Below are 119,003 nucleotides of genomic sequence, written 5' to 3' on the forward strand. Positions count from 1 at the left end.
GCATTAAGAATCAGTCGTCGAAAACAAACTGAATGGTTTCACACTAGTCATTTTGGGGCCCTTTATAGCTTGCTGTACGGTGTGAGCCAAGGCTTCGTGTTGAAGACCGTACTTTGACCTATAATGGTTTACTTTTACATAGTTGTGACTTGGATGGTGAGTTGTCTCATTGGTACTCATACCACATCTTCTTCTATCTATTAACAATGCAATGGCAAAATAAAAAACAGAAAACGACCAAACGATAAACCGCTGTATACAAAACACATTTTACAAACCAAAGTCGGCAGAGACAACTCTCCTGAAAATGACAATCACTCTTTTTCTTTTAATACAGTCGCACATTTAGTTTTCTATCTTTGATATACTCGTTATTCAAACCAAGTATGGCGTAAATGCAAAAAAATCCATTTGCCACAAAATAAAGAAATAAGATTACAAATCAATGTCTTGATATGAATTGTTTTAATTTTACAGGTCACTTTCAGTTTAAAAGCACTGATTTCATTTTTTTCCAAGGATATCATTATACAACAGAAGAAAATTGGTACTACAACAATGGATCGATTATTAATTATTTCAATTGGCATCCTTTACAGCCCAACAATGAAACCTCCTTTCCCATTGAAGTCGTCGCCATGAGAAAAATTGATAATTGTGCATGGAATGATCTATGGGATCACAACTATGGTGAATTCTTATGCGAAAGACACATTTTAGAGTTTTGATAAAACCATGCATATTGATATATTTAAGCAATCAATTGTATTTAAAAATAAAAAGATATAATGTAACCAATACTGTAAAATTACACAGACATGAAAACAATATTATGTGACAAATCTGACCCTTTCCTTTTTAAATTGTTTTGATGGTATTTTGAGCTGCCTATGATTTTTCATTGTCTTGCGTTTGATAATTAAATAAGATATACAAATATTCTTCTAGTGTTGTAATTGCGACCGTATTTTAGGGTTAATGTTCCATTGTAGTCCGTTTTTCGGTTTGAGGCAATTGGATTCCATTACAAAAGATATATATCAACCCTGAACGACATTACTCTCATCAAACATTTTAAAACTGGTATAACTCGGATTTGTTTTCTCTCAATCAATTGATGACTTTTGAACACGGATATACTACTGTTCCCTTTATTTATTTCATGATTACCGGTTGTAAGAATTTTTGATAATTATTCTGTTTCAACTTCACAAATAATACATGATGATCTTGAAATATCTATTCTAGTTATTGACGTGGTTTATCATCTTAAATACGTGTTATAATGTTCTTTTATTTGTCTTTGTTAATTATTAACCTTTACTCTTTAGTCCATTTGTGGTAACATCCTTTAAACGTGGCGTGACACGGTACTTATACATCCCATCATTGTGTTATTGTGCTGTGCCATTTCTGTATTCTTGTCTTTCATTTTTGCTTATGTGCTTTGTCTATAAGCTACTTTGTTTCTCTTTGTTGACATATTTGTTTATATTTATAGTGATTAAGAATATAACACAATGTTTGATACGACTGTCATACAAGTGGGAGGTGAAGCGCTATAAAACCAGATTCAATCCACCATTTTCTACATTTGAAAATACCTGTACCAAGTCAGGAATATGACAGTTGCTGTCCATTCGTTTGATGTGTTTTATCATTTGATTTTGTCATTTGTTAAGGGACTTTCCGTTTTCAATTTTCCTCGGAGTTAAGTATTTTTGTGATTTTACTTTTTTTTGTTGACCTGCAGCTGTGTACCCTTATTTTTGACATTATTACCTATTATGTCTGTTTGTTTTGTTCACACATTGTTGTCAATATAATGAAATTTTATGCGACTGTCATACAAGTGAGAGCTTTAGCTAGCTATAAAACCCGGTTTAATCCACCATTTTCTTCATAAGGAAATGCCTGTACCAAGTCAGGAATATGGCAGCTGTTTTCCATTCGTTTGACGTGTTTGAGCTTTTGATTTTGCCATTTGATAAAGGACTTTCCATTAGGAATTTTACTTGGAGGTCGGTATTTTTGTTATTTTACTATTTTTACAAGGTACATGGACAAACAGATACATGTAGACAGTATCTAGTTCAATTCCAAGTTTGATTTTGAATTTCCTTAGGTCACCTTGAATTGTGTCAGTAATGGGAAATAAGGCTCATTGTGTGATTTACATTCATTTATAAAGGAGAATTGTTACATATCTGTAGAACCATTAAAATCATGAGAGTCATATTAAATTGATCATTATCATTAAATTTTGGGGGTCAGATTTTTTCAAAATAAAAGAAATTGTGTTCATTTGATTGTATACTAAGATTTAGGCATATATAAAAAAAGGTATATAAAATAACATTTGTAAAATATGTCTGCCATTGTATATACATGTATATGCAAATGGCAGGATCATGACTATTTTTTCGAAAATTATTATATGTAATTTTCATTCAAACCTGCATCAATTGTCATAGCCTGGAATGCTTCATCTAGTAAAGACTTCCTTTAAGAAGCCACTGCTTGTTTCTCTATTATATCTCCAACTTCATTTTCTCAGGTTTTTAGCGACTTGTGATGAGGACAATGACTATTCATCACAGCTAGCAAACTATTTAACCAGGTTTCACCTATGCCTGAATGAATCATACCTGATAATATATATATATAAAAAAAACAGACAAAAAAATTAAATGGACAATAAGTTTAAAACACTAGAAAAATTATTTAAAATAGTATACATAGGTTTTCAGTGCAAAACATGTTCTCTAGGTTGGAAGATGAAAGGCAAACAAACTTTTTTTTGTCTCCCGTGACAAGGCAAACAACATTATAAGTGCTTTCACGTGTACAATTTTCGGCAAACTTTGTCCAGATGTATATGAGAGATTTTTATGGGCAATACCTAAGTTCAATTTCAAAGTTAGATTCATCAGTCAATTTTTAATAAAATAAAATTCCAGCTTTTGCGAACAACTTTTTTGTTAGGGTCTTATCATGAAATCATTATGGTTTTCATTGAGTGATGAAACATGACCAGCAAACAATATAGATATAAAGTTCTTTGATGGGTTCTGTAATGAAAAACATGAGAATCCCAATTGTGGTAAAATTTCAGTCTGTAAGCACAGATTTTTTGTTTTAACATACATGTATGCACTTTTATTGACAGTATTACATGTTAAATATTTTATACAAATGTGAAAAGTTATTGAAAAAAATATCATTTGTATATTTCTTTATTTTCCAATAAAACAGGGCTAATAAAACATGGGATATAAAAAATGTCATGTTATGATCTTTATATCTTTGCTTCAAAGAGAAAAGGATAGAATGGCATGCTTTTGTATTACTAATTATTACACTACTGGCTGCTGATTTGGGATCTGGTTGGCTAGTTAGTCTTTCAAATCAGGAGGATTTTTCATGATGACAATTAAGATTGACAATATGCTTAAAGATACTCATTATCACAAAAAATCACAATTTTACTTGCATACATCATATAGCATTGGGAAATTTAATCAAAAACATTAATCTACTCTTTCAATTTTAATCGTCAGAACTTTAGAATAAAAATTAAATATTTATAATATTCAAATATCAGCCCACTAGGTCAATCTTGGAAATTAAGTATTATGTGCACTTTTAATGTTTTATTACATACATGTATTTATAAATTTATAAATGTATAAATACCCTTCCACATCAAGTCTGTGTTTTTGTTACTTGTTTTTCTGCTCTGTATCAATCTGAATCAGATGATTTAAGCCCTTTTCAACTGATTTTTATAGTTTGTATATATGTTGTGCTGTTACACCACTGTCCCAGGTTGGGGCGGGTAGGGCACGTGCAAACATATTAACACCGCCACGTTCTGTATGTGCTTGTCCCAAGTCAGGCGCATGTAATTCAGTGTTTGTAGTTTATTGATGTAAATCATATTTGCTTTTTCATTCATTGTTTTGCACTAAAAATTGCCATAAGTTTTCTTGTTTGAACTGTTTTGCATTTGTCATTTCGGGGCCTTTTACGGCTGACTATGTGGTATGGGTTTTGCTCATGGTTGAAGGCTTAAGTTGACCTAAAGTCGTTAACTTCTATGTAATTTGGTCTCTGGTGAAAGGATGTCTTATTGTCAATCATACCACATCTCCTTATTTTAAATGTTACAATTCATTATATTGACTAAACTAACATGTTAAACCCCGTCACATTCTGTATATAAGTGGTTGTCCCAAGTCAGGAGCCTGTTATTCAGTGGTTGTCGTTTGTTTATGTATTACATATTGTTTTTTCGTTCATTTTTTGTACATAAATTAGGCCGTTAGTTTTCTCGTTTGAATTGTTTTACATTAACATACAGTTGTTTTCCATTCGTTTGATGTGATTGAGCTTTTGATTTTGCCATTTGATAAAGGACTTTCCATTAGGAATTTTACTTGGAGATCGGTATTTTTGTTATTTTACTTTTTTTACAAGGTACATGGACAAACAGATACATGTAGACAGTATCTAGTTCAATTCAAAGTTTGATTTTGAATTTCCTTAGGTCACCTTGAATTGTGTCAGTAATGGGAAATAAGGCTCATTGTGTGATTTACATTCATTTATAAAGGAGAATTGTTACATATCTGTAGAACCATTAAAATCATGAGAGTCATATTAAATTGATCATTATCATTAAATTTTGGGGGTCAGATTTTTTCAAAATAAAAGAAATTGTGTTCATTTGATTGTATACTAAGATTTAGGCATATATAAAAAAAGGTATATAAAATAACATTTGTAAAATATGTCTGCCATTGTATATACATGTATATGCAAATGGCAGGATCATGACTATTTTTTCGAAAATTATTATATGTAATTTTCATTCAAACCTGCATCATTTGTCATAGCCTGGAATGCTTCATCTAGTAACGACTTCCTTTCTGAAGCCACTGCTTGTCTCTCTATTATGTCTCCAACTTCATTTTCTCAGGTTTTGAGCGACTTGGGATGAGGACAATGAATATTCATCACAGCTAGCAAACTATTTAACCAGGTTTCACCTATGCCTGAATGAATCATACCTGATAATATAAATATATAAAAAAAAACAGACAAAAAAATTAAATGGACAATAAGTTTAAAACACTAGAAAAATTATTTAAAATAGTATACATAGGTTTTCAGTGCAAAACATGTTCTCTAGGTTGGAAGATGAAAGGCAAACAAACTTTTTTTTGTCTCCCGTGACAAGGCAAACAACATTATAAGTGCTTTCACGTGTACAATTTTCGGCAAACTTTGTCCAGATGTATATGAGAGATTTTTATGGGCAATACCTAAGTTCAATTTCAAAGTTAGATTCATCAGTCAATATTTAATATAATAAAATTTCAGCTTTTGCGAACAACTTTTTTGTTAGGGTCTTATCATGAAATCATTATGGTTTTCATTGAGTGATGAAACATGACCAGCAAACAATATAGATATAAAGTTCTTTGATGGGTTCTGTAATCAAAAACATGAGAATCCTAACTGTGGTAAAATTTCAGTCTGTAAGCACAGATTTTTTGTTTTAACATACATGTATGCACTTTTATTGACAGTATTACATGTTAAATATTTTATACAAATGTGAAAAGTTATTGAAAAAAATATCATTTGCATATTTCTTTATTTTCCAATAAAACAGGGCTAATAAAACATGGGATATAAAAAATGTCATGTTATGATCTTTATATCTTTGCTTCAAAGAGAAAAGGATAGAATGGCATGCTTTTGTATTACTAATTATAACACTACTGGCTGCTGATTTGGGATCTGGTTGGCTAGTTAGTCTTTCAAATCAGGAGGATTTTTCATGATGACAATTAAGATTGACAATATGCTTAAAGATACTCATTATCACAAAAAATCACAATTTTACTTGCATACATCATATAGCATTGGGAAATTTAATCAAAAACATTAATCTACTCTTTCAATTTTAATCGTCAGAACTTTAGAATTAAAAATTAAATATTTATAATATTTAGATATCAGCCCACTAGGTCAATCTTGGAAATTAAGTATTATGTGCAGTTTTAATGTTTTATTACATACATGTATTTATAAATTTATAAATGTATAAATACCCTGCCACATCAAGTCTGTGTTTTTGTTACTTGTTTTTCTGCTCTGTATCAATCTGAATCAGATGATTTAAGCCCTTTTCAACTGATTTTTATAGTTTGTATATATGTTGTGCTGTTACATCACTGTCCCAGGTTGGGGCGGGTAGGGCACGTGCAAACATATTAACACCGCCACATTCTGTATGTGCTTGTCCCAAGTCAGGCGCATGTAATTCAGTGTTTGTAGTTTAATGATGTAAATCATATTTGCTTTTTCATTCATTGTTTTGCACTGAAAATTGCCATAAGTTTTCTTGTTTGAACTGTTTTGCATTTGTCATTTCGGGGCCTTTTACGGCTGACTATGTGGTATGGGTTTTGCTCATGGTTGAAGGCTTAAGTTGACCTAAAGTCGTTAACTTCTTTGTAATTTGGTCTCTGGTGGAAGGATGTCTTATTGTCAATCATACCACATCGCCTTATTCTAAATGTAGTACAATTCATTATATTGACTAAACTAACATGTTTAACCCCGTCACATTCTGTATGTATGTGCCTGTCCCAAGTCAGAAGCCTGTTATTCAGTGGTTGTCGTTTGTTTATGTATTACATATTTTGTTTTCGTTTATTTTTGGTACATAAATTAGGCCGTTAGTTTTCTCGTTTGAACTGTTTTACATTGTCATTTCCGGGCCTTTTATAGCTGACTACGCGGTATTGGCTTTGCTCATTGTTGAAGGCCGTATGGTGACCTTTAGTTGTTAATTTTTGTGTCATTTTGGTCTCTTGTGGACAGTTGTCTCATTGGCAATCATACCACATCTTCTTTTTTTTTTTATATATATCATAATCCTAATTGAAAGAACATTTGTTTACCTACAGCTAATTTTGTATTGACATCTAAAGTACCAACTCCTTTTCTACTACTAATTGCATGATGTGTTTTCCCCTAATCTAATACGGGCAATATCTCCACATTCTGTGCATTGAATATACAAAATACCAGCATCATCATATGGTTTAACTCCCAAAGAATTGTGTAATTTGTAAAGGGACTTGATATTTGGGACATTGTTTCAATTGCTGAACAATAAAGTATAGTTCGACAACATATCTACAGTGGTTTAAGGGAGGTAAATCAGTAGGAAGTAAGTCAATGTCAACATTTAAATTACATTCATCATCAACTTCATGAACTTGTATATCAGGTACAGACTTAAAAGCAACATTACAAAAATCAGATGTTTAAATGGTTTTCAGTTGGGCATATGAGTGGTCAGGTTCAAATTTTTGACAATGGACTGAGTCAAATGATGGTATTTCTGGGTGGTCTGATAGAAATCCACTCCTGTAAAAACTAACCCTTGGTTTTTCTCTAAATATCTTTTTTGGAAAATTTTCCTTGTTTGTTTCTTTGAGAAATTGTTCAGCAGACTATACAATAATTTTACGATTGTCGTGATTTATAAAACTCTTCATCGTTCATGGATTTGCATTATTTCCTGGACTAATTCTGAACGGACGTTTTAGATATTTACCACTATATCTCTCTTTGTGGGTAGGTCTACGTGTTGAAAGTTCGAAAGACAGCTTAAATAAAGGCAACAGTAGTATACCGCTGTTCAAACTCACAAATCCATGGACAAAAAACAAAATCGGGGTAACAAACTAAAACTGAGGGAAACGCATAAATATAAGAGGAGAACAATGACACAACACTACAATGTAACACACACAGAAACAGACCAAGCATCAGACAAAATCCCACGAGAATAAACATACCGAAATGAATACCGATTATAATAACTATTGATATTCATTCTTGTATAAATATAAAAGCTGGTTACTTGTCAAAATATTGAAAGCAAGTTTCTTCCGAGATTCCAAAATGGCTAATCTCTATGTCAACAAACCGTAAAAGGGTGGCGGCTTATTAGTTTTAAATACCGTCCTTTTTCCATTTTCATGAAAAACTAAATCGAGAAAGCAAGAATTTAGAACAATACTGTTGATTCTAACCCGGTAAAATGCTTGCAATGTAAACGTGATTGCAAGACTAGGGCAGTACAGTGTATAAATGGTCACTGAGTACATTACCCTTGCAAAATATTATCGCTCACAGAAATTCAAAACCTTCCCAATATTGACTTTAGTTTTAAAATAGGTAGCAAGAAATCCATGGCTGTATTGGATGCTATCACGACCGCAGAAGTTTTATTGAGAGAGGAGTCGAAAGACCATGGAAAATGTCTGGTATGCAATGAAGAAATGACTGATGACAAACAAGCTGGTTCAACATGAAACCTTATTTCTCATAACACGTGCTTCAACGTTACTTCTGAACAATGTTACAGCTGCCATGTAAAAGAAGAACAACGAACTCTTATTGAGAATCAAACATCAATAAAAAAAATAAAAGAAAGATTGACGAAGTTATTTAATACCAAGCGGATATAATGCATGTTAGACAACAACAAATATGACAAACGAAACCAACTCCTGCATTGACCTGCATCAGACTATACAAACAGCAAGTGACCTAGTGAACAATACAGCACCAAAAGTCATCTCAGAGAAAGAAAGTACATATGTCTACAACACCAACGTTAACAGGCAAACAAGAACAACAGAGTAAGCAAAAAGAACTAAAGCAACAAGAACTAAAACTGAAAAAACGAGAGAAACAACTGCGTTTAACAGAAGCTGTGGTGAATGATCAATCTAAAGAAAAAATAACTGGACTCTTCGACATGCTATATAGACTTGAAGCCAGGAATAAGGAACTTGAAAAAACAGTCAAGTCCCAAGATCATAAGATTAACAATGAAAAAAATTCAATGAATAGAAACACGGAAACACAAGAGAGTAGTAAGCCAGCTTCAAATTCAACAAGAAACAACATTGATAATTTAGTCAATGCTATTAAGGAAAAAGTTTCAGGCTATATCTTAAGAAAGTTAGACAGAGAAATAGAACATCTAGTCAGACTTGAAGAAAATGCAAACAATACTCCTGCTGAAACATACCAATTAAATATTATGACTATCTTCCTCTACTCCAAATCATAGTCAGCATGATGTATATTACAGTAATAAGCAGCAGAGTTACTGTACTGTTTTGGTAAAGTGCCGAATTTACCATTTCGTCCTTTTTTTGTCATTTCACTCCACCGTCTCATCTATCCCTCGATATTTGTCAAAACTGAAACACGTTGTTCTTTCTATTTAGAGTTTTATCCACCACTAGAGTAAGTTTACCTTTTATATTTGTGCTCATTTTTTATATCGTTGTGCATATTGTTGAATTATACATTTTATGCAACTTCATATTTGATTATTGGTGTTCATTTACACACGACATGAAAAAATGTTGCCGCTGTGAATTTACACTACTGTTTGTATTTTTTATGTATGCATTTGCCCCTTAAATTCCATTCATTATTTGTCAATCCCACATATTATGATTTATTTTTGTTTTTTATTGATGTAGACAAGGGTCACACTCGAATTTTCTAGAAATACAGTACCGCACAGTTTTAACGTGTGTAACATTTTTTATCGTGCACGGTATAAAAAGTACAGTCAATAACGTATGCAACCTGTCATTTTTATTGCATATATAGATACTTGCGTGTAACCTTTTTCTGATATATAGATGTTGTTTTTCGAAGTGTAGTGTACAAGAGTTACTTGTATTGAACTATATAATCATTTTCTTTGTGAATATACTACTTTTGACATTTATTGTATAAGTGTTGACTTAATAGTATGCTTATGATTGTTATTTTGTACTTTCAGTTTTTCACCCTCTCCGGGGGTCTGTATACCAATAAACAGTTGATCTCTCAACGACTTATCAGTACAATGAAAAATCTAGATTAAAGAGATGAACCCAAGATAGATTCAACATGTCACAGTCAGAATCCGTTTCTGAAAGAGAGCTAAGATCTTCAAGAACACTAACATCAGATGGAGATCACCTTTTCCAACAGTCTAATGAAAGACATCAATATATTATTAGAACTATAAAACGAGATATAGACGCTATTATACTAGATGTAGAAGATAATCCAGTGGTTGACCTCTCCACAGCGTCAACATACAGAGGTGAACTTTTGAAGTTGTCAGACAAGTATGAGAAAGAAGCTAACAGATATTTTGATTTCTTAAATTAATATAGGACAAGAGAAATTGAAAGTGAGCATGCATCATTTAAAGTGTCATTTTATGCTTTAAAGGCTAAGATATCAGTTGTCAAACAACATCTAAGCGAATTGCTGCCTAGGAGATCAATAGAAGAATGTGAACGAACTCATAAAAGTCGTAACACCCAACATAGTTCCCGTCATACTGGGCCAACAAGACACTCGTCACAAAGTGCTCAATCAGAGATTCTTAAACAAACAGTGAAACTTGAAACTGCAAAGACACGACTTAAATATGCCAAAGAGGAGGCAGAGTTATTGCAACGTGAAGCTACAGTCAAAGCAGAGAAAAACTTCCTCGCTATGAAGCGAGACGTTGACGACGCTGAGTCGGGATTACAAGCTTTTAAGAAGGCATTGGATTTCGATCTTAAAGACTATGGTGAAAGTTACGAACCACCAAGGATCGCTAATCCAGTAGTTCAACATGCCAATGAAGACAGAATGTCTGAAAGAAAGTACCGTAGTGCAAACGTACCATATACACGTAACATTACAGAACAACGTACAGCAGAATTTGTGAAGCAACAGCGCTCACATCATTCCTTACATTTGAGCAAACACGACTTTAAAGCGAACAATGTAAACATTCCTATTCATTATTTAGGGCCATTAAATCCTACAGCACAATCTTTTGTTCCAACCCAGAGAAATGAAGCACAAGAATTGGCCAAGTTTATGGTGAGGAAAGACTTAATCACATCTAGACTCATATCATTTGATGACCAGCCGTCACATTACTCATCTTGGAAAATTAATTTTCAACACATAATGACTGAGTTAGATACAAACCCATTGGAACAGTTGGACCTTCTTACAAAGTGTTTGGGACCAAACTCAAAACAGCATGTTCAGAATATAAGATGTGCTAATGCTCATAATCCGGCTATTGCAGTGTGTCGTATATGGGAACGCTTAGATGCTAGATTTGGTAGTCCAGAGATGATCGAATCCTCACTTCACTCACGTATAGTTAACTTTCCAAAACTTTCAAACGATAACCGAAAGGAACTTTATGACTTAGCAGACTTAGCTGCAGAGATATATTCTATTCGTAAGATGAAAAGTTTTCAACTATATTTGCTTACTTCGATTCCTCCCTTGGTGTAAATCGTTTTGTAAACAGACTACCTTACAACATTCAAGAAAAGTGGACTACTACCGTCAATGGTTATAAGTCAAATAACAACGGAGCATATCCGCCATTCTCCTTCTTTGTGCCATTCCTGCAAAACATTGCTAAAGTGCTTAAAAACCCTGGATTCATTTATGACAATCAAGACACAAAACCAACCACATCAAAGCAAACCAAATTTCAAAGTCACAAGCAAGTGTCAAGCATCAAAACTGACATTGGTAACAATGACTACAGGCCACCGTTTCAGAAGTCGAATGAGGACTTATGTCCACTTCACGTAACTAACCATACACTCAACACGTGCCGTGGTTTTCGATGTAAACCATTATCAGAGAGACTTGGTTTAGTTAAGCAGAAAGGTTTGTGTTTCAAGTGTTGCGGACCTAAGAGACATTTCCGTGACAAATGTAAAGAGGATGTCAAATGTAGCGTGTGTGGTTCTTGTGACCATCCTTCAGCCTTACACGTAGACGTTGAAAATGAACCCCAGCAAAAGCACGATGAGGAGAGTTCAAATAAATAGATTATAGTCCGACCGATTGGTGCAGATATAGAGCAGAATTGCTCACTTGATGAGGAAAGCATAAAACTTTGCATAGTAGTTCTTGTTTATATACCCTTTCATTTCAGCTATGGACCCACACTGAAAAATCCAATATGGCTGCCATTTTTAAGATGGCGGAAAAACGGTATAATTATCAAGATTTTCCTAAAGGTATTCTATATAATTTCGGAAATTAAAGTAATGGTTCTTTAAAAACGGACTTCATGTTCTTGAATTTGTTATCAATTGATTTTGAAATATAAAAAAAAAGAAATTTGGTTATTTCTATAACACATACATGTGCAAACATGGATGCATATACAAAAACAAATAGTGAAATTCAAAATGTTAATCAATATGTTACATGTTATTATAATTATTCTTTAAGCGCTTTCACTTTTAATGGTTGGGAAAAAAAGGGTTGAAACGAGTCGATTGAACGTTAATATAGGTCGGTTAAATGTGGTGGAATAGCAGGTAACTCATCTGAACTTTGAGGCATTGCCGAGGGCACCTTGTCTCGTGTCTCTTCAATACCACGTCTTACGTCACTTATCACGTTTTCCTCTGCCGTACCCACTACATAGTCAAATTATTCTATGTAATCAATAAGTGTACCTTTCTTCAGGCGGATTAGACGATTGCCATCATTTAAAATGGTTCATGGACAACTATTTCCTTTTCCAACTACGTGCAAAACCAATTCGCAACTGTTCAGCGAGCATGGTCCTAAAATACACTCCTGGTAACAGTCATTTTTGATATGGCGGAACTTTGATGGTTGGTTTTATGCAAACTTGCTGAGTTGAAATTTCGTTTCCACTATTAACAAATGCCGCTTTTATCACTTTATTGTTGATGATAATTGCGGGAGTACTCAGGTTTATCACTGCTCTCAGTGTGTCCAAAATATCTATCCTAAGTATAACATCGTCTGTTAATGGCTCTTTGCACACATTCCATAGTATGATTCTATTAATGTCAAGAGTCGTTCTTTATAATCTTACCAGTAACAAGCTATTAACTCAAACCCTGTAGCGTTACGTTCTCCAAATCTCCATTTTTCTGAAGGAATTAATTTCTCATTTTTCTTATGTTATCATTGCAGCAGTGTCCACAATTATGCTCACATTCTGGTCATGTATAGTACCTGGTACTGCTAAGCTCTTTCAAATCGTTCGTCTGATGACAATATCGGACGAGGTCGTGGGCCTCTGTTCGATTTTGTGATGAGGTGATGTTTCATGGCCAATAGAATTGTACCTTGGCCCACTGGCCCGACCCTTTGCTGCTTAAAGACTCCATTGTTGGGGTTGCACTTTAATTTGCCCCGTATCCTGGTGAAGGTGACCGTTGTCTGAAATAACCGGGATTGTTGGAGTTTGTCTGTGGAGATGATAACCATTGTCTTTATATGATCTCTAGCTTAGTGGGGGTGTTGCTGATCAATAGGCATCAAGCTTGGGTATATTTCTATCTGGCGATCTACTCCGATTGTATTGCTCATGAGATCTGCCACGTGTATATTGATCAGACGATCTTCCATTGAACTGGTGATCTTCCATGATTATTTGATCAGAAAAACCAAGATTATATTGATCGGCCAATTTACGGTTATGCTGATTAGTTGAAAGCATAACATCAGCTAGTTTTGTGACAATTTGTGTGAGGTTATGCACCTCATTATCCAAAGGACTGCTCATCTTTCCTTTATCGGTCGATGATACTGCGTCATCAGCAAAGTAGACTTGTCGATAGTCATAATTGGCAGTTTTTTATCCATATATCACCATCTGGTTTGCTATTGAGGTTTTTAATTGTTTCAACTCCTTGTTAAATGTTTCTGGGTTCCACTCTATAACATGCCTTGAAGAATCTTTGCATCCTCGGAGGAATGCTTACATTCCTATCTGGTTTGGTCGTCTTTTTTGCTGAAGCGGTGCTCAAAAAAAATGCCTGTGAATCATCATCTGTGTTTACCTTGCGAGCCTTCGCAAAGCGAACATCGGCCTAGCAATCTTGGGCCTACACACATTTTTCCTGTTATCTCATTGTCATCTACCGGCAGTTCGTTCAAATTGGTAAATGAACTCCTCCCAATTCAGGGTTCCCCTTCAATTGAGTTTTTTGAATTTTTGGGAGCTGTGGGATTCAGCTCATGTCCCTTGCATCAAGATTTTCTAGCCATCGGGTATATTCTCTCTCCAATGAGGAATCTGAAGAGCTGTTGCCACACTCGTTTTGTTTCCTCTGCCCTTTCCTGGATCGTTCAGTGGAGTCAGCTTTCGAATGATAAATGTGGGATTTGCCATTGACTCGACGGGGATGAAACCGTAAGTAGGCACTGCATTCAGCATTGGAGAAATTTGATAGAATCCACTTGCAGCCAATTGTTTCTGAAATGGTGTGCTGCTCTGAGCCAAATATTATTGACTCATAGCAGATGTGGGTTTCTCCATATCCCCAAGTGAGTACGTTTCTACCATATCAATATTTTTGTCCTTGTTGTCATCAATTTCTGCCATTTCACTGATATGTGTTTAAATGATTCTCAATTCACAGTATAATATCTCAAATTGCAAAATATTGTGACCTAAGATAAGATAGGCACTGAATAATATCTTAAGGCAGATAAATCCCAAATCACAGCTTTTATGTGTGACCCAAGACAACAAAGAGTGCAGCTTTTAATGAAAACTACTACTACAGTTTTTTTATGAAAGCTACTACTTTGTGTATAAAATGACAAGCAAGGCAAAATCAAAAAGGACAGAACTGAGACATATACTAAATGACGCTATACATCAATAAAATGTTTATATTCAAGTCAATTCTCAATAATGAATATTTGCCATTTTGAAAATAGCCGCCATTTTGTATTTCAAAGATAGATCAAAACAAAATCTTGCTAAGTACACTAAGTCATTCAAATATGTTGATTTTTGTGCTTCCAGCATCAAATCCACTGTGGTTTGTGTAATACTGGAAAAGATTTTAGAACGTACGGCAGCCATCTTGAAATAAGCCGCCATATTGAATTTTGAGGGTGGGTCCATAGCTAATATTGCTCAGTACACAAAAATATACCATCATGCAAAATTTGGTGCTTTCCTAATTATTTGAGCATTTTTTTCACCGATCGGCTGGACTGTTAGCAGCACATGCACTTAAATATGTGACTCGATAAACAATACTAATAAATCTTGCTCCACGATAGTACTTGCCAAAGTATATCATTCTGATAGACCAGAACATTTCAAAACTGTTTACTGCGTGATAGACGACCAAAGTAACAGAACTTTAGCTACTTCAGACTTCTTCAATTTCTTCAGAGAAAATGGCAAAGAAATCGAATACGCATTTGCTTCTTGTGCAGGGAGGTTCGTCAGAAGTGGAAGAAGGGCTTTCGGATACGTACTAGAGTCACTGGACGAGTCATCCTGTCTGAATGTACCTGAAAAAATCGAATGTAGCGACATTCCTAACAATCGTGAGGAGATACCCTCACCTGTTATAGCTTCTAGTTATCCTCACATGAAGGACAAAGCGAGTTGTATTCCTGACATTGACAATCAGTCTGAGATCCAGATGTTAATAGGCCGTGACCTAATTAGAGCACACCATGTTATTGAACACCGTGTAGGAGTCAACGATGTACTGTATGCACAATTTTTACCCTTAGGATGGGTTATTGTGGGGAATGTATGCCTTGGAAGATTCAGGAACAACAACTTGTCAATGTGAACAAAACCGTAATTGTCGGCAATGTACAGTCTACTTATTGTTTCCGTGTGATAGTGAGACACCCGTTGGATTAGACCCAACTTTCGAGAAGTTCATACCAGACAAAACTTTTTTAAAGAACGGTAGGCAAATATCAAACCATAGAACAAAATCATTTGATATGAACTTCATGAACTTAGGTTGCAACTCTGAAAAGCCCACTCATGTGGTAGATACAGTCGCTTCAAACTGCAGATCAGTGCTCGAAGCATTTCAATCAGATGACCTTGTCACAAATCTCAAGGACCTCGACATTGTATTGGCAGATCTCTTGTTACAGATGAGCTTAGGTCTCTCCTTGGACACAGAACTGGACGAGTTCACCTTAAGAGTGTCTTCTGACTACAAGCCATTTACACGCCAGGGATTTCTGTCAACAGTCAACAGTTTGTATGACCAAATTAGCTTAGCAACACCCGTGATTATCAAGGACAAGTTATTCATAAGTTCAACCTTAAGGCTTTTATCTACTTGTGATTGGAATAATCCATTCCCAGAATCACTAAATCAAACATAGGAATCAATTTTACCTTCATTGAGCCAACATGCACATTTGCCTACACAGAAGAAGTACATTGGACCTTCATGTGTAAACAGTGTTAAACAAGAGGACTACACATTCTTAGATGCTTCAAAAGATGCAATCACAGATACATACTTTATTCTGTATAGTGCAAGTACCGTTAACATAAACTTTCACTTGGGGACCGGTCAAAATTTGTTGTCACATAGGACCGGTGCAAAAAATAAAAACATTTAATAAAAGTTACAACCCTATGGCTTTCTGACTGAAAAAAAAATGATGTCCTATGCCAACTTAGTAATAAAAAAGTTCGTGTCCTATCCTACTTTTCCAATGTATTGTAAATAATAGTATACTTAATATAGGCATTTAACATATGTTGTCTTTATAATATGATCAAAAGCAACAGTTTCATGTTTTATTTTGTTGATTCACATACAATTACAGGCATGGCATTATCATAAATTATACTATGAATATAGCATTGAAAAAAACAAAGACATTGCATAATGCAATCAAACCACAAATAGGTGTTTGTTAAACTGAAAAATTAATGAAGCTGCATGTATCTTATATAGAATTTCATCAATACCTTTATATATTAATTATAAAAACAAGCTCCAGGAGAAACATGAAAATCAATAGCATTTGGTTTAACTCTATATATATATTTTAACCTGAAGACCCATAGGTTGCCTTGGAATGTGTTTTTTTTATAAGGAATGGTAATAATTGCTTTAACATTTTCCCATTTACAGAAAATGTACCTGATGTAAACCCCGAATGATTTTTGCTACTTTGTTGGTTGATGTTATGTACATGATGTACATGATGTATGTTTGTTGCACTTCACCATATAAGTTAAAATTAATTTTACAGCAAAACAACAAAAAACTAAATGACATGGGATTCAGTAAGCTTGATATATATCTAAGATAGCTGCATAGTTTGATGAAAATCCAAGTTGAATTTAAAAAGTTATAAAAATAATTAAAGTGTACTATCTCTATTTTGTTCGATCTGCAAATTCTAGCTTTTTTTTACCAAGATTACTTTAATTCTTAAATTTTACAGCAATACAACAAAAAACTAAATGAAATGGGATTCAGTAAGCTTAATATATATCTAAGATAGCTGCATAGTTTGATGAAAATCCAAGTTGATTTGAAAAAGTTAGTAAAAAATTAAAGTGTACTATCTCTATTTTAAATTTTACAGCAATACAACAAAAAACTAAATGAAATGGGATTCAGTAAGCTTAATATATATCTAAGATAGCTGCATAGTTTGATGAAAATCCAAGTTGATTTGAAAAAGTTATAAAAAAAATTAAAGTGTACTATCTCTATTTTGTCTGAATTGCAAATCCTAGCTTTTTTTTTACCAAGATTACTTTAATTCTTAAATTTTACAGCAATACAACAAAAAACTAAATGAAATGGGATTCAGTAAGCTTGATATACATCTAAGATAGCTGCATAGTTTGATGAAAATCCAAGTTGATTTGAAAAAGTTATAAAAAAAATTAAAGATGCCTATCTGAATTTTTATATAATAATTTTTATTTTTACACATTGTATATTATACTTATTATTTCAAGTTTTGTTATAAATGTTAATAAAAATTATTTCAAAGTAATCGTTTGAAAAAAAACTTGTGTCCTATGGATATTATCTGTGAAAAAAGTGATGTCCCAACAAAAGCTATTCCGGAAAAAAGTATAGATGTCCTACTGCACTTTGCACCGGTCCTATGTGTAGATAAATTTTGACCGGTCCCTTAAAACCGATTACTTATACCATTTCGATGCTTGAAGCTGAGTGACTATGATAGTGACATTGTGTTCAATCAACCACATTTGATACATAAACAATTATTATAACATTGTTAAGGACACACATGTTAATTTTTCATATGACATCCTATAATTTTTGAAAACCTAATGATTTCATAAGAAATCAGAGGAGAAGTATACTGTTTTGGTAAAGTGCCGAATTGACCATGTCGTCCTTTTGTTTGTCATTTCACTCCCCAGTCTCATCTATCCCTCGATATTTGTCAAAACTGAAACACGTTGTTTTTTTCTATTTGAAGTTTTATCCACCACTTGAGTAAGTTTATCTTTTATATTTGTGCTCATTTTTTATATCGATGTGCATATTGTTGAATTATACATTTTATGCAACTTCATATTTGATTATTGGTGTTAATTTACGCACGAGATAAAAAAAAATATTGCCGCTGTGAATTTACACTACTGTTTGTATTTTTATGTATGCATTTGCCCCTTAAATTCCATTCATTATTTGTCAATCCCACATATAAGGATTTATTTTTGTGTTTTATTGATGTAGACAAGAGTCACGCTGCAATTTTCTAGAAATACAGTACGGCACAGTTTTAACGTGTGTAATTTTGTTTTATCGTGCACGGTATGAAAAGTACAGTCAATGACATATGCAACCTGTCATTTTTATTGCATATATAGATACTTGCGTGTAACCTTTTTCTTTGTGAATGTACTACTTTTGACATTTATTGTATAAGTGTTGACTTAATAGTATGCTTATGATTGTTAATTTGTACTTTCAGTTTTTCACCATCTCTGGGGATCTGTATACCAATAAACAGCTGATCTCTCAACGACTTATCAGTACAGTTACCATTACCCCTACTATCAACATGATAACTGGTCGTACTACCATCACTACTATTCAGATTATAAGAATATCAAAAATAAAGTAATAATAGCAACCTCATAACAGTACAATTAGAACAGGAAACAGAAAATATCGATAGAGGAAGATATCAGTCACACCAATAGAACAAAAGATTTAATGGGCACAAACTCAAAACAACTAAGATCTCGCCACATGATCATAACATGATCGTTCATAAACTACACAGTACAAGCATGGCTTTACAGGATTGAACAAGAGTAGCACTCCACTTGTCGAAGGCTCGGGGGGGGGGGGGGCACTTGCTATATAATTAGTGGTAGGGATGAGCCGCTGGAATAGGTCACTTTTTCATGCTCTATGATATATGAAAAGGGTGAGAAATTCAGATTAAATATATCAATAGGTATATATTATCACTTGCTTGATTATATCATAAGTATCTGAAACTAATCAGATGTCCGTATTTATTCTTGATGCGACTAAACCACAGTCGTAAATGCATCAGTTATTTGTCAAACCAATTAAACTCTGTTTATTCTGATGTGGTATTCCCACTGATGCCAGTGATAGATGCAATAAATCCAACTATTTTGACATTTGCACCAAATTAACATTCAAGGGTTTGTATACATAAAACATGATAACAATTATTTAAAGAAATTCCATTGTGACAGCGTCCTTTAAGAAGGAACGGCAATGAAACTTTTTATCAGTTTTTAATTAATATTTAAACATGTTAAAATCAGTGAAGGTGTTACACTCTGGGGTGATATTACATTTATCTGACCATAGATGTAATACCATCTATGATCTGACAAAACGTCTTTTATATGTATTGTACTCGAGGTCGAAGGTCAACCTACTTATTACAGATATCAAAGGAAAAAAAATCAGGAAACAAAATTGGATATTTTTTATACTAAAAAAAAAAAAGAACTAAACATTTAAATACTTGTGGACTTTTATCTGATGATGTAAATAAAGTTGCAGATATCTGTTTGCTACAGGAAACATGGCTATTTAGTTGTCAAATAAATATGTGAAATGAATTAAATCAAGGTTATAATGGAACGGGTAAAGCCGTTGACTCGAAAGATCCAATTCCACCAACACATACGCCAAGAGGCCATTATGGTGTCGCAATCATATAGGAAAAAGCAACTCGATAGCTACGTCACATAACTTCCAGATGGGTACTAACGTATACAATGCACTGAATTCAGGAGAGCAGAACCATTTCTCATTATATCCGTATATTGCCTTATAAGGGTTCAACATACAGTATAGAAGAATTTCAGGAGTGTATATATCTACTACACGAAAAATACTTAAAACTTAAAGATACAACATACTGCTTGGGGGAGATCTAAATGAAAATGCAAACCAATTTTTTTCTAACAGCAAAAGATCAAAGAATCTTCAGGAATTTATGAAAGAACATAAACTCGTAACTAAAGACCTAGGTCTGACCTTTATTCATCCAAATAGGTGTGACTCAACTTTCATTGACTTCTTCTTATATAGCGAAAATGCCAGCAGGAGTATTGTTAAGATCATCAAGCTTGAAAATATACCTGGAAACATTTCAGACCACTACCTCATCGTAGCAAGGATTAAATATAACTACTTTATGCAAAACAAACCTAACAAATGTATGATTCCTACTTCAAGAATCAACTTGGACAAAGTAGATACTGAGCACGAATAAGGAAGAAGAGGCCAAGGCTACAAGAAATGACACAAGACATTTGTAAAGCCTTAACTGACAAGAAAATTGCATACCATGAATGGAAACAGAACAGAAAAAAGTAACAGCATGTAATTTAGAAAAGAGTGCCGGAAAACACTAGCAAATCAACAGTTAGAAATGAAAAATGAACTGATCAATGCCAAAAGTAACAACTCAAATTAATTCTTGAAACTTATCCGACGTCAAAGTGGAAGTTTTGGTATGCATATTGATGAGCTAAATGTAAATGGACAAAAACATAACTCAGAAGGGGGGGTTCTTGGATGGCTTTAGAGAGCATTTTGCTGAACAAAGTGATAAAAGTCAATTCGACCAAGCATATATTGAACAGGTAGACAAAGAATATGCTGAAATTATAGATAAATGCAAACATGATTGTAAAGAAGCAAGATGTCAAGGTTGCCATCAAAAGCCTTAATCGAAACAAATTCGCAGATACCTATGGAGTCACATCTAACAAAAATTCACGGTGGTGAAATACTTGCCTAATATATACACATTCTACTCAATAGCTCCTTTGAAATCTGCTTTATACCTGATATTATCAAATTTGGAACATTAACACCAGTCTTCAAAAATAAAGGTAATAACGATGACGAAAAAGAATTATAGAGGCATCACAATAATTTCAACTCTGTAAAAAATCATAGAAACAGAACTTAAATTTCGCATAAATCCAGAAATCAGCTGTCTTCAAAATCTACTCCAGCGAGGCTTTACTAGGAATGGATTTCCTTAATATTGCTCATTAATTATGGAGGAATTGCTACAAGAAAACAAGATCTAAAAGGGAAACAATATTTGTCATACTGGACACGAAATCTGCCTTTGATGTAGTAAACATTCAAGCCTTATACGTAAATTATTTCACATGGGAGTCACACCGCAAGAAATACTAATGGTTGATGGTATATATAAAAATCCAAGAATGTGTCAAATGGAACGGTGAACAATCTGACGCATTCAATATTAAACAAGGTGTCCGATAAGGCGGTACACTTAGCGTCGACCTTTACAAAGTTCATGTAAATGATCTTCTTAACGAAATATGTAACACTTGTTTTGGAGGACATATTGGAACAATCAACAGTAGTGCGCCTACTTGTGCTGATGATCTAACCATAACCAGTAAATCGCAGTTAGAAGCACAAAAATTAGTCCACAGAGCAAACGACTACATCAAAATAGAGTCATATATATTACAATCTACTAAAAGCGTTGTACTGCCTATTTAAACCAACAGCAACACCCATAACGATGTTACACTACTTATGGATGGAAGGAATATGCTTACTACCACACATATAGGGATTGACAGATTAGCATGTGACACACAACTAAAAACAGCAGAGGACAATATTAAGAAAGCAAGAAGAGCTTTGTATAGCTTAATTGCAAGAGGCTTGCATGGGGAAAATGGACTAGACCCATCTACATCTATATCCACCTTTTGAACCTATGTTTTGCCCATCCTATTATATGGACTGGATGTAATAATGACCAATAGCAAATCATTGAAAATACTACAGTCTTTCTACAAGAAAATGATTAAAGAAATCTTATCTTTACCAATTTCAACTGCTGACCCAGCTTTATACATATTATCTGGATTACTACCCATAAATGCTGAAATCGATGTAAAAGTTATGACATTACTTGTAAATATTTGATGTGCTGATAAAGCAACCTTTGAATGGAAAATAGTCAACTGTCAATTAAAAATTAAATCAAAAATCAATTAACCGATTGTGTGGATTTTTTTGGATACTGTAACAACTAAAGCAACATGGAAGAAAAGTATGGTCAATAAAATAAAGACATACCGGCACTGAAAAATCATGGACCAGAAAGGGCAATTCACTAGTCTACAATATTTATCTCCAATATGCAGACTTAATTATTGTCATCCGTTAATCTTTATAACCACTTCTGACACTAAAATTGTACAAAAATTACCCATCGAGTGAAAATTGCTAAAGGAGGATATATTCTACAATCTAAAAGAGCTAAATACGACTCAAATGTAGTGGATCTAGCATGTCAACTATGTCAAAAAGAAGATGAAACATTATCTCATTTCCTGCTCACATGCGATACATAAGAAGCTGTTTAAAAGAATAATGTTAACATCTGGTAAAAACTTGACTTCTCTCAAAGTCACAAGGTCAATAACATTGGAGTGCTAAGACTGATTTGTGATCCTTATAACTACTGCATAAACAACAATTATCAAATATTTGATAATATATTCAAAATTCTAGAACCGCAATGCAGGAAAATGATCCACTTACTTCATACAATACGGTATAGACTACTTGGTTATGATAGTAAACAACCGAAAAAGAGCAGAAAAGTTTAAGGTTAATATTTAAGTGTATGTAAGTGACTCAGCATAAGACAGTCCAAATTATCAATACTTTTGTAAATAATTTTAGATTGTAAATGAACATGTTGCGTATGTTATATACTGACAGTTTATGTATGCTATATTATGGTGGATTGAACTTTTAATTGTGTGATAATAATTTATGTTCGTGGTTGTGATGGATATCACTCCAGCTATATAAGGAGGTGTGTCTTGACTGGCAGAATTTATTAAACAGATTACAGATTACAGAATGGCTAGTGTAACTTTATTATTTTTAATCGAGAAGAAAGTATCTATTTTGCGACGTCAGACCGATAATAGTTATCAAAGGTACCAAATTATAGTTTTGTACGCCAGACGCGCGTTTCGTCTACATAAGACTTATCAGTGACGCTCATATCAAAATATTTATAAAGCCAAACAAGTACAAAGTTGAAGAGCATTGAGGATCCAAAATTCCAAAAAGTGGTGCCAAATACGGCTAAGGTAATCTATGCCTGGGATAAGAAAATCCTTAGTTTTTCGAAAAACTCAAAGTTTTGTAACAGGAAATTTATTAAAATGACCACATTATTGATATCCATGTCGACACCGAAGTGTTGGCTAATGGGCTAGTGATACTAAATAATTCTCTTTAATATACGGAATCAATCCGTTATCTAATTCTGTTGACAAAATTACCATTACAAACTTTATTGTAAGCAACGTTATTTAGTATTTAAAGAAAGGTTAATTATTATTTGGGAACTATTTGATATGCCAACAAGAGCATTTATTGAACTGCGATAAGATTTTCGAATTACTCATTCGTATTACTGTTTCATTTCATATTTTGACTTTACCTATTCGTTTATTTTTCTTGGATTGGACTGCGGACTTGGATGTGAATGAACTGTGGTCCAATTCACTAACTAAACCCATTATATCATATTTTGGTAACAAATCATCCTACCTGTTACAATTGTTTTATCTTGTCGTATAATAACAGCTGACTACAGAAACAAAAGCTAGTTTCTCCAGCATCTACATTCCCACAGACGGAATCCCACTCAAAACCGTTATCAAATTGTTTCTTCATATGAGAATTAAAGGGGCTAAACAAATAAAATCTACTTATATGAAACTGAAATAAAAAAGCAAAATCAAAAGCCAATTGAAAAAGTTCTAGAAAACATATCCGGGACGTCATGTAAAAGAAAACCAATATCAATATCGTATAGTTAGCTCCAAATTTAGGTTACGCAAAAGTTAAACAATATTTTAATATACAAGGTTAGTAGGAAATTTATAAAAATGACCACATTCTTGATATTCATGTCAACACCGAAATGTTGACTACTGGGCTAGTGATACCCTCGGGGACGAAACGTCCACCAGCAGTGGCATCGACCCAGTGGTGTAAATAGTTATCAAAGGTACCAGATTATAGTTTTGTACGCCAGACGCGCGTTTCGTCTACATAAGACTCATCAGTGACGCTCATATCAAAATATTTATAAAGCCAAACAAGTACAAAGTTGAAGAGCATTGAGGATCCAAAATTCCAAAAAGTGGTGCCAAATACGGCTAAGGTAATCTATGCCTGGGATAAGAAAATCCTTAGTTTTTCGAAAAACTCAAAGTTTTGTAACAGGAAATTTATTAAAATGACCACATTATTGATATCCATGTCGACACCGAAGTGTTGGCTAATGGGCTAGTGATACTAAATAATTCTCTTTAATATACGGAATCAATCCGTTATCTAATTCTGTTGACAAAATTACCATTACAAACTTTATTGTAAGCAACGTTATTTAGTATTTAAAGAAAGGTTAATTATTATTTGGGAACTATTTGATATGCCAACAAGAGCATTTATTGAACTGCGATAAGATTTTCGAATTACTGATTCGTATTACTGTTTCATTTCATATTTTGACTCAACATACGAAAAGAATTAAGACTTTACCTATTCGTTTATTTTTCTTGGATTGGACTGCGGACTTGGATGTGAATGAACTGTGGTCCAATTCACTAACTAAACCCATTATATCATATTTTGGTAACAAATCATCCTACCTGTTACAATTGTTTTATCTTGTCGTTTAATAACAGCCGACTATAGAAACAAAAGCTAGTTTCTCCAGCATCTACATTCCTACAGACGGAATCCCACTCAAAACCGTTATCAAATTGTTTCTTCATATGAGAATTAAAGGGGCTAAACAAATAAAATCTACTTATATGAAACTGAAATAAAAAAGCAAAATCAAAAGCCAATTGAAAAAGTTCTAGAAAACATATCCGGGACGTCATGTAAAAGAAAACCAATATCAACATCGTATAGTTAGCTCCAAATTTAGGTTACGCAAAAGTTAAACAATATTTTAATATACAAGGTTAGTAGGAAATTTATAAAAATGACCACATTCTTGATATTCATGTCAACACCGAAATGTTGACTACTGGGCTAGTGATACCCTCGGGGACGAAACGTCCACCAGCAGTGGCATCGACCCAGTGGTGTAAATAGTTATCAAAGGTACCAGATTATAGTTTTGTACGCCAGACGCGCGTTTCTTCTACATAAGACTCATCAGTGACGCTCATATCAAAATATTTATAAAGCCAAACAAGTACAAAGTTGAAGAGCATTGAGGATCCAAAATTCCAAAAAAGTGGTGCCAAATACGGCTACGGTAATCTATGCCTGGGATAAGAAAATCCTTAGTTTTTCGTAAAATTCAAAGTTTTGTAAACAGGAAATTTATAAAAATGAACACATTCTTGATATTCATGTCAACACCGAAATGTTGACTACTGGGCTGGTGATACCCTCGGGGACGAAACGTATAAAAATGACCACATTCTATTTTTTTCTTTAAACCACAAAGAAACATCGCAGAGCCCATATGGATAAATCCATGTATCAAGCACTACAAATGGCCAAAAATCTGAAAAGATCAATTTATGTCTCAATTTAAATGAACAATTATTCGACATTCTCGAAAAGTATGACTTATGTCCTAATTTTTCTTGACAATTTATGTTAAATTTGTATGAAATTTACTCGACAAATTCTCGACATTCTGAATATGGTCTTAAAATTTCTTGACAAATTTTAGACATTTGATTACTGTCTTGAAATTTCTCGACAGGTTCTCGACATTCTTTTTTTTTTCTCTCAGTATGGCTTGACATATTTTGAGAATTTTGAATTGTGTCTTAAATGTGTGACAATTCTGAGTTTTACAAATCATGACCAATATACATGACATATCTTTATCTTTATTTCTCTTTATAGAATATGTTATTTCAAGTTACACTTATTACAACAAAGACATAAGTTGGGCATGTAAATATTTTTATAATAAAAAATTTGGGTATGTAAATATTTGTATAAATACAAATATTGGTATGAAATTTAAAATATTAACAAATACAAATGTGAGTATGTTGATATAAACCAACTTAAATGTGGGTTTGTACACAGTTACAAATGTTAATTGCTCAATGATTAAAACCAATCATACTGCAGACATATTTCATTTTTCATGTATAATATTCAATGTTAATATGGTAAACAATTATTGTACCAAAATGTGGATTTTTATAAATAGAAATGTATAATTGTATCCAAATTCTTCTATAAGTTTAGTTTAGCGATTATAGAAATGAGTACAAAACAGCAAATAAAAAGTGTTTAAACTGTCAGGAATGTGTCTATACACAATTCAGGCGAATTCATACTGTTAAGATAGTGTCAAGACATCTTTAAGACCGTCAAGAATGTGTCGAGATATGTTCAGACAGCTTTAAGACTGTCAAGATTGTGTCAAGACATATTCAGACATTATTAAGAATGTCAAGACTGATCGAGACAAATTTAAGACGGGCAAGAATTGTCGAGACTAATCAAGACACTTATCAGATGATAAAGAAAGTGTAGAGAAATTTAGAGCTTGTTAATACTATCAAGACATATGTCAAGAAAAATCAAGAGTTTTATAAGACAAATGCAGACTTTTTGACTTGTATAGTGGATCGAATTAACTGAAGGTAGATAAACTTTGATTGTCGCTGTACTTCTTTAATTTTCTTATATACATATTAAGCATCCTGAAATTATATTTTAGATCAAGTATCTTAGTACGACAGTTGGAGATCATCTGAAGCTCAATGCATGAAGTAATGTGGGAACAATTGATAATATCAGGGTCAGATATGCATTTGAAGACGAGATGTATTCCCTTAATTAATTCTGAAAAATGAACGACTAAGTAAATGACGTTATAATCTCCCTTCATGATATATTGGAATCGATTTTCACCGTTCACAGTTAATATGATTTCAATATAATAATACTATAATAATACAAAATTGAATTTGTATTTCTTTTTTTAATGATTACTTTTACTTTATACTATATGGGTTGAATATATTCCCAAGGGGCGTAACAAGTCTTTATTTTTTTTAACTTTCTAACAGGGAGCAGTGAATCCAAAACCTTAGCAAATACATGATACATATAAAAGGTTTAGTATCGACAGAAAAAGTGAGAGGAAACAAAAAGGAACAAAATTGATACTGCTCGTTAATAGATGATAAATGCATATAGTTGTGTGCATGATTGAACAATGTTGTCAGGCATGGACAAATACAATACAATGGAAACTTAAATGTTTTTCTTTTCATGCAGTAGTGAATAAATTGATCATCATGTACTGAATCATGACATTTTAATTCTTAATCTGAAGAATTATACAAACATATTATTACAATAAAATGGTAAAACTTTCCGAATTTGTTTTAGATTTTGCTTGTTGTAATGACGAATAATGAATTATATATATTGATATTTCTAATGGTCTTTCATTGGAGGTACATGTATTACATGGCAATACAATGTCGAAAAAATTCATGACAATTTATCAAACAAACCAAAAAACGTATACAAAACTAGTCATTTCCCTGAGCAAGAAGTAAGTATAACAAAGGCAATTTGACCAAACATGGTATATATAGACCATAAATGATGTCAGTTGTTGCTTGGTAGGGTTTTAAATCTTGTTCCTAATAAAAAAAAAACACCCTTAATATGAATCGAACAATTCATTCGTTGAACTAAAGTAGTGATTAATGTTAAAGTTTAATAGTACTACGTTGACCAAACATTTATCCAGACTTGGCTGTGTTATCCCAAAACTGAGCCAACATTTGATCCATGTGCTGCAGACAACAATAAAAAGTTGGTTCAACTTTGAGCCATACTGGTGTGTCAACCTTGGCCCACTTTGCACTTATACATTTAGCAAACGTTTACAACAAAACAATGTATAGTGTTATTAACTGTTTTTTTTTCTGTATTAGCCCTGTTATTGATTCGAGATTAGCTGTATTAGACCCGAGACTCGAAGAGTCGAGGCCCAATTCAGTTGATCGAGAATCTGTAACAGGGCCTATACAGAAACAGCCAGTTCATCTACTTTTATCAAATGATTTGAAAATTTTAAATCAGAAAAAAATATATAAGAAACTTACCGTGAAGAAAATATAGAAATTCATTTTCGCATTTGCGTCCATGGTTTTTTCAGATGTTATTTCTGAAGTCAAGTACTAAATATTATGCTTTTACAATTAATTTTATCTAGCAAATATAAAGTAGCTTGGAAGAATAAATCAGACTTAATCAGGATAAAATATGCATGCTCTAGACGTTACCGCTAGAATACCGTCTGCGTTTTGATGAACGGAAATGAAACAGTAAAAACAATCGGAAGTCGTTCTGGAAAAGGCTGAGAAATATTTCCGTTTCTAGGCGTTACAAAACTCTAAACATCATTTAAACTGTTTTTATAATATTAAGTTAAAATATATGAATAGAAATGTATTTTATGCATAACGATACGTCCAAAGTCAACTGTTAAGTCAATTAAGGCGTATTGGCCCCTGTATATACCCTGTATGAAAAGCAATATTAACTCATGATTTATATCGACAGGACAACGTCACTGGTATTGCACATGCTGATTTATCCGTATTAGGGCTCATTTGCTCATATTATTTAATAATATGTTGAATACATCTTGGTAAGATTCCTTAATTTAGCTTATTGTAACGCTTGCTTATCCAATTTAACTACAAGTAATATTTGACAACTTCGGAAAAGCATTGTCTAATGAAATCTTAGTAAACCGTATTTAGACAGAAAAATCAGACTTTAACAAACCGTTTTTACATGTTAACTGCAATAATAGTGCATCAGTACATTTTGAGGCGACTTCGTATTAATGAAATATTTTATGAATGCAACATCTTTTTTATTAAAAACGTATGATAACAATACCAATCTATAAGGCAAAGTCCATAAAATAAACCAAATCAAACGTTCAACTTTATCGATCAACAGAACGAATGGAGAACAACTAGCATTTTCCTTGGTACATTCAATTTTCATTTTACTTCATATTTTCACCCCACAAAAAATTCGAGTTATGACAAATTGCCGATCAACAGAATAATGGCATTTCGTTGTTTGTTACTAATTTGATACGGGTTCGATTGATATTATTGCTGATTAAATCAGTGTAAAAAAAACAGTAATTATTCTATATATTTGTTGTTCTACGTTTTTGACATACTATAGTGTACCGTTATTTTATAGTTATAAGTAAGGTCGTTGTCTCATTGATATACCCTATATCTACTATAAATACATATTTGTCAAAAATCATGTTCATTATCGAATCATTCTCTTTTGCAAATGTTTCAATATTTTGGCTTATATGATACATTAAAAACTAAAAACCAAAAACATGGTCATCCTATAAAAATAGGTAGTTCCCCATTTCCATTCTCAATTTTAAAGTACTGTTTTGCCTTATTTTGGTTTTTCAAGTTGCACAAATATCTTTGAGGTAATAAAATCAAAAATGATTCTTCAATATCTTTTTGTAAACATGAATTCGACTCATTAAAGATTGATGAAGGTCACAAAAATGAAGTAAACATACTTTTCGGTTGCAATGAACCCTTGCATATTCGGGTTTCCACCACGCTGTCTTTTTGTTAAAATATTAAGGTTTGGTAGCTTGTCATAAATTAAAAAAACGAACGAAAAAGCAGAAAACCAATATATGTTATGTTTTGCTTATCTTTGAAAAATCAGAATCAGAGCAAGATAAACTTGAAATGATTAAGACAACATCTGGAGCAAATAAACGGGCATCCTTTAACAAACCAAAATAGCGGTTAACAAAAAGATATTAAAGTATATGACAAAATTATACAATTTAAATAAACGTATGAACTGCCACAAGTTAACCAGTATCACAATACTATTTTATTTAGTCTGATAATTTATTATAGCGATTCTTACATAATGCCTTTTTATAGATAAGGAGGAGTATTTCAATCCCGATTTTAAAAGATCAATATATCCAATCAGAGAACGTCTAACGAGGAAGCAAAGTATACTTTTTTTGCAAAACTTGATATAAAAGAAAGACGTATATGCACTCTGAAACCTTTATCTGTCAGCGTTTACTGAAAAGTTTTCTAAACAACATAATTTTTACGTTTGAGATAACTTCTTTTTAGATATTCTCAGTGGTATATAACTCTTTTTGACTCGAGCCGTAGAAATAAAATGTAATTCAATTAATTTGTCTACCAGAAGAAAACAGAAATAATGATAATAAGCACAGTTTTTTTATCGTCATTATTGATATCATTTTGCTCTTCGTGGTTGACTGGCATGGTCGTCAAAAAAGCAGAAAAACAACATTTTTTAGAAGACTTGTTCATTTATCAAACCATTCCGTTGTTAGCTCATGGAAACCTCGTTGAATGCACATTTCGTTGCGCTATTGAAACTGAATGTATGTCGATATTTCATAACGAGGCTTCTGCAGAATGTAGAGGCACATACACTGGTTACGATAAGGGACATTCGTTATTAGGGTATAGCGTTACTGGATGGAATTATTATCTAATTTATGACGGTAAGATTAAAATTTACAAATTACAAATTAAGACTTTACAGATGTAAGTTTCTTAAAAACAAATCAGCAAATACCTTTTTTATAATTATCAAATAAAAACGGTTTTAACCGTATTAAAAGTTCGCTTACGAGTTCATGACTGAAAGATTGGTGTTTAACGCCATTTTCAGAACTTACTATTTGATTTTTGTGACGGTCAGTTTTTATTGATGGAGGAAACCTGAATGCCCAGCAAGAAACACAGACCTTTTGCCGGAAAACTGGCAATCCTATTCAATAAAGATTGTTAAATCAACAAAACGTTGGCAAGCTAGTTTCGGCAACATGATCTATCGAAATTCAAATCAGGGGAAACATTCGAATGGACCAATCCTATTTTAAGTATTTGTAGAAAGTAAATATTTTACACGACCACGATGCAACACAGTAACGTTTTCCCAACTTTACCATGGTAAATCCCATAGATGCATCATAAAGACATTCTAAGACTTCATTTCGAAATTCTTCTCTAAAGTAAAAGAACTGCGAAAAACAAATTTTCTTCAAAGTAGTTACGATCAAGACTTTGACACAGCGAAAGATGCCAAGTATTTATTTTTCCCGCAGAAACATACATTTGTAAGATTTATTTACAAATGAACCGTCTTCTTTCTTAAAATACATTTTTTTCTTATAATTGCTTGCGAGTTCAATTGTTAAATTAGAATATTATCTGATGTCATTGCTTGTTAGCAATAATATTTAGGATTCGCATACCCGTCTTGTTTGTAATTTATGTTACACCTGTGTAACTATCATGTATTGTTGTTCTGTAAGTCTTATAAAGAGCATAAGGAGACATATTGTCGCTGGGCTTTAAAAATGTCGTATATGACTTTTTTGGCTAAAAATACTTTTTGACACCAATGGTCTGGGCGGGGGGAAATCTTTGGTATTACAAAATAGAATACAGTTAGACCAATCAAAATGTGTGAAATAAGACATATTACAAAATTGCCAATGTCAGTTGTTTGAAAAGTTTGCTTCCAAAATGTTGTATGAAAACTTGAAAATCGTTGTAGAATGGCTTTGGGAAAAAAATAATTGTACATTTATTTATTTCTGTGAAAACAGTTTAAGTTCTTGGATAATCCAGAAAAGTCAAAGTTTTTATTTCACTGCTATTTACAAAAATGTTTAAGGTCACATACGACATTTTGGAAGCATGCATTTTGCCAGAATTTTCAAAGCCTGTTTGTGAGATATTTTTTTATTGAAAAATTTATAATTTACAACATTTTAGAAGCCCAGCGACGTAATATGTATAACCAATTAAACGTTTTAATAGAAAATATGTTTCCCTTATTAGAACGCTGTCCACGAGTTACTGGTTATGTGTATATCGGACAACTTGACAGCTGCTTTAAACTCCACCTGCCAAATAGTAGTTTAAGGTACCCAGATTATGACCGTATATGTACAGATGAAGGAGGTGAACTGATGAAAATTGATTCCGATGAAAAACAACAGTTTGCGGCTAAATTTCTTGGTTTGTATTAAATATCTTTCATTTATGCCCCCCCCCCCCCCCCCCCCCCATTTATACTTTTGGTAAAATAACGTTCTTTCTTTGTATCACAATAAAAATATAAGTCAAAAGTAAATATCACATAAGACCAATACAAGGATGATTTTGTTTTACAGCAGACAGATAGACACAATACATTTTATCCCTTAGCATAAAATTTAAGTGATATTCCGGAGGTAATCAGCATATAATTTTATGCAACATACTGAAAGGTCAATAAGTATTTATTGTGTTAGGTTTTGAACAAACAGCAACATCAAAAATAATAATTTCAGTAGGTATTTACGACTGTTTGATACAGCTAGTTTGTGAAAGTTAAAGGGATATATGTGATGACTATATTCAACGCATCTATCCCACTGAATCTGAAATACCTGAAAAAGCAGATACAGTTATTTCCACCTCATATCTTGACTTACATCTTGAAATTGACAATAAGGATCGGTTACGAACACAACATTCCGTTTCCACGTAGCAACACTCTAGTAGCGCCTGAATATGGAGTATACAATGTATGTCTCCCAATTGATATAATACTAGTATTTCAGAGCTTGTATTTCCTATCATGATTTCCTGGATAAAGGGTTTCTGCACACGAGTAGAAGGGGCCTCGGTGTGGCCATGGTGGTCTAAGTAGATACTACTGTAATCACTATCAAGTCAACACTGGGCTTGTGAGTTCGAACCCCTCTCATGCGAGTGCACTTGATTCCAATCTTAATTGACTAGGGTAGTTGGTTTTTCTATCGAAGGTCCGTGGTTTTTTCCGGGCACTCCGGCTTCCTCCACCAATAAATAGCCTAAATGCGGTGCTTAAAAGTGGTTTTAAAACAAAACAAAAAATCAAATCACACAAGGAAGCTATTAACCCAACTAGCCCAAGTGGTAAAGTTGATTTATCATACGTCAAAAGTTGCACGGACGCCATTACAGACTGGTTGGCCGTTTCAAATATCTGTTTAACCGATGACGACAGATATGTTCCAATTATCGTTACTATAATATCTGATTTCTTCCTCGAGTATGACCTACCGAATTAGACTTTTCACCGATTTTGACACGAGCAAAACTTGACGAAGGATGAGACATGTAGATCAGAATCTGACTACCCTTCCGACACACTGTAGATCACCCTTGTTTTTTCTGGAGTTCGTGTTGCTGAGTGTAAATTTTATTTATTGTGTTTTATTTACTGTTTTGTTGGTTTTTTATCGTTTTTATTTTTTTTCTGCCATTGTCAGTTTGTGTTCGACTTATAAGTTTGGATATACCTATGGCATTTTTCGCCTTTATCTTTGCCTTAATTCAGTACCACATTAATTTCAATTTAGAAGCTGGTTTTGGTAAATGGTTTATTCTTTATGGTACCAAAAAACGGACGTGTTGTATATTTGTTTCCAGAACAGTCAATATCTATAAATAGAATACTGTCTATAGTAAATGTTAGAAATGATACTAATTTAAATAAACAATAATTATTGTGCGAATCGTCTGGCATAATATCTGTCACAGTCTTAAGCTAATGTCTTTCTACTCAAATTAATCCAAACATCTTTTTTTCATATATTTTAGCTTCTAGTTTTCTTTTTGATAAACTTCAAACTACAAGAACATGACACTTTAAAAGCCATCATTAAAAAGATATGAGTTTGACTGTTTATCGGTTGCCAGAGGTAACACTTTTCGTTATGACAAAAATACTCTTGCAAATTTGTATGGCATAATCAGCAAAGATTCCAAGTTTATGATTTGATACGCCAGACCCGGGTTTAGTATAATTATGTGTCGCTCGAATCAAATACATTAGAATTCAAAATAAACAAATATTTAAGTTTTGCCAAATTTGCCTTAGGCTATTATGACCGGGTTGAGAAATTGTTGATGATTCGTAAATGCATGCGTCAAATTTTCAATAGTTTAAGGGGCATAATTCTTAAATCGTATGTCAAGTATTTTTTCTGCAAATTTGAAATATAAAGACCCAGAAGCGATATATTTTGTTCTCACCCCTATCAAAAATATTTGGTATTCCTAACAGTCGTGAATGATGGACATAGGTTATTAAGAAACAAATCATTCTGAATTCTTCAAGTATTCCCTTATTCCTATGCATATTTATTATAATGATTTGGCCTTTTATGTATGGTTCTTTTCTTATCTACTAAACGATTAGTATAAATCACAACCGAAATCAATGACAGACGAACATATATATATACAAAACTTAATGAATTATTGAAATCAAAAGTTTGTGTTATATCGCAAAGGTTTTGCGTTATAACGCAAAGGTTTGCGTTATATCGCAACTGTTTGCGTTATAACGCAAAGGTTTGCTTTAGTTCGTAAATGTTTGCGTTTATAACGCAAACATAAGAAGAAATATTAATATTAAAAGTTGTGTGGCTCTAATACGCTTCATAATAGATAAATAATTCCGTACATAATAGATGTATGAATTATATATTCTTTGTTCCAATATTAAATGTTGTGAGATAAAAATTCTTGATTGTGTATCAAAAGCACCACTTAACCATGTAAACTGACATGTGTGTTGATTAAAAACCTCAACAAGTGGCGTAAATGTGTGACATTTGCAACCACTTTATTTGAAGTAGTAGCGAGAGTACCTTTGCTTACATGTAAATAATAGATATTCATGTACCAATAAAAAATAAAATCAGAAGAACTTTGCTAAATTTCCGTAAAATTTCAGATAATTTCTGCATTCAAAAATAGACGAAGACAAACTTGAAAGTAATATGTTGACCCACCTTTGTGAAAAAGACAAAATCATATAATGCATGTTGAATCCAGGCCTATATTATCTGAAGCTGCAGAAAATGTAATTGATTGCAAAATGCTCTTCATATGTTGAAGTGTAACAGGGTGAACATTGCAAATCAACGACCCTAAAACAATTGAAACTGTTAATTACTACGTACGTAACCTTGACTTACTTGTTATTTTTGATCTCACCCGGAAACCTGAGGTGTGTACTTTTCGCTCCATACGACAACACTTCTAACATTGCGCAGTCGCCGATGCCAATTCCCTAACTATATAGCTTGGAAAGAATTAGCTTTCTTTTCGGGAGGTGTTACGTTTTCGTAGGAATTAACAAAGGACATTAAGCGCAATACACGAAGTGTACAGAAATTATCATCTGCTTACCTCTTCAGTATAACTACTGATAGTAACATCTCCCGAACCACAAAAAAAAAAAAAAACAGAAACCTAGGTGAAATATAAAAAAAAACAATGCCGGAATTGAAAAGTCTCCTGCTCATAATCATGATGATAGTACTGTTTTTTTTCAAAAAATGCAGTTGCTTACTTAGATGTCTATCGTAGATACTCTCATTATTTAAATCTAATAGAGAGCGCTCAGCCGTGGTGTAGTGGTTAGTGCATCGGTCTACTAACACAAAGGTTCCTGGTTCGATTCCCGTTCTGAGATGAAAATTTCAGGAACTGAATTTTCGGCTCTCCCTTGACACCATTTGCGAGTATGGTCTGGAGGAAACGATGATAGTCCGTCGGAAGAGGACGATAAATGGCTGACCCGTGTTAAGAGAGAGCCATATCTCTTGCAAGTAAAAAAACACCCTTGTAGATTTCGAAAAAGAGTAGGTTTATGCCGCTACAAGGCAGCACTCGCAACTGCAAAGTGGAAAGGGATTAATATAAGTTGCAAAACTTGTTTCCCAATCCACTATAAATAAATATATTTAAACTAATATGGCGTAAATACAACATAAAATAATATTCCCATGGAGTTTTAAATATAGAAAGACCACTAAAAGAACCCAGAAATAATGGTGCATATGAATTTCAGGATATTATATGTTTTAATTTTACAGATCACTTTGAATTCAAACAGACTATTTGGATTTTTTTCCAAGGATATCATTATACAATTGAGGAAAATTGGTACTACAACAATGGGTCGATTATGACTTATTTCAATTGGCATCCTCTACAGCCCGATGCTGGAACCTCTCGTGCCTTAGAAGTCGTCGCCATGAAGAAAATTGATAATTATGCATGGCAAGATCTATGGAGTCACAACTATGGTGCATTCTTATGCGAAAGACCAATTTTAGAGTTTTGATAAAACCATATAAATATGATTAAACAATTAAATGTATCTAAAAATGAAAGATATAATGTAAAAAATACTGTGTTATTAAACAAATATGAAAATATCATTATGTGACAAATCTTACTCTTACATTTTGATTTTTTTTTAATAATATATATAATGTTGAGCTGCCTATGATATTTAAGTGCTTGTGTTTGATAGATAAATAAGATATACCAATGCTCTTCTTGAGTTATAATACCTACCGTATTTAAGGGGTTATGTTCCATTTGAGTACGTTTTCAGATTTATATTTTGTGAAGGCATTATCGGTTTGAAACAATTGGATTTAATTTAAAAAGGTATAAACATTTGTATATCAACCACGAACGGAATGATTCTCATAACATTAATATCGTAAAATAACAGCCAAGAGCCACAATGTGAACTTTAGTTATTGGCGAGTAGTGTAGCGATCGAGCTTAGGGACCGTTCAATATTTATCAGATGGATGGGCCGGTGCAAAATGGGGCGGGGCAAGCACTTTTTTTGTGGAAATATTTGGATGGGCGAGAACTTTTTTTAAATATTTAGTGGATGGGCCAGAACATATTTTATAGGAAATTTTTTTATCCATTTTATCGGTGTGTAAGAAATTTCTTTTGCAGGCACTCAAAAACTGGTAGCTTGGTTCATTTCTGTCAACTTTAAGGATTTAATTAAGGATTAAAAAAGCTAAAATTTTCTGTTCGGACTATCTTATAAATTATTTTGACCTTATGGAATACCAAGTTGTTTAATAGTTTGGTGTATTGCTGTTAAATTTATGGATTTAATTAATAGGTAAGAAAAAAGGCTCAAATTTTTAGTTAGGGATAAATTCAGATAGTCAACTTTAATTTTTTTTTATAACTTTTTCAAATCAACTTTGATTTTCAAAAACCTATACAGCTTATTCATTAATATATTGATCTTATAGGAAACCAGGTTGTTTGGTAGTTAGGTGTATTGCTGTTAAATTTATGGATTTTATTAATAGGTAAGAAAAAAAGCTGAAATTTTCATTTTAGGCTAAATTCAGATAGTCAACTTTAATTTTTTTTATAACTTTTTCAAATCAACTTGGATTTTCATAAAACTCAAGAGCTATCTCAATTATATATTGATCTTACAGAAAGCCAGTTTGTTTGGTACTTTGGTGTTTTGCTGTCATTTTTATGGATTTTATAAATAGGTAAAAAAATCTAGAATTTTAAGTTTAGGCTGAATCTAGATAGTCATCTTTAATGTTTTTATAACTTTTTTAAATCAACTTGGATTTTCATAAAACTATACAGCCTTTTCATTTATATATTGAACTTACAGAATGCCACGTTGATTGGTAGTTTGGTGTATGTCTGTCATTCTTACGGATTTAATAACAAGGTTTAAGAAAAAGCTCAAATTTTCAGTTTATGCTAAATCCAGATAGTCATCTTTATTTTTTTTTTATAACTTTTTCAAATCAACATGGATTTCCATAAAACTTTACAGCTATTTCATTTATATATTGATCTAAAAGAATGCCAAGTAGTTTGGTGTGCTGCTGTCATTCTTATGAATTTAATAAAAAAGGTTTAAGAAAAAGCTAAATTTTCTGTTTTAGGTTATTTCAAGATAGTCATCTTTAAATTTGTTCATAACTTTTTCAAATCAACTTGCATTTTCATAAAACTCTACTGCTAAATCATTTTTATATTGATCTTACTGAATGCCAGGCTGTTTAGTACTTTGTTTTTTTGCTGTCATTTTTATGGATTTAGTTAATAGCTTAAAAAAAGCTGCAATTTTAAGTTTGGACCAAATTTGGATGGTGACGGGTCACCTTTAAATTTTTTTTTAACTTTTTCAAATCAACTTAGATTTTCATATAACTGTACAGCTTTCTCATTTATATATCAATCTGACAGAATGCTAGGTTTTTTTTTTTATAGTTTGGTGTTTAGTTGTCAAATTTAGGGAATTAATTAATAGGCGAAAAAAAGGCTGCCTCAAATTCAAAAACATGCCTGCCTATATTTGCTTAAAAGGACCATAATTTCTTTTTCCAAAAGTAGAACAGATAAAGGAATATTCATATTTGAACTAAATGTATACATATATATGGAATTAACTAGCACATTTTAAATTTTGTATTAACACCAAAGTTTATTCTTTGATTTCAAGACATACAATTTTAAAAACTTTAAAATAGAAAAAGAACCTAAATCATTTTTGATTGTCTTATAGTTTTAGAGGGGCAAGGACTTTTTTTATAGATTTTTTTAGATGGGCAAGGACTTTTTTTCAGAATTTAAAAGTATGGGCGTTAGCTTTTTTAATGAAACAATATTAAGAATGCACCGGCCCATCCATCTGGTAAATATTGAACGGTCCCTTAAAAGCTTTCCCTTGTGTAGAGCGACTGATATTTTACGATATCTATACAGAGAAATGTATTTATCTGACCTCAGTATATAATACAAACTTTTTTAGTATGTTTAATATAATATATACAATGGTTAATTTCCCCATAGGTAAGTAACATACCTAAAAATAAACGAATGTCCTTTGACGATTCTAATTTTCGGTTGCTTCCCTCAACAACCATAATATTGGGAGAAGACTATATAAGTTTGATTAAATTGTGTCTCGTCCCTTTTGCACATTTAAGCAAATAAAATATGTTTAAAGTAAACCATAATATTCTATTGTCATTGATTTTATAATACAACTCACCCACGCAAGCTGACATACAAATGTCGAAAACTTCTACTTTGAAGCCATATCATTAAGCTAAAAATATCAGACATCCAAATTATAAAGCTTTTTAGTTTATAGTGTTTTTATTCAAATGAGCATGATAATATATCACGGAAGACTAATTTGTAATGGGAACACTCTGATTTTTGTCTTCGTTCGAAATGGTTTTATCGACTGCATCTTCTTATCAAATAGTGTTATTTTAAAAATAAGATGCATCGGCTCTCGCTCCTTTTAGAGTTCAGGCGAGTTTCCCAGTTTTTATTTTCCCCTCGGCCTGTACCTTAATGAATGTATGAAATTTGATCATCTTGTGCATCTAATTGTAAAACATGGTTATAGGGCAATCAGCTATTTTCACGGGATAATTATAAAGAAAACAAGTTAAGTAAAAACATTGTTTTACAATTCTTTTCAAAATAGAAGAACAATAGACTTATTGAGATTTATTTAGTTATATGATGAGCATCTGCCGCAGAAATATAAACATATAAGAATATTGAGATGTAGAATCATTGCCAATGGAACAACTAGCAGCAAGGGTCTAGATGACATGGCTGTTAATCAACTTTAAATCACTATAGAGCATTCAGCAATGGGCTAAACCTATACCGTATAGAAAGGTATGAAATGGGGCGACATGACAAAATGTGAGAAAATTGTTATAACGAGAAAATAAACCGTCTGACTAAGTTATAACCCTGACAGACAACTACCACCAACACCGACTACCAAATAAGATTTCCCTGAATGGGTCTATCAATGCCTATGCTACGTCAATCTAAAAGACCCAAATGTCGCACAATACTTATCCTAACTCCATGACAAATATGTTGTTGTCTCCACAGATAAAGCCACAAACCACATCGTTTTGGTATGTAAAACTCATTAGATTAACTGCTTGATAAACGAATTAGGTATTGACAATTCACTTTGAAACTCAACTTATACCCTCACGACACGTACCAAAGAGGAAATTCTGGATATGCATAGGTCTGTTCCTTTGGAATTTCAACCAAAGATGAAGAAGTGGATCTTCCATCATTGTATTGGATACCTAGACTACATAAAAGTCCTTACAAACAACGGTAAATTGCTAGGTCTTCCAAGTGCTCCACGAAACCTCTTTGTTAATGATAAACATCTATTTTATCAGCAATCAAAGCCGGGATTCAAATTTATTGTAAAACTGCCTATTCTAGAGGTGGCGTGAATCAGATGTGGATACTAAAAAATTCGGAAGTCTTTTAGAGTACAAACAATCTAACTCTCTTTCATCTTGCAATAGTATCAACACATTTGACTTTTCTACACTTTACACAAGTATTCCACATACCAAACTAAAAGAACTCAAATTGAAAGAGTTGGTATTGCTTTGTTTTATAAAAAAGAATGGCCAACGTAGATACAACTATCTTGTCTTAGGGAGGGATAAATCCTTTTTTGTAAAGGATCACTCTGATTCAAACAAAAAATTCTCAGAAAATGACATTATCAAGATGCTTTAATTTTTGATTGACAACATATTTGTTACGTTTGGAGGACGGGTTTTTCAACAGACTGTCGGCATTCCAATGGGAACTAAATGAGACCCTCTTCTTGCCGACTTGTTTCTTTATTATTTTGAGGCTGACTTCATACAGTAACTTCTTAGGAAGAAAAAATACGAAGTTAGCAATATCCTTTAACTATACTTTCCGCTATATAGATGATGTTCTTCCACTAAATAATTCTCAAATTTTGGTGACTATGTTGAACGTATCTATCCCGTCGAGCTAGAGATAAAGGATACAAGAGATAAAGCTAAGTCGGTCTCATATCTTGACTTACATCTAGAAATGGACAATGAGAGTCGGTTGAAAACAAAACTTTACGACAAAAGAGATGATTTCAGCTTTCCAATTGTGAACTTCCCATTTCTAAGTTGCAACATTCCAGCAGCACCTGAATACGGAGTATACATCTCCCAATTGATTCCAGTGCTTGTATTTCCTATCATGATTTTCTTGATAGACGGTTACTACTCACAAGGAAGCTATTAAACCAAGAGTTCAAAATCATCCTTTCGTAACTTTTACGGACGCCATCACGAGTTGATTGGCCATTATGCAAAATCCGTCTTACAAATGATAGCAGATATGTTCCTGATAACGTAACTACTATCCCGCTTCCTTTTCACGAAAGTGACCTACCGATTTATACATATTACCGGATGTGTACTAACATGAGCAATACCGTTATGGAATAAAAAGTAAAATCACAAAAATACTGAACTTAGAGGAAAATCAATTCGGAAAGTCCATCTGGAATAACTGTTTCACAGATGATATCGAATATATTCCTTACGTAGTAACTACAATCCCCTTCCCTTTAATGAATGTAACCTAACGAATTAGACTTGTTAACGGGATTGTTATAACATGAGCAACACTACGGGTGCCACATGTGGAGCAGAATCTGCTTACCCTTCCGGAAATCACCCCTAGTTTTGGTGGGGTTCGTGTTGATTATTCTTTAGTTTTCAATGTTGTGAATCGTAATTTCCTGTCGATATGCACATCTACATAGTATGTCCTTATTATCTACAACGTTTCATGAAATTCTGTTGTGTGGTTGCAGAGGAGTTGAGATGACAAACTGTTGCAGTAGTACATTGAAGCAAATAAGTTCAAAGGGGCGTAACTCCTAGAAAAAAATTGAATCGTAATTTCCTACTACATAGTATGTCCTTTTTATCTAAAAAGGTTTCGTGCAATTCTGTTGTGTGGTTTGAGAGGAGTTGCGATGACAAGAAACAGGACTGACGAACTGACAGACGGGTCAAAAACTTCGTTGCGTGGGGTATAATAAAGTATTCAGGGAAAAGTAAACTTTACGGAAACGTCGCCATACGACGTCCACAAAAAGTTAACTTTTAAAAATGAGCAAAACAAGTATGCAACAAACATCTTTAAAATTAATATCTATAATTGTTCTAAATATTTGGACAAAATCTTCGTTATTTGGTTTTTACGTATGCGAATTTAAGCATGGATTCAACTGTGATTTTGGATAACCCTCATTTATAGAATCGTGGGTGGTTTCGAGGTAGTTTGAAACGAATTTTTCTATGATATATTATGAATTCAATGTTAAATGTGTGCAAATAATGAAAATAATTATCATACTAATCTACAAAATGAACACAGACTGGAATATTTTTCTCAATCATAACTAAACGTAGGTGAAAAACTGTCAAAATTGGTGTAATTGGGTACCGTCACGTTATATGTTATTGTTGCGATTACTGTTTATATTCACATGTCCCTAATGGCGTCTTGAGAAATAAAGTGTCTTTCAAGTTTTTTAAGTTGAAGTACATCATTATTTGTTTGTGACTTTTTAAATTCTGAAAATTAACCCTAAATCGAAACTAGCGATTGAAATACTTTGGTGTTTTAACTGTTATGTTATGTACTCTTACGTATAATGACAATTGACATATTCAAATATTTAATTCATAATTAGGTATAATTGTACGTATACAAAATTTGGTGTTTTGAAATAATGCATTTGAGAATATTGAAAACTTTGAGGGCTGCAGGGTTTACCTTTGATGTTGTCCTGAAGAAAAGTGCATATTAGACATTTAAAAAATTAATACATAAACATCTCATTTAATGTTGGTGCCAGTCAAAGTTTAAAATAAACGATCATTCTTTCAGTTTGCTATCTTTGTCTTTGTTTATGATAATTTTCGATATTACCCATTAATCCATCTTCGTCATATTACAGGTTACTTTGAAATGTATATCCTAAAACCATTTATTTCTGTCTTTACTGCTAAACATTTACTGGGGACCTCCGATCCGTGACGTCTTCACTCTGCTCTGTTGTCATTTTAGAAATCTTTTTACTTGTACTTGTACTCTCGAAAAATCACAGTTTCAGTTCTGATAAAAAAAAAAAAACCACACACATTTGCATTAATCATGTCAATGGAATACTAACATGTATGTTAAGTTTTACAAACTGTTGTTTGTCATTTTGGTTGTTTTTAGTTTTTTGCCATTGCATTGTCAGTCTGTGTTTCACTTATATATGGGAAAAAGATATATAACATGTTTTTCCAATACATTCTGAATGTGATTGTCCCAAGTCAGAAGCTTGTATTTTTATAGTTGTCGTTTGCTGCCGTTTGAATTTTCATTGGCTGTCAAAATAATTAAACGAAACTTAATAAAAAAAAAATCAAATATTTAAAATATATTCAGCTATCATGACGTTAAACAATGACGATTTGCTGCATATGTTTATTATTGTTTGGTCCCTCGATGAATACATTTCTTTACTATTCAAATTCTTGGATCACTTAAGGACGACATCAAAAGATCAATGTAAGATAACAAACTTAAATAGTTTTTTGTTGTTTTTTTTTGTTTTTTTGGGGGGGGGGGGGGGGGGGGGTGTTGAACTGCTGCAAGATGTGGTTTTTACATATATCTATATGGGTCAATCAATTTTTCCCAACTTAAGTTAAGACGTGGGTGGGGGTCAGTGAAAAAACTATGTGATTTAATTTTTTTTTTATCCTTCATTGAACTTTTGATGTCGTCCCTTATCTATTGTTAGCAATTACTGTTGATGATCCTACTCTATCTTGCTCTTGTTCTTGTGTCAGGACGTGAAGCAACGAACAATTAATCAATTTATATATATCTTGCTCTTAAATAATATAATATACTGTTAAATACATATGACTCACTCAGAAACTGTTTCTTTAAATTTAAAGCTGACTTAATATTACTTATTGTGTGTATGATTATCTATATGGTATTGAAGGAAGCACTCGGGTGGTTCTTCTTTTATCAGCATTCTATGGCAGCCATCTCCACCTTCTATTTTGGGTGAAATATTCATATTCTTACAGCCATCCTTTTCTAATATTTCATCATGAGATTTCAGTCCCCATGTGCTTGGGAATGTTTCGTTACTGCATGATTCCTGATGTTCTGTCTTTATATACTTCTTTTGAATACACGTGTGAATTTGTAGTTCATGCAATGACACAAAACTTTCTCCACAATATTGACATGATGGAAGGTTAAAATCTACTGTTCCCCACTGCGGTTCATCAATAATGCTTAACTTCAAATAAATACAGTTCGGGTGGTGAATATATTTTTCTAATCCTTGCTGTGTGATATATTGTATTTTTAGTTTTTCATTCGACTCCAAGAACAAACGTCTAACCTTGTCTTGGTGTCTGCTAAACATATGACTATACAATAAATCATCTGTGTGGAATTTCCTTTCACAAAACTCACATGACTGACATGGTAGAGTCACAGTGTTATTATTGCCATCAATGTTACTGCCATCCTGATAGTTGCAATTGGTTGTAGACATATTAGTATGACTGTTTGAAGAAGTAGCACCAGACGACATTCTCATGTGTTCCTTAATCTTCAGTCTTATAATTTTCAAATCATTAATGTGATCTGTATGCTTATTTTTTATATGTACGTATAACGCTCCTAGGTTATTGACTTTTTTGTCACAATAATAACATTGTAATAAACTTTCAGTATGAGTCTCTTGTATATGATTTTTCACTTTTAATAAAGAGGTAAATTGAATTCCACAATAGTGACAAGACATCACTCTGTTGTTATCGGCTTTGTTTTTCCTTTTCGGTATGTCCTTATGATATTTGTCAATGTGATTTATCAATCCGTATTCAGATGTGCACTTTGTATAACAATAATTACAAGTTACTAATGGGACATGAGTCCATCTTATATGCCAGTCTCTACCAGCTATAGTGGCAAACATTTCACCACAATTGCAACAAGGGTATTGTAGCGCCAATTCAATTTTAGAATCTAGGACTAATCGTTTAAGTTCATTACCATGGTTGATCAACACATGCCCATACAAATTATCTTTATTCTCAAAAATGTTTGGACAAAAATCACAGTACGAACATGTACATGTGTATACATGGTTGTCGTTGGTAAAAATACCATTTTCAAGGACAGATGTATCAAAACAAATATCTGTGCTATGAGTATGAATTTCATCTTCTTTTTCTTGGTATGTTTTTATATCGTCCATTTTCATTGATAAATTGGTTCTCAGATTTCTCTTGTCCTACAAAGGTATTAGATAAATTTGGTTAATTTTTGAACAACCTGATGTACTTATATTACACGAACATAGCTACTACTGTACCGAGCACAGTTGGTCAATATGATGAACAATCATTTGGGGTACACATAAATTGGGTAAGAGTTAAAAACCACCTTTTTTTTATATAAACATTAGACCCTTTAAACATTTTAAACAAACTTATATCATTAAGCAATGCTTATAGGCTGGTTGATGAATGACTATTTGATATACATCCAGCAGCAAATAGTACATGCAAATTTAGGACGATATAACATTCAAATATGATATGAATGTGAAAGTTGCTTATTTGAAATTTGAAAATTATTATTTAAAGTAGTAGGTCGACACGCCAAGTCATATTTTATCATGCAAACTCGGTAAAGATCCGACATTTCGCCCTACGCAGACATATTATTGTGGGTTTCGAGCCGACAAGTCTGTTCTCTTTAGTTAAAGCATGTCAGCGGAAAAGTAGCAAATACTAATTTCAAACATTTTTTTTTCATATGCGGCTGTTCTTTTTCCCAATAGATTAGATCAGATTAATTGCACTAAGTCTCCGACACCTTGTCGCCGGCTAGTCCTTTATAAATACTGTTCTAAAAATTGTGAAGTATAAATTTAATTTCCTCCACATGACTCAGGCTACAGTTAATACAGTGAACAAAAAATCCAATCGAGGATTTTTTTGAATATTTTATATATCTGTCGATGAAAGCTGTGTCGAATAAATATACCACACTTGAATGGACTAGCCTTACAACGCCTTTTAATCATCAGGTCATACTGGAACAACAAAGAACACGTAGTTTTTCATCGCTGTTCGGCAAGTAATGTATCATTTAAACAGTTTATGCCTATAAATATGTTTACATCCATTTCATTTTATCTGCAGTGGCGGATCCAAAGGGGGGGGGGGTTCCGGGGGTGCGCACCCCCCTTTATTTTTGCCGATCAATGCATTTGTATCGGGACATATGTTTTGCACCCCCCCCCCCTTTTGCCCTGGGTTAGCACCCCCCCTTTCGAAAATTCCTGCATCCGCCCCTGATCTGGGTAGGTCATACTATACATATCCTTATTTTCATAGCGAAGATGTAATCGGTCGTTTGAGCTTGATGCCACACGAATAGTAACATCATATATTGACCATTAATAATGTAAGAATCATATACACCCAAAATCAACGTACAGTTATTAAACGTAAATATGCATGTAATTCAGTGGTTGTCGTTTTTTTAAAATGTGTTACACATTTGTTTTTCGTTCATTTTTTAAATTAAATAAGGCCGTTAGTTTTCTCGTTTGAATTGTTTTACTTTGTCATTTTGGGGCTTTTTATAGCTGACTATGGCGAGTATGCGGTATGGGCTTTAAATTGCTCATTGTAGAAGGCCGTACGGTGACCTATAATTGTAAATGTCTGTGTCAATTTGGTCTCTTGAGTTGTGGAGAGTTGTTTCATTTGCAATCATACCGTGCCCATCTTCTTTTTTTAATATAAGATATTCAGTATAAAAAGAAGACCAACAAGGTTCATTTTTATATAAGATCTTGTTGTCTGGTGTTAGCCAATGCTCGTGCTGAAGGCTGTACTTTGTCATACAATTGTTTAAAAAGTAAACTTGGATTGAGAAAAGTTTGTCTCATTGGCCGCACTCAGTGGTCATATGCCACATCCCCTTATTTATACTATACACGACTACAGTGTATAGGGCCAGCATAGCCATAGGTTTTCTACTTTGTTTGACAGAGGTCTATAGCCGGAACCGTTCATTCAGTACAACGAAAGAACGAAAGGATATTCCATTGTTCCTCTATTTCAAAGATAAAAAGTAAATGTGTAATAAAAATTGAGCACTTGGCATACAGGTATGCATGCTCATGTTTTGTGATTTATGCCTACCGTTTTGGGTGGATCTGTTGTTTTAATACCGGATGTTGTTCTGGTTGTCAAGAGAAATTTCAAAAATGTTATCCAAAGGACACGTCAGATTTTCGCGGAAATTAGCAACTGTCAACAGCAACAGGTGCGTGCGTTCATTGACTACATTAGCGAGGGTATGGATTGGGGTCCTTCATTTCTGTATTCTTTGACTTGTTTTTTTTGCTATCTATCTCCATTCTTTACATTTTTTTGGTCCATTATTGATTTCTCTATTCTGTAAACCTCGGAGGCTCTAAAATATTTAGCTTTTTTTACTAAGTTTATTTTTATGTAACGGCTCGGGAAGTTTCAATGATGAAACGTCATCTTTTGTGAATATTACGATTTAAAAGTTCCATAGGTTAAATAGAATAAAGGAAACCAATTTGATTAAATAATTTAAAGGAAGAAGACCAAATGGACAATAACAAATCATATTAAGTTAAAATGAAACTGACAGCAGAATTCACTTACGGAACTACATATATGGGTAAGTGCACGTACCACTTTCAAACGTTACCTTGTTGGTGGTCTCTTTTTACAATTGCTATTTGGAATCCGTCGGAACATGACAAAATTGAAAAATAAAATCGAAACACAAGCACCACTACAAAAAACTATTAAAAAAAAAACGCAAAACAAATCCCAACAAAAATCGTGTGTTCAATATGGTTTTACAGATTATGCTCAACGTATGTTGATCATGTCATGTACAGTTCGATGAAAAGTTGCATTCTCTGTTGTACGTCACGATCAAGGAAAGAACGAGATTGATGCTACGAAAATTGAAACTTTTCATTGATCAATTATGATCATCCAAACTTATGATATAGCGTTCGTACATTTTTCGTTGGAATAACAACATTAATTTTACCTCTAGGAAACCCTGGGTTGTAATAAGCAATCCGCCTATAATTTTATGATAGGTTACGAAAGGTATTGCATATATACTAGGAGAAACAAGAGAGTAAATTTGGGCACGCACCAAATATTTGGGCCGGATTGGCGGAAGTACGGAGTTGGTTTTTTTGGTGTAAAAAGTGAAAAATGCTTATGTAAACAATCTGCTTTGTTTGATAATTAACAATGAATTCTGCTCCAACCGATGCAAAGGGTCAACTTGATCTACAGTTATGAGGAATGTTGCTCATTGATGAATGCCTCGTGGTGACTTGAAAGATGAAGGACAGCAATAACAACATTTCATTATTTTGGGTTTTACCATGTATTGATATCAATATTGTCTCATGTACATTTACTCCATCATATATGATCATATATATTCACTGGGTATACGACAGACTACACAACTGCTTACATACTGCAACTAAAATTAGATAGCTTCAAACAGCATAACAAATTATTCTCATCGTAACAGCTGAGAAATCCTTGACAAAAAGTTTTCATTTCTGTTTGGTTGGAGTAAAATTGCAAATCAAAGATCCGCAGATAATCATGTAATAATCTCAAACCCATATCATATAATGAACCAGCTGAATGCCGGCCCAAAATGAACATTCATCATTCTAAATATATTTAAGGTTTTTTTTGGCATCTTCTTCTTTTATAAAAATGTATTCATTTCAATAACCTAAAATCTTTATTTTTTCATATTAGCAGAAAATAATATAGATCCGCAGATAATCATGTAACAATCTCAAACTCATATTATCACATAATATAATGGACCAGCTCAGTGCCGGCTCATAATTAACTCCTTATATGCTGGGCCTGCTCGAATTTTGAAATATAGAAAGTACTTACACAATAGGGAAACTGACCGCCCATAGAAAAGGGTGTTTCACAATAACTCTGAAACCACTTACAGAATACGAATTTTATTCGTTTTAATAAAGATGTTAATTATAATTGGAAAACGAGGTTTCGTTATACTATATGGCAGAATCGTTTCATTGATCGCAAGAACACTTGTAATTCGAGTATCAAGTGCAATGAAGGACGATTAAGTTCTCTTTCTTTGATTGATATTTTAAAGGCACCGAACATGCAATCCGTGTGTGGGATTTTCTCGCTGTATTTAAGACCCATTGGTGGCATTCGGCTGTTTCCGCTCTTTGGTCGGAATGTTGTCGCTTTAACACATTCCCCATTACCATTCTCAATTTCATATGTTTTAGGGTGGTTTTTTTTTAAATTTTTTAGAAGTATATATGCATTCAGTTGTTGAAATGCTTTACGTCAAAAAAAAAAATTAGTGTGGTGATTACCGGTACAATTAGGTTGATAGTCATGCAATATCAATACCTAAACGTTTGACAATCTCATCACAAGATATTTTTGCTGACTGAATATTTCAACAGCCTTTTTTGCAAATGTTTTATTTCCAACTGTAATGGCTTGGAATTGATCAGGATTTGCCTGCATACAATTAAATCTGAACCAGTCAATTAAAACAGCACTTTCTCTTTCAAGTGTGCATACTAAATTTTCAAAAATAGTTGTCAGCATATGACAGAGCATTATCATCAGCATAATTATACAGGGTACCATGTTCAATGAAATAGAATATGTCATTTATAAAAAAATATTAAATAGTTGAGCCTTGAGGTACCCCTTTCTGGATGTCAACCCAACTGATGAGTACTTCCTGAAGTTTGAATTGTTGCCTACGATCTGTAAGATAATTTTGAAGTAATTTCTCTGATTTAGAAGAAAGACCGTAGGCAGATAATTTACTTAAAAATGAATGTCATGTGGTAGACAGTCAAAAGCTATCTACAGATCCATAACTATAGCTGCCACCAGGAACATATATATTAACGTTAGATATACTGTTCCCAGCTGCCACATACATACATTTTTTTTTTATCCAAAACTGTTTCCCAATCTTCAAGGAGTCTAAGCAAAGTTGTCTGACATCCATGAATTTTTCTGAAGGAATATAAAAAAGAATGAAATATGTTTTCAAAAAATTCAGTCAACTGGTCAGACATAATTAACCATTTCATATACTTTTCAAATTGTTGAAATAATTACTGATATTATACCAGATATATAAGGCCTAAAGAAGTAAGAAAACAGCTAACAATATTTGAGACGCATATAATCGTTTTAAAACATTTATCAGTCAAAGTGTAAATGTATTTTAAGAATTAATAACATGTATGCAAAAGAATAAAATCTCAGATTTCTTTTAACTGTATGTATGTTATAAAAAAAAAATCTCACTGCATCATAAAATAATTTGATTTATATAATATAACAAAGTAAATCACATAGCTGTAAAAATCAAAAATGATTAAAATAACATTCCTTTTGAAATAATAGTCAGCTATTTGAATTACATGTGTGTTAACAAAATAGTAATAAACTTGATTGGCATCCGCTTACCTAAAGCAAAATAGCAAATATTCTACTTTTTCCAACGCCGCCGGCAACAAATTCACTTTAAAGCTGGTGCCGGCAAAATAGCCATTTCTATAGAAATAGGCTATTTTGCCGGCTTGAATTAAGATATTTTAACCAAAGCCGGCAAAATAGCCAATGGCTTTTTTTGTTCATGAGAGCCAGTATCCAACCGGCCGTTGAACAGCTACGGTAACTCGTTTCCTGCATCCAAAACTATTGCTGTAGTACTTACCAGTTATATCCTGATATAAGCTAAAGGTTCCGTACATTTTTTGTATAAGTTTACAACCTGGATAGTCAAATTTAATGTAATCAAATCAAATTTCTATCAAATACATGAATAAGCGCACTTTCCATTTATGGGCCGAGATTGTATGGGCCGAGTTTGCCATATCCCGAGTTGTAAGATTGCCGAGAAGTAATCGTTCCTGTCCCTGGTCATTCAAGTCCCTGCAGAAAAATAATTGATCAATCGACTGTCAAGTATTGTTTTAGATTTACATGTATGTGTGTAAATTATTTATGCATCCTGAAGTTATTTCATTATGTTAAACATTGGTAACTCAACATCTGTATCCTCCAGTTGAGCTGAGACTACTATAACACATGTGTTATAGTAGTCGCAGAGTTGAGAGACAAACTCTTTATAAATTTATAGGTTAAATTCAGTACAATTTTTAACCTTGTTGTCTGTTGACAATACACCTTATCCTATATATTTTCCAAATAATCATGACGTCTGGCAAGGATAATTTTTTTTCTGGGATGTCTTATCGTTCCATAAAAAATTAAAATAACCTTGCCAGACGTCATAATTATTTGGAATAACCTTATCCATGATATCGCTATTCATTCCCATCTGCACTGGTGTCAACGTGATGATCGTAAATGTAATAAATTGCAATACACCTTATCGCTCTTTGTCCGCCACTGTAAAATTTTGATGTCATTATATATAAGTACAAAATATCTGACCCCACAATGGAAAATGGATTGTTGTATGACTTTAAAAGTTCAAGCGGGACTGATGCTTGGGTCAGCCGGGAATAGTGATGTATTACATTTGTACGATCATCCCAATATGGTGGACAAGAATTTCATGGAAATTTTATAGGGCTGATTTATCCACTTTAGCAGCTTATTTTTCTATTTGTATTATGTCAAGAAACATCTTTATAAACATTACCATTGAAGGTTTTTTTCTTACATGATGGAAAAGCAAGAAGTAGAATGAAAATAGAGATACAGTGGAGTCCCTGGTGTCCATGCGGCCGGTGATATTGCGCATTAGCATGATTAGCTAATTTCATCATATCAACACAGTAACACAAATAAAATTGTTCTTGTTCATGTTGTTATTGTTTTAGCATTCCAAAGGGACAAAAAAGAATAAAATTGATAAGTTCAAGAGTTAAAATATAACTGTAATCCTGTGATTTACAATATTTGGCCAATGTCCATTAAAAAAAATTACAGCATCAAATAAAATCTGTTTTATATAACATGTATAAGTCAAATTTATATCAGAATGAAATAATTTATTCTCTGCAGACAAAAACAGTGAAAAACAATCTATTTTTTTAAGTCGAAAACAATTTTTTTCTTTCACATTTAGCATTACATATAGTGGCAGCTTAGGGTGAAACAAAATTTCTTTTGTTCTCGGGGTCAAAAACAAATTATTATTTTCTCCAATAACGGGAAACTTTTTTTCCAAAAAAATCCATAGCCCCCCCATGGAATCTTATGAACGTGTTTACTATTTATTTCAACCTTTCCTTCATTACACAAATAGCCTACCCGTAGTAAATATAAGCAACAAAAGACTAGTGGTGGACCCAGCATCTTTCATAAGGGTCCTGACTGCGTATGAGGGCTCTGCTCCAGTCATGCCTCAGTTATTCCCTAAATAATCAACCATTTTTTCCCACAAAAAAAAAGGGAGCTGGCACCCTGGCCAACCCTCTATTAAAATCTGCTTCTGTAGTCTTCAATGTTTTACAGTCATAGTTTGATTAAGAAAATACAAAACCAGGCAACAAGTTAAAACCAAGGTAAACACATCAAAGTAATGTAACTTCATTCCTACATTCGGTGTTGTACCATCACTTACTTCAAAAATATTAAGCGAAAGTTTTGGCCTGCATTCTTAAACTGTATCATGAGGTTGATATTTAAATTATATTTTAATACTTCATATAAACAAATTTCATTGACATGTAATTCGTTATAAAAAAATTACTGTATTGGAATACATTTGTAGGTATACAAGATAGCAGCTAGTACATGCAGCGATTCTCTGAATCTACTCAACATGGATCAAATACCAGATCTTAAAATAACAGCCTGTTTACATGGTTTAAGGAAATTGCAACCAGCAAGTACAGTTCTAAAACCTGTTATACCTTCTGGAACTACCTTCACAGGTATGTACATTCATCATGTTTATGAACTCTTTATTTTTTATGCCCCACCTACGATAGTAGAGGGGCATTATGTTTTCTGGTCTGTGCGTCCGTTCGTTCGTCCGTCCGTTCGTTCGTTCGTCCGTCCGTCTGTCCCGCTTCAAGTTTTTGGTCGAGGTAGTTTTTGATGAAGTTGAAGTCCAATCGACTTCAAACTTGGTACACATGTTCCCTATGATATGATCTTTCTAATTATAATGCCAAATTAGAGATTTTACCCCAATTTCACGGTCCACTGAACATAGAAAATGATAGTGTGAGTGGGGCATTCGTGTACTGAGGACACATTCTTGTTTAACATTTACATTGTAGCTGGCCAAATAAACTCATCATAGATACCAGGAGTCAAATTTAATATTTACGCCAGACGCGCGTTAGGCTTTTCGTCTATATAAGACTCATCAGTAACGCTTGAATAAAAAAATGTTTAAAATTCAAGAAAAAAGATATGAATGATACATGGTTTATAGAATAAGTGTTATCATGGTTATTAAATTATTTGCCTGTTTAATGTATATTGTATATATGTATATTTACCAAGACTCAAATTTGTAGTAAATATATACTAGTATATATATCATGTATATATATATCATGCATGTCATGTAAGACATTTATTCATTGCATTTATTGATAGGGACTTGACAAAAGAATGAACAAAAAACTACATGTAACCTACAAACATGAAATAGGAATAAAAGAAATGTGGGTTGTACATCTGACACCAAGACAAAACAGCAGTACACATGGTACAGTCAAAGCAAAATAGACATTTATAGAAGTAACATAATCATGTCATTTTTTTTCAAAACAATCTAAATAAGATAAGCTAATCAAATTAACCTTTTCTTCAATAAATAAAATTGAGAATGGAAATGGGGAATGTGTCAAAGAGACAATAACCCGACCAAATAAAAAACAACAGCAGAGGGTCATAACACTATCTGTGCATTGTGATATACAACAAATGTCTCTTTCTGCTAGAAATAGCTAACAAGCCACAACCTTCAGAGAAGTAATATTATCATCCTTTATGACAGTTTAAAAGCAAGGTATTACTTGACCAGTCAGGGGACTTACTTAAACACTTTTCTAAATCACTGATCCAAGTAACATTATTTCCATACAGGTTGGAAGTTAGAGTTGTCTTTCTTTAATAATCACCTATTTAAGTAGTACATGTACAAGTTAATCACAAGAAGAAGTGATTTAATTTTATTGTAGCTTTAAATATAGAATACTAATGATCCAGGGACTAATTATATTTCTAAACTTATCAGAACCAACATCTGAGTTGTCTAGGATGACCAGGTCATTTCAGGTGATGACCTTGTACTGAATCTAGGATAATGACATTAAAATCACTTGTTTAAGTATCAGACCTCAATTTCCTTTCCAAAAATCACTTCTTTAAGTATCATTCTGTTAATAACCTCCACTAATTTCAACACCCCCGAACAGTGAAATTTTTATCGCGAACAGTAGAATTTTATTACATAATGTGAAAGATGAAACCTTGAACTTCACAGGAAAAATACTCCCACTGCTGTGAAAAATCTTTTAAGAAAGTATCAGTTCATTATGTAAAGCCATTATTATAGCATTTTTTCAACTAAAATAGAATTTTCAGCTAAATGATAGGATCAAAGGCATAAACCTTGCTACTTAAAAGAAGCAAAAAGTTAATATTTTTTTAATTTTACTAATTAAAAGATATTATTTAAACCTATGTGTTTAAAATTTTGAAAAACTACAAAATCCCAATTTGTGACAAAACCTCGAATTTGCTACTCAAATAAGTGATATAAAAATCACTTATTTCAGTAAGTCCCCTGACTGTTGACCAATGTGAAAAAAATAATTTTTCCAAAATTGCAGACAAATAAGTCATAGAAAATAAATAATTTGTCAGAATAATGCCCCTTAAAGACTAACTAAGGTTGAAATCCTGGGATTTAAGTTGATTGTAGCATTTACTTGAATCATATCACAACACTTGATTAGATATAGAAACTATCGCGATCAAGTGTTATGATATAACATGTATGATTGGCTTTTCCAGCATCATGAAACAATATGTGGACATTTCCATCATCTATTCGTTAGGTCATTAATGACTTTCAGATGTTCATTTCACCAACGCAACAGAGATACTTGTATGTAATTTCATCAATAATAATAATATTATACTTATTAACAATCACACTTTTCACCAGAAAATATTCTTTTTGTCAAGTGTATCATGTGTATTATATTCTGAAACTTGCAAATTGTTTTGAAATAACTGATGTTAATGTTTGAGGCCTCAACAGGACATTTGACTTCATTCTGGTATGTGCAAAAGATCAACATGATCAATGAGTCATTGAATTTTGTAATAAACAGAAAGAGGATGTTCTTTTCAACTCAGCTATCATAAAAAATAGGTTTAAACAACTTTTGAAAATAGGATATTGCTTCAAATCAACAGTTATTATTTCAGTATCATAAATGTTAATGATAAACATGCATAAGGCTTGTTTATTATTTATTTAATTAGATAACTTGAGTTGATATTAATCAATATCTAATTATTACTCTTAATACCTAATTTTACCTTGCTGTCATATTAATATTATTTTAGTAAACAAGCTATGCATGTATACGGGTATATACATTATACATGTATATATACATAAAATTGAGAATGGAAATGAGGAATGTGTATACATACATGTATATATACATTATACATGTATAGATGACATTTATTACATTAAGAATCATATCATTCATTTGAAATAATGATTTCTCCTTTTTTCAAGAATCATTGCTAAAGGTTAATACCAAGAGCCAAAGAGAAAACCATTTAGTGGAAAGTTCAAGTGATGAAACTGTGGTACCAACTTTGACAGGTAGTTATCTCAGAAACCATGGTAACATTTGCAAATGATATTGAGTTCTAGAAAACATTTTAAATTGCATATATTTTTATATATTCTGGTTAAAAGATGCATTAGCTGTCTTACTTTTGTTCACTGATTTGATTTAAATTCTCATATATTATTCATTACATGCATTTCATGTTCATACCTCAGCATCAATCTGAATTACACAAAATGTAAAAAAAAAACCAATTTATAATGCATACACTAATCATGCTCAAGCCTGTTAACCTTTCTTGACATTGAGGGATGAAATTCTTTCAATCATGCTATGCTGTATGATGTAGAAACAGTTTGTCATGGTGAAAGTTCCTCCAAGATTCAATTTTCATCCATGAAGATCTCTGTTTAATTTTACAAAACATGGTTTTTTTTGCAGAATCGAAAGATACAGAACAGAAAGCATATAATAAACCAAGTTCCCCAGTCATGAAAGATATCACTACTATACGTGGTAGAAAATTTTATTGTTATCAAGAACATCAAGAAAAAAATACTGTTTTCAACTTAAGTTGTAAATATTGTGATAAAAAATTTGCATCTATTTGGAATTTAGAAGATTTAGAAGATCACTTACAGAGATTACATACAAATCATCATCTTTTATGCTGTCGTTTTTGTGGTAAGACTTTTTGTACCACAGGCAGATTATATGAACATGTTATATGCAATCACAAAAATGGTCAAATTAAAAATGATGAACCTTTGTTGGGAGTACGAAAGAAAAGAAGCAATCAAATTGCTGAGTGTAAAACACAGAGTAAAGAACTTACTATGCATATGAGATACTTAAAGCGTCGCATTTTGACAAAGAAGTCCAAGTTAGAGATCCAGTTGCAGAATGATATAAAGGTATGACTAAGTAATAAATATATATACCGGCGTTTTTATTTAAAAAAATATTCTTAAGTTTCTCTTGAAAAAAAATCAAATTGAACATCAGATAGAAAATATGCATTTCACTGAAATTATTAGTTTTTGTCGGTCCCATATAGTTTTACCCTTGTCCGAAATTCCGTCATTCTGCAACAAACCATTATAGTGAGTTATTTTCTGAACACCTTCGGATATTGGGCTGATTTTTAGAATGTGAGTTAGCCATGATGAGTTACAGATCAAGTTTAAGTTTCATTCCGCTCCGCTAATTTTTGCCAAATGACGGGCTTTGGACTTTGATAAATTGATGAAATAAAGCCTTAAAGAGTAATTTATTTAAGGTAAAAAATTATTTATTGTACGACATTATATTTTTATACAACCAGTTAGTCAAACTAGGTAGTAACGTAATATTTGAGTGGATCCCAAGCCACGTCTTTTAGGAAACCAAATTGCAGACCAGACTGCCAAAGTGGCTCTTAATCAAGATACAATAGATTGTCATATGCCCTAGAAGACATCAAATGTTTAACAAAAAACATTTTAAAACAAATTTGGCAAAAACAGTGATCAGATAACCCAACGGGAAGATTACTACACTCCATTCCAAAATAATGTATCATTTAAGATTACTATTCCACAAATGAATAGAGAAAATGAACGAATAATTTACAGATTAAGATCTGGCTCTATTAACATGATTAATGTCAATAAATATCTTCACAAAATAGGGAAAAGCCCGAGTGAAATTTGTGAAAACTGCACAGACGATGTTGTACACTTTTTATTAGTCTGCTCAAAATATGATGCACAACGTAAACAGATGTTTGATACGCTTAAAAATAATGGAGTCGTAGATCTCTCATTGAAACACCTACTATCATGACCATGAAATGCACGCATTTAATTTTAACAAGTATCAACATTTAATTTTAACACTCTGATCTATTGAAGGTTAGTATACTAGATAAGTTAACAGTACATATTAAGGAACAATACAACATCACTTTAAGATTCTCTACAATGAAAAATTGCAGTCATATCTTTTAAGACAACAAACACAACACACGATGCTCAGATATTTAACAATAGAAACATTTGCTACAGGCTTTTCTTTTTATGAAAGTGCCACTAACATTTATCTTAATTATTTAATGTTATACGTTTTAAGATTAACGGAAAATACAATATGTCTTCTCCGATTTTCATAAACTGACAACTATGGTCATATTCATATTGATAGAAAATAAGAAAATCAACAAACACAAACACAATCACTACGCTCATACCATATTAGAATACATTTTAGTAACAAGAGTTAAATCCTTTTCTATAACAATAAAATGATAAAATCCAAAATTTGTACAAGAGGATGTCAGTTAGACAAACACACACAGATTATTGTATAATTATAGATATGCACATCCCAGCACTTCTGTTTCGCTGACATTCTCTGTACTTACAACAAAATCAAACAATGTCATTGTTTTAATAATATACTGGTATAATTTTTTTCATATTTTTCTATTTTTGCTCCATTTATATATATATATATATTTCTAAATAGGCGATTAAGGGTGTAGGTAGGGGTGATTCCTCGTTCAGTGACGGAAGTGTTTTTTCTCGTAAGGGAATGAGGAATCACTAAATACCAGTATGTCTTTGGAAATTTATTTGGAATAAATTGACAAAACTTGCTGTTATGGAAAAGGAATAACTACAACCAATCCTTACTTTAAGGATTCTTTATTTGCTACATCAATTGAGGGAGACGTCCTAACATTAGTTGCATTAAACTAGCACATGTCTTGTTACATGTTTCTAAATTTACTTTTTTTTAAGTATATCACAGACGACACAAAGGTGAATAACCAGAAAATATTTCTAAACAATTTTATGATACCTATCAATAGATAATGCATTTCATTAGGGACTATCATTTGCTTTTTTTTCATTTTCCTATCACATGTATCTTCTGTTATGTGTTTTTTTTTTGTCTCTCAACATATATATATATTTCTGAGTAATTCAGTCAACCATGTTCGACAAAGTTTGATATAATAACTCGCCAAAACGTAATACTAAAAATAAATTAAGGACTGAAAGTATATATACATAATACTTATGTTATATGAATTTAAGGCGCAATTACTACATAAGTAAGCGGCCTACCAAAACCAATAACAACAACAAATTGTTGAAAATCACAGTTATACAGAGTTTTTTTTCTAAAATCTTTCATATATTGGGATGATTTTTATGCCCCACCTACGATAGTAGAGGGGCATTATGTTTTCTGGTCTGTGGCTCTGTTCGTCTGTCTGTCAGTAGAGCGGCATTATGTTTTCTGGTCTGTGGCTCCATTCGTCCATCCATCTGTCTGTTCGTTCGTTCGTCCCGCTTTAAGTTAAAGTTTTTGGTCAAGGTAGTTTTTGATGAAGCTGAAGTCCAATCAACTTGAAACTTAGTACACTTGTAGCTTATGATATGGTCTTTCTAATTTTAAAGTCAAATTAGACTTTGGACCCCAATTTCACGGTCCACTGAACATAGAAAATGAAAGTGGGAGTTTCAGGTTAAAGTTTTTGGTCAAGGTAGTTTTTGATGAAGCTGATGTCCAATCAACTTGAAACTTAGTACACTTGTTGCTTATGATCAACTTGAAACTTAATACATATGTTATCTAGTATAATCTTTCTAATTTTAATTATATACGGAGTATTAATTTTTCTATAGTATTTATTTTTCTAAACTTTTTCAGATATTGGGATGTTTTTTTGGCATGTCAGTTAACCAATATAAGTTACAGATCAAGTTTAAGATTTGTTCTAGGCTAATTTTTGCCGAAATTACAGGGTATGGACTTTGATCATTTGTTGAAAATCACAGTTATACAGACTTTTTTTCTAAACGCTTTCAGCTATTGGGGTGATTTTTGGTGTGTGAGTTACTCATGATGAGTTACAGATCAAGTTTAGGTTTCATTCCGCTTCGCTAATTTTTGCCAAAATAAAGGGTTTACAACTTTGAAAATTGTTGACAATCACAGTTATACAGACTTTTTTAGCTCACCTGGCCGAAAGGCCAAGTGAGCTTTTCTCATCACTTGGCGTCCGGCGTCCGGCGTCGTCGTCGTCCGTCGTCGTCCTGCGTTAACTTTTACAAAAATCTTCTCCTCTGAAACTACTGGGCCAAATCTAAGCAAACTTGGCCACAATCATCATTGGGGTATCTAGTTTAAAAAATGTGTCCGGTGACCCGTCCAACTAACCAAGATGGCCGCCATGGCTAAAAATAGAACATAGGGGTAAAATGCAGTTTTTGGCTTATAACTCAAAAACCAAAGCATTTAGAGCAAATCTGACATGAGGTAATATTGTTCATCAGGTCAAGATCTATCTGCCCTGAAATTTTCAGATGAATCGGACATTTCGTTGTTGGGTTGCTGCCCCTGAAATGGTAATTTTAAGGAAATTTTACTGTTTTTGGTTATTATCTTGAATATTATTATAGATAGAGATAAACTTTAAACAGCAATAATGTACAGCAAAGTAAGATTTACAAATAAGCCAACATGACTGAAATGGTCAATTGAAACCCTAAGGAGTTATTGTCCTTTATAGTCAATTTTTAACAATTTTTATAAAATTTGTAAATTTTCACTAACATTTTACACTGAAACTACTGGGCCAAGTTCATTATAGATAGAGATAACTGTAAGCAGCAAGAATGTTCAGTAAAGTAAGACGTACAAACATATCACCATCACCAAAACACAATTTTGTCATGAATCCATCTGCTTCTTTTGTTTAATATTCACATAGACCAAGGTGAGCGACACAGGCTCTTTAGAGCCTCTAGTTTTAACATGTCGCACTGTATCTCAAAAACAATTTTTGATTATTGCTTAAAACTTTACACACTTCTTAGTTATATTAATCTTAAGATCTGTATACTTTTTGGTGATGATTCAAAATTTTATTTTTGAGTTATTGAGTATTTTGTAAAAAAGGGAGAGAGTTTTTATACGCCCGTCAAAATTTTGACGGGACGTATTATGGTATACAAATGTCCGGTGTCCGTCCGTCCGTCTGTCCGTCCGTCCGTCCGTCTGTCTGTCCGTCCGTCCGTCCGTCTGTCCGGCGTAAACATGTCGCACCGTAACTTGAGAACGACTTATCCAAATTTCATGAAACTTTATGTAGTTGTTTCTTATGATGGTCAAATGATCTGTATACTTTTTGGTGAAAATAAGATTTAAACTTTTTGAGTTACGGCACTTTGTAACTAAAACAGGGGTGTGTTTTTTTTTACATGTCGCACCGTATCTCAAAAACTTTTCTTGATTATTGCTTAAAACTTTACACACTTCTTAGTTATATTAATCTTAATATCTGTATACTTTTTGGTGATGATTCAAAATTTCATTTTTGAGTTTTTGAGTATTTTGTAAAAAAGGGGGAGGGTTTTTTTACATGTCGCGCTGTATCTCAAAAACGATTTATGATTATTGCTTAAAACTTTACACACTTCTTTGTTATGTTAATCTAAAGATCTGTATACTTTTTGGTGATGATTAAAAATTTCATTTTTGAGTTATTGAGTATTTTGTAAAAAAGGGGGAGTTTTTTTTTACATGTCGTGCCGTATCTCAAAAACGATTTATGATTATTGCTTAAAACTTTACACACTTCTTTGTTATATTAATCTAAAGATCTGTATACTTTTTGGTGATGACTCAAAATTTTATTTTTGAGTTATTGAGTATTTTGTAAAAAAGGGGAGGGTTTTTTTTCACATGTCGCGCCGTATCTCAAAAACAATTTATGATTATTGCTTGAAACTGTACACACTTCTTTGTTATACTAATTTAAAGATCGGTATACTTTTTGGTTTGATTCAAAATTTTATTTTAGTGATATTTGTAAAAATAAACAGGGTGGGGGGGGGGGGGGTTCACATGTCCCGCTGTGTCTCAAAAACAATAAATGGTTATTGCTTAAAACTTCCACACAAGACGTCGGGCGTATCATGCGCTCATGGCGCAGCTGTTTATTTTACATGTCATGCCGTATCTCAAAAACAATTTATGATTATTGCTTAAAACTTTACACACTTCTTTGTTATATTAATCTGAAGATCCTTATACTTTTTGGTGATAATTCAAAATTTTATTTTTGAGTTATTGAGTATTTTGTAAAAAAAGGGGGAGTTTTTTTTTACATGTCACATTGTATCTCAAAAACAATTTATGATTATTGCTTAAAACTTTACACACTTCTTTGTTATATTAATCTAAAGATCTGTATATTTTTGGGTTTTGATTAAAAAATTTATTTTAGTGATATTAAGTTTTTGGTAAAAAAAAAAAAGAGTGGGGGGATTCACATGTCCCGCCTTATTTTAAAAACAATATATGGTTATTGCTTAAACTTTCTCAGAAACTATTTATGATTATTGCATAAAACTGCCACACAAGGAGTCGTTCGTATCATGCGCTCATGGCGCAGCTGTTTATTCAACTTTTTGAGACGGGTAATTCATGTCGCTTTGACACATCTAGTTTATTTTAGATTTGGAGAAATTAAGACAGTTAAATCAGTAATATATTAAAAATGACATTTTCAGAAACACTTTATTTCCATATTTTTTTGTTTAAAAAAATACCACTTTGAGCATCTAGTCCGCAATTTCAAGCAAGGCTTGAATAATTGTATAGTCATTCAAATAGGGATTTATTTGTCACTTATCACAGCTTCAGGTTAAACCCGATCTTAATAATTTACGACATAGAATATCTGCTCCAAAAAAATTATAACATTGCCTAACTTTTTTACAAAATTGCACAATTCCCCAATTTTCAGCCTCAATTTTCTCGAAAACAAGCACGGTGACCTATGTTTTATTTTGTGTTTTATTTTATAACTTGCCAAGGCCTACAACATATTTCACAATTATAAAACTGACATTATATTAAGAAACTGTTTTGGATGCCCTTAAACTCATCTGTGCATGTCAGGGGGCGGATCCAGCCATTTTAAAAAGGGGGGGGGTACCAACCTAGAGTAAAGAAGGGGTTCCAACTATATACTCCTATTCAAATGCATTGATCGGCCAACCCCCGGAAACCCCCCGGGATCTGCCAATTTGTTCTTCAAGTAGGTTGTTGATGTCTTCCTATTTAAGGGTCCTTATATCAAAGATAGAAGAGCAATTTCTAATGATTACTGATACATGTATCATATTATTTAAAATCATTAATAGTCAATAGTTTGTTGTAAGTTCTGTTTTATAGATATAAGAAGTTGTGATACGAGTGTCAATGAGACAACTCTCAATCTAAGCCACAATTTGTAAAAGTAAACCATTATAGGTCAAAGTACAATCTTCAACACATATGTTTTTTAAATACAATGAAATTTTACAGTCAAGAACTTTTGTAATGAGATTTATTTTTTATATCAGCCTTGAACATGTTGAAATTCAGAACCAGTTCTGCCATGAAGTATGCCTTGGTTTTTTACTATCATGTTGCTATGAGTATATTTCATCATATGTGTATATGTATCTATAACAAAAAAAAAGCATTTCAGTTTAATCCCCTCATCACCATTCTATCTTAGCCAATCAGATTCCACTACGTCATCTGGGATTTCTGGAGTTTGAACTGATTTTGTGAAAGTCTTATAATAGAACAAATAACTTTGGGTGGATCCCGTACTTTCAATATCGATTTGTCATTACAGGGGGTATTGTACATTGCTTATGCAACCAGGGAAATATAATGTAACCTGATTAATAATTTATTGCAACTTTATGTGTCCCTTTTGACAATAGAAATCTGACTTTTGTCAGATATAAATTTGTAACATGTGCACATGTTATGGACACCATTTTGTTTTTATTTACAAACTGAAGAAGCCTCCAGATCAAAACCAAAGCATTTAAAGTCTGCAGAAAACTTAAACTTGATATTCCACCAATCATGATTATCTTCATTGATATTCAAATGAATTTGGTTTTAAAAAAATAAAATTTATAACAAATATAATTTCAGTTTAGAGACTGCTCAGTTTGTAGTCAATTTATAGCCTACAAGTAGCTTACCTGTAAATATATGGATATTACTGTACTTCCTTTATAAAACAGTTATAAAAGACACAAACTATGGATGGTGATATTTATTCACATAAATATTTGAGGTCATTTGATTTATTTTAATAAAGAGAATTTTAAAACTGAAAACAAATATGAGCATTTCACATAACCAGCTGATAATTCTTTTACACAAACGTGATGATGTATTTGATAGAAATCACTTCAATCCTTTTATATCATGTATATACCAATATACTATAGACAGTGGTCAAGAGTTGTACCATATCGGGATTTGGTCAACTCATCATTACAGAATAGTTGAGGAATATTCAATTATCAACGAATTGAATATATCTGCTAATGGGATATTTTTTTGCTGACATAAGTTTTGGGTATCCAATTTGCTAAAAATCTACTGTACAGTAGAGTTTATAGAATTCATTGTATTTTGCAGCAATTTCTGAATTTGTAAGGCATACTTGGGCTAGCAGGTCAGTTTTGTTTGGCTAGTAGTTCTTCCAACAGGGCTAGTAAAATCCTGCTACCAGTTAGCCTTGAGCTAGTGAGCTATAACAAAATTTCTTAACCCCTGTATTAGTTATCAGTGACAAAACTTTCATTGCCTACGATATTCATATTCAACCACTGGTAGCAGCTACTATAATACATAACAATTTTTTTTTACTCATGTTTTTTACCACACTTGATATCTATATAAATATATATATTTGAGAAATAATTCCTGGTGTCGTAACTCACAAAAAAAAGTAACAATGTGAACATGTCTTTCTTTGTTTGCAAAAGTATTAAATAATTATTTCTGTGCCCATGATTACACACAAAAGTTCAAGGAGGACCTGTCATTTCTTCTCATTTAATTTTGTTTTTCAGTCAGAAATTATTTTGGAAAAAAGTAAACTGAAAACTTCCATTGAGCAAGAAGTTGATGTAATGGGTCCACCTCCTTCACAGTTACAACAATTGAAACAAGCAGTAGAATTGAAAAGGAAGAGGAAAAGAAAATCTAAATCCAGGTAATTACAAAAGACTTAAAAATTGATGATAAAGATACTATTCTAGTTGAAATATTGTGTTCATTATTAGCTTTTCTCATCACTTGGCATCCTTATCTGCAGTCATCGTCATTTACTTTTTACATTTTGAACTTCTAAAGAACCACTAAAAGAAATGGAATCAAACATGGCATGAATGATCCTAATGAGGTGCTGACCAAGTGTTGTTACTTTGTAGCCGATCCATCATCCAAGATGGCTGCCAGTTGGGGGCCTTAGGTAGCACTCCACAGTTAGAAAATAAAATTAAAAATGAGCCACAAAATGTTTTATCATATCCAATTCCTGGATTTCTAATACATTAACCTAACTGTTTGTGTTGTACATGTGCATATGTATGTAATCAGTATATTCCATAGATTTGATTTTCAAAAGTTAAAAGAGTGAAAATTAATTCCTTTTATGTGTATCCATGGCAACATTCTGCATATATTTACCATAAAATATTGCAAAAAGGGGGGTGGACATGTCACATATCCCCCCAAAATTTGGATCAAACTAGAATTTCAATGCCTTTGAGTGATACCTTTTTAGAAACTGTTTTCATAAATCTTCCTAATGATCAAATAAAAAATGGGAGTCTTTCGCCTCGTTTTTTCGTAAAATCCAATCACAAAGTTCGTGCGATAAAAAGTTGGAAAAAAACATTACAATAATTGCCGGACCAATGTATGGTAGGGACATGCAAATACGGACTGTCATACAGAAAACAGCCTATATTACATACATTACATAATCTTGTTGTTCATATAAACCCAATACAAAGGCTATTTTAATACTCAGCTATCCAAAAATGAATTTTATTGCACACTAGCTCTCATATTTGAAAAATCCACAGGGGCCAAAATGCATACAAATGACTTCTTTTAGAGAACGACTGAATGAAATGAAACAAAACATAGCATGAATGTTCCTTATGAGGTGCTGATCAAGTGTTGTTACTTTGTAACTGATCCATCAACCAATATGGCCGCCAGCAAGCTAGGGGAATTAGTTTAACATAGGACCCTATGAATAATACATACACATGTCTTCTTTTGGAGAACCATAGTATGGAATGGAAAAAAACATAGCAAAATTTTTTAAACAGACAATTTTAGTAAAGTTTGTTAGACCATGTCAGTACTGAGCTGATGATACCCTCTGGAACTGATAGTCCACCAGCAAAGGTATTGACCCAGTGATGTAAGATATTGAAATCAACACATTTAAAAATTTCTTGCGTCCGAAGGGCTTTTATGGATTTTCCTTCATCAGGAACGCTGAAAGCCAAACATTTGAAATCTGAAGATGTATAAGTACCAAAACCATTGAAGAGCTATATGTCAAAAATACCTAAAATAAATAGCCAAATTCATCTAAAGCCAACTTTGCCCGAAGGAGTTAAAACAAAGGTCCTACACTATTGTCCAAATTGTGTTAATTTAAAAAAAACAATATATGTTTAATTTCTGTTGATAAAACAGCAACATTCCTTTTATTTTTATTCACCATTTTGTTTTTGTTCTGTTGCTTGATTTATTTCTAACTGACTGAGGAATTCCTATGTGTGGTTAAAAAAACAAAATTTACCAAGAAATTTGATTGAACCCTTTATAGTTAGTTATAATTTAAGCTCCTGTATATATTAGACAGTAGCATTTTATTAAAAGTACCTTTAAAACATTTGCTAAGAAATAATATTTTTGACAACAGGCCAATAATTAAGTATTGCATTCAAGTCATAAAGTGATACATTGTCATGTTTCTTGATTATTATATTGTGAAATGATTCAGTTTGAGGCATGACATGTTAATTGATATACACATGATACAACACAATACAAATATGAAAAAAGATAATTTCATTCGGAATCAAATAATTACAGATAAATGGTTGGTGTAGTTACAACATTTATTGCCAGCAGAAAGCTGAACATAGAAGATGAGAATCACAAATGTGTTTGAATGATTAGTATTAAGCTTATTTACTTTATAAAAAGTAAAATCACAAAAATACTGAACTCCAAGGAAAATTCAAAAAGGAAAGTCCCCAATCAAATGGCAAAATGAAAAGTTCAAACACATCAAGCGAATGGATAACAACTGTCATATTCCTGACTTGGTAAAGGCATTTTCTAATGTAGAAAATGGTGGATTGAACCTTGTTTTATAGCTAGCTAAACCTCTCACTTGTATGACAGTCACATCAAATTTCATTATATTGTCACCCATGCTTGAACAAAACAAACAGACACAATAGGTATACTACTGGAAGAGGTCTAAATGATTATCCATCTCTAAATTTGAAATCTGAATGACATATTGTTTTTCAGCTAACATGGACTGATGTATGTGTTCTTACATATTGGTAAAGGATTTTTGTACAGTCCTATTTTATCAATTAAGTCAGAACTCAATATTTATGATGACTATAGTCACCTTAAGCTTGCAAATGAAAGCATATAATTGAAGATAATATGTATAAATAAAAATCTGTAGGTAGTTTTGTTTATAATTTCTCTAGGGCTGAAATAGAGATTGTTGGAGATGGAAGTAATTCTCAGAAACATACAGATGTGAACAGTGATAAAAGTCATTCTAAAGAACAAAATTCACAGGTAAATTATGAAGAAATTGTTGTGAAGATGGAAGTGGATGACAGTACAATGCTTCAAGGTCAATTTGTTACTTTAAATGGAGAGAAATTCATAATTAATCAAGATGATAATGTTGAGGGTTCATATTGTCTCAATAAACTTGATGAAAATGTATTAAATTTTCCAATAAGTAACAATAAAGACGAGTCTGGGACAATTTCTAAAGAACCATCCGAATGTTATCAAGAACAAATTTTCATCAAGAGAGAAATAGAAGACAATGATTTTTCATATGTAAGTGGAGAGAAACAATCAACCAATGCTAATTTGGATGATTCCCAGAGAATCTCTAAATGTCATGGAAGTGAAATTCTCATCAAGAAAGAAATTGAAGATGAAGACAATAATTTTGCATACATTACTGGAGAGGCACAATCAAACAATTCTGATATTCAAAATTCTCAGAGAATCTCTCAATGTCATGGAAGTGAAATTCTCATCAAGAAAGAAATTGATGATGCAAACTTATTTTTTTCTCCCACAAATATTGAGGAGCAAGTTGATGTAAACAATATTGATGGTTCTCAGGGAATAGTTGAATGTCATGGAAACGATATCATCAAGAAAGAGGTCGAAGATGAAGACTTTAATATATTTTCTCCCTCAAATAGAGAGGAAAAAGTTAACATAAATAATGGTGATAATTCTCAGGGAATGGTTGAATGTCATGGAAACGATAATATCATCAAGAAAGAGGTCGAGGATGAAGATTTTAATACATTTTCTCATACAAATGTAGACGAGCAAGTAAGATTAAACAAAATTCATGATTCCCAGGAAATGATTGAATGTAATGGAAAAGAAATTGTCATCAAACAAGAGGTTGAGGATGAAGATTATGATTTTTCATACAATACTGCATGAACTTGAAGGAAAAGATTAAACGTTTAAGATAGTAATAGTTCCAATGTAACTTCCAAACGTGACAGGGGAAAAGTTCATTTAAAGATAAAGGGAGAAGGAATTATGAAAACTTTCATAGAACACTGGAGAGAAACTAGTCAACAATGTCAATCTTGTAGATTCCTAGAGAATTCCTGAATGTCATTGAAACAAAATTATCAGCAAGAATGAAGTGGTAGATTGAGACCAAGTTATTTAAACATTTGTCCAGAAACAAGTCAAATTACATCATTATAATTGATCAAAATAATGAACTAGAAGGTAGCTTATCTATGTTTACAATTAATAAATAACACTTTTCTACCATCTTGACCATATGACCAATTTAAAACAAACAACACAAATAAATTAGCAATTGTCAAGAATGAATTGATATTACAAAATTACAGATTGGATGAACATGCTGATAAGACTTAGATTTCAGGGGTGTGGAAATGCTATGCCCGACTCGCCCGACTGTAACATTTGAACAACTGGACAAGTAATTATTTTTGTCTGGGTTGCCCGTGGACAAGTAAAAAATTATAAAAGACAAAGTTCAAATCCAACAAAAAATTATAGAATAAATTCAAAATGTATAAAGATGTTTAATTTATGTAAAATAAATCAATGGCAGTGAGTAAAAACAATGTTCATGACAATAAATATTACATATTACCGGAAATAGATTGATCACCAAAATAGATAAAAATAAGTATGCGAACCCGAGTAACATTGCATTGGTTTTGTCCATTGACCCAGGATCGTCGAGTAGGTTTTATCCATCATGACCGGAAGTATCATTTTTTATGATTCTGTATCGTTGATAAATTCTTTATAAAAAAGTTTACAAGCAGTACAAAAAGAGTAATGAGTAGAGTAGAAAAATGAAAAAGCAAATGGAGAATAAGGAGTATTGAAAAAAATACGGAAGCAAGAATTTCAGACATCGTGACTATCACTATCAGATTGCACCTGGCTATATCTAGGATGGAAATTCAGAAAATAAATTATTTTTTTGTCTTTATATTTATAGATTAAAGGTCAACATTATTCATTGTTATTTGTTGTCAGAGTGGTAAATAGAAGGGATGCTTATTTGCCCATTAAGACAATTATAAACAAAAAAACAAGTGACAGTTGAAAGAAACACCCAAAAAAAAATCAATAGTTTATCCATTATTTAATTTTAATTTCTTCACTCAGTGTCCTCTAAATTAGTATATCATTACCTACTGGCTACAATTCTTATTAAAAAAATGCTGCAAAAAAATGACCTTTACATGTCATTTCATTGGTTGGTTTACTGTAAGGTTTCTGTCCCATAGATGTTAGCCACTTTCCTAAATTTTTACACATTTAAACAAATGGATTTCATTTGCTTGTGATGCAAAACAGTGCTAAGAATTATGTATTAGCTAACAATGTCAGAAATACTTCAATATTTATTGGGACCATCAGGGCAAGTAACTTTTTTTATGGACAAGTGAAATTTACAGTTTTACTTGCACAGGGACAAGTGCCCACAGCAAATATTTCCACACCCCTGTGATTTATTGTAAGTTCCAATTATACAGATAATGCCTAATCAAAATTAGTACAGACAGAAAATGAAGCTTTAAATGAAAAGATGAAGAGGGATAGTGTAGCAATTTGTTTTGTAATTTGAGATTGCATTAAAATTTAATTTATTTAGTTTTGTTTTCTTCTGTATTTCAAAAAGCATTTATTGAATACATTTAGGATTGTCATCTATACAGACCTTCACTTTGTAAAAAATGGCATGGTTAGATATAAACTATACTGTTAAACAATGTTAAAGAAAAATGCTTATTAAATTCTCTTATAGACCTTCAATTGTATAAATAGAAAAGGATAAAGAAATGATTCTTAAGCAGGAGGATAATGAGAAACCAAAAATTTGCATTCATGATGTGGATTTGAATCTAGATAAACTTAAAGGGTCGCTAGCTACAAGATATATATATATATCACAATCTTTAATGAAATGGAAAAAATAAAATAATTATTCACTTTTAGCAGCCAATATGGTTTGATTTTGTCAACAGGTAAACATTTCTTATACAGGTAAAATTTCTTAAACAGGTAAAAACGATGATAACTATTTAGCTTTCGTCTATACTATAAAATTAAATAGACCAAGGAAAATCCAGCAGCACTAGTTTGATTAATCTATTTATATCTACTTTTACGGTTACATCACTTATATCATGTATATGGTCAACTCCATAGTTAACTAGATGGCCTCTGGACTAAAATACACACAAAGCGAAGCTGCATATTTTCATGGCCGTGCCCTGTTTATTGTTTATTTAGACTTTTAATAGTTTTGCTTTGTTATAAAATCAAATATTAGAATTTGATTAAAATTGGTGAACATGCATTTGACAGCTAGTGCCCCTTTAATATACAAATTTATTGATGATTAAGGTACATTATGGTGTTAAAGCCATACACTGTACATGTAAAACTTTATATTTCAGAAGGTAGTATATTTGAATGTTTCACATCTTGCAACAGTAATTTATTATACATACTATACGAGGTTTCTGCCTGTCATTTGTATTATGTACCTTCTCTTATTTTATAGTCGAGTAACTGATTAAAACACAGTGTATACATATAAAAAAGATGTGGCGTGATTGCCAATAATACAACTATCCACAAGAGACCATATGACACAGAAATTAACAACTATAGGTCACCTTATTGCCTTCAACAATTAGCAACACCCATTTTTTATAGTCAGCTAAAAAAGGCCCAGAAAAAAAAATGTTGAACAATTCAAACGAGAAAACTAACAGCCTTATTTATGTACAAAAAAAAAGAAAGAAAAATATTTATCACTTCAACAAACGATAACAACTGTATTACTGTCTCCTGACTTGGGACAGACACATAAATACAGAATGTGGCGGGTTTAACATGTTAGCAGGACCCCAATCTCTCTAACCTAGAACAGTGGTATAACAGGACAACATAAGAACGAACTATAAAAATCAGTTAAAAAAATCTTTACTCAAATAGATAGCAAGGAAAACATCTAACAAAAACACAGAGTGAAAGTGGCAGGGAACTTGTTTATCTCAACAAAAAAAATCAAGTACTGATCTGAGAGAACTCGCAGTTACTGACTGCTAGTTCAAAGCCACTCATAACTGATTAAAAAAATCTAAGACTTAATTATCAATCAGTACACATCCAACAGCCAATAATTTTAGTGTAAAGGCGTCATAAACAGTCGGAGAAAAGATATTTATGTTCGTTTTTGTAGCAGTACATTGTTTCTGTTATTCCGTTGTTTTCTTCTTATAGTTGATGTATTTCCCTCGGGTTTTGTTTATGAACCGTGTTTGTTTTCGCTTGATCAGTGATATACTACTGCTGTCTTTATTTATAGCTACGTCAGTTTACAGTTTTGTTAATTGATCCGTTTCTGAAAGACTTAAGCAGACCAACTATATTTGTTGTATGAAGCTATAGTTAAGTAACATTAAATTTTGAGTGATTTGTTTATGCGCAAGGTACATTGGTTAATAATAACTTTTCGTATTACGGTAAGTTTCTCGGACAATATAAGCATAAGGGCAACTATATTTTCTGTATGGAATGTTTGTTAGGTTGACAGGTTCGTCTGACACAGTTCATTTGTCCGTTGCCACATTTTATTGATCTGAAGTGATCAAGGTTATTAGATATAAGAAGATTTGATATGAGTGACAATGAGACAACACTCCATCCAAGTTTACGTTATTAGGGCCGTTTCGTAGATACTTTTAGTAGAAGGCAAATTCTTGTAAATGTATGGGCTAATTGTACTTGGACAGTTTATATATGAACATGACTAATTTCAAGGTTCGTTGCTCAATAAACATTTTATGTTATAACCCGGTTGGTCTTGTTCTCATATTCTATAAGCAGCATGTCAAATTGACTTGGTCATTGAATTTTAGTAAGATATAAATGCATGTCTTACTGGATTATCCTTTGTTCTGGTCCATTGGTTAATGTTACGTTTTTGTTATTCGATCCTAAAGCTTTTGATAAATACTGTAATGCTTGACTTGGTAATGATTGTTAGGTGTTCACATCTTTTTACATACAATATTACATCTGTTTTAATCATATTTAGTGTTTGTGCCTCAGAAAAGGTTCTATTGACCATGACCTTAAAATCTATCTTAATTTTAGGAATTATGTGCTTGCATTTCCTATCATGATTTTCCTGATAGAGAGTTGCTGCTCACAGGGAAGCTATTAAACCAAGAGTTCCAAATGGTGAAGTTGAAATCATCCCTTCGTAAATTTTACGGACGCCATCACGAGTTGGTTAACCGTTATGGAATAACCGTTTCACAAATGATATCGGATATGTTCCTTACATCGTAACTATAATCCCCTTCCCTTTCATGAATGTGACCTACCGAATTAGACTATTTACCGGATTTGTTATCACATAAGCAACACGACGGGTGCCACATGTGGAGCAGGATCTGCTTACCCTTCCGGGGCACCTGAGATCACCCCTAGGTTTTGGGGGGTTCGTTTTGTTTATTCTTTAGTTTTCTATGTTGTGTCATGTGTGCTGTTTTTTGCTTGTCTTTTTCATTTTTAGCCATGGCGTTGTCAGTTTGTTTCAGATTTGTGAGTTTGACTGTCCCTTTGGTATATTTCGTCCCTCTTTTACTCTTTACTTTTAATATCATTTGATGCAAAGTATGAATTGCTGTTACCGATTTACGTAGGCGCAATGCTTGTCTTTTTAAATTTATGTATTATTTGCTTTCTCTCTAATTGATCCCATTTTAAACACACTTATGCATATTCTGAGGGTAGTACCTGTTGACATGGTAAATTAATTTAGTAATGATCTCATTGTTTTTTAATACAAAACTATAATGTTACAGCCATGACAGTACTACTTTAAAATACGCGATCTTGGGAAACATAACATACAACGTTTAGCGGCAATTAATTAGTAGATATATAGATGTTCAATCCTTCGTCGTTTATATTTTGACAGCGTTACAGTATCCCTCAAATGAAAAGGTTTTATAAATAAATATTCCCATCAGATAAAAGTCAGTACGGAATTTAGTCATTGCTGAAAGACAGGGAAAATGTCATACCCAATTATTTTCTACAGACTATTTTTTATGTATAACTTAAAATAAATAAGTTCAACATTCGCTATTAATTTGAAATATCTAAAATAAAAATTAATAGTTTAATAATATGTAATTTTACTTAGTTGATCAGTTAAATATCTTTCTCAGAATATAGAGAAAACCATATGTAAGACCCATTTTCCAGTAAGAAATTATGACTTAAAGTTTGTAAATATCTTATATCAAAGAAATCATGAAAAAGAATAATTAAAGTTCATTTATTGCAACAAGGTTTGGTATATTGTAATAATAAGTAATAAAAAAAAGTCTGATATTTTCGTAAAGTTCTTAATATCAATTCTGAAGACATTTTTTGTATTGTATATTTTCATTTTCATCAAACCTATGATATTATTCAGTAGTTGTAAAATTGTAAATCCAACCCAGGCAAGTGAATAAAGTGTAGAAAATTTCAACCCTCACCCTAAAGAAAAAGGTACCAATCTTTAACATAAACTGGCATGCAGGTGTACAATAGTTTTGTAAACATTCTCCCTTGAATCTATACTTTGGTCTGTTTAAAACGCAATATAACGATAAACGGCACGTTGAAAATTTAAAAAAAGAACACTTATATTATTTTGTACATGTCGACAATGTAAAATAATTCTAATTTTTGTTTTAAAGAAATGAAAGTCCTCTTGTTGGTCTTATTCTTCATTAATAAATTGCAACATCCTTGGAATGAATTGAGTGTACAATACTTCAAATTATATTTTCAGAATATGAAAAGCTTTTGAACTGCCTCATAGCTTTGTGCTTGATCAGCATTTGTTTTGCATGTTTACCAAGTAAGAAAGAAACAACTTAACAAAGTACTGGCTTGCTAGATAATCACAAAATAACCGCAAGACAAAATGAGAGCAGAGACATACAAGACGAAATAACAAGTGAAAGAAAACCAGATGACAATAATGCAAAAGAAATCGAAAAAGCTAACACGTCAGAGGACAGAAACGATATGCATACAAATGGCGAGGAAAGACAACGGATTGACGAAGGCAACAGAAAGGAAGAGGAAAGAAGAAGGGAAATGGAAAACGATGATAGTAACAGAAAGGAACTAAGCAAAGAAGATGCCAGGGAAATGCATCGGACCAAAGAGCACAGAACATACGTATGGAATATGGATCATAATAGAACAACAGAGAAGAACAAGGCCAAAACCAGAACAAGCAAATGAAACAGGGACAAAAACAGAACAGGCGAATGGAATGAAGATCACAATAGAACAGCAAAATGGAGCAAAGATCACAATAGAACAGCAGAATGGAACAAAGATCACAATAGAACGGAAGAATGGAACAGGAATCAAAACAGGACAACAGAAAGAAAAACTGATGAACATAGAAGAATGGAATGGAATAAATATCCTAACACAACGAAGGAAATGGAAGAAAGCGATAGTAGAACTAAAGAAGGTAACACCGAAGATAGCAAAGTAAGAGAAGAAAACAAAACTGAAGATAGTAAACCACAGGAAACAGATGAAGACAGTCATGATAAAACTAAACCGAGGCAATTGAGAGATCGCCACAGGGAAATAAAAAAGAAGATAAGTGCCATTTAAAGAACTTGGAACTCCGATAGAAAATTCAAAATTCAATTTACCTTTTATGTTTGAATGTATTACAATAAAAATTAGTTCCAGAAAGGTTTACGAAAAGCAGCACAATAATTGTAGTTCTAGCAATCATATATCCATTTAGCCTTGAAATCTTATTTTTTATCACCCTTTTCAAAGTATCAACTTTTTTTTCTTCGAAAAAAACATCTCGTCTTCATTTTTCGGTTTTTCTGACACACATTTAGGCAACAGTAGTATATTGATGATCATATCCCATTAACCAATTAACATTATCAAGAAGTGACAAATCATGGTAACAAACAAGAGAAAAATTATATATATTTTACTTTCATTGGATCTTTTGATTGAAAATAAAATAAAAAAAAATTGAATTATTAAACCTGTTTATTTCTGTATGTTAGGCACCAACAGTTTATACAGATTTAAGAACCGATTTGCTATAGAAATTTTTATAAACACTTTTTTAATTACGTGTGTTGGTATGATCTATAAAAAAAAAAGAGCAGACAATATCAATTAGTTTTGGGGATACAACAATGACATGACAAACGAAACGAAAAAAACATCGAAGAGACAACAGCACAAATCTGTAGATTGAGAAAAACAAACCAAGCAAAAACCATGTGATCTATAGGACACGTTATATAAGCAGACCCTTTTTGTCCAGACTTCGGCTTCAGTCCAAAAAGCGAGACATACCAATCCTACATTCCGTCGGTCGGCGTTGTCATCGGCAGTGTCCACAAATATTCAATTTGTGGTTAAGATTTTTGTAAAATTTAATATTTATTTGTTAAACTATGCTGGACTTCTACCAAACTTGGACAGAAGTTTGTTAATGATCACAAGAAATTATCCAGAAGAAAATGTTGTAAAAATAAAATTCCTGTTTTCCGTATTTTACTTATAAAATTGAGAATGGAAATGGGGAATGTGTCAAAGAGACAACAACCCGCCCAAATAAAAAACAACAGCAGAGGGTCACCAACAGGTCTTCAATGTAGCGAGAAATTCCCGCATGGGAATGAATGGACTCATTATTTTTATTTTGCCGGAAAACATTACATTTACTCTGTTATTAAAGTTATTAAAATCTTGATAACTTCCTTTAATCATTCTTGATTTGTACCAAACTTGGACATGTTGGACAGAAACTTGTTTATGATCATAAGATAGTATCAAGAATTACATTTTGTGAAAAAGAAAATTCATTTTTTTCGTATTTTACTTATAAATGGACTTATTTTTCCAAGGAAACAATACATTCACTATGTGGTTAAAGTTTTTATAATTTTGACAACTTTCTTAAACTATCCTGGATTTGTACAAAATCTAGTGGCACGTGTATATTGTTATTATGGTTACTACAATCGCTACAAACTGCTCTTTGCTGTACTTGACTTTGTCTTAAACAGTCTAAGTGATCATAAGTACTTAGTATTCTTGGAATAGGTTGAACATGGTATCGGTAATTGCTCGACCAATCTGTACTGAGTCATGACCAGTTTCTATTGGTCGGGTCAGGTTTTGACTTAGTCTTAATCATTAAATTAAGTCTCGACTGGTCTGAATCAGCTCATCTTTTTAGACTATATGTTGATCTGACAAGTTATTGTAGTTTGGTTCATTGCTAATTTTGAGGTTTTAATTAAGAGGTATAAAAAAATTCAGGTCATAATAAAAGCAACAGAAGTATACCGCTGTTCAAAAGCCATATATCGAAAAAAAAATATCAAAAAATCTTGGTAACACATCAACTATAAGCGGAAAATAAATCAACAAGAGAATCACCGAAGTGCAACAAAAACAAACGTCAATATACATGGAAATGAACTATTTGATAACAACTGATATATTCACGACTAAGTAAATGTGCATGAAATTTGAAGAAAAGATAGATTTATGGCTAGCCAAACCTCCCGCTTTTATGGTAATGTTTTAATAAATAGCTAAAATGACCGTATTAAGTGATAGAAATACAGCGCATACAAACGCAAGAACACTCAGCACATGTAAAAACACTAATAATATAATAGTCGTTACGACATGTAAATAACAGAATAACAACGAACATATTCCATTAACGGCAGCACAGAACATCACAAACAGTCACGTAGTTTTGTAACGAATTCATAATCTTTAAATTCGTAGAATAATTTCACAATACTAGTCCCCAAAATGATCATACTTTTCATGATTATTACGGAAATGAAGGCTATTTCAAATAAATTCTTTGACGACGTCATAATTATTCGAGCTAACATAATAGCTTTTTCAAAGGAAAAACTTGACTATATTGAAAAGTAAAACATATGTGAAATGCACCTAAAATACAAAATTCAAACAACAAACGAATAGACATAACAAAAAATCCAACCGGAACCACAACCGAGACATTATAAATAAGTTGTCAGCCACCGTCTTTTAACTGCATTGTTTTCTTATAAATATTACGCTGATTAGGGTAAATTCAGAAAAGCTCTTCCGATGCAGTTGTTAACAGTAACATTTTCACAATTTGTCATGTTTATTAAGAAAAAAGCTCGGAGAAAGAATTCAACAAATATGTTTAAAACTTGCATGAAAAAAACCCTCCAAATAAATAAAATAAAAAATACCGGTACGGGCGTTTGCCTTCTAACATTATATTTACAAGTAGAATTCGTAAATCCTGAAAACTTTAATGAATATTGCAGATGATTTCTCATGTTTTGATGAATTGCTTTTTTCTTTGTTAAGACCTATTAGTCGTATTCAACACGTTCAAAGAAAACGAATTGTCAGTCTGGTTACGTTGCTTTCATTCCATTGTCAGCCCTAAAGTAGCTACATGATAAAAATGTCAATCTATAACTGTATTTTCATATTAATATATATTTCAACTTAAATGACCAAATGATCGGCGTAAAAATGTAAATATAGAATATTTAGAAAACATTAGCAACTAGTTCAAATGTGAAGTTTATATATGTTAATGGCGTATTAATATATTTGTATTGATGGCACTGTCTTTTCATTGCTTAAATTTATTCCAATCAATAGACATCGTCTGCTTCTGTTTATGGTTCTGTACGACGTATATAGTGCGATCATATCTGTGTTACAAAGATTTGTTGTCCAATAATATATAATGATGGTTTTCGGTGGATTACCAAATTAAATATTAGCAGTGTGATTTTGGACGTGAAATATATATACTGCAATCACGAGCTAGAGTAAAAGGTATTTACAACGTTTGTTGTTGTGTAACCGCCATTTCTAGTTGTTCAACATGATTTCATGGTCACTGGGGTAAAGCTGATGACCGTAACTGCATTCACGGTCATCCCAAGATGTCGGATGAAAAATTAGGTCAGTTTCTGTATTGTCTGTTAAAGTGTTTTTATATCATTTTCTTTACAAATCATACATTGAAACGATGTAAATTTATAAAAGAATCACTCGGAAATCACTAATTACTTCCGAGAAATGTGCATGAAACGGGAAATTCGATTTGAAAAAATCGTTAAGATGACCGTAAATCATAATCAAAATATTTTCAAGATGACCGTAACATAAAACAAGGATGACCGTGATTGGTAAAAAGATGACCGTAACTTGTAAAGGATGACCGTAATTTGTAAAGACTGACTGTAATTTATATAGGACGACCGTAACTTTTATAGGATGACCATCAATTCTAAGAAATATCCGTATTGTATTCAAAGCTTTTTTGTTGAGTTTGTCGATCTCAATAGGGGCTCGGTTAGCGGATATAAATATGTTTCATAAATTTCTTTTTTTAAACTATAAATTATAATTGGCCATATTTAGGATTTATAACAATGATAGTAAATTGCATATTTCTCGTAAACAATGAAATATTTATTGATATCGACGTTAAAATTTTAACACAAATTGACTGCGATACGACGAAAATTTGAAGAAACATGAATGTGTCCCTAGTACACGGATGCCTCATCTACACTATCATTTTCAATGTTTAGTGGACTATGAAAATGGGATAAAACTGTAATTTGGCATTAGAATTAAAAAGATCATACCATAGGGAAAATGTGTACTAAGTTTCAATTTTATTTAACTTGAAGTTGGACAAACGGACAAACAAACAGACGAACGGACGAACGTACGCACATACCAGAAAAACATAATGCCAATAAATGGAGCATTAAAAACATTAATAATACATACGAATATTTGGTAATCGAGCCCATGTGTATGGTTCCAGAGGAAGCAGATTAAAATCTTAATTTGTCTTGATATATGCAGGCGGAAACACTTTTGAAATAGAACAAAAGAATCGAAGCTCTGTGTTTATCGAGAAAGCGATAAAAGTTAACTGTAATGTTTGATATAGTAACAAAATTTTAAAAAGTTAATAAAAACAAATAAAACAACAATTTTCTTATTTTAAAAACACCATTTGCATAAGTTCTCAATGTATCTATCACATAGTAATGCAAAACAGTAAGATATCAAGTCGACGACATGGTTCTTATCGGGGCCTTTTATAGCTGACTATGCGGTATGGGCTTTGCTCATTGTTGAAGGCCTTACGGTTACCTATAGTTGTTAATGTTTGTGTCATTTTGGTCTTTTCTGGATAGCTGTCTCATTGGCAATAACACCACATCTTCTTTTTTATATATAGTATCTACAAGTTGGATGTAGAAAATGCATAACCTCCGATTTTTTTTTATCACGGACGGAGAACATATCAATCTTTTAGTTCAGAAATTTTCGTGTCTGCCCTTCCATTATGTGAATCAAGAAAAAATTCCCCAAAACAGGTAACGATTGTATCGAAAAGAGAAAAATCGAGTGCACCTTTTTATGTTAGGGCATGTTTGGGGTGTATATTTTGTCTTTAAAACGTACAAAGCAAGAGTATTTTATATAGCATCTCGCTTCAGATTCTATCATTATTATATATCAAAGCTACAGGTTGACTTTATAACGTAAAAAAATGACAGTACAAAAAGATGAAATATATGGGTCAATTGAGATACCTATCTAATGAATCACAAAAACAGAGTAGGTGTGTTTGAATCGCTATTTTTTTTCTAAAAGTACTTGACGACAGTCTTTTAATTTGGATGATGAAAATGGATATCTTCGAAAAAATATGATTTTCTTGTGTGTGATAACTAGGGTTTATAATCTTCAACCACTGAAAATGTTTAGTCTGCCCTTCCACGAAATATTTAATTAGAATTTTTTTAAATGCTTAAGAATTTTCAAAAATTCCATCTGACATCCAAACAGACAATACTTTTAAGTTGAATCAATGCAGACAAGGTCATTAACTAATGCTCATTAGCTAGTAGATACATTTGTCTTTTAAAATATAACTGTCATATAACGATCGATCGTAATGGTGCTATGTGGATAAATTTATCAGTTTTCAAGATCAAAATTGGCAGAGCGTCATCCCTACAATGGCTTCCATTTCTACGATTGTGAGCATGAACTGGCGTAATGGGGAGATAATTTTGAAGAAGTAGAATCCTGACTGTATGAATAACATTTCTGTATATATATATACAAATTGACAACGTTCCGCCTTGTGATACGCTTTTCGTACAATACTATTTTAAGGATCTACTTTGCTGGAGCTCACCTTCACTAGTTTATTCGAATGATATTTTCAAAATATTTCTGTTATTTTATTTGCACGACCAAATGAAAGACGATATAATATCAATGGGTGTACATGCAATTTTTTGGCATTTTTAAAAATGTGTATTTATTATATGTCATTAAAAGGAATCCCAGAAACAAAAAAATCTTCTGTCGAGCAGTTGAAGGCTGTGCACCGCATTCTTTTCATTATGCTGGTAAGGTGTCATTTTATCGCGCTTTTGTAGCATGTTTTCCCTTCCTGTTCATTTGCATGTCTTTTGGCAAATTCATTTTAAAAATTGAACCCTCTACTGTAAAAAAGATACATATGGTAATCTTTGCATTTAAAGCACGTCTTATTTTCTTCTACCTATAGGATAAAACTCTCATATTAATATGTGTATACCAACACGATTAATCATTTAATACAAAAAGATAGTTATATAAATACGGATATTTCTTAGAATTGAGGGTCATCCTTTAAAAGTTACGGTCATCATTTACAAATTACGGTCATCTTAAAAGCAGTTACGGTCAGCCTTGTTATGAATCGCTGATTCTGTTACGGTCATCTCGATTGTGATTTACGGTCATCTTGGCGATTTTTACAAATCGAATTTCCCGTTTCATGCACATTTCTCAGAAGTAATTAGTGATTTCCGAGTGATTCTTTTATAAATTTACATCGTTTCAATGTATGATTTGTAAAGAAAATGATATAGAAACACTTTAACAGACAATACAGAAACTGACCTAATTTTTCATCCGACATCTTGGGATGACCGTGAATGCAGTTACGGTCATCAGCTTTACCCCAGTGATAGTGAATGAAGTAAATGTATTTGTGTCATATTCCAAATAATTTTTCGCCCTCGTTATCATTTCAGAGTTTTTTTGGTATATAATATGAGCATTTCCCCAAGAAAATTATTCCCTTTCTTTGTTTATACATTATAATTGTTTTCCTGATATCTAATAGGCACAATGCATGTTAAAATATAAATTATGTCAAAAGTACATTTTGTCTCTTTAGGTTAGAAAATTATGTAAAAAAAATTAGAAAATGATAAATATCGAGGGACAATTTAAAAACTATAAGTAGACAAACTCTTCACCAAAATAAAATTAAACGTTACTACAAGCAACAGTTTTGAAATCACTTATTTACTACATTATTTTAAAGATTTAGCAAATATATAGGGATAACAAGTCAATGCTGAGTAAAATAAAACAACAGAAACTAAAAGGTTCATTGATATCTGAATTTTACTTTCAATTTATAATTCATACTTGTATGATAAATTATATTTTGAACAGTATATTGTTTGCAATACGATGACAATAATTGCGTATAGCCATTTGAACCTTTTTAGTTTGTCAATCATTGAATCTCTCCTATTTTGTCTGATGTGCATCACTATCGCGGCAACTCTGTATTCAACTAAGGTAAACATATCCTGGCATACCATCCTTATAAAAAATGAAGTAACATATATATATATATAGATACTTGTTGATGACCTTTTTACTTCAAGATATCTCTATAATATGGTATTGCAATCAGCCCAGTAGTCAGAACTTCGGTGTTGACATAATTATGCATGAATAATAATTATATGGTCATTTTAATAAATTTTCTGTTGACAAAACTTTAAATTATTCGAAAAACTAAGGATTTTCTTATCCCAGGAATAAATTACGTTAGCCTCATTTGGCACAACCGTTTTGGAATTTTGGGTCGTCAATGCTCTTCATCTTCGTACTTGTTTGCATGATAACTATTTTGATCTGAGCGTCCCAGATGAGTCTTAGGTAGACGAAACTTGCGTCGGCGTATTAAATTATAATCCTGGTACCTTTGATAACTATTAACAATATATACAGACAAATACTACTGAATGATAATGCACCTGAAACTTTAAACAAAATAATTTACCAATATAAAGAAAACGGAGAATTCGATTTTTTGACAGAAAAAGGATATGGATACATACAATTATGAATCCATCTTTTGAAAATTTATTCCAATATAGTAGTGGAAAACTTTGATAACAGAACCAATTCTTGTTAATTAATAATATAACAATTGAATTTTTTCATTTGTTATTTTAAAAGGCACATTTACCCTCACTAGTATTGATATACTCCATACTAGATTACCGAACAAAAGTTCTAAACATTCCGCAACTACATCACATTAAGTACTGTTGAAAAATAAACAAAAAATGTTCAGAATCAACAAGTTATATCTTGATATGGTACAATTGTTTACATTCATGTTCAAAATAATGATAAAAGTATGAACAGCATTGTATTACAACAACACTCTGATCTGCAACTGCTTTAAATAAACAATACATTATGTACATTGTCAGAAAATATAAAACGTACGAGCTTTAGAAACAGGATGAAAAGCAAGGCTCACAGAGCTTTTCTACTTTGTCGTAGCAAAAGAGGGACGAAAGATACCAAAGGGACAGTCAAACTCATAAATCTAAAACAAACTGACAACGCCATGGCTAAAAATGAAAAAAGACAAACAGAAAAACAATAGTACACACGACACAACATAGAAAACTAAAGAATAAACAACACGAACCCCACCAAAAACTAGGGGTGATCTCAGGTGCTCCGGAAGTTCACATACATTTTATACTTCCGACAATGTACACATATTGTTTTTATCCTGAGTTTTACACCAGGTACTTGAGCATTAGTTGTTAAAATCCAAATAATTGACTGCTTTTTCAAACAAGTAGACATATACACATGGAAAAAAGAACACCAAATTGAAATTGAAATTAAAAAAACACTCTTTATTTTTTTGTGATATAATTTGGTAAAATAGAACTAGTTAAACATTATTTAAGTATCACCTGAGTTTAATCAATAAACATCGACTCGATAAGTTTTTATCTGCACCTGCAGCTACTGTACCCGTAAACAGCAAAACAGATGTTTTTACCCCCATTGTTTTCAACACTTTAAATAACCAAGTTTTTAAAGTTATGTGATTGACACCTTGTAATGGGTCCTTGACAACTCTTAACTGCAGCAAGATGGCAGATTATCAGCATAAGAGAAGCAGGGATGTCGCTGTAACAACTGCACGTGTTGTTGGTCATCATCATTCCACTATAAGTCGTTTTGAGAATAAAAATCAGGCAATAAACGCTGTTAAAGACCTTCCGAGATAATGAAGACCCCCTATACCATTTGCCAGAGAAAATCAAGCATAATGAAGGTTGGTCAGAAGGAAACCCATTGCATACAAGACAATCCTAAAAAGAGAGTGGTGGCCATACAGGAGCCTTTTAACAAGAACTGTTCGAGATCAACTCATCGCTACTGCTTATCGTGCGATAAGACCATTTCGGAGACCTTGGCTAACGAACAGACACACAGTTTTCCGTATCTAATGTAGTGCAGAGCTCGCCAAAGTTGGAAATTAGCATCGTGGAGGAAGATCCAATGTTCAAATGGAATTTGGTTCATCTTCCTTGGCCCGATTGTAGCCCGACTTTGAACCATATCGAGCATATATGGGACACTATTGGGCGGAAAGTGCGCGAAAGGACACCTCAGTTCAAACACATTATGAAATAAACAATGCACTTCATCAGAAATGGTTGCTGCTACCTTAGCAACAAATTAGTCGATTTATGGGAGGAATCAGAAGACGTTAAGATGCGGTTATCCGTTTGAATGGAGGCTGCGCACAAAGTACTAATTCTTTGGTATATAACGATCAACCATGATGTGAACAGTCATCTGAAGATTAATTTTGAAATGTCTGACATTGTAAAGTTCGACTACAGTAAAAGTTATAAAATGCATTTTTTTGTACAAAAAACACTTCATTTTGTTATTAAAATTGTAGTTATATAAATCATTTTTATTTCAAACATTTTTGTTTGTTTCAATGCCAATGTTATCATAAACTATGTTTCAATAATATTATACACATATTTTATGATATTTCATCCAAAAAAAGAGGCTGATTTTTCAAGTTTTAACAAATCAAGGTGTTCCAATACTTTTTTCCATGTGTATAGTTGAATCGAAGACCGCACATGGGACCCCAAAATAAACTGTTACACAAAAGGAAATATCTATATTACTACTTGCTCAACATGAAAGCGGGTAACAGAAGACGTTTTTTGAAAATATACAAATAATAAAAACATTTGTTTGTTTACCTGCTATTTGTAAAATAGTTGGTTGCAGGATGAATTTAAATACTTGCGGTTAAGTACTTCACACATAACGTCATTCTGCTCTTTGATGTTAGGGAGAGAAATTTCAGATTTCCTCTAAGAAGAATTCCGTACTATAATATAAATTCAGTTTAAGAAGCATTCCTCTCACAGGAACTAAGATTTATGAAACTGTATATTTAATAAATCTAGTACAATTTAATGCTATTGTACTAAGTTGTTACCTTTCAGAAGAAATTAGGGCAACAGACAGTATGTAAACATTATATGAAATATTATAGTATTTTCAAATAGATTTTCAGATTTGTTAACGGAATATATACTAAATATGCATGTTATCTGTGCATTTGTAGCTTGTTTTCCTGTAGTAAACATGGTTTTATTGACATAAACTTAAGATACTAAGAAGAAACAATCAGATGGACACAGTATTGTCACGTTGATTTATCTCGCTATACATTTGTCTTTTTTATATTTCCTATGCCTACACATTGGAACTTGTTAGACGGTGTCAATCAGTGACAACTGATTCATTTGGATTTAACATATTTTTAGCTCACCTGGCCTAAAAGGCCAAGTGAGCTTTTCTTATCACTTGGCGTCCGGCGTCCGTCGTCGTCCGTCGTCGTCCGTCGTCGTCGTTAACTTTTACAAAAATCTTCTCCTCTGAAACTATTGGGCCAAATTAAACCAAACTTGGCCACAATCATCATTGGGGTATCTAGTTTAAAAAATGTGTCCGGTGACCTGGCCAACCATCCAAGATGGCCGCCATGGCTAAAAATAAAACATAGGGGTAAAAGGCAGTTTTTGGCTTATAACTCAAAAACCAAAGCATTTAGAGCAAATCTGACATTGGTAGAATTGTTAAACAGGTGGAGATCTATCTTCCCTGAAATTTTCAGATGAATCGGATAATCCGTTGTTGGGTTGCTGCCCCTGAATTAGTAATTTTAAGGAAATTTTGCTGTTTTTGGTTATTATCTTGAATATTATTATAGATAGAGATAAACAGTAAACAGCAATAATGTTCAGCAAAGTAAGATTTACAAATAAGTCAACATGACTGAAATGGTCAGTTGACCCCTTTAGGAGTTATTGCCCTTTATAGTCAATTTTTAACCATTTTTGGTAAATCTTAGTAATATTTTACAAAAATCTTTTCCTCTGAAACTACTGGGCCAAATTAATCCAAACTTGGCCACAATCATCTTTTGGGTTGGTAGTGTGAAAAATGTGTCCGGTGACCCGGCCATAAAACCAAGATGGCCACCATGGCTAAAAATAGAACATGGGGTAAAATGCAGTTTTTGGCTTATAACTCAAAACCCAAAGCATTTAGAGCAAATCTGACATGGAGTAGAATTGTTTATCAGTTCAAGATCTATCTGCCCTGAAATTTTCAGATGAATCGGACAACCCGTTGTTGGGTTGCTGGCCCTGAATTAGTAATTTTAAGGAAATTTTGCTCTTTTTGGTTATTATCTTGAATATTATTATAGATAGAGATAAACTATAAACAGCAATAATGTTCAGCAAAGAAAGATTTACAAATAAGTCAACATGACCGAAATGGTCAGTTGACCCCTTTAGGAGTTATTGCCCTTTTTAGTCAATTGTTAACCATTTTTCATAAATCTTAGTAATCTTTTACAAAAATCTTCTCCTCTGAAACTACTTGGCCAAATTAATCCAAACTTGGCCACAATCATCTTTTGGGTTAGTAGTTTAAAAAATGTGTCCGATGACCCGGCCATCCAACCAAGATGGCCGCCATGGCTAAAAATAGAACATGGGGTAAAATGCAGTTTTTGGCTTATAACTCAAAACCCAAAGCATTTAGAGCAAATCTGACATGGGGTAAAATTGTTTATCAGGTTAACATTTATCTGCTCTGAAATATTTAGATGAATCGGACAACCCGTTGTTGGGTTGCTGACCCTGAATTGTTAGTTTTAAGGAAATTTTGCTGTTTTTGGTCATTATCTTGAATATTATTATTGATAGAGATAAACTGTAATGTTCAGCAAAGTAAGATTTACAAATAAGTCAACATGACCGAAATGGTCAGTTGACCCCTTTAGGAGTTATTGCCCTTTATAGTCAATTTTTAACCATTTTTCGTAAATCTTAGTAATCTTTAACAAAAATCTTCTCCTCTGAAACTAATTGGCCAAATTAATCCAAACTTGGCCACAATCATCTTTTGGGTTAGTAGTTTAAAAAATGTGTCCGATTGTCAATTTTTAACAATTTTCATAAAATTTGTAAATTTTTACTAACATTTTCCACTGAAACTAATGGGCCAAGTTCATTATAGATAGAGATAATTTTAAGCAGCAAGAATGTTCAGTAAAGTAGGATGTACAAACACATCACCATCACCAAAATACAATTTTGTCATGAATCCATCTGCTTTCTTTAATATTCACATAGACCAAGGTGAGCGACACAGGCTCTTTAGAGCCTCTAGTTTATATATTATTGAGTTTGTACTTCAATTGTATTGGTATCCCAATTATGGCAAAATTATCATCAAATATTGATCTATAAAAGAGATGTATAATACAAATTTGGTGCGATGTTAATGTATCTTTACGTAAAACACTCAAAATAAATAAACATTGATGTATAAAAACTTGAGTATGTTAAATGACCAAACGAAGGATTGTTATATGTCATGTCAGTGCCGAAACATTTGCTAGAAAATAAAAGAAAATGAATTTTGTACGTAATTTGAAACCAAATTCTCAAAACCAATATATATATGTGTATGACGTCAAAGATTTCGGGCTAAGTACTTAATTGTAAGGACATACCCATAGGTGTTTAACTGATTTTAATACAAAAATATGGATATGTGATATGATTGCCATTGAGACAACTATTCACCCAAATTCAGATAAAGAAGATGTCATCAATTATATGCAACTTTATGGCCTTTAACAGTGTAAAAATCAATTAAAGGCTGTTCTATCATGAACAATGTCAAACCAAACAATACATTTTAAACAACTAACGGCCTTATTTATAAGAAAAATGTTTAGGAAAAACAAAATTGACAGACATAATCAACAGCAATCACTGAAAAAAAAAGAATTAAGTTTGCCAATTATACTCTTACAGATTCTTTTATATTCTGTGTAATCAATTATTACAGACACCCATCAACAATTAACAAATTGAATCACAAGTATGGTTAGTTTACTTGTATCTTAAGTTGAACTAAAATTCAGAGAAAAAAATAACAACTGTATTTATAGATACACTCGTAAAGTATAAATACTATCAGAGTTTTACAGAGAGGAAGAAGCCTGACGTGTGTTTTATGTTGCATCGTAGTTTCTACTCAAACTCCCGAAGGCAAAGTTATGATCTTACTTGAACTATGTGATTTTTTAAGTTCTGGTTTTGTTTTATGAGCTCATATCACATCTATGTATGTATCCATCCCTGGATTTCAAATATTTGTGCTTTAGTGTTCCTAATGTATATATAAAAAAGAAGATGTAGTATAATTGCCAATGAGACAACGTATGTAATTTCAGACCAGTCCTTCGGACTCACAAAATTAATAATTGATATTTTGATCCAAGTAAATTTCTGAAGGTAAACAACTGCAGTGATCCATTAAGATAAAACTTCCGATAAAGGTGGATCTTCCTTGCTACTTTAACATTCTTTGTCAACTTGCTCTAGAATATATCTACAGTAATCAGATGTAAAGTTGAGTGGATTGTGCAATATTAAAATCTTTATCGAAATTTGAGGTATTTGGATTACAACTTTACAGCTATCCATTTTATCAATGGCAATATCCCCGATTAAATGAAATAAAACGAAAGTGAAACAAAACTTAAGATATAAGTTACTTTTAAAATTATTAATAAAACATTTAAGAATAAGGAGATGTGGTATGATTGCCAATCACACAACTATTCGCTAAAGTTTTCAGACATATAACATCATTTTGTTTCACTAAGATGTTTCACGAAATATCGTGGACAATTCTTTCATTGTAATTCTATTCATTTTCCCATGTTTTAAGGCAGTGTTTCTTTAAGTAATTCATTAGAATAATAATAACAGTTAATTTTTTTTTATTTCTTAGTAGGTTATGAAAGACGTTTCGACAACATAGTCTAACAAGAATTTCTAACAGCTATTTCTCTAGTATTATTCCTCATATTATAGCCTGAACAACTAAGTCCCTCTTCATACTCTAACAGAGATCAACATTTTTCATGAATTTTAGTATGCAAATCATGTAAGAACAATTGGGTTGAGATATTGTTTTTTGTGAAATTATCTTCCTTTTGTTTTTGTACTTTTATCAATTACAGGACATCCAATAGGATCTGAAAGCATGGCGAGCTTTAATGACCCCCCTCCGCCATATCATCCGCCGAATCAGCCTCTATTGGAACAACAAGGGCAACAATATGTTAATCAATTTGTTCAACAGAACCCACATGGTTTCGTTCAAGCACAGCCTTCAAAAGAAGGATTCAGTGACGCTTCAAGTGGGTATGGGTATACTCAGCAACCCCAGATGGTGCCACCAATTATGAACACCACAACTACTAATGTAGTGGTAAGTACCGTTTCAAATATTAGAAAAAATGGAAGGACAGCAACTGATCAATCTATGGTGAATATGTTTTCTTGTATTGACATTCATTAATTAAAGATAACGTAATGTAACAGATGTTTTCCAGAAATATATATTTTACGACCATTATTTATTTTATTGCTCTTCCACAGATTCTGATTAAAAAAAATTACGATAATGTATGTAAATTCAAACACATGACACCGTACTATACGGTTACCTTAGCCGTATTTGGCACAACTTTTGGTATTTTGGGTCATCTATGCCCTTCAACTTTGTACTATTTTGGCCTTATAAATATTTTGACCTGAGCGTCACTGATGAATTTTATGTAGACGAAACGCGCGTCTGACTTATTAAATTATAATCCTGGTACCTTTGATAACTACATACCCTGATGGTCTGAATAACACATATATCAATGAAAAATAGCAGTGAAAGTACTATTCTTCTGTGAATGATTACCCTGATGTGCATTATCATTTTACAGGTGTGTCAGACACAAGCTGCACCAGTAGTACTTATTAATCCAGCTCCTTACAGCTATATGACACCAGCGATTTTGACCTGTTTCTTTTGTTGCTGGTGTACTGGTATTGCAGCGATTATTGCGGCATCTATGGTAAAATATAATTGTGTTTAAATATCATATAAGTTGCAACATGTGTTACATCAATCAAACAAATGAGAAAGGAGTAATCAATTTATTCATATGTCATCAACAGCCATTACTTCACAACTACTTATTAATTTAGCATAGGGTGAAATGTAGATGTAGCTTTCAAAAGGAAGGTAATTTAAAGAAAAGGTCAATTATAAAATTTTTAAAATATTTATAAATAAGGTACTAGTATAACAATGCAATCAGTTGTGCCAAACAAATGGAAACAGCAAAACAGGATTGAAGCCTTTTTGAGTGGAACATATACATTTAAATGTGTGACCTACAATTTCAAAAAATTGTGTAGTATTATTGTTCCTTGTGAACCAGTTATAATGATCTACCGGGTTTTTTTTCGCAGATATAAACTTCGCCATTTTTATTAAATAGTGTGTACAAATAATTTGGGGATGACTATTCAAGCTGATTCAAAACTATTTTAGATTACCATTACATGTTAAATTTTTAATTGGCGATTATGTTCTATCAGCGAATATAAGCGAACATAAAAACACCGTAAAATAAGCCGCTATTCGGTATGTAGTTTATACTAATTAAACAATTACCCAGGAAAATGTATATTTGTCATTAGCATAATTAAGACATAATATGTTAAAATCGAAACCATAAATCTACTACCTAATGAATCCGAAATATTTCAACAAACTGCAGTTAAGTTATCAATAGGTTGCGGAACGAACAAAAATAATGTATTCTGTTCATTTCAATGTTATTGCAGCTCGGTTATGTATTATTCTGTAACTAAAGGATTCCTTTTTATTATTCACAGTCTCAAAGTCAGTCAAGTGAAATGAAGTACGACGAAGCAAGAAGGTCAGCTAATATAGCTAGAATCCTTATCCTCGTTACCATTTGTTGCGGTATTGGCGGCGTTATTATATTTGTAGCTATCTCAGTAGCTGGACAATAAAGCTGAATATCATCTCGCCCAGTCATTTTGATTAAACTATCACATCATGATATGTTAAATACGTTATAAACAAAAATGTGAAGTATTCTTTTATTACTATTATGTGAATAGTCATATTGTTAAGTTTTCCTAATTGCCATGCATCTGTTAAGCAATTTCTATTACGCTCATTGGGACAGGGACCCAAGAACTCGTTTTTATCAACATTTGTTTTGAATATCAATATAATCACACTCGGTAAAGTGGTTTGATGAAGTGTGGTGCATAGAAACAATGTCTATATTTTCCCATTAAACTGACTACTGTGAAAGATAAATGATGACAGAAATTTGGAGCGTGTTGAATCAATTGATAGCTATTCCTCTCGGTATACTGCACGTCCCCTTTTAATTATTCTATAAACGGACATTGATTAAAAAAAAAAACCCAAAAAACAATCGGTGTCTTTAGCTGTTGTATTGAAGTTGTTGTCCTCCAAACCAACATTGTTTCTTTATTTATTTGTACTTAAAGAATATATATATAAACACTGATCTTCAGTCGTGCCGACTTGTTTCTTTATTATTATGAGACTAACTTCGTACAGGAACTTCTTTGGAAGAAAGATAAGAAGTTAGCAATATCTTTTTAACTCTACTTTCCGCTATATAGATGACGTTCTTTCACTAAATAATTCAAAATTTTACGACAAAAGAGATGATTTCAGCTTTCTAATTGTGAACTTTTCATTTCTAAGTAGCAACATTCAACAGCACCTGCATATGATTGATACAACATTCCCGTGCTTGCATTTCCTATCATGATTTTCTTGATAGAGAGTTGCTGCTCACGAGGAAGCTACTAAACCAAGAGTTCGAAATGGCGAAGTTTAAATCATCCCTTCGTAAATTTTTACGGACGCCATCACGAGTTGGTTAACCGTTATGGAAAAACCGTTTCACAAATGATATCGGATATGTTCTTTACGTCGTAACTACAATCCCCTTCCCTTTCATGAATGTGACCTACCGAATTAGACTATTTACCGGATTTGTTATAACATAAGCAACACGACGGGTGCCACATGTGGAGCAGGATCTGCACACCCTTCCGGAGTACGTGAGATCACCCCTAGTTTTTGGTGGGGTTCATGTTGCTACTTCGTTAGTTTTTCTATGTCGTGTCATGTGTTTCTGTTTTATTGTTTGTCTTCTTTCATTTTTAGCCAGGCGTTGTCAGTCTATTTTCGATTAATGAGTTTGCTTGTCCCTCTAGTATCTCCCGTCCTATTTTTAGAATTTTGTTTTTTGATATTTAGCTCACACCCATCATTTATTATCTTTACTATTCATTAATTTGGCATCAAAGTGAACACATGAATGTCAGACTATAAGTAAACATGTCATTATTCAGTTTCCTACACTGTTCTAGTCAAAGTATATTCTCGCGTAACTCATGTTCAATGCATGTTAATCAAATATGACACCATGAAAATTGTAAAAATAATTTGATTGAATATTTAAAACCATAAATAACCATACATGTACAAATATATTGATGAATGAAAACATTATTAAAAATGTAAAAAAAAAATGTTGGCGTATTTGATAAACTTCCTATCAACTGAAGCTTTTTTGTTGGATTAATTATATGAAAGTTTTTGAATATTGTTTTAGTTCTATGGTTTATCTGTAGTGTATGTTTACAAAGTTTTGAATACGCGTTCCAAAGTATTATCACATTACACTGTTGCTCACACTAACAGTTAATATGAAAGGACAATAAAAAGCTGACATACAAGTAGACGGTACATCAATAAATGAATATACGTTTTTCAGAATTCAACTGCGTTTAATTTTGTCAGTGTTTATGGACGTCCTATTTTTTTTCTTTTTTGAATTTACTATGTTGTTCGATATTTTTGTTATACTTCGTTATGAACATGCAAGCCTACTTTTGATTTCTGAAGACCATAGAAAAATTACCCTTCAGTTTTGAAAATTGGTGGACTGGGTGTCCCCATTCACGTTTGTCGATAAATATCGAATATGACAAATGTCAATGAAAATCTGTAATTGTTGTTTTACTTGTCGCTTTTATAAGATCCCCCGATACACACATACACTCGTTGCAGTATACACTGCCACGCCACTGTTATGCAATTGCAACTAACAATTATTGGTAAAAGTAGTTTACCCAATCTCATGAATATCATAACTGTGTACAAGCTAACGTAAAACAAATTGAAAAATGAATGTAGACAACTGTAGATGACTTATGTTAAAATCTAAAGAATTAACTCAGACGACAAATCAATGTTGTAACAATACTGGAGTGATCACATCACCTAAAAAAAAACGCGATACCGGACGCGTCGACAGAGTATCTTATCCAGCTATGCATTAAATTACCAAAAACTTAAATCCACTCAGTCAAAATATCACAATTAGGAATAGTACAAAATCCTTAATATAAAAGATAAGAACACTTTTCTCGTAGCTGAAGATCTTAGATTTCCACAATATTTTGGTAATGGGTTGATACATACATGTAGACTTATCGAATAGGTCAAGAAATCCGTGATAGTGACCTTAAAAACATCATTGCACAATGTCATGTTTTTCTCTTGCTGTTTATGACGTCTTTACACTAAATCCATTGGATGTTGGATGTGTACGGATTGATTGTTTAGTCTTAGATGCATGATTTTTTATTAGTTGTTTGTGGCTTTGAACTAGCTGTCAGATAACTGCGAGTACTCTCAGATCTGTTCATTGCGTCTTTTTGTGTCGGGATGTATAAGTACCCGGCCACGTCTACTTGTATTTTTGTCCATCTGATGAGTTAAGCCTTTTTCAACTGATTTTTATAGTTCGTTCTTATGTTGTACTGTTATACCACTGTCCCTAGTTAGGGGAGGGTTGGGATCCCGCTAACATGTTTAACCCCGCCACATTATTTATGTATGTGCCTGTCCCAAGGCAGGAGCCTGTAATTCAGTGGTTGTCGTTTGTTTATGTGTTACATATTTGTTTTTCGTTCATTTTTTTACATAAATAAGGCCGTTAGTTTTCTCGTTTGAATTGTTTTACATTGTCTTATCGGGGCCTATTATAGCTGACTATGCGGTATGGACTTTGGTCATTGTTGAAGGCCGTACGGTGACCTATAGTTGTTAATGTCTGTGTCATTTTGGTCTTTTGTGGATAGTTGTCTCATTGGCAATCATACCACATCTTCTTTTTTATATTAAAAACTTATGTAGGGAATAGTTTAGTTACTTTTCGTCAAACTTTGAAAATAAGGAGATGTGGTATGAGTGCAAATGAGAAAACTACCTAACTACCTAAATTCAACTCTTAATAGTCCATATATGACTAACCTGTACTTGGTATATATAAACGTCGTACGATGAAACAGAAGAGAATCATAGTGTTGAAAATGGGAATATTGACAATTTGAAAGCTGAAATCGTAACGGGTGTCATTAAATCGTTCGTCTGTTTCAATTTCCAGGAAAAGATCAAGATAGGAGGTATTATCTCAGTGTATATAGTGTCCTCAATCTTAATTTCCTAGGATATATAAGAGGAAGACTTTTTTTTTTTATTATACATGATGTTACAATTAAAGAGATTTTCTAAAAGTAAAAAATGATTAAATCGAACAATGATTCATTTTAATTATAAAATAAATCCGGAGGTAGTGAAATGGAAAGAGACAAGATTGCAATACCGAAACCATCAGTCCAAAAAAGACATACATACACCATTACGATCATAGAAAGAACTTTAAATAGTTAAAGAAAAGACTTCACGGATAAATAGAAAATAAGACACACTGATGCATCAATAAAAAGGGATGAAAGGAGGTTCGCCGAAAAAAAAGCTAAGCCAAGTTCCACTAGTTGTTATTGTTTTGTTTCTCATGCTTTATTTAAATCCGGTGACCTCACGAGTGACTATATATGTTTCAGTATGACTGCGGCGTTTTTATTACGACATTGAACACAAAACATTAATACATTGTTATAGTAGTCTTCGAACTCTGAACTTTTTAAAGAGCGGATATCAGGTTTATACATCAATATAAACTTACAGGAATAATATTGGCTTCTTCTCATTTATTGTTTACAAGCCTTGTATGAAATCGCCCTATGTGATCTATTTCAGCCTTGGTTAAGGCTTTCTTGATGAATCCTATCTAATATATTGTGTTTGATAAACAAAAGCTATTTTTTTAAGCAGTTAAGTGCCAAAGATTTTCATGAAAATTTGTAACATAAATAATACTAAACATTTATGCACTGCATTGTTTTAACTATCTTCGAAATAAGACTGATGTAGATTTATCTATTTTATTTTATGCAAATTGAAAGATATTGTCTTTTTCTTTGTTAAAGACAATGTTTACTTATAACATCTTTCTTACATTGATAATGAAGCCATGGAAAATCGGATTTGTTTTCTTCGAGGACAGGTAGAACAGTACTGATGCATATTTAAACACAAAATCTCTCACCAGCCTCGAAAAATTGCACATCTAACATACATTTGAAAGAATCACGATGAAAGCAAGCATGAATTGAAAATTTTGATTTATATCTATTGAAGGACAAGTTTTAAGTGTTGGAATGTCTTCATAAAAAATGTTCTGGTTGATATACCAGTTCAACCCAAATGTAATAAATCATGTCACATTATAACTGTATATCCATTTTGTAGTTTTTACAATGCAAAATCTAGTAATCCATTTGGAAAATATAAGCCACAAGAACTAATCTGAAAGAGATAGATATTAATGTCAAATTTATCATTAACATTGTTGACAGCCGTTTTTACTGCTTTAATGTTTGCCAATCGATATCCTTCGTGTGCTTGTGATAGCGGTTCTGATGAAGTTCTCACTGTCGTCTTTAATGAATAATGTAAATCTATATGTGTTACAAGGCTTTGTTGTGCAATAAGATATTGTCATGACTTGTTTTGGTTAGAAAAGAATTCTAAATTGGATGTGTGATTTTAGACGAGAAATTAAGGTACTTGGACATCAATTAAAAAGGTATTTACCAGAGTAGTTTTTTTGTTGTTTTAGAAAATGCATTTTACGCATATGTTTGATTTCTTACTGCTGATATGGTGCAAACAATTATGTATTGGTGTTGTCACATTCTAAAAATGAATATGTTTATTGTTACCATTATTATTTAGATGTTTTCGTTTATTGTAAGAACACTGTCCAATTCTCTCGTTTCATCTGATAATTTATTATTTTGCATGTGACTAGTTAACAACTTAACATTAGATGTACGTGATGATCTTTTACAGCATACTGTTGAATCGACAACATATTTATTGAGTTAGGTAGAATGATATTTCAACAGACAATCGGAATGCTAATTGGTCATTTGTGTGAACCAGTAGTACAAGCAGACTTGTTTGTGTTCATATGTTCAAGCAGAATTCGTACAAAAGCTTCTCATTGACTGTACGAAAGACAAAACATTTTGCATAGTTCTTAAAAAAGAAAAATCATAAAAATAATGAACTCCGAGGAAAATTCAAAACGGAAAGTCCCTGATCAAATAGCTAAATCAAAGACTCCAACATATCAAACGAAGGACAACAACTGTCCTATTTCTGACTTGGTACAGACATTTTCTTAAGTAGAAAAAAGGTGGATCAAACCTGGGTTTATAGCTGATTAAACCTCGCCCTTGTATGACAGTGGCATAACATTCTAGTATATCGACAACGTTGTGTGAACAAAACTCACAGACACATAAGGTGAAAATGTCAAAATCTGGGTATAGCAGTCAGCATCATGTTTCAATCTTAATCAATATACAAACAAACAAATATGTAAACAAGCATCTACCATGGCACAATAACACAATGACGGGGTGTATAAGTACAGAGCAACATCATATGTATCAAAGAACCTAAAAAAGTCATGTAGAGAAAGCATATGAACAATCCCAATAACATAATGACGGGATGCATAAATACAGAGCCACGTCATATTTAACAAAGAAACACAAAAAAATGATAGACAAGAATACAAAAAAAATAGCAGAACAATAAGAGCAATGACGGGATGTACAAGTGCAGTGCCACACCAAATGGATACCACCAAGCCAGACTAAACAGCCGTAAAGTAAGATTCATTAGACAAATACAAGAATACTATAACACGTTTTTACATGTAAGATGATAAACAACGTCAGTATCCAGAATCTACACTATAAGACCATCGTGTATTATTTGTGATGTAGATTCAGATTATTTGTCAACAAGGTATTGGTACCTTCATTTGAACTTTTTGTTTAGAAAAAGGACGAGACGATCTTTGACATACCCCTGGTATATCAACTTTCTGCTCAGACACAGAGATGTTAGCGCGTTCGCTTGAAATTGACCTCAAATGCACTTACAGTTACCATGACAAATTAGTTAACCGATGTCATTTGTCTTTGTTTCAACTCCATGTTTTCGAATATCTAAACATTATTCAGATATCAAAACATTGTCTGATTCGTAGCACTGCCTGTGTCTTAGTGCTGACTGCAAAAAATTGTAATATTGTGACATTGTACATATTGCGTTCCTCCAATTTGTTGTTATATTGACGTTCCTACTAGGGCTATATTTGAATTTTTATGCCTTTTTAATCACACTTTCTTTTAATATTGGCATTAATGTGTGTATCAAACTACGCTCGCAGTTTTTGAAAGCAAAAAAAACTTGTACTTTTATTACCATCTGGTCTTTTACATCGAGATAAAATACTTGCTTGCAAGTTTGTTTTAACCACAATCACTTGGCACCAAATGAAATGAATTTTCAAATATAGGATTATGCGTCAAAAAAATTACCGATTATTCAAAATATAGTATTTTGTTCAATTACACAGATTTTAAAAATCTGAAAGGGATTTGAATTTTCCTTTTCAGTTCATTTGATTTTAAATTGGAGGCCTTTAACAAAACAATAACAACAATTTTAATAATAAAACTGATACAGATTAAACTGATATGGGTCTTATGTATGCTGCTTTGTCAGACGAAAATCACATGGAACAACTTCCACCTACGAAAATCACACAATTTTAGAATTAAGAGTGCATAACCAAACTCATGCTAATTGGTAGAAAAGATCCTTATGTTTCCCCGATTGCAACAAGTTTTTGTAAGAATGTCATTTTGCACAGTTGTCAGTTCGAACAAAAGAAAAATACAGATTAGGAAGAAGTTTTTCTGTTACAAGGCTTTACCACAGCTGTGACAATGACTGCACTCTATATAGGTGTCGATTGTGTAATGTTTGTTAACATATTGATTCTTTTGTTCACCTAAATATTTGACTGCATTATATATAATGCCGTATATTGAAAAATTAAATCGAAGGCAATATTGATCAAATTCATAAAATTGAAACTACCAAATATATATGTTACGTCATCAGTTAATATATATTATGAATTGTTTGCAAGTTATTTTCTTACTTAACAAATTTATGTGTTTTTCTCTTTGTTGTATCTGAAACATATTTATTCACTTTAAATTACAGGGGTTCCAATAGCAGCTGAAGCATGGCGAGCTCTTCTGAACAACCACCGCCATATTCGCCACCCGATCAACAACAAGGGCAACAACCAGGACAACAACCAGAACAACAACCAGGGCAACAATATATTTACAAATTTGTTCAACAGAACTCACTGGGTTTCTTTCAATCCCATCCTCCCAAAGAAGGATACAGTGATATTTCCAGTGGCTATGGATATATTCAGCAACCCCAGATGGCGCCACCAATGATGAATACCACAACTACTAATGTAGTAGTAAGTACTGTTTTGAATACCAGAAGGCTGCAATGGTAGCAATTTTGATGATTATATATTTTGAATGTATTGATACTTTGAAAATTGTGATTATTCTATAATTTGAATGTATTATTTTTTCCCGCATTATTATCTAGGTTAAATAAAACGTAAAGCTAAAGAGTTGTATACTGATATATGAATTGATGAAAATTAAAATTAAAAAATGAAACTTTAGGTTAAATTTAATACTTCGTCATGGCTATATTGAAATACATCGAAATAACTTCCACAGTGAAAATTAATATCATGATTTTTTAATTCGACAGGTGTGTCAGCCACAAGCAGGACAAACAATAATCATAAATCCAGCTCCGTACAGCTATATGACACCAGCAGTTTTGACCTGTTTGTTTTGTTGCTGGGTCACTGGTATTGGAGCTATCGTTGCGGCATCTATGGTAATAAATAAATCATGTTAATTTAATATCAAATTAATTTTATAAAGCAAACAAATAAGACGATGTCAAAATCATTAGTTGAAGAATTACGCTATCCTTATGAACATGAAATACAAAGGGAACCCCAAAACAAAAATCAACCAATCTTTTAATAATAAACATTATGACAAAGAAAAACACCCCTGAAATTGAGATTTCAGAAACCAGAATTGAATTGTGAGTGATTTTGCATGGTAACTAATTTCCTTTACAATATATTTGTACGACATGTTGTTATTCATAGTCAAAATTCGACAATAGATTGTACTCTATTATGTCCAAAACGAAAACAAGAGAACATTTTTGTACCTACTACAAGTCGAACATATCCATTGTCATGTGTGACACAGAATTTCATAACGGTCTAATGCTTTAACGTTTTATTGTTCTTGAACCAATAATGTTTTAAAGAAACAACGTAGTATTCTCTCTTTTGTAGTCATTTTTGTCAACAGTTGTTATTAACTCTCCTTTATTATTTACAGTCTCAAAGTCAAGCTAGTGAAATGAAATACGACGAGGCAAGAAAGTCAGCGGCCATAGCTAGAATCCTTACTCTTGTGACCATTTGTTGTGGTATTGGTGGTTATATTATACTTATAGCAGTGACAGCAACCAAGTAATACAGCTGAATTGGAGTTGGCCCGGTGATTTTGCTTTAGACAACAGAAATCTCATTGTTATAGAAGTAACATTTAATTAATAGAAATGTTATTTGACTAATTTGTAAATAGTCGAATTGTTGATGTTTCCGTAACAACACATGCATGTTTACAAATGTTAAAACGTTTTTGGGTGTTAATTGTGTCATATTTCAAAATTGTTTTATTCTGCAGTTATCAAACTTTTTTCAGAAATAAGGATACAAATAAATGTATAGCGTTTTTTATTTTTATTTTTTGTCTTGTAAATATCAAATATTTTGTTTTCATACTCCTATGAAGGAGGAACCTTGATATTACTGCTAAAGTCTCAGTTCATTTTGGAATCGTCTTCGGAATACATGATTATTTCATGCCTAATTTTTTTTAAGGAAAATAGTTCAAAACTATAAACAATGCAAAACATTACTTAGAAATTGCAGGATGAAATAAATGTCAGAGCAGTAAAATACATTAAATCTGACTCGTTTCGAAACAGGAGGAAAGCTAGATATGTCTCGCTTTGTTTCTTAAGGTGGTTTCCGACATTTACACTAAAATTAATTTGGCTCGTTTAATTTTCATAAAATTTTGTCAAAATAAATCTAACAAAAATGTAAAAATTTCAAAAATTTTGAACCAACCGTTTTGTCAGAAAAATTACACTGGTTATATAGCAGTTTGACAAACACCAATTTTGATCATTGAAAAGCTTAATATTCCTTTTACAACACAACGTAATTAAAACGTTTAGCTGACTTTACAGAGTTATCTCCCTGTAGTGTGAGGTACCACCTTAAGCTAAAGATAGTACACATACATCATATATTTTTAGGCAATGCTCAGATATTATATATATTTCTTACCTAGAAAATTAATATTTTATCTTACAATATTTTAATAATGTCTTGAAATTGTTTTTTTAATATGTAGAGTATTTCATCATACTATTATTTGTATACACATGAAGAGGGCAAGACGACAGGGGAATAAACTTTATCTTACCTCCTATACATTTCCAGGAATATGATTGGTTAAAAGCGACCGCGTGCAAACCGTGTATATTTGATATTAGGTTAGTCGGGAGGCGGGGCTTATCTCATACACGGTTAGTAGTGGAGTTACGTCCCTTTATATTCCTTATTAGGTAAGAAGGGGGCGGGGCTTATTTCATACACGGTTAGTAATGGTGTTATGTCCCTTTGTAAAAAACAAAACGGTACTGAGAAAAAATCTTAAAAGTTCCAACAGATGAAGAAATTGATGATTAAGATTGAAACAAATTCATAAAACACATTTAAACCTTACAAGTCGTTATTGTTGGCATCTGTTTTTGTAGGATCAATTGAAGTATTTTCTTAGCGCTAACAGTATTGAAGACTTGCTCGTTTTGAGAATCACTAGTCTTAATTTCACACGTAAAGATAGTCGGTAAGATAAATTCGTTACATAGTGTGCTAGTGACGTAATACGGTATATATGGGGTCAGTAAATTCCATATGGGGATTCGAGCTTCGCTCTCACCCCATATGGAATTTACTGACCCCATATATACCGTATTAGGTCACTAGCACACTATGTAACTAATAGTATGACAGCCAATATAATGATAATTGAACTCGTACTTGTTATTTTTAAAAGAGAACGATTTCCTTCTAAAGACAAATTGAAAACTGTAATTCATATTTAATTTAACTTATGTTTTTTTTTAATTTAAGCCAAGTCATGTTACTACTTCAAAAAATGTTCAATTGTTTAAGCATGTCAATTGTTCAAAATGTCTTAACATAATTTGAAGTCACATGATATCGCAATTATAAAATTTAGATTATGAAATCGTTTTTTTCAAATGATATTATTGTTTGGATTGTAATTTGAATGGTATTTATCGCTGCTGACTTGGTTACGTTGGGTTTATTGTTATTTGTTAAATTGTCATATCGTTATATCGTTATTTACTGTTTATAATGTTAAATTACTTGAAACACTAAGGTTGTTCTGAGCTCTGGTATATATTGTTTTAATGATATGTGATCACGACCTTTTCGGAATCTGCAACTTCGAGATGTTGCCTTCCATTGTGTTGATTAAAGCGTCACTTATGAGTCAAATTAATATCCTGGTATTTTATTATACGGTATCATACAGGTATATCACTGTACTTTCTTATATGTACTTTCTCATTCCACTGATCCAGATTTGATATGGAAAGGCTGAGATGTCAAAGTCTAGTATAGGAGTCTTGTATAGTCCCAAATATCGATAGTGGAATTATTATAGTGTGTGTAGTTCTTAAAATGGAATATTGTCTTCATAATATCCTGACTTCTTTCACAACATTTTGAGTATAATACCAAAGTCGATCTTCTTCAATCGTAGATCTACATAATATATATTATATTTCTATGGTTTGTTCATTGATTGGCTGATTTAATAGAGAGATTGGTTTATTGCAAATTATGTTAGGCATTTACAGACGAGACCAAATGAAAGTTAAAATGAAATATATGTTTTGTCGATCTGGATATTAACGAGCTGAATATTTTGGCTGCTTTGAAACGGAGACCATACCGCTATGGGTTTAAAAACATGAAAAAATTTGTCTAATTAGACATAAGTGTATAACAAATGGAAAGGTTAATTGTTGTATGCAATTGCCTCAAATATAGTCAATAGCATATCAAACCACAGTTTGATCCAAGGTGTATAAATCAAGAAACCTCTCAATAAGTTTTAGAGAAAAAAAACCCACACTAGACAAAAAGGAAAGCCCAATTTCCAAAAAAAAAAAACCATCTTAACTTTAGATTTAAAAACACCGAATTACACAAAAATCCTGGGGAAATCCTGATGTTGCTCATAGTGACATAGTTCAAACTCGGTAAAAAGTAAATGTGTTAAGAGAAGAGGAAGGGATTGTTGTCACGACAATACGATAGTTTCGGGATACGATAGCTATTTTAATCTGTCATGTGACTTCAATCATCACGTGACCAGAATGTAGACGTCATCACTTCCAAAACATGTTGACCGTACGGTTGAAAACAATTGATGCTCATAAATAAATAAATTTCAGACAATTTGTTTTCTTAATTGAATTGTTTCACATGTTATCATGCTCATTGTTGAATGCAGTATAGTCACTCAAAATATTTCTTGCATCTAACCCATATGGACTCTGCTGCTGAACATTTTTTACTAATTGCAAGTCATACAACATCTACTTATTTTGATATTAGAACTTATCACACATTAAAAAGTAATTATTTTGTAATAAACAATGGTTTCTTTCTATAAAAAAATAACACTATTCTAATTTGCAAAACTGTTGATAAAACCATTTGGAACAGAGAAATGGAAACAGTATCTGTTTGAGAGTATTTTCAGAAAATAATTTTCACTTTACGTGACAAAATACACAAACATGCTTGCTTGGTTATAAAATATAATAAAAGAAACTCCTATAGTTAAAATATCCTTTTCTGTATGTTTTGGGGTGAAAATTGAATCATAGTATCTGATTTATTATTTTTTGTTTTATTCGCATTGGAAAACATTCCATGCATACTCAGGAGCATAGTCAATTAACAATAGTTCTTCAAAGAAGTTAGACCAGGATGAAGTGTTTTTGGGATAAAGAATATAAACTTCGACTGTTAATAAAGCAATATTGGATAAGAACACACATTTAGCATAAACAAATCCTAAAGGAGGTGTTCCAAAAGTTCTATACCATGTGTGGCACTTTTTCTATTAAACGCATTGAGTTTTCCATCCCCATCCTGGCTGCTTGCTCATGATATAGTAATCAAGGAACCATATATCATATGTATTTACTTTATAAATGCATTATATTGAAAAAGGGCAAATGAACCCATGTTTAGTTGACCCTGTTAGAAAATGGTATAACGCAAAAGTGTTATATTTGGCGGACAGTTCATAATCATATATCATATGTAATATTTATATTTCATGCATCATTGTAGAATAAATTCGACTTACAGGCAAATGGGATATCAATGATTTTTTTTATCAAATTGATTTTGACTGTTTTGGGAAGTGGGATAAGGAATAGATCAGATATGAGCAGACTTTCGAATTCATCAACATTATGTATCCAATATAGTAGTATATTTATATAAATATCAATGTATATCCTTTGAGAATTGTAAGAAAATTGGCCTCACCAAAACATTAGTGTTCACATCTCTTAGATTTGCATGTGAAGCGATGACCTTATTCATTCTATTTTTCGTCTTCAGCGCAGAATATTCCGAAAGGGAAGCAAAATATCTGAGGAATGTTCAAACTCTAAGTCGAAAAAAAACTGACAATGTCCGGACACAAATCGAAAAACAAAGATTAAGAAGCATGCATTTAAAGACTGTCATTCCTCTTTATTTAATCAGTTGGTGTATCGTAGTTTGTTCGTATGAATAAATCTAAAAGATATATCAAATAAAATTTTGGCAATGGTTCAAAACACATTTACAAAATATAAAAATATAATAGAAGACTGCAGTTCTGTCAACAAAATCTTATTTATAAATATAGATTATACAGACGGTATAAATTGTTAAAACCTTCGTGCTTCATCAAACAAAAATTGTTCAATTTAATAGAAGTTACGAAGTATTTGTTGGTATTGGGGTCTAATTTGTGATTTAAGTTTGGTTCACAAGCGGTTATGTGTTTTTTTTATATTGGAAACTGTAAATGTAAAATAATGATTTAAAACTGCAGTTTCACGAGATTAAGAAAAAATTACATTATCCATTAAAAAAACCACCAAAAGCCCAGCTGACCATTCAAGAATACCTTATATCTCCCCCACTTTTTTCTGTGGTCTTGTGTTTACTTTGATGTCCTTTAATTTTGTGCACTTGTTTGTTTTTTCAAAGTTTTTTGCGACGTCTGTACTAAAGCGTTTTTATTTCCTCTCTGTATCTTTTGTTTACTGTTATATAGATCATTCAGAAGTTAAGACATTTATATCAGATGAACAGGGGAATGTGAAACTGTTTTTTGTATTCAAACAAATTTTATGAAATAAACGTTTATTTCCATGTATTTATCAAATGTGTGTTTTGACTACAGATGAGATAATTACCAAAATAGAATCCCACATGAACACAGCCAATACCGTAAAGTCAACTTTTCGTGTGGATTTCTTTTCTTGATAAGAACGATGAGTTTGATCTAACCAATTTAAGCATGTCTAAAGAACTTTTGAGTTGATGCTAGGGGTAAGATTTATAATTTGTATGTAATAACAGGTGTTAATGTACTTCCCAGTATGTCCTGTGATATAACACAAATATTGGTTGGAAAAAGTTCCAAATCCTGTTAAGCAGTACACTTTAATCAGTGAAAAATCTTCCGATTTATAGTGTTATACGTATGTATCCCCTTGGACTTGGAATTACTTTTATTCCTGACTTTTTTTCCTCAATTTGTTCCACAAGCATTTATCTCATACAAATTGAAAACTTTCACGGATATAGCAAGTAGAGCAAGGCATATTTCATCTGAAAATACTTCAATCAGTCAGTCTATTGAAAAAAGATTTAACCAAAATGTATTACAATCATGTTTAAGTTATGTAAATAGTGATAAGCCTTTATCATTAATCTCCTTGAATTTCCGGTCGGATAGGCCAACTTTTTAGAATGTATTAATAAATTAATAAATTAATTAATTAATAAATTAATAAATTGGCATATGTATTGAATAAATCTCAATTCATAATTGTAATATGGAAATAGGATAATTGGTTGATAATTATTTTACAACCCGTTTAACTAAGTATGTAAACGTTCTTACATTTCAAATTTTCAAGATACAAGTTACAAGTAACACTGAAAATGTAGGTATGTTGCATGTGTAGCTGAACCCTTTTAAAGTGTTTTACCTCCACCCTTTTCCATCCCAAAAAAAACAAAACAAAAGAAGGGTTTGTATTTGAAGGAAAATTTATTTTTACATATGAAACATTGATATATGAAATTTAATGATTCCATGACAACAGCAGTAATGAGAATTCTTAACCCGACAATAGAACAGACATTAGCAGAAGGTCATCAATAGGTCTTCAATGCAAAGAGAAACTCCCGCACCAGGAGGTGTTCTTCAACTAGCCCCTAACCAAATATCTTTACTAGTTCAGTGATAATGGAAGTCATACTAAACTAACACTTATGAATACATGTACATGTATTTTAAGATGTGAAATTAATGTAAATAAAATTTCAATGTGCTAAAGATTTTTACACATTTGGTAGAGTCAGCATGAGTTTTGATTTTTGCTTGTAATAGATGCCTCTGTAGATAAAGAAATGGTTGATGATTTTTGACTACAAGCGTTTCCTCAATCATTCATTTCTGCCTTATATTGGATCTCGTCCATAGAAAAAGATTTTAATTGTTTTGTCTCCTTTCCTTAGTGTTTCGGGATAGTTGAAAGAACACCATTTCCTTTGGTTGTATGGTTGTTATGGTTGTATCATTTGTATTTATGTTGGCGTTTGTTTTTGTTGCAGTTCAAGTGATCTGTTTCAATCGGGTTTTGTTTGTAACCCACATTTGTTTTTTGTCTTAATCGTTTAATCACTTTTGAATAGCGATATACTACTTTTAATGCCTTTATTTTGTAGATTTTTGTTTGTTTAAATGTTTCATATTTTCTCATTTAGCTGAAAAATTTACGTCTTGGCTGCTTCTGATAGTTAGTGGTCCAGGTAAAGTAGTTTGTTCGCTAATAAAATGGAAAAGTCAATATCGGACATATTATATTAACATCTATAATGTGCATATAAAAGGCACCATACGTGTGCCTAAGTTGTAATAAATTGTCTTGTTTTGTCTTGTCTTGAAATACTTTACCTGTGATATATAAGTTGTAAGATAAGATTTTATTCTGGTCAGCAGAAGCTAATCTAATGAATATCTCATTTCACCAATGCAAAAGTATGTTACATCTAATATCTTATTTATTATATGTCCGTTATCTAACGGGAAAATGACGCAAAGAAAAATATCGAAGGCTTGTAATTCTGAATGCCAGACGCACTTTTCTTCTATAAAAGATAAATCAGTGACTCTCGAATAAAAAAGTTGAAAGACTTAATCAAGTACGTACTTGAATAGAAGTAGCTTAAACAAACCGACAGGGTTGGCCAAATACAACTATGGTAATTTATTCCTGTTGTAGAATATCCTTAGTTTTCAAAAGAATTCCAAGTTTTGTAAAAGTGCACTACATAATTATTTTAACAAGATTACGCATGACAGTTTGGGAAAATATTTTATATTCTATTTCTTTTTGTTAGGATTTTGTATGAGTTATTTTCATAACATTAACATACTGACTAGAATTTACCTGTAATTCAGTCTTTATTGTATTATATTTTGTTAGTTTGCCTATATTTTAAAAGATAATTATCAAATCTTGGCATGGGTTCAAAACACATTTATATAAAGTTTTACTAGGAAGTCTGCAGTTCTTTTGGAACACTATTTTATTGGTGAATTAATGTAATACAGGTACTAGATTTATACGCAGTTGTGCATCATTAAACAAACAATCTTCGCTTGAAATACAAGTTACGTTCTATCTTCAGGTAGGGGTTTTAATTCCTTATTTGAGTCTTATTTATTGAAATAGTTTAATATTGCATGGCTTTTTTTCATGCGAATCCATAATTATGATTTGAAACTTTAGCTTCGGCAATTGGAAGTTTAGGAAAATCTCGAGTATAAATCGAAGAAAAGAATACATTGTATACAATGTTGGCATCAGTTGATGAAGATCTGCTGGTTCTTTCGAGCAACGTCGTGGACATATTTTTATTTTTCGTCGTTTCTTGACAAAGTATTTCCATCTAATTATCTAGGGTTTTGAGTTTTAAATGTCCCCTAAGAGCCTTCAGTGGCCAAGTGTGCTAAGTAGTTTTACTGTAATCACTTGCCAGTCACACTGATGTTGTGAATTCGAATCCTACTTGCAGATGCACTTAGACTACTCCCATCGTAATTTATTAGAATTGTCACTTTTCCTATCGAAGGCCGGTGTTTTTTCCGGCCATTACGGTTTCCTCCAGCAGTAAAAACTGGCAACCACAAAAAAGCCCAAAAGCGGCGCTAAATAATGGCGTTTAAACACCAACAATCTATTAATAAATGTCTACTTGGTATATTCTGTCACTTTTTCATGCACACCATGGCCATTCGCAAACATAGAGATTCATTAATTTCTTATTCGAACAAATATATTACAAGAACATTTAAAAATGTGAAAACCGTTTTTAAAAGTAATTTATGGTAAGAATTGGGAATCTACTGTTATGGAAGTATGTGTTACAGCTTTAAAAATACTTCCATTTATTATTTTAACTGCAATTACTGTCAACCTAATTAAAATACCATCAAATCACGATATGTATCTAGGAGATTGTATTGTGACAGAGAATTACTGCTTTAATATTTTTTCTGTAAAACTTAATACTTAGCTGGGGACGGAGAAATGTCTACCACCATGGCCAGCGACATCAAACCTGCAGTTGTTGACTGATCTAATCCTAATGGTTTTTTTAAAGAAGCCAAACTGGAGGAGTTCGCATCCTTTTCAAAGCCAATCAATTATGAAGTTTAAGATTATAGCACCTAGAAATTATAAATAGACCTGTTCTAAATCTGTTTAAAGCCTTTTGTTTTCTTTGAAGAACAATGTCTTTATAGCAAAGTTGATCATGAGCTAAATGAATTTAGCTATCTCTATTCAACTGCTATAAGTCTTAAACAGTTTTGATAATGTATACATCATTATATATGTCTAGCTTTCATATTTTGATTGAGGTAAATCTAGAAATAACAAAAAGTAAACATTGCAAGGAATCGTTTAAGAAAATTGCCCCTGTCTGCAATAAATTAATGGACAGTTAACTCTTTAATTATTCAGTTTGTATAGTTAAATTATTTTTATTCTATTGAAAAATGAAACATATATTTCAATTGAACGTCGCCGTATTTTTTCAATTGAATACAGTTTTCATGCTTCAAGGGTTTCAAATATCTTCTTTGCACTGAGACATCAAATTCAAAGGACTGGTGTACTTCCTTGTTCATTGAACCAAACCTTATATAAATGTTTGCCAATAACAAACGGTAGATCGATAGATAAATATGCTTACAAATTATAATGTTATTCTTACGTAAGTCATTTGGATAAAATAATATATATCTTTTAGCTTATATCTTTGATTTTTGCGATTAAATATTCCCAATTTGCCAAAATGGACATAGTTATCTTATGATCTTTTTCAGTGCTTCGGAACTATACGTTATTCATTTTTTTTAAATCCAGTAATGTAATGAACATAAAGAAGAAACACAAGTTCTATATCTTGCAAAAGAAGTTTACTTTTGATGAATATTGTATTTCCTTCTATTAAATTCTTTTTGGTCATTTGGTCATATAGATCATAACGTTTGTATGTATTTATACAACCCTTACCGTCACATATCATGTTGTCCGAGTTCCCGGTGATAGTTAACAAAGTATATATGTATTTTACTTGTTATAAAATTATTTTCTTTTACTTCTGAAATTGTACGTGTGTTTTCAACATTAGATTGGAGTTTATTTTTAAATTATTAAACCGATTTCACTTTAACGCTTTACAGTTCTATTTGAGATCGATTGCGAATATTTAAGTGATCAGATCTAATTTCAAAATATATGATTTTCTAATAGAAGTAATCGTGATTATTTTTTGATAAAAAGGCAACATCTTTAATTTTCCCAGTTAAGATGTACTTTTTTATCATGTGGTTTGCTATGTTGTGATGTTATGCTATTGTTTCAGGAAAAGGGAGAAGGTTTAGTACCATTAAAACGTTTAATCCCGCTGCAAATGTTTGCCCCTGTCCTTAGTCAGGAATCTGATGTACAGTAATTGTCGTTTGTTTATGTAATTAATACGTGTTTCTCGTTTCTCGTTTTTTATATAGATAAGACCGTTGGTTTTTTTTTTAGTTTGAATGGTTTTACACTAGTAAATTTGGGGCCCTTTATAGCTTTTTGTTCGGTGTGAGCCAAGTCTCAGCGTTGAAGGCCGTACATTGACCTCAAATGGTTTACTTTTATAAATTGTTATTTGGATGGAGGGTTGTCTCACTGGCACTCACACCACATCTTCCTATATCTATTTTGATACAATTTCAAAATTGTCTTTAACTTTAAAAAACAATCTGGTAATTGTGTATAAGCCTTTATACATATATTTAGTAGGGAACACTCCTAGGACGAAAGTAAAATATTGGTTCTCTATATAGCTTTTTATCCTAGGTTTTGTTCTGTGTATTTTGAGGACGTGTTTTCAATAAACAAACAACGTTTACCCTAAAACCAAGCTGCCTAACTAATAAACTGTTTTTGGAACAGAAGTTTACTATTGTGTTTTTTTTTGTTTCGTTCTAAATATGCTATTCCTGATGCAATAGTTCAAACTAGAAATGTTTTAAAACAGTCAATAGGTGTCTGACCAACTTAACAACTAATAACTTACGAGCGGTTGAACAAACATAAAGTTATTACGTTAATTAATATACGGGAAAATGTTGACTACAAATGATATGTTCATTTAACATTTAGAAACGTTCCAGTTTTGACAAGCAGGTAAAAGATATTTGGAAGATCTGTACAATGTGTTGCTTACATATACTTCTTCTAAAGAATGTAAAGTGATATATATATATATACTGTAAAAGCACAAATGTTCGTGGGGGATTTAATTTCGTTTATTTCGTGGATAAGAATTATCCACGAAATTAAAACCCCAACGAAAATTGAACTGTAGATTTACATTATTTTATGATCTGACTAAATCTTATTGACATTATATAATTGATGAACATAAATGCAGACAATGAAATAAATAGGTTAATTGATTAGACATCGATATTCAAAGGTTTTCTTAAAGTCAGATGATAATCCTAATCCTTTGTTTGTACAGTAATTAATAATCACCAAGAACTGTCAATCAAGTCTCGGTTATTGTATAGAAAGGTATATACTATGAAAATTAGAGCGAGGGGCTTTGCCCCAAGCTCTTATTTTCATAGTATATACCTTTCTATACAATATCCAATTTAGCACATATTTACAACTTGAGTAATCCTGTAATTAGTCTACTGATATGTTTTGGCTGACTGGATGTAGCTCATTTACGTAGTTTTGTAAATCTACTCACTATAATATCATTGTAAAAATGGGATTTCAAAGGCCCTTGACTTTAGAATGTAAAGAAGGTAGCTGCTGGTGTAAGTATGTTTATTGATATGAACGAAGCGTTGTTTTACTATACAATAATACATGTACTTATTTACATGGTAAGATGACAAAATGAATTGACCAAGAGCAGACAATTCTTAAATTGCAGTGAAAGCTTTACATTCTTGAAAACATTTTTTTAATTTCACATAAAACCTAAAACTATCTTAATACAAACAGTTGGACCCCCCTCCCACATCTTTGGTTGAAACACCTTTTAAAAATGGCTGGATCTGCCCCTGGTATGTACCCATAGGTAGTCTAGTGGATAGTTTATATGCATGAAATATTTGTCACTGGACATTAGGCAATCAATTATCGACCAATTTATGACTAAATATATCAAATTGCTTTATTAATAATTTCCCTTCAAAAGATTCATGGTTGACTCTTTTTGTGTACAAAGTAATTGCATGGAAGATAAAGGATTACAAATAGATTGAGTTGTACTTTAATCAAGGTATAAAGCACCATTATTATTACTCTTTATTGAAATGAAAGAAACTTTTTTAATTGTCAAAACAAAATGATTAGTAGGATGTTAAAAATCTTTTTGAAAACTAATTACAAACTATTTAGTTAAATTTGGAACACATCATTTATTTCAAAATAGCCAGTAGCAATTTTTGTTCTAATATCTTGATTACAATACAATGAAATCTTACCCTTGTGGTCATTCATGCATAGTTACTTAGTACACGGAAAAAGTATGTACTATGAAAATGAGAAGGCAAATTCAAGCAATTTGATTGGACGAGAAGTTGTAAGTATGTGCTAATATCAGTTAACAGTCTAATGCCTCTGTAATGCCCTCAAGTTGTAATACATTTATTACACAATCATTGTCCTTGGATAAAACATCAAAGGTGTGTAACAGCCAATTAAATTAGCGTGTGCAGGTAACAAGACTTGATTAGTGCTCACTGTTACTATGGAATGCAATTATTGATTTTTCCCAACGGCAAAAGTTCACATCAGTTTTATTGAGTATTGTCAATTATAAAGTGACATTTGTATAATTTTTTTCTAAACTTAAAAACCACGAAAATTATTCCCCACGAACTTACTTTTGGATACAAAACCACGAAATTTTAACCCCACGAAAATTAATGTTTATACAGTAGTAAAGACTGCCTGATATCGGAATTTGCAAAAATTTGTATCACAAATGAAAATATATACGCTCTACTTGTCGTCTATGGTTTTTCTTAAATTGTGATATTCCCAAATGCAAATTATAATCGTAGTTTTTGAAATTGAAATGTGCCACACGACTGGTTCAACTGCTAGTAGAGGAGTTGCTTACCTTACGATTTGTGTTTTGTCATTACTAAAGGTCTTTAAGTCGCATTTCTGTTTATTCATGTCGTTGTTTGTTAATTTTAACCCTTCTTTTTAAATATGTATTGGACCATGGTATTTTCCTTAATGTAAAATCATGGTAGGGGTATAACAGTATAGAAAAATAGTTTCAACATTGGATTACAAAACCTTTTAATCAAGTGATTAAATGCACCAATCCAATAGGCTTATTTTTTTCTTTCTGATATATCATATCTAGAATATTCTCACTACTGAGATTGTGTTGATTGCCGGAATTCATTATTTGTTATTCTCTATGATATATCTTGACATGAATTTAAAAAAAATTTAAACCATGAATAGGACGTCACACGGCAACTAAAGGCATGGCAACTCCTTCTCAACAACCTCCACCTTATGGCTCACCAAACCAGCCACCATTACAACAGCAAGGGCAACAATATGTTCACCAATATGTTCAACAGAACCCACATGGATTTGTTCAATCACAGCCCCCACGAGAAGGATTCAGTGATATTTCCGGTGGATATGGATATAACCAGCCACCCCATTCGCCCCAACCAATGGTAAACACTTCATCGACTAGTGTAGTGGTAAGTACAAGGGAAACAAACAATACAACATGACAGAAAACAAAACGTATCAGTCTATCAAAATGCACAGTTTTTCTTGGACAGAATCGACTAGCATACAAAATATTTAACCGGATGTCAATGATGAGATACATAACTTACATAACTGGATTTGTTTGTGTTAAATTTTTTAACTTTCGACTCAAGGACTATAAAACTTAGAATAGAAATGAGAAATGCGTCAAAACAAATAATAACCCGACCAAAGATAAAGAAACACCCGAATACCGATAAAGGGTCTTCAACACAGCGGAAAAAATCCCGTTTCCGGAGGCGGGCTTTAGCTGGTTCCTCAACAAAAATGTGTACTAGTTCTTTGAAAATTGACTTCACACTAGACGCCAAAACATATAAATGGACTTAAATTAAAGAAAACATACAAGACTAGCAATGGCCAGATGTTCATGACTATATTACAATCAATGTGTTAGTCCATTCATTCGTTCAACAAATACTTATTACCCCTCACTTAAATACTACTGAACACAATTCATATTTGGTACGAGGTTGCCAGTGGAGATTTATATTTACTAATTGATGATACCTTTTATTTTTCAATATGGTGAATGATTTCTTTTTGAAAATGTCGTCAGCATTTTACCCATTAAACTAGAAGGACTTCGTATTTGGCAAGCAGTGGTAATTTTAAACGTGTATCTGCTTTTTGAATGTATCAAACACCTAATTCCTTATTTCAGACACTTTGACATACACATGTACAAATAAGGGAACTACTCTTAGTACGACAACGCGTGATTTCTTGTTTATTTGACCTTCAAACGAGTGCTTCAGAAGATTCTTGAGTACAAAAGTATGAGACAGATATCTTTAATTAGGAATAGTATTTATGTACTTTTTTGTACAACTAAACTCATTGCAATCGAATATGTAATTTAAAATTTAAGTTGAATTTTTCAGCAAAAGTCATGGTACGGTATAGTTTTGGCATGAAATGACTACCACATTTTTTAGACTTATGAGAAAGTAGCAAGTAATGCTTAAGATTCCAGATTTAACAAAGAAAGCCTTTGATTAGTGATTTTTTTCCGTTGTACTAGTATATGGGGATTGAAAATGCATTCGGTTGTATTTTATTGTGATTAATAAAAGCTAAAAGCATAAAAGCAGCATAAGACGTTGATGGACTAAAGATGTTTTTGTACCTTTTAATTAATCCTTACTTTGTAGGATATATTAAAATACAATTTGCTTTGTAGAATATATAGAAGTACATGTAAGATCCTTTTCAAAAATTCTCTGTCACCTTTTATGTGAAAGTTTTGTTTAAATATGCATTCACATATTTCTGTACCAAAATCCCAGAAAACATTATTGTTTAATAAACTGAATGTGACTTTTTTCCTTTGTAAAACTGGTTATGTTAAGCATTCCTGTCAAGTTTTGTCATAATCAGTTCAATAGTTTTAGAAATATATAGTTTAATAAAAGGCGACATCTACAGCGATTCGAGCAAAATTTCTCCGACAAATTAAAATCAATCCGCATCATGATAGAATATTCTGTTGACCAATAAATGATCAAATATTTATCTGATCATCTGCCTACAAACAGTTGAATATGATACGAAAGATGATTTTTAGGGAGATAAATACCACTAATGAACCTCTTTGTCTTCTTTACAATGTATCTTTCGGTCTATTTATACCTCTCATTTCATCAAAATTTCAACTTTTCAGGTCATTAAATCAAAATAATGGGGTAACTTTCACTCATTTATGATAGACTTGTTATAGGAAATGAGCAGTTGAAGTATTCAAGCAGAATGAATGAACAATCCGTATAAAAGTTAACTGTCTTCAAGGAGGTTTCAATAAGTCCTTACGTAAAAAATAATTTACGCCGAATTCCAGAGAGGGACACAAAAGGCCTCTCTTTTAGTAAATAATTTGTTTTACAGCATTAAAAAAAAAACTTATAACAGTTACTATATATTTATTCAATTATTTCTTAGGAAAATATTCTATCATAGCATAATATAAGAAATAAGGAGATAAAGCTCCCCAAAACACTAAGTATGGCTTATTCTGTGAACTGAATATTCATGATAGAGTTCTATTTCATGGAAATTTTCTAATAAAATGTGTTTTGGAGACTCAATCCACTCAGAATATTTCATTTTGTTGTAATATATAACTGAAATGACAAGAAATTTTAACACATAAGAGTACTCACAAGGTCAAAGGTGTATGTATAATTTCCCATATTAGGTGTAATACCATGATTTCTCCTATTAGTCTTTGTTAAATTTGCACTTTTCAAAAAAATGTGCAGAATTTATCTTTGTTTCAGATAAGAAATACTTTGCATGAGTAAAGTGTTATTCTGTCCAATACTATAGAACAATTTCACAGAACATTTCATTGCGTATAAGAAAATAACGATCACTGGAAGTTGACCAATTAAATTTCCTCCTTATTAAACCTGTATACAAGTTTTAGTAACCATGCAAGCTCAAGTTTACATAATATTCTAAAGAAACCTATAAACAAATAATGGTGCTCTGAAATACCAAGACATATTTTAATGGCAAAGAAAATGTTTTACTACAATAAAATGTAGGATTTATTACCTACAACTGTCAAATTCATGGAAATATTTTTTTTCGACCTAATTTCGTATAAAGCCGGATGTATCATGATTTGGTGGTATTACACCTACCAGAAATTTTTCTTTTTACAGGTTTCACAACCACAATGTGGACCAACTATACTTGTTAACCCTGCTCCGTACAGCTACATGACACCAGCAGTATTGACCTGCATATTTTGTTGTTGGATCACTGGGATTGGAGCTATCATTGCGGCAGCTATGGTAATGCATACATAATTTATCAGTTAAAAAATGTTGCATGTTATTTCAAAAATGTTTGTATTAATCCTGTAAAACGATATGCAACTGTCATGCAGGAATACATATCACAATGCAATTTAAAAAAAAAGCAAAGAAAAGGAACAGCAAAAAGGAAAAAAAACACAAATTGAAAATAATTGTTTGCACACTATATAGAAATTTAAATATAGACTTGGCTTAACAAATTAAATTAAAAATCTATTTCATGCATTTTTAAATTTTGTTGACTGGTTTCATTAAAAGAAAACTTGGATAGCATTTTCGAGAAATTAATTTCTTTTGAATAAATTTGTAACTGTTCATAACATCAATAAAACCTAATATTATATTTAATTTACAGTCCCAAGGTCAAGCCAGTGAAATGAAGTATGACGAGGCGAGAAAATCAGCTACCATAGCTAAAATACTTACTCTCGTAACCTTATGCTGCGGTATTGGTGGTTATGTTATCTGTATTGTTGTTGCAGTGGCAGGCAGTAGCAATAAAGATGGGTACTAAGAGAACATTGTTTTGCTGATTTATAAACAGATAACTATAGGACAAGGAAATCCAACATTATAAATTACATGTGTACAAAGTTGAAAACATGGGTTTGTCTTCCCCGGTTTAACGCTTTTTTATGTATATTTCTTGTGATTTTGGCTGGAATCACGCCATATGTCATTAATATATCAACCGATATTGATTTTTTTTCTAAAACTGTTTTAGCAAGCTTAAAATTATTCGAGAAAAGTTATCAACAAATAAGAGGGCGAGTCACCCTTGTGAACAATATTACTTCTTTTCAATTATCTTTTACATCACTTAGTGTAAACACCTTTACTTTAAGGTTACCTATTTCGCAATATTTCTGATTATCAAATTTTTCTTGATTTTCTTAATTAACTTGCATCACATATCAGAATAGCATTTTTTAAGCTTAACTTTTTACTTAGTATGCTAAATATAAAAAGAAGATGTGGTAGTTCATTTTACTATTTTAACTTTGCTAAACTCATTACATTGATATCTTGCTTGATTCATTTTCTTTGTATTTTACCATAACATGCATTTGTGTATTTAGTTTGTGATAGATTTTCAATAAATGAATTGTTTATCTAAGTCTTCTGCGAGTTAAATTAGAGAGGGCTCCGCTGCATTATGTTCACCTGTTTTCATGAACAACTTTATCAATTGATGGAATTTAAGAAAAACTCTTTGACCAAAACAATCCACTTTTATTATTAATTAGTTTCCCACATTTAAATATATCAATACTTACGCAGTAATTTTTAGTCAAACGAATATTCTATGCTTTCCGTAACTAAAAATAAAAGCGCCGTATCCAATGTCACTAACAGAAACTAGAATCGACATCATGCGGGACAGGACAATTTGTCGCTTCAAACGAGACCCCCCCCCCCAAAAAAAAAAAAAAAAAACAAAAAACAAACAACCAAAACAACAACAAGAAAAATATTAATTAGTCCAATTTTAGTAAATAAAAAGCATTGCGCGAATGCACATATAAAGTATTACTAGAACCAAGTTTGCACATATAAATTGTACAGGAAATAGAAGAATACTCCCATAATGCATCGGCATTCCTTTCAAGTTTCAAAGCCTAATGGAGCTGATATCGGGTCTGATATCAGGTCATCTTGCGTTAAAAAGGTTGTCAAATTTTTTATCAACAACCACTGCTATGAAGAACAACTGTTTAGTTACATTACACTTAATATTTTATAGTTGTCTAAAAACAAATAGTTGTAATTTATGCATGGGGACGGGTAAGGAGTTACGAGGGGACACTAATTGCTATATTAATTTGGTCAGAATAACTCGACAGTTTCATCATTTCTTTTCTAAAGTGTCCTTTTGATGAGGGCCTTGATGGGGTTTACAGTATAAAAACTATAAAAGACACAAATGACCTCAAATGGAAAAGAATAGTTCAAACTTGCCTCTTAATTGAAAGAGCAGAGAAAGCATAGTTTGTTAAAATATGAAGAATAGATAATAATAGGCGAAATAAGACTGCAGAACACGACCAGACAACTTAAAGAGATCACTGAACTGTGACTAAGTAAACATAAAAGGAAATGTCAATATACTTATTGACATACGCACGAAGCTGGAAATTACTGGAAAACATTACGACTTGATGTTATGTTTTACACATAGAAGATCCACATA

General features: G+C 32.3%; 5 protein-coding genes across 6 annotated transcripts; 4 read left to right on the plus strand and 1 right to left on the minus strand.

Annotated features, from left to right (window-relative positions):
• Positions 1–42,981: 42,981 nt before the first annotated feature.
• Positions 42,982–47,681, minus strand: LOC139481282 (zinc finger protein 521-like). The gene is made up of 3 exons (XM_071264468.1): positions 47,566–47,681; positions 44,251–45,638; positions 42,982–43,438 (listed from the first exon to the last, which is right to left on the minus strand). Exon 2 carries the CDS (start codon positions 45,606–45,608, stop codon positions 44,289–44,291), a length of 1,320 nt encoding a protein of 439 aa, XP_071120569.1. The 5' UTR covers positions 45,609–45,638; positions 47,566–47,681; the 3' UTR covers positions 42,982–43,438; positions 44,251–44,288.
• Positions 47,682–51,342: 3,661 nt separating this feature from the next.
• LOC139481283 (putative autophagy-related protein 11) lies at positions 51,343–70,607 on the plus strand. The gene is made up of 6 exons (XM_071264469.1): positions 51,343–51,458; positions 53,219–53,381; positions 56,225–56,314; positions 56,724–57,196; positions 65,210–65,352; positions 67,898–70,607. The coding sequence occupies exons 2-6, from the start codon at positions 53,270–53,272 to the stop codon at positions 68,892–68,894; spliced, it is 1,815 nt and encodes a 604-aa protein (XP_071120570.1). The 5' UTR covers positions 51,343–51,458; positions 53,219–53,269; the 3' UTR covers positions 68,895–70,607.
• An 8,147-nt stretch (positions 70,608–78,754) lies between these two features.
• LOC139481284 (uncharacterized) lies at positions 78,755–91,817 on the plus strand. The gene is made up of 4 exons (XM_071264471.1): positions 78,755–78,911; positions 89,872–90,122; positions 90,631–90,762; positions 91,592–91,817. The coding sequence occupies exons 2-4, from the start codon at positions 89,895–89,897 to the stop codon at positions 91,730–91,732; spliced, it is 501 nt and encodes a 166-aa protein (XP_071120572.1). The 5' UTR covers positions 78,755–78,911; positions 89,872–89,894; the 3' UTR covers positions 91,733–91,817.
• Positions 91,818–96,377: 4,560 nt separating this feature from the next.
• On the plus strand, positions 96,378–100,860 carry LOC139481285 (proline rich transmembrane protein 1B-like). Its single transcript, XM_071264472.1, has 4 exons — positions 96,378–96,771; positions 99,279–99,552; positions 99,861–99,992; positions 100,517–100,860. Exons 2-4 carry the CDS (start codon positions 99,301–99,303, stop codon positions 100,652–100,654), a joined length of 522 nt encoding a protein of 173 aa, XP_071120573.1. The 5' UTR covers positions 96,378–96,771; positions 99,279–99,300; the 3' UTR covers positions 100,655–100,860.
• Positions 100,861–108,078: 7,218 nt separating this feature from the next.
• On the plus strand, positions 108,079–117,929 carry LOC139481300 (protein SPEC3-like). Of its 2 annotated transcripts, none has more exons than XM_071264489.1 (4): positions 108,079–108,214; positions 113,667–113,917; positions 116,657–116,788; positions 117,168–117,929. In XM_071264489.1, the coding sequence occupies exons 2-4, from the start codon at positions 113,690–113,692 to the stop codon at positions 117,324–117,326; spliced, it is 519 nt and encodes a 172-aa protein (XP_071120590.1). In that variant the 5' UTR covers positions 108,079–108,214; positions 113,667–113,689; the 3' UTR covers positions 117,327–117,929. The 2 variants fall into 2 exon arrangements, with proteins under 2 accessions (XP_071120590.1, XP_071120589.1); XM_071264488.1 differs by having other exon boundaries at positions 108,140–108,291.
• Positions 117,930–119,003: the final 1,074 nt, after the last annotated feature.

This window comes from Mytilus edulis, chromosome 7, assembly GCF_963676685.1.
Source record: "Mytilus edulis chromosome 7, xbMytEdul2.2, whole genome shotgun sequence".
Classification (NCBI taxonomy): domain Eukaryota; kingdom Metazoa; phylum Mollusca; class Bivalvia; order Mytilida; family Mytilidae; genus Mytilus; species Mytilus edulis.

Excerpts from the sequence above, each read along its gene's own strand:
- LOC139481284 (XM_071264471.1), top strand. The coding sequence starts at position 89,895 with ATGGCGAGCTTTAATGACCCCCCTCCGCCATATCATCCGCCGAATCAG. Across the intron at positions 90,123-90,630 it reads CCACAACTACTAATGTAGTG|GTGTGTCAGACACAAGCTGC; the intron begins GTAAGTACCGTT and ends ATCATTTTACAG. Across the intron at positions 90,763-91,591 it reads CGATTATTGCGGCATCTATG|TCTCAAAGTCAGTCAAGTGA; the intron begins GTAAAATATAAT and ends TATTATTCACAG.
- LOC139481282 (XM_071264468.1), bottom strand. The coding sequence starts at position 45,608 with ATGAAAATGGACGATATAAAAACATACCAAGAAAAAGAAGATGAAATT.
- LOC139481285 (XM_071264472.1), top strand. The coding sequence starts at position 99,301 with ATGGCGAGCTCTTCTGAACAACCACCGCCATATTCGCCACCCGATCAA. Across the intron at positions 99,553-99,860 it reads CCACAACTACTAATGTAGTA|GTGTGTCAGCCACAAGCAGG; the intron begins GTAAGTACTGTT and ends TTAATTCGACAG. Across the intron at positions 99,993-100,516 it reads CTATCGTTGCGGCATCTATG|TCTCAAAGTCAAGCTAGTGA; the intron begins GTAATAAATAAA and ends TATTATTTACAG.
- LOC139481300 (XM_071264489.1), top strand. The coding sequence starts at position 113,690 with ATGGCAACTCCTTCTCAACAACCTCCACCTTATGGCTCACCAAACCAG. Across the intron at positions 113,918-116,656 it reads CTTCATCGACTAGTGTAGTG|GTTTCACAACCACAATGTGG; the intron begins GTAAGTACAAGG and ends TTCTTTTTACAG. Across the intron at positions 116,789-117,167 it reads CTATCATTGCGGCAGCTATG|TCCCAAGGTCAAGCCAGTGA; the intron begins GTAATGCATACA and ends TTTAATTTACAG.
- LOC139481283 (XM_071264469.1), top strand. The coding sequence starts at position 53,270 with ATGGATCAAATACCAGATCTTAAAATAACAGCCTGTTTACATGGTTTA. Across the intron at positions 56,315-56,723 it reads TGTGGTACCAACTTTGACAG|AATCGAAAGATACAGAACAG; the intron begins GTAGTTATCTCA and ends TTTTTTTTGCAG. Across the intron at positions 57,197-65,209 it reads AGTTGCAGAATGATATAAAG|TCAGAAATTATTTTGGAAAA; the intron begins GTATGACTAAGT and ends TTTGTTTTTCAG.